General features: G+C 36.2%; 2 non-coding genes across 2 annotated transcripts; both read right to left on the bottom strand.

Moving 5' to 3' along the window:
- Positions 1-10,638: 10,638 nt before the first annotated feature.
- Positions 10,639-10,754, bottom strand: LOC131057449 (U5 spliceosomal RNA). The gene has a single exon (XR_009108980.1). It is a non-coding gene; the product is annotated as a U5 spliceosomal RNA (small nuclear RNA).
- A 2,254-nt stretch (positions 10,755-13,008) lies between these two features.
- LOC131057448 (U5 spliceosomal RNA) lies at positions 13,009-13,124 on the bottom strand. Its single transcript, XR_009108979.1, has one exon. It is a non-coding gene; the product is annotated as a U5 spliceosomal RNA (small nuclear RNA).
- Positions 13,125-144,179: the final 131,055 nt, after the last annotated feature.

The following is a 144,179-nucleotide window of genomic DNA, read 5'->3' as shown; positions in this document are numbered from 1 at the left end:
AAATTATTGACCTAAGCTATAAGGTTATCTAGTTTTATTCTGAATAATTATAAACTCAAGGACAATTTTTTTACAGAAATGTCGAAAAATTAAAAAAAAAATTGACATGTGTTGGCATGTGAAACAAAGTAAATATTTTTTCTACTGCAACATTCTAACAGTAGAATGTTGTGCAACAACAGTCTGGCAGTGTCTCTGCGGGGTCTTTCCTGCCTGATTGTTCTTTGAATATTCCTAATGACAGTGGCTTTACTGATGGTTTATAAGCAGGATCCTTTCTGTTGGTCATTCCCTTGATGGCCCCGAGAGTAGTATCGCTTGGACTGTTGTTTGTCGCAAGCGGAAGGAGAAGTCCTCCCCCCATGGATTGGATGTCCACACCCCTCCCTGAGTTGGGTTTGAGTTGTTGAAGGTTGGACAAGTTCCCTTTGTTCGACCTTGTTGGTCTCGCACTTCCTCCGATATGCTATTTTTCTTGCCTGTGGGCTTTTCTTTTTTTGATAGTCTCTATCTATGTTAAGGGTCAGCTCCCTAGTTAATGCTTCTTTTTTAATCAAAAATAAAGTAAATAGTTTTTCTACCCTATCATTATTTAAATGTAAAACTTTCATATATCTACTACTCAATGTTCATCTTGAACATTGAAGTCATTATGCAATAGATTGGAGGCATGCAAAATGAATTGTTCATAAAAATCAAATTTGGAAATCCATAATTCTTCTACCCAAAAGGAGAATATTTTAGTGTAAGTGATTGTTCAAACAAAAGCATAAGTTAGATTGATCAGTATACCACTACAAAGCACAATGATTCAATTGATGGTGAAAATAAATAAAAAAATAAATTACAAGTTTGGATTATCATTGCATGTTCTTACCTGTAATCAAGGTAACATCCATCAAATTTTTTATGGTAATTTTAGTAGCCTTATATCTTTTTATACAATAGCTAGGTCAAAAAAACATCTTCAAATGGATTGTAAATCGAAGAAGTATAAATGGAACAACCAAAAGACAACATACAAGAAGAAAATGAGTACTTGGCACAAAAGCTTCAAAAGACAATTTCTCTTTCAAGCATAAGAGAAGAATAAATAAAAGAAAAAGAATAAATATGATTGAATTATTGCAAGACAATGGTATTACTCAAACAAAACAAACAATGTTGAAGTGTGACAATGAAATTTGTATTGTCATGACAAAGCATTCAAGGTATAATGGTAAAATCAAGCACACATGAATACAATGTCATTTTATTTGTGAACGAAATTAGAAAAATATTGTATAGATGGGAGTATTGTGCAACTAAAATGATGTTGGCAAATGCACTGACAAATGCACTATCAAGAAACAAGTTTGAGTTTTGTTAAGAAGGATTCAATGTAGATCAAATAGTTTTGTTTTGAAACTACAAATTTTCTCTTTGAATAAATTTTCTCTTTGAATAGGTGATGCAAGAATCAAGATGTGTGATATTAGATTCGGTCCTAATTTTGATATTTGGCAACAAATTAAGTGTGGAATAAATGATGAAGATTTAAAATGGAATAGAACATTTGGTGATAAATTCAAGGCTAAAAATAGTCATAAATTGATCAAAGGGAATGGAAAAAAAATCAAGTGCCAAGAAGAGTGTGAAATTGGGCTCGTAGTTAAGGAGTACAATTTATGATACTATAGTGTTTTTAGAAAGTTACTCATAGAAAATATCAAAATAGAAAACTAAATCAAACTTGCTCTCACACCATGTATAAACTAGCAATATCTTTGGACGATTTGTAGCATTGTCTAAGCCACCTAAGACAAGCAAAGGCATGCTTTAACCTTTGGAAAAGATTAAAAAAAACAAATAGGATATACAAAGCAATGAAATAGTAGTGAACATGTGAAGAAAAGCTCAATGAATGGATAAATTAACTTATAATATGAAGTTGATATATAGACCAATAGTCGTCTAATTTAGTGGAGCCAAAATAGGCATGTACACTTAAAGACTCACCAAAAATACTATTACCATATTGACATTTGTTATATGTGTCTAATATGGTATTATATTTGATAGTATTACAAGCTTGATGTGCTTTACATGATATCATTTTTCACTTATCGCTAATTCCTTGTCCTTTAAATGCAAAGTTAACTATAGGGAACATCATCACTAGCATGTGTTCATGAGTTTGACTACAATAATGTAGTTATGACCTATATTATAATTTATGAGTTCCAAATAGAACTTCATTACTATATCTAGATGGAATATGTTTCTTCATAGTTGTAGACCTTATCATGTTATTCGTAAAGTCATATCCTATTCCATTTGGTCAAAGTCAATGGCACCTTACCTACTTAGTCATAGTCCTTTACATTTGTTTGCTTAGTTATTGCCCTTATCTACTTGACCATAGCCCTTTATGTTTGTTTGCATAGTTAGAGTTGTATCATTTTCTATAATGGATAAAAACTCTCATCCTACTTTTTCACTTTTATGTAAATAGTTTTGGTAAATTGTGATTATACATATTTTAAAAATATTTGACAAAAATTATGCATTAAATTTTTACAACTACATGTGTGTGTACACACACACACATACACACATATGTATATGTGTATATGTACATATACATATACATATACATATACATATATATATATATATACATATACATATATATATATACATATACATATATATATATACACACATATATATATACACACATATATATATATACATACATATATATATATCTATATATATATATATACATGTAGATATATATATATATATATGTATATGTGTATATATATATATACACACACATATATATATATATACACACATATATATACACATATACACATACATATATATACACATACATATACATATACATATATATACACACACACACACACATGTGTGTGTGTGTGTGTGTGTGTGTGTGTGTGTGTGTGTGTGTCACCGGTGAGGAGGGACCTCAAAGAGATCAATCTAGACCATTCAGCAAGAGTAAACACAACAGAAACATAAAGATATGATGGAGACAATGCAAAATAGATTGTTTTATTTCATGAAAATTGATTACAACCAACTGGTAACAACCGGGTTACAGCATAACCGGTTCACAGGCTTTCTAGAACATGCTTAAAGTATAGAATAGGTCACAACCGGGACCTTGAATCTTAAGATCTATCTTCTACACTCAGTTTCGCTAATTGATTCTTCGATTTATTACATTATAATGTGCAATTACGATTATATATACGATCCAAAGAATCCGGTCGACCCAAAAAGGGATCAAAACTTGAAGAACAAGACCTAACGTGTAAAACCAACAAGGTCGGCCTCCGCCAAGAAATTCCTCTAGAAAATCCAAAGGATTAAGTGTAGATCACAGGAAAAGGTCTGCCACATGCTAAGGAACATTAGAATCAATGCCCAAAGCTCTGCAAGCTTTGGAAAGGGTTCTGGTAGATCACCAAAATAGGTCCAGGCAACTTGTAACAAGAAATTGTCAACTGGTAACATGAAACTTTCAAGGAAACCGATAGTGATAACTTATCAGAAAATTATCCAAATGTGATGTGGTTTGGAAATAAGAAAGATGACCAAGTCTTCAAGTAGAATCAACTACACAGGATCCGGTGAGCCAAAACCAGGACACACAAAAAGAAATGCTGAAACTACAAACAAAAAGAAAATGTTTTTGGTTGATGCAAGATTTCTATGAATCGGGGATGCTCCTGCATCAGACATCTAGGGTTATTGAAAAAGTGAGACTCTCACTTTGCTAGGGTTAGAGGAAAACTAAGGCAGTCTACCTCTTCCAGTGAAATCTAATATGAATCTTCAACTGGTATGTCCTTCCACTTCACAAGATACTCCTTATACTGACTACTCCGAGTACTACACCCAATCTTACTGTCCAAAATTTCTTCAATCTGATCCGGTTCCTTTCGGGGCAACTATTTCTCCAAGTCTGCAATACTATCCTCACTGAATTCGGGTTCATGATACTCATGAAGATCTGCAATGTTAAACATAGGTTAAATACCTAGACTATCCGGTAACTCCACTTCATATGCATTTCCAGAACTGAACTTCCTCAAAATCTTGCAAGGTCCAAACTTCTTCATCTGCAATTTATTATAAATTTCAACCGAGAATCTTTATTTTCTTAGATATACCATCACTTCATGACCAACTTCAAATTCCTTATGTCTCCTCTTCTCATCTGCCTTCTCCTTATACTTGATGTTCATGTCCTCCAAACTTTTCTTAACCAAAATATGCAAGGCCACCATGTGATCTACAATGGCTTCTGCTTCTAAACTTCTCCAGTCTTCACTGCTAATGTCTCTTGATTCTGATATACCTCTAGGATGCACTCTGGTAACTATCTAAAAAGGTGTTCTTCTGGTACTCTTGTTTATTGAATTGTTGTAGGCAAACTCTACTTGTGCAAGGATCAAATCCCAACTTCCAGTCTTATCTCCAACTAAACATCTCAAAATATTTCCCAAGCTCCGATTAACTACTTTTGTAAGTCCATCAGTCTGTGGATGAAAAGTAGAACTGAACTTCAAATCTATCTTCATCTTCTTCCAAAGTGTTCTCCAAAAATAGCCAACAAAATTAGTGTCTCTATTTGAAACTATGCTCTTAGGTAATCCATGCAATCTCACCACTTCCTTGAAAAATAGGTCTGCTACATGTAATGCGTCTAATTTCTTCTTACAAGGTATGAAATGAGTCATCTTCGATAATCTATCCACTACCACAAATATAGAATCATTCCCTCTTGGTGTTTTAGGCAATCCAAGTACAAAATCCATGCTTATATCCTCCCAAGGTCTTACTGGTACTGTCAAAGGTTTGTACAATCCCACATTCTAATTACTTCATTCAGGATGGGATGTTATTCAAAGGAGTTCAGTTGTGCATACCTAAGAGTTCTATGAGGGAGAACCTGATAAAGGAGAAACATAGTGGAGGATTAGCTGAACATTTTGTTATTGATAAAATAGTAGCATTGGTAGGTGACCAGTACTTTTGACCCCATATTCATAAGGATGTTAAGAATATGTGAAAATTTGTACTACTACCCTTTGAAACTTGAGAAACTCTACAACTTTTCACATATTCTTAACATCCTTATGAATCTGGGGCCAAAAGTATTGCTCACTCACCAATGCTACTGTTTTGTCAATACCAAAATGTCCAGCTAATCCTCCACTGTGTTTCTCCTTTATCAAATTCTCCCTCATATAAATCTTAGGTATGAACAACTGAACTCCTTTGAATAACATCCCATCCTGAATGAAGTAATCCAGCCACTTGCTTCTATCTACCATAACCGGTTCTCTACATGCTTTCCAAGGTTCTACAAAATCTGGGTCATCATCATACAAAGTCTTCAATTCTTCAAATCCTAACATTGTCACTCTCATCTCTGTCAGCAAATTCCTTCTCCTACTCAATGCATCAACACTTTTGTTAGATTTCCCACTTCTATGCTTCAACATAAAGGTGTAGCTTTGCAAGAATTCTACCCATCTCATATGTCTTTGATTCAACTTACTCTGATTGTTCAAATATTGCAAAGCTTAATGATCTGTATACAACACAAACTCCTTAGGTAACAAGTAATATCTCCACTTCTTCAAGGCTTGAACTAGGGCATAAAACTCTTGATCATACACTGAATATCTCCTTCGGGTATCATTCAACTTCTCACTAAAATAAGCTTCTGCTCTCCCTTCCTGACTCAAGACTGCTCCTATTGTTGTTCCACTTACATCACAATCTACTTGAAATACTTTATTGAAATCTAGTAACGCTAACACAGACTGCTCAGTCACTTTCTACTTCAATAGTTGAAAACTTTTATTTGCTTTGGTGGTCCACTTGAATTCCTTTCGATCTCCCCTCATGGTCTCAGTCATAGGGTTACAAACTAAACTGAAATTTCTGAAGAACTTCTGATAAAAACTAGCTAATCTATGAAATGATCTTACCTCTCCAATTCTTTTCTGTGTAGGCCACTCAACAATTGCTTTTACTTTCCAAAGGTCCATCTTCAAAATATCCTCTGATATCACAAATCCCAAATAGACTAACTCATCCTTCATGAAAGTACACTTCTTAATATTTATGATCAAATTTTCTTCTCTCAACCTCTTCAAAACTTGTCTCAATTGCAACAAATGCTCCTCTTTTGTCTTACTAAAAATCAGAATGTCCTCCAAATATACAATAACAAACTTACCCAATAATTTCTTCAATACCTTATTCATCAGCCTCATGAAAGTACTCGATGCATTAGTCAACCCAAAAGGCATCACCAACCATTCATACAGTCCTTCATTTTTCTTAAATGTTGTCTTCTACTAATCTCCTTCTTTGATATTGATTTGATGATATCCACTCTTCAAATCTATCTTTATAAAGTATTTGGCTCCACTCAAATAGTCCATTATGTCATCCATACTAGGCAAAGGAAACCGGTATTTCACTATGATCTTGTTTATTGCTCTCAAATCAATACACATTCTCCACTCTCCATTCTTCTTAGGTGCTAATATTGTTGGTATTTCACAAGGGATCATACTTTCCCTAATCAAACCTTTCTTCAACAGCTCCTGCACTTGTCTATTCAGTTCTTCATTCTCTCCCGATGTCATCCGGTGTGCAGCTTTGTTAGGCAAACTAGCTCCGTGAACCAAGTCCTTGCAATGACTAATACTTCTCAAAGGTGGAAATCCATTAGGTACATTATCTAAAATGATGTCTTCATATTTTGTCAGCAAATCTTTTATCTCTTCTGGTTGTTCCTCTCATGCTTTGGATTCATAATCTTCTTAGGAATTAAGGCAAAACACACATTCTCATGTCTTAATCCATCCAGGAATTTCCTTCCATCTACCAAACAGATTCTAGCATTCGTATAGACTTCATTCTTCAAAGGTTCCTCCAAAGGCAACAAGGTTTGCTTCATCCCATTGGACATAATAGTGTATGTATTCTTCATCCCATCATGTACTGCCTGTCTATCAAACTATGAAGGTCTACCCAACAAAAGATGACAAATATCCATAGGCATAATATCACACAAGACTTCATCATGATAATTCCCAATTTTCAATTTCACCAAACATTTCTCACTTACTAACAACTTATGTTCATCCTAAATCCATGCTATCTGAAAAGGTTTAGGGTGTTTCAATCTCTCCAAATTCAGCTTATTCACCATCTCTTCTAAAACAAGATTATCTGAACTACCACTATCAATAACAACTTTACAACACTTTCCGAATACCTTACATCTAGTCTTGAACAAATTCTTCCTCTGTAAGGGCTCTTCATCTCCTCTGGTATGACACAAAGCTCTCCTCATCATCAACAACTCTCCATCTTCCGGTTTATTGTCTGATCTAGTGGGGTTTTCTTCCACCACTGCTGCTCTTCTGGTATTCTCTATCTTCTTACACTCGAAAGCACAATGTCCTTCTCCTCCACACTTATAGCAAGTTCCTCTAAATGTTCTCTTGTCTTGTCTTCCAAAATTCTCATTCTAGTAGCCATCTAGTTCTCTCCTCTGGTAGAAATTTCTATCATCCTTCCCGTATGAATTTCCTTCCTTGTTCACTTCCTTGTCCTTGTTTTGATCTGTACAGGCTCCTCTACTTCCAGTATATCCTCTTCCTCCTTGAAATTCCTCCAGTAAACCTTCCACCTCTGCCTCTTTGTCTTTGCTCATGTCTTTTGTTTTACTTTTCTACCTTTAGGGCATACTAGTAAGCCTCTTCAACACTCTCCAATTTGATCAAACTGAGTTCATCTTGTATAGACATCCACAATCCATTCAAAAATCTTGCAACTTGTTCAACTTCATCATCAACATGTTTGAATCTGATATTCAATTTGTAAAATGCTTCGGTGTATTCCTTCACACTAGATTCCTTCTGTCTCAAATTCTGCAACTTCCAGAACAGATTCACTTGATAATCAGCTGGCATAAATTTTGACTTCAACTTAGCGATCATCTTATCCCATGTCTTAATCTTCTCTTTACCTCTTCTTTGTCTACCAGCTTGCAAATTTTCCCACCAAAGAGATGCATGACCTTTCAATCGGGTACAGGTATATTTCACCTTCCTTTCTTTAGTATTTTCAAAATCAAAATATTTCTTCATCTCTAAGATCTAATCCATCAATTCATTCAAATCCAACTTCCCATTATATTCCGGTGGGGTAAAATAAGGTTTAGTATTCACCCTACTCAAAACCCTCAAAAACCTTTCCTCATCTGCATCAACCGCTAGTGGTTTTACCTGTTCTGTCGGGGCTTCTTCTCCTTCATCTTCACTTACATCTTCAATATATCAGCCTCTTCTTTGGGTTGTCTCCATGGCTTCCAACCAGGATTATATAACTCGCAACATTTCCATCACAGCAAGGTCTGCATTCCCATGTGCTCCACCATTCATAGCTCCTCTTTGTGCCATCTTTCATGTCAGTCCTCTACAGCTGCAAGTCGGATCCACAATCTACCACCCTACAACAAAAATTTTAGGACACGCAACCTCCGAACAGAAACTCGCTCTAATACCACTTGAAGCAGTCACCGGTGAGGAGGGACCTCAAAGAGATCAATCTGGACCGGTCAGTAAGAGTAAACACAACAACAACACAAAGATATGATGGAGGCAATACATAAAAGATTGTTTTATTTCATGAAAATTGATTACAACCAACCAGTAACAACCGGGTTACAATATAACAGGCTCACAAGCCTACTAGAACATGCTTATAGTACATAATAGGTCACAACCGAGACCTTGAATCTTAAGATCTATCTTCTACGCTAAGTCTAGCTACTTGATTCTTCAATTTATTACATTCTAATATGCAATTACAATTATGTATACAATCCAAAGGATCCGGTCGACCCAAAAAGGGATCAAAACCTGAAGGACAAGACCTAACGTGTAAAACCAACAAGGTCGACCTCCGCCAAGAGATTCATCCGGGAAATCCAAAGGATGAAGTGTAGATCATGGGAAAAGATCGACCACACACCAAGGAACATCAGAATCAATGCCCAAGGCTCCGTAAACTTCAGAAGGGGTTCCGGTAGATCACCAAAATAGGTCCTGGCAACCAGTAACAAGAAACTATCAATCGGTAACAGGAAACTGTCAAGGAAACCGATAGTGATAACTTGTCGGAAAATGATCCGAATGTGATGTGGCTTGGAAATAAGAAAGATGATCAAGTCTTCAAGTAGAATCCAACTCCACAAAATCTGGTGAGCCAAAACTGGGATACACAGAAAGAAATGTTGAAATTGCAAACAGAAAGCAAAACAGAAAGAAAATATTTTTGGTTGATGCAAGATTGCTATGAACCGGGGATGCTCTTGCATCAGTGTGTGTGTGTGTGTGTGTGTGTGTGTGTGTGTGTGTGTGTATGTATATATGTATATATGTATATGTATGTATGTATGTATGTATGTATGTATGTATGTGCATGTATGTATGTATGTATGTGTATGTATCTATGTATGTGTATACATATATGTATGTACATATGTATACATATATATGTATATATATACATACATATATGTACATATACATATATATATGTGTCTGTGTGAGTGTGTGTACACATATATACAAATATACATATGTATGTATGTGTGTGTGTATGTGTGTGTATATGTATATGTATATGTATGTGTATATGTATGTGTATGTGTATGTGTATGTGTATGTGTATATGTATATGTATATGTAGATATATGTATGTATGCATTTATGTATGTGTGTGTGTATGTTGTGTTATACATAATAATACCCAAAATAGTTCAAATAAATGTTATCCATTGCCACTTCTTCTTGTATGCTTATAAGTATTGATAAAACACTCATGACAACAAGAGTAGACACAACCAATATCTATGATTTACATACTTTAGACATATCCTTTATCATTTGAGTGAATATATTTAATTTTATTTTGGATTATTAATTTTACTTCACATGCAAGTCAAAGAAAAGACAAAATATAATGAGAAATTATCACATATTTTCTTTTCTTCTTATATTTGGACCCCATTACAACTAGATTTTCTACAAACATTTACTAGTGTATAAGATGGATTTGTGTTTTCAATAATCATTGTGAGCCAATCAAAATATTTCAAATTGTGCATTGCAATAAACCTCCCATTTCTAATAATCATTGTGAGCCAATTAAAACATTTCAAATTGTGCATTGCAATAATATATTTAAACCCGCATTTTCAACTATTTAAACCCCACATTTCCAATAATCATTGTGAGTCAATCAAATCAAAATATTTTAAAATTGTGCATTGCAATTAACCCCCCATTTCCAACAATCATTGTGAGCCAATCATAACATTTTAAATTATGCATTGTAATGATATATTTAAGAACTAGCTGTAAAATCTCAAATGAAAAACACTTAATCAAAAAACTTTGAAGGAAAATCAAATCAGATTATCGTTTAGTAGTACAACAACCCTTTGCTCATCATCAAATTCCAACAATGTTGAAGTTCATTTTATAGAATCACTTGAATTATTTTGGTTTTCGTGTTTCGAGCCTCCTCTTAGTAGAGGAAGCCTCTAAAAATTGGTGTATGTTGCTTTGAGTGGCCAAGACACGGTATTCTTTAGTAAAAGGTGAAAGAATAGTTTGCTATGTCTTAACCATGTGGCTCTATGAGATTTTCATTCAATATGTTGGATATTATATATGATTTCTATTCATCTTTCTATACTCAAAGAAATGAATGTGGGACTAAAAGTTAGAAACTACAAATGACATTTCTTAGGGACATTGATTACTACGATTTTTGATGATCGTATTCTTGAATATAGCACAGTAAGTTTGTTCAAGAATTTGTTCAACACCTTTCTTTGAAAAAGAAAAAAAAAGTTTTGGGGGGACAAGTCAATGCATGAACAAACCTACATATCCTTGAAGTAAATAACAAAATTTTCTATGTTTTCCAATTTGTGATAGTTGTATATAAGATGTCTCACCAACCATCAACAAATCTACTCAATGCAATCAATATTCTAAGTTAATCACCTTTATACATTGTAAAAAACATTTTGTATTGCAAAAACATTTTTCATAGCTTTTCAATTTAAATTATGAGTTTCATATGTTCATATTTAGCTTTCTTCCACATTTCGAGATCAACTCAATTGTATTCTAAATGATCACTCCTATCAAAGGCAATGATCGTTTCTTCCAACTTTTCCATGCCCTCTAATATATTACCCAAAGGATATCTTGCTATTGACATAACTATTACATAGTACACCAACCCTTTTCTCATCATCAAATTCCAGCATTGATGAAAAAATATTGTTATTTTACAGTGATGCTTGGACATGTTTATTTGTACAATAAGTAAGAGACTAAAAAATCTCAGATCTAACCTAGAAATCGAAGTATGGTAGAATTTGGGTAACTATGAAATGGAACAAACTAAGATTGTTAACCTATGAATCAGAATAAGGACAACAAGGAGACTATAGACATTTAATATGTATGGTTTAACCTAAGGTTGTAGACATTTAAAGTAAGGTCGTTAACCTATGATTGCTTAAATATGTCAATATATGTATATACATCTATACAGGGCATGATTGTAAGCCTATGGCTGTAATGAAGGCCATATTAAAGCAAATGAATGAAAAATATTAAAAGTTTAACAGACCAAGATTGTTAACCTATGGCAGAACAAACTAAGATGGTTAATCTATGACAGAACAAACTAAGACTATCAGCTTATGACAGAAAATGAGAACATGAGGAAGGTTGTAGACGTATATACAAAGTTGTCTATGTATGTATAAATATATACGAAATGAAGAACAAAATAAAGAAAAAAGATGTAAAACAAAAAGTTAGGGTTTGACAAACTCTCTAGGTGTTGTAACAAAATTTAGAAACTCTAGCATGCATTTTAAATAAAAAAGAATTGCAAATATGCAATCGCATACACAGTGTACACATATACACCAATCTATGACTATAACAAATGAAAATCAAAGTAAAAAGATAAAATATAGAATGACAATTTACCAAATTTGAAACCCTAGCATGCATTCTAGTAGAAAAACAATTGCAAATTTGCAATCACATAGAGATTGTACATATATAGATGCACATCATACTGGGAACAATATTTAGGTCATGCAAACAATAAAAAGAAGTTTGCAATCGCATGCACAATGTACACATATACATGCACAACATACCAGGAACAAAATATACGTCATTCAAACAATAAGAAAAAACTGCACAAATAGCATTTGCATACACATTATAGATATAACCACAACAAAGTAAACTAGAATCTGCATCATCTGAACGAAATAAGGAGGAAAGAGAAAAAGAGAAAACCGAAAAAATATTCTTCCTTGTCTCCTTGGGCTGCTATCTCTTCTACCTTGTCTCGTAGGTTGTTGTGTCTTCTACCTTGTCTTCTTAGGCCATTGTGTCTTTTGCTTGGGTCAATGAATCCAAAACAAGTGCATAATGAAAGTATCTCATGTCTATTTGAACAAGAAAAATGTATGATTTAATGGGTGCTTGTTTTAGATGGCCTCATAATTTTTTATCATGTAATTGTTTGAATCAAATTTAAAAGTTCATTCAATTTCCTCAATCGATTTGTTATTTCATTTATTCCTAAATTAATTGGTTTGTTATTTCATTAATTCCTAAGTTGATTGGTTTGGTGAATGCTTTCCTTTCCTTTCAACTGATTTTAAAAGGTTTGGTGAATACTTTCCTTTCCTTTCAACTGATTTTAAAAGAGAATGGTGGCCTTACAACTGATTTGCTGTAGATGCAGGTGATTTGACCAAAACCTTTTGCTAATCGTCAAATTAGAACACTATTGAAATTTGTTTTAAAAAATCATTTGAATTATTTTGGTTTAGGTGTTATGGGCCTCCTCTATGTAGAGAAAGCCTCTAAAAATTGGCGTATGCCGCTTTGAGTGGCCAAGACACGGTATTCTTTAGTAAAAGGCGAAAGAATAGTTCGCTCTGTCTTCACCACGCGGCTCCGTAAGTCTTCTATTCAACACGCTAGATCTTATATATGATCTCCATTCATCTTGCGATTCTCAAACCAACGAATGTGGGAGTAAAAGTCTGAAAGTGCAAATGGTATTTCTCAAAGCTGCGAGATTGACAACAAGAAATCGAATACAACGGAGCGTGTTCAACATTTGGATTCTATCTGCTTACAGAAGAATGCCTCCCTCCAGTTTTTCTATGTATTGAAAAATACTTCTCTCTAATTAGCTCCTGCGGGGATAATCCGAAATCTATTCTAACACTTTTCAAGGCTTTTTCCATAAGCCCCTTTTTGGCTACCGTTTTTGTTTGTTATCAAACTGAAATAAAATACTGAAATGCTGGGAGAGAAGGAAGTTTAGTGGATGGGAACATTACTAGTACTTAGCATCATCATCAGTTGGATTACTTTGAAGATCTGATATAAAATTAGACGCTTTCTTTAGCAGAACCTACTCCCTAGCGTTCACAAGATGGGCACTCATCTTGTCAAAAACAATGAGCTATATATTTACTCAATAATATAGAATAACCGATTCTACCAATTTTATCCCACATCATTTGTACTTTAATACAAGGCAACAAACAATATACAGAATTGCTAACAATGCTGCTAAGAGCGGGCAGTGAGGAAAGTTACGCAATAGGAGAATTTGAGTTCACTCCATCGATCAGACTTAAGGAAAGCTGATACTGTATATCTGAGTCCTATCTAATCTTTTTACAGTTAAAAAATATGATTAAAATACATATGATCTTAAGTCATTGCTGAATTTGGATCATCAATTGATTTGCCCTTTTTCCATCTCTGAGTCCTTTCTAATCTTTTTACAGTTAAAAATTGTGATTAAAATACATATGATCTTAAGTCATTGTTGAATTTGGATCAATTGATTTTTCCCTTTTTCCATTAAGTGTTATTGATTTTAAAAATTAATATGTTAGAAAGTACAATTCCAAAAAATATTTGTAAGTTAATATGTTAGAAAATATAATTTGACTTTTGCATAGGATACATTATTTTGAAATGTATTTAAGAACAATTATGGACGGTGTTAGAGTTGACAGTAGTGGTAGAGATAAACCAAAGATTGCAATCTAATCGTGAATTAGATTTATTTTTTATTTTGATAAAGATGTACAACTTTTAAAACTACGTAGAAGTATAAGATGTAATGTCAGTAGAGAATGAAAAAATTCTTATATTCTTTATGGAAAGATTCAAATAGAGAAATCCTAAAAATCCCTAAGAATCTTTGAATATGGGACATGCAAAATATATAATTTTAATAATATAAAAAACTGAAAAAACATTTTCACCTTAGATTTGTATGTCCCATCAACTATTGGTGAAAATAATCATCACAATAAAAAATTATGAAAGCATAATAAACAAGTATGTGTTTTTTTCTGTGCATAAAATTGTTCAGATGAAATTAGATTCAAATGAATTCAAAGGCAATTGTTATTTATAGTATCATTGCAACATCCACAATCTCAGGGTGAGAAAGTAGAAGTGCTTCTAGTTCAGCAGAGTAACCTATATCAAAAATAAAATTATAATCTTTTAATCAAAACTAAAAAATAATAATTTGTTGAATCCATAGAAAATTTGGAAGATAAGATGGAAGCTAAGAAGTCAAATCTTTCAAAAAAATCAAGCCATACCTAGTATCCTTTATATTTAATCATCTCTTTCAACCTGCCATCATCAATGTAGTAAAGCTATTAAATACCACTCCATAAAGTAACTTACACTCTCAATTCAAAACCATGAGTGATTAAAATATGAACTTGTGGTAAAGAACTACACTTTAGTAGGACAAATACAATAAAAAATATCGGGTAAAGTTGGAAATAATAAATGAGAACCACATCCCCAAATAGAGTGCATGCCCTCCATATTTTGAGTTGCATGTCTTCTAGGTAGCAACTGAAGTTATCTCACGATAGAAAATAATTTCTTTAGATCTAATTTTTGTTTGTTATGAATACATGGAAGCAAAAACCGTAGGGAGTGTAGACACCTAAATTTGACTAATTAATTTAATCAAATTTAAACCCCTTTCCTCTAATTAATTTCCCTATTCTGTTCTTCCAATTAATTCATTCTTAATTAATTAATCCTCGAGCCTATCCTTCTAATCAGGGAAAAGTTTAAGAAACCTCCCCCCTCGGACAAGGTGTAAAAACCTAGCGAAAGGTGTATAATTTCCAAGGAAAATATTAATTTTACTAGCGAACTTTTGCGGTTTACGGAAAATAAATAATAATCTCCATTGACAAATCATTCATGATCGCTCCAAGTTTGTGAAAAATCTTGGCGAATTGTAAAATATTTGCATGGGCGAATTGTAATGTTTTTAAAATCAGAAAAAATATTTGCATTGGCGATTTCAACCTATTTTCAAACCATAAAAAAAATATATATTGGCGATTTCAACCTATTTTCAAACCATAAAAAAAAATATTGGCGATTTCAATCTATTTTCAAACCATAAAAAAAAATATTGGCGGTTTCAACCTATTTTCAAACCATTAAAAAAATATTGGCCATTTCAACCTATTTTCAAACCATAAAAAAATATATTGGCGATTTCAACCTATTTTCAAACCATAAAAAAAATATATTGGCGATTTCAACCTTTTTCCAAAACGTAAAAAAAATATATTGGCACCTCAGTTCAACCTATTTTCAAACCATTTGGCAATTTCAACCTTTTTCCAAAACGTAAAAAAAATATATTGGCACCTCAGTAGTCCCCATCAAGTCATTAAAACACGTGGCACACAGTCGTTAGCCCTCTGCCTAAAAGACTGCCCATTAGAAAATCTTGCGACCTAGCGACAAGCCCTTATGACTCTATCTCCAACTCGCAAGCTGAAAATGCTAAGCCTTCATAACCTCGAGAGCTAGCAACTGAGGGCAACTGAACCACCACTCGCCAATTCTCAACCTCAAAATGTTAAGCCCTCATCACCGCAACGACCTGAAGATAGTGGTAACTTTAACCCTTTTTGTGTACTCGCCAACATAAAATTGTTTATCTCTTAACCACTAGCACGTCACTCACAAGGTCGTGGCTTGATCACGTCTTCAGACATTTAACCTCGCGAGTTGGTGATAACCATAAACTTAACCATAAACTATCTAGTCGCTAGCTCATTATCTAGAATTGCTAACATTAAAGAAACATGAGAGCTAGCGACAATTGTATGAAATGAGTTACTCACTAAGTCTCACGGCTATAATGCATGACATTAGACCAACTCAAGACCTCACAACCAAAGCAATTTCATTAACAATCTCCTGCTCACTAACATAAAACACTAACACCCAAAAAGATAGAGACCTCATGATGTAAACCAAAACCAACTTGTCGCCATCTCGCGGCTTGATCACCTCTTCAGACATTTAACCTCATGAGCTGGCGATAACCATAAAGCTTAATCACAAATTGTCTAGTCGCTAGCTCGTGACCTAAAAAAGCTAACATTAAACAAACATAAGAGCTAGCGACAATTGTATGAAATGAGTTACTTGCTAACTCTCATGGCAATAATGCATGACATCAGACCAACTCGAGACCTCATGACCAAAGCAATTTCATTAACAATATCTAGCTCACTAGCATAGAACACTGACACCCAAAAAGCTAGAGAGCTCAAGATTTAAACCCAAACCAACTTGTCGCCAACTCATGGCTTGATCACATCTTCAAACATTTAACCTCGCGAGATGGCGATAACCATAAAACTTAACCACAAACTGTCTAGTCGCTAGCTCAAGACCTAAAAATGCTAACATTAAACAAACATGAGAGCTAGCGACAACTGTGGTGGCAAACTAATATGTACGAGGAATTTTTAAGGCTTGGATGTCGACTCATTCCTGAGGGACTAGTTTGAAGATTTCTCCTAAGTCAAGGTTGATTAGACAAGCAAGGATGATGGTTTCAGGGCATAAAAGGATTGGATAGCTTCTGAGTTAGAGATGGGAGATCACGGATTTCTCTGAGAAATCAGAAGTTGCTTGTTGTCAGGGATTTTGAAGCAGAATTTATACAATCAAGGAGGAATAAAATTAGAGCAAAACCGTTCACATAAGATGAGCCTTAGCAAGATGTAGTGGATTTTATAGGCATGACTTCTAGAGTCCATAGTTGGTAGGGTGAGTTGAAAAGCACCAAAATGATGATTTTTCACGTGAATGAGCATCACCAGATGAAGTGTTAAAAATTTATAAATGCAATAGGGTGGTGACTTAATCAGTAGAAGAGAAAAGAAACCTTTTTCATTTTCTAAGAGTGATTTTTTTCTTAGAAAGGAAGATGATGTTTGAGTAGGATCGTGCATGAAGTTGTTGTGTACTTTGTGATACCGGATGGTATTTTTTTTTTCTCCTGTGTGTGAGTTTGTTTATTGTCAGAGGGGTTGTGAAAGTGAGAAGGATTACTAGAGGGGGCATGAAATCTTTTTCTTATCAAGAAAGGCCAGGCATGGCACATCCTCTGCTTCTACTCTGCCACTGGATGGCGGGGGGTTCGAAGAAGGAGCCTGTAGAAGAATGAAAGAAGGATTTGTTTGAGTGGGTAGTGGCAGCCAGTCATCTTTGTGATGACATGGAAGCTACGAAGCCTCCCCAACATATTATGTTTACCCTAAAGCTCCTCTTTCCACTTTCTTTGATCCTAGGCATGAAGGCTCGAGCTCCTCTTTCCACTTTCTTTGATCCTAGGCATGAAGGCTGAAGCTCCTCCTCTATTTTAGGGGGCTACTTTACTTCTTGCCAAGACCCAGTATCCCTTCCGAGAAGGGAAACACTCTATTAGACAGAACGTAGCATCTCACACTCCATTCGAAGGCATCAGGGTGATAATGGCATGGCTCAAGCAGTTTTGCTTCTACCAATTTTTCAGTTGAAATTTTTGATTCACAGCTGCCAGCTCATGGATAAAGAATATTTGTGTAACATAATTCCATATGGCCTTTTAGGCCTAATTGCTGAGAGTATATGTTTTGTTGACATGTGTTTATTGGCTTGAAGCTTGTTGTTCCCTTTTCTTTTATAAAAAGGGAAATCAATGCCATTAGAAGGGTTCCTTTTGGGGGGCTCTCTTGAGGGTTTTGGAATTTTGGTGCCTTTGGGGTTCCTTTTCTAGTTCCAGTAGTGAGTCTAGGTGAAGGAAGCAAGTTTTAAATTCATTTACAGAGCAAATGAAAAGTATTTAGTGTCAAGCTTTGTGCAAGTTCTTGAAGGATTTATATGTAAATTTATTTTGTGATAGAAGTGGTAATTTTATTCAATAGAAATAAAATTTTGATCTATTTCTCTCCAGTGTATAATTATATCATCTTTCAAATGAATAGAATCAAGATTTTTTTCATTTGTTGCATTGTTATGGTGTATGTAATTTTTCATTTCATGCTTCGATCTAAGGGATCGATTAAATACTTGAGTGGAATTACAAAGTGGTAGGGCTTATGTAGGAATTTAGATAAGTAGTTCAGGTTGGGATTGCAAATGAGATATATTGTAAGGCAATATTGTCTTAGATCTTATACTATTAGATAAAATTATGTCACATTTTCACTTTACATCTTGTAACTTCAGGTATCCAATGGCGTAAGGCACTGATCACGACTTATAAATGTCTTTAAATATCAGTTTTGTTTTCAATTTCACTGACAAATTGCTATAATTTGTTGAATATCAGAATACATTTATTTTCATGTCTGTTATTGTCTATTCTACACGTCTCATGCTTCGATTAGGTTGAGGATCACTGGAGGACTTGCCATCCTTGAGCATTCTCCCTATCGTTGAGCCCATATATGAGGTCATCTGCCTTATTTTAGTGAATATTTGAGTGTGGTGCAGAGATCATAAAATTTGTTAAAGGGATCACCCTCACAGGTTGTGTAGAGCCCAAAGTGTAGAAGGATTTGCAGAATCCTTGTCAGTTGGTCCAAGTTCTTGAGGATTTTAATAGTTCGAGTTGGCTTCTCCATAGATATTTGAAGAATCAACTTGGTTTCTACCTCTTGTAGTGTAAACCCATTTGGGAACCAACAATTGGAAGGTCACTTCTTTTGTGACATCTTCGTATTGATGCAAGTATCATGGTATAATAGACTATATATGTGATCTCTTATCGAGAGAATGATCATATAAAAAATCAAACATTCTCATCCACAATGAAGCAACTATTTATCTATCGGGTAAATTGTGATATCTCGGCTATATTCTCGGCCATATTGCCTAGGATAGGAATTGGAAAAACTCATGTGATTTTGTTGTGCCATCTTTTATTTAGATAGGAATTTTTTAAGGCTTTTCGAAATAACAATAGGTAGTGTGGATGATACCCTAATGATTCCATACATGAAAGATTATGGTGATAAGGGAGAAAATGTGTGAAAGAGGCCCATTCTAGAGGTTAAAGATGAAATTAAATTTGCAGAAAGGCTTCCTATTATGCCTAGGAATGCGGAATTTCTATTAGTCTAGAATCATATTAAGGATGCACCTCATTGTAATTGGTGGGCAGATTACTTAAGGGAAGAGGGTTTTGAGGTCCCAGAAAACTTGCCGAACATACCAATGGATAAGATACAGGAAATCGTAAATGTTCACAGAGGAATATATATATATATATATATATATATATATATAATGTTAAGTGTTAAGGATACAAAGGCTTAGATACATGTTGATTATAGGTATGAGGAAATGCCAACTTTATATAGGAGGGAAAACATGTACATGATAGAACACCTCCATATATATTACATAAACATCCATAGCATATAAAATCATAAGAGTATTAAGAATGAAAGGACAAAACACCACAATAGATAGAAATACAACATAATTAGTAAAACATGCATGCAACTCAAATAAAGGGAATATCTTTTGAGGATCTAATTCCATGATAGATGTTTTAGACAAAGAAGTAAGAACACAGTCTAAGGTTGGGTAGGTGATGTTGGAACCTATAAAATCTCAAGGGTTTAGGGTTTTTTCTTTTTCGTGAAAACATTTAGAAAAATTAAACCTTTGTTGTGCATTATTGTAATTCATATTGAATTTGAACCCTTGAACCTTTTTGGTTCAAGGTTCAAGGTTCAATCGTTCCTCTTGCATGAGTTGTAGCTTTGTAATGTGAGGGCATCAAAAGATTAAAACCTGTAGGCAAATTCTTCTAGAAAATGTATCGCCAAATCCCTTGCGTCGCACATGGGAAGCAAAGAAACTTCAATGCAGATGCAATCGGCTTGTGTAAGGCGTTTCTACTTGGGTGCCAAACTGGGTTTATAAAAGAAATGAACTTTCAAGGCGTAGACCATTTATCCCACATTGGCCGTAGGGAGGAGCATTTTTATATTTTAATCCAAAGCCCCACACATATCAGGTGTCAAAGCTTAAAGGATTTTAACAAAGTGGCAGCTTAGCGTTGGTGGGCCCCCCGCATGCGCGCATATCTCAGAGCGGCCTAATTTTGCAGCAAAAGGGGAGATTAACCAGCTTGCAAGTCCAAGAAGATCTGACGATGGTGAGAAAGATCTGATGGCCATTGCTATACCACAACATGAGGGTGCTCAACTGTTAAAGGCCACGACTTGGCGACAAACCACTAGCGATGAACTATGGCCAGCAGTTAGTGCAACCAGTTAAGGCAAACAGTTATGAAGAGGTTCATTCCAGCGGTTAGTGGAGGTCGTGCTAAGGTGTCAGGATAAGGACCCCAGAGCCAATCAAGGAATGCCACATGGCAGACAAGTGGCATGTCATCAGACGTGAATGTCGAGCAGACCTTGGTTGCGATGAACATCTAAATGGTTTCACCAAAAGTTTATTTCCATCGACAAAGGCACATCGAAGAAATATCAATTGGTCTTGCCGATAAAATAAGGGCATCGATGAAACTACGGTTTCGATGAGATATATGAATGGCTTTCCGAAGAGGAAGTTTGGCCGAAAGAATGATGCCAAACAAACCAAACCAAGTGGTGGGTCCGGTGGCAGTGACGTGGCGGATGAGGCCGCACTCAGATGGACTAGGTGGTGAACAAAAGGTTGACGCGTGGCAGACCTGATAGACAGGTGGTGCCCAGGTAGATCTCAGAATGAAGATGGAGGTGCCAAGTGGTGACACATGGCAAAGAGGGGAGAAGATTAGCTAAGGTAAAGTCCTAGCAAGTTAAGACGATCTGATGACCAAGCGAGAAATCCAATGGTTGTCGCCATGTCGCAATGGGAAGATGATCGCCAAATATCCTCTGCCACTTGGCAACAAAGCATGTGCGGAAAAGGAAAGGTGTCAAGCATTAAGGATTGAGCAGGTTGAGGGAAGATCTACAGCCATCGCTATACCACCATGTGAAAGTGCCCATTGGTTATCACCTGTGACTAGCGAGGTGGCAGTTGAGGTGGCCGTCTAGATGGATCCAAAGGCAAATCAGAATGTGCCATGTGTTGGGCCTATCAAAAGAGAAAGTGATAGAGAGAGTCGCTCACGAGAGGATAATGATCGAGAAGATCACTGAAATCCAATGGCAGATCCGAGGCAAATCAACAGTGGGGTGAAATTTCGAGGCTAACCATCACTGTCACTATACCGCGGTTGTGAAGTGCCCAAAATGAATACCCTCGTGAAAGGTGGCATCGAGGTGGACTCTGAGCTAATCATGAGGTGCCACATGGTGAAACACGGCTGATGAGGTGGAAGGTCCAATGGTATCATGAGGAAGACAGGTGGCATGTCATCAAAATGAACATCGATGAGACCTTGGCTTCGATGGATCACTATAGGGACTCACTGAAAGCATCAGTTTCATCGACATAAAAGGTGTTGATGAAACTAAGGTTTCAATAAGAGAAGAAAGCGGCTTGTCAAAGGGGAGGTTTGGCCGAAAGACTGAGGCCTCACAAATCAGATGATGTGGCAGTTGTGCTGGTGGTCTAGGTGGGCTCAGAGAAAACCAGGAAGTGACACATGGCGAGCCCGCCAAAAGAGAGAGTAGCCCAGGTGAATTAATCGGTGGGCATGTCAAGAGGGATTTGATGGTTCAACGAAATGATCCAATGGTTGTCACCATGTTACAATGGAAATATGCTCAATGGCTAAGAGGTGCGACTTGGTGACTAAGTAGTGGAACTTGTAGGAAGAACACTTCAGAGGAAGTAAAGAATAATCAAGTTCAAGGAAGATCTATGGTTGTCGCCATACCGCAAGATGGAGGTGCTTGAATGTTAATGGCCACGACTTGGTGACTGGTGAGGTGGCAAGATAGGTGGAGTCCAGAGGGACTCACGAGCAAACCAGGAGGTGGCATGTGGCCAAATCCTACGTGGGAAAGTCAAGTTAAAATACAGTTTCAGACTGTGGTGAAAAGGCAAAAGCTTGAGTGACCAACCTGCAGAGGGATTGATGGCTGGGGGTTGAATTTTTGCCCAAATATATATTTGTCATGTATTGTTGAAAAGCTCTCAATCTGAGGAATCTGATTCTGCAGTCAAGTGTAGCCCATGACAAGTTTTTGGGGCAGTGACCTCAGGATCTCAGAAGTTATTTCTCATACAGAAGGTGATGATTTTCTGTAGGCCAATTACGACAACAGTTAATGCCAGTAGTGAAGGTAAGTGGTTACGGTGGCAAACTAATGGTAGCAGTTAAGTTTTTAATAGCTAGAGACCAAGTGGTGGGGCCTGTTTCTAAGGGGATTACTCAGGAAAGTTAAAGGGCATGCTAGTTTCCCATGATCGGATGGTTGTCGCTATACTGCAACGGAAATACATCCAAACTTTAAAGGCCGCGACATGGCGATTAAAGGAAAGGTGCTTAGAAAGATGACTCCCTAGTCCATTGGCGCCAAAATTTTAAAATATTCAAAAGAATCAATGGCAGAGATGTGCAAATCCCATTAGATTTTGTTCGAAGTGAAAGGCTGGTGAGAGGTATTCAAGGTGATGTGCAGAGAACATAATGGTGCACGACTGTGTGTTTTCTTAGATAAGAACTCATCAATTCTCTGGCACAAGATGATCCACCGGCATTATGAAGTTGACGGTGGTTGTATCCGATTTTGGGTAATAGGAATTTACCCTTTTGGCCATTTTCCAAATGAATGCCCAATGAATTAATGAAGCATGCATCCCAAAAGGAATGTTAAATTTCTCCCTCAACTGAAATGGCACAGAAATATAACTTTTGCAATAAATGACTGTTAGGTTAAGATTTGTCTTCTAGGTGGTCTGAAGCATGTTGCGTCCTGATTTCTATAAAAGGATACCAAGGCTACCTAGAAGAGGGGACACAAATTTTTGTAGATAAAATCTGTCAAAATTAATACAAGCCTTTGTCTTAGCAATTTTTGAGTGAATATGAAGTACTTGTAACCTTCTGACAAAGGAATAAAATATACAGTCTAGAGAATTTAAATCCAGATTTGCATTGTCTCTATGTCACTATACTAGTATTTATTTCATTTAAGTAATCAAGGATTGCTTATTTAAATGATTTGTTAGGCATCTAATGAAGTTGTTTTGAGTCTTTTTCTTAAGGAGAAAAATATAAAATACTTTGAACAAAGTCATTGATATTAGTACTCTTGGTGTGGATTGGATGATGAAGTCTGATGCAGATTAGGACTTTGTGTATGTCGGGCATATTCAGAGTTGATAGATCAGGAACTTGTGATTTGTGTACTGGTTTATCTTGTCAGGTTACAGTCTGTTGTAGATGACTCCATTTCCTAGATAAGGCACTGGTTTATTTGTTGGTTGTTTTTGCATTTTGTGATCCTTTTAAAAAAAATTCAAATCATTTTTCCATTTAGGTTAGTTATACTGGTTAGTAAGGAAAGTTTGGAGGAATTTACACTGGTTTTCTGCAAACCATTTACTATTTTTGTGAGAAAATAGTCTTTAAAAGGGTTCACCTGCCCAAGATTTTATAAGCTTAAAGTGTAGGAGGTTTCCTAATTCTGGAACCTCATATTGTTGTCTATATTTCAAACTTTTGTTGTTCTCTTCCATTGCAGCACAGAGGTAGATGTTTTTACTTTTAAACAGAAGAAACAAAAGTTTTCAAAATGGAGAACAATAGGTGAGATCAAATATATACAACACAATGAAAGCCCAAACCCTAAACAAGATGTAATAATGAAACACAAATGAGGGCATATACAAACTCTAATCAAATATAATATAAAAAGATTGCAATGATAAAATCAAATCTCAAAAAAATTACACTTTCATAATCAAAGGCAAACAAGAAAACATATTCACCCACAATGAATCAGCTATTATAATTGGAAGGTCACTTATTTTGTGACATATCCATATTGATGCAAGTATCATGGTATAATAGACTATATATGTGATCTCTTTTTGAGACAATGATCATATAAACAAGCAAACATTCTCATCCACAATGAATCAACTATTATATCAATTGAAGGATCACTTCTATTGTGACATATCCCTATTTTTATTACTTATGGAGGTTGTACTTATTCACAACTCACTGATTTGACACAAAGGAGATAAATAAGTTGGAAATCATATTTGTGTTGATATTATATAATCACTTCCATCATACAATATTCAGAGATTCAAAATTTGCAACTCAAAGACTCAAAGAACACTATTCAAACTTCTATATTTATCTTTAAAATTATAAATAGTTACAAAATTCTGATGTTACCATTTATCTTTCATATCAATGACTGAGACCTATGACTCAATAAACTTGGACTTTACAAAATTTCTCAGCCCCTTCCTAAGTGATCATGGTATTCCTTTTATAACCAAGGAATGCAAACAAGCTACCGATCACTTAAGAAACTGGAAACTGGAGCAGCAACTAAAACTCTGACTTGGCACCTTTGTCTATTTGTATTCAGGATAATGTATTTAACTCAATGAAGGTTATATGCAACTGTCACAGAAAAATCAAGATGCCTTTTCAAACACTTATCCTCTATGTTAGCATCGCTCGGGTGCTAGGTCATTATACTCCTCAAAACAGACAAAAACAAAATAATCATTCAAATTTCCGTTTGGGCCCTTTTGCCCCCATCTAGCTACTTACTTATTTGTAGGCCAAGAAAACTTCTTAACCTCCTTTAACTGTCCAACAGCCTCATTCGACCAAGCATCAGTTACAGCCCGTGCATCAGCAACAAACTTTAAAAAATCCACCTCAGCCTTGTATAGTGCATCCAACACTTCATTAAAACCAAGAATATCAATGTCATTTCCTAGATGGAGTAAAGTCTTTGTATTTTCTACTATCATCTCCAATTCATATTTCCAAACATCCAATTTTCTTAGATTTCCCTCTTTGTCATATATGGTAGGAACGAAAAACACTATAGCCATCAACGATTTTCTGTAGTTTTCCCTTTATTAGCTGGTCCTTTCCCTTGAAAAATGAAAACAAGGAGTTCACAGTGCCTACAATCTCCTTGGTGTTAGTTATTTTCTCTAGTAGGTCATCCCTGTAAACTATAGCAACTTCCAATTTATCCATTAATTTGTTCCTTCCTAACCACACATTGAATAATGGTTCCAAAAATGAGATGGTAGAAAAACACACATCACCAACTTCCTTCAGAGAAATGTGAAAGTTATGAACATCTTTAATTTGACCTTTTAACATATCAATTATATGTTGGAGAACCTCCAATAGAGAAAAAACCCCTTTCTCATTTCTAGTTTCCTCCAACATCTCTATCCTCCCAGCATACTCCTCAAGATGAATCTTGATCTAGTCAAGAAATGCAACCTCAATAGAAATAGGAACAAACTCCCCAGGTACATTGGTTGCAGCATCCACCATCTCTACAGTATGGCCATGGGATTTACTCTGCATATTGACCAATTTTTTAGTCAACTCTTTGATTTAATCCTCCATCACTGCACTCTTCATTATCTCTTCTTCATACTTCTTTGCAATTACAACTAGCTCCTTATATGTTTCAACATTTCTTTTTTGCAAGTCCATTTTTTTAGCTTTATTCATATAGGAGACATGTGTTATTAAATCTGCAATTTCATTATCCCTAGTGTCTTGCAGATTGTAAATTAATCTGTCTCCCCTTCTCTCCCCTTGAATATTCATGAGATGGGGATTCTGTGTGGCAAGGGCAAGTGACTAGATTGCAAGTCTCTTGGATTTGGGATCAAATCCTGATCCTCTTACAAAATCTCCTACATTAACCTTTGATCTGAAAAGAGGATCTGATTTCCTTCTGATTTGATCAATAATGAAGGTGGAGTGAATATCCCACCTAGGTAACAACAATATTCAACTATTTTCTACAAGGAATCTTGCTTGTTCCACTGTTAAATCCTCACTGTTAGGATCATACAGCTAGAGGGCTTGAACAATTTGTTCATTTTTCTCTTTACCTCCCTCTCCCAGATCCAATTCTTTTCTGAATTCATCCTGCTTATGTTTGATTACGAAACTTTTGAACTCATATATTTTTATGAAAGAACCATCTTCCATAAAATACTTTAATAGTATAATCCTTTCATCCATGTGAGTAGCTAGAGGTAAATCCACTTCTCCCACTTCTTCTTCAGCCGGCTTCTCCCTAAGCCTATTTCTGATAGATTGAAAGTATTTACCTTTCTCAACAACCACTACCTTAGCAGGGTCCTTCCTTACCAATGCTCCTCATTTCTCAACCTTCTGTCTTTTCACAGGTGGTTCCCTCATAGATTCTACCTCATCACCACTCTCAACAATGTCAACATCCATTACCAGTTGATCAATAGGTGTATTGCCTTGAGAGGATAATTCATCCTCTGGTTCTTGTGGCTCCTTTTGTCCTGGCATTTGAGCCATTAAGTCCTCATAAGAATTGAGCATCTTCTCCATTCTTTCCAAATAACCCTCTTGATGATAAAAACCAACGAAAGTGGGGTCACTCTCTTTGAATTCTTGTTCTAACCTCATCAAATTACCCCATTTCCTTCTTCTCTCTTACACAATAGTCATTTCCATCAAATTCCTGACTACATCCTCTTCATCAAGAGGCTCATGATATTTCACTTGTGCCCAAGGTGTCATTCTCTTTAGTGCAAGTTTCATAAACTGCTCAGGGTCACAAAACCTAAAATAAGTAGTTACCATTTTGTATTGTTTTAACCAATTATTAATTTCATCTAAGGCTCTTTTGCCAATGGTAAAGTCAAGAACTACCCACAACCTAGGTAGAAAAGTGCCCTTTCTGTGAGTTAATAAATATTCTTTATCAACTAAATTGAGCTGCCAAATGAATTCAATTATGGCTAATCTCATTGGAACAAATTTTGGTAAAATGTGTGAGGGTTAAGGACACCCATATACCCTCATGACAGTAAAATTGTCAAAGAAATAAAAATCCCCCTAGTTATGAGTAATGGGCCAATTACGGACAAACTGTTGTGGCCTCAAAAGCCTCCTCACACCTAGGATAAGTCTTTCTTTCTTTGTTCCTAACATATTTATGATAGGTAAAACAATCCAATTTTGAAAATAAAGAAAAGAGGAATCATAAGTGCTAATATTCCACACCTGTGTCCACTTTTGTACTGGCATAGGCATGTCGAACTGCACTCTTTCCAGTACCAATTCTTTGTCCATCTTGTCCACATTGTAGTACAAAATCAAGTGCATCAATATGGAATAATGTTTGAAATTAATGACAGAAGCATTCTTCTAAATGTCCACCAAGGCATCATGGATGTGTTGCACAAAATACCCATATTGACTTCTAGGTGCTGGATGCTCATTGCCATCATTAGAAGCTTAGTTGGCACCATACTGCTCCCATCCATCCCCAACACCTTACATAATCCATAAGTTGTGCACTTCATATAGAAATGGAAAGTACTCAAATCAAATGACTCCTCCATATTGTCAGGAATTGGAATTAGAGACCGATTGCCAGACCTAGGCATGTATCGAGGAATTGTGTGCTTCTTCAGAACATTCTTATGATTCTCGTAATCCTACTTTGCTCTATCTAGTTCTATATTTGTGCAAGTTGCACCAGATATCTGGAAAGCTTCAACAAAACTAGCCCCATTGATGGTAACTAGGGTAGATTTTTCTTCTTTCGAGTTACCCTAGTTGTAGGGCAATATGCCTTCGCTAACTCTCTAACCAGGTCCACATCTATTTATACATCAAGCACAACCAGTTTAGCCATGTTCAAGTCCCAAGGATTAGACATGGGCACTCCCTTTACCCTATTGTTCTAGAAGTACAAAAATAGATAAGTGCCAAAAATATCAGGGGTCTCTGGGTTTCTACACTGGCTGCATGTGTCTTTCCAAGCATACTCATTCATGGACAACCCATTAGATGTCCCTGGCAGCAATTCAATAAATTATTCTGAGTACTTCATCTCTCTGGTTGATTTCCTCCTCGACGCCTGAGAACTGCTTCTACTCGTCTCTTTACTCATCTTCTTAAAGACAACAACTTCAAACTCTACACAATTACAACTATACTAGAGAACTTGACACCTTCACAACCCTAGGGCCTATAGCTTGCAGTTGCAAAGAGAAAGCTACCACTCACACTATCAAAACTTGGACCAAGGCTCATAAATCATTGCGAGCATGCCAAATCCTTAACACAATCCTCCCTTTATAATTTTTTGGCCTTGAAAGAACTAGTCATCATCTCGGCCATTAATGCTCATGCATTCGACCATTAAAAAATTTAAAACTGCAAACTAGGCTACTACCCATAAAAATAATAATGTCATAATGAGTTGTATGCAAAATTTAGAAACTATCTTAGAAAGAAATTTCACTTTAGTATTTACTTAGAAAAAGGCGCCAAAACAATCCACATGTCAATTCATCATTTGTCCCGACCCTTTCTTTCCATACACCTTAGAAGTCCCCGTCAAGTCATTAAAACATGTGGCACACAGTCGTCAGCCCTCTACATGAAAGACTGTCCATTAGAAAATCTCGCGACCTAGCGACAAGCCCTTACAACTCTATCTCCATCTCGCAAGCTGATAATGTTAAGACTTCATAACCTCGAGAGATAGCAACTGAGGGCAACTAAACTGCCACTTGCCAATTCTTGACCTCAAAATGTTAAGTCCTTGTCACCGCACCGACCTAGAGATTGTTGGCATTTGACACTCATTGGATTCATATGTTGCCATTGATGGCAACAAGATTTTGACATTGGAGTAATCAGGGTCATCACTGGCACCGACATCCAACACTTCAGTGAAACCGACATCAGTCTGGGGTCTGAAAGGTTTTATTTGTAAAATCGTTTTGTAATTATTATATAGGGCCGACATTGAATATCTTTTGTATTGTAAGATGACATATGGCATATTGTTTGTAAAGGGTATATAAGTCAGTCTGTTAGTTCATTTTGACATATGACAAGGAAGTAGAATTGTGTAATGCAAAGGATATGTATGTAGGTCATTTGTATACAAATGTTATATCATGCTATGATCAGTAGATGGTTTGTAAAGCATTCTTGGAGGAAAGGAGATGTTGGTAGAAGGGTTTAGGGTTTATGAACTGGTACATAACAGAGATATAATCGAAAGTTTTTTTGGCATTACAGATGCATTTTGTGAGTTCACCATTACTGTTTTATCTCAGCAAAAGCTTGTAGTCAGTGAGACTCTTTTGTGTTGAGCAGTGTGCTCTAGGCAGTATGCCTTCCTGCATGTGCAGGCCCCCATGCTATGAAATATATTTCATATGGCTAGTGAATTTATATTGTGGGTCACAAATCCCACTGTGGTTTTTCCTCTTTGAGGTTTTCCACATATAAATTCAGTGTGTTATGGTGTTCATTCATGTGGCTAGTTTATTTACTTCATTTTTTATGTTTCTTCATTTACCGGTTTATATGTGTATGTTATAAAAATTTAAAATCTTGTATTACCGAAAGAACACCGATTCAGCCCCCCCCTCTCAGTGTTCTTGGATTCCAACAATTGGTATCAAAGCCTAGTACCTCGGAGGAAGTTTAATAGCTTGAGGAAGATCTTGAAACTAGAATCAATGATCATGGCTATGGAGAAGCAACTTGAGATGGAACTTGAGGATTATGATGTTGAAAGGATGAAGAACTTAAAACTACAAGATGGATTGAATTCTACTAATGAATTCATTATTGTTCTACAAGAAAGGTTATCATCTTCTCAAGCTAAGAGAAAGGAACTTTTGAAAAACTAGGATGATGAATGGAAAAATGCACTTAAGGAACAATGTTATAAACTAAGTCAAGCAAACATGCTCATAAAGAATGAAATGCAAGACCTGACTATGAGGATGTTAAAATATATTGAGGACAGAAAGAAAAAGGAAGAAAATCTTGCTATATCTCTGAAGAAATTTTTTGAAGAATGTGGTAGATTGACTCATGAGAATAATCTATTGAGAACTGATTTAGTATATGCAATCCTAGAATAATGAACAAGAGCTAGAGAGACAAATAATGACTTTGAGAGATGATCTAACTACTACAAGTGATTATAAAGAAAAATTTAGGATTAGTGTTGCACAGTTGGATGATTTATTGAAAAGACAAAGGCAAAGTGAAGATTCTAGAGTACTTGGATTTGTACAAGGCGAAAGCTCCGCTACTCCAAATGAAGATCAGACAACCAGTATGTAGAACTCATCAAACCAGAGGAAACCGGTAAGGCAATCTAATGCTTGCAAATTCAATGATAGATGTTTTGTTTGTAAGCATATGGCTAGACAATGTAGAAATAGAGCAAATCAAAACTACAATTTAGTTCCAGGTCAATGCACAAATTGCAAGAAATATGGTCATAAGTTAGAAGAGTGCAGAAAATGTTAAATGCCATGCAAGTGGAAAGTTTGAACATTTGGCTAATCAATGTAGGTCAAGGAATGACACTGGATATGTCAAAGCAATTCAGAAGAACAATATTACATGTTATGCATGTAACAAAATAGGTCATATTGCTAAGTACTGTAGAAGAAAGACTACACCGGTTAGCAATGATAAAGCAAATGAGAAAGAAAAGAAGAATGTAGATTAAATAAAACAAGATCACACCAAGAGATGGGTTAGAAATTCTGAAGAACCAAGTGGAGATGCAAATACACCAGTAACTGTACCTGTAACTCCACTGGTAGACCAGAGCATTCCTGCACCAATAGGAAATTCAACTAGTAACTGAGGCATACACCTTAGGGGTTGGAAAATTCATTGCAAATCTTGCATATTCCTCGGAGGAGATCTGGAAAGAGATCTGGAGAGTGGTATTGATCATTGATGAAGGTTTATTTGGCATAAAACTGTGAAACTGACATCTGGTAGGACACATCACTAAATCATTTATGTCAGTGATGAATTAGGGTTTACTCACTGATAAAAAGGGAAAATGGACTTATTTTCACTCATCCAGCACTCGAGAAAACTAGAGTGAAGAAAAGGTGAATCGCAGGTGATCAAGAGCGAGCAAAGGCATTCCAAAGGATTTCCAGCAGTTATCTCAGAAATAATCAAAATCTTTCAACCGACAATCATTATCCAAGTATTTCTTTGAAATGGCATCCAGATCATCATCTGCTCCTACTTTCATTGTGAATCCCACTGTTGTTGAGGTTAAGGATAGGCTTAGACCTGTTTTCAAGGAAGTTCCACAAATTTCTATGAAGGAAGACTCTACTGGTGCATTTTCGAGGGTTCTTCATGGCATGGTTTATGTGGAAGATGTCAGGGCCTATATTCACTGCACCTTGGAGGATTTAGGCACTGAGGAAATCAAGGGAATGTATCAACTTGAGATACTAGGTAGCTCTGGAACAATCAAGTCAGAATATAAAATCATTGAAGACATAGGGTTAACCAAAATCTCGTATATATCAAAATTCAAGGATGAAGTGATCAGATATGTTCTGAGTAGGGTCCATAATGAATTCATTTGGCTAGACTAGCCTCACATGATCACCAAAGAAGAAATTCAAGTGGTCACCAGCTTACCCAAAGTTGGACAGGAACCAGGAAAGAAGATCTCCAACAGTACGGTTGAGAAGCTCACAGGCACAACCCATGATGGAAGATCAATGAGGATCAGCACCATCAAAGATACAGATGTGAAATTTTCCAACATGAGCATCTGCTACAAGGTAACTCAATCAAGTCGATTGAACTCTGTTGCCAGTTCCTGTATCCATGTTGCATATCAAATGATAAAGAATAATAAAAATTATGACTTGTGTGAATGGTTTAGGAGTGAATTAATGTTAAATCTTGGCAAGATCAAAGGTTTTAAGAAAGGAACATTCCAATTTGGAAATCTTATTGTTTGCTTAATGTTGTACTTCATGAATGAGCTACTGGGTTTGGGAAAGAAACGTTGGGCTCATGACATACCGGTAGGTATGTAAATCAAAGATGCAATCATCGGTCTTGGTAGTAATAGGGATGAGAAGCTTTGGGGTTACTTTTAAAAAATTTAGGAGAACATGAGACTAAGGGAAAGAATCTCCAAACACATTATGGAGAAATACTCTATTGATATTTGCTTCATGGTAAAAATAGATGAGACACTCATGGAAGCAATGGAACCTAGAACAATATGGGTCACTGAATTGGGGTATGAAGTAGATGACAACATCTTGGAGCTATATTCTAAAATGTTGATTGCTGCTCCTTTGGATGATAAGGCTAAACATTTTGGCACTACAAAGGAGAAGGCTCTTGAGGTTAAAATTGGTTTCAACAAGAAAAGGAGGGAAAAGAAAATAGACAAAATGTGCCTTTGTTCAAAATGTAATTCACAGGATAGATACAAAACTAGGTTTTGGATCTAAACCGGTAGATCAACTAGCAGTGGCTAGTGCTCCAGAGGTAAAGATGCCAACAACTTTCATATCTCCTATCACTTCTGACTCTGATGCAGAGAATAATCAACCTCTTGCATTCATAAGGGTACAGAGGAAGAAAGCTGATAAGCCTCCGATAGAAGAGAAGAAGGTGTAACCAAGGAGGAAGCTAGTAAGAAAAGTAACAACAACATCCACACCTCTGGCAAAAATGAGGCATCCTGCTCCATCTGCTCCTACAACCCCCAACAAGAAGAACAAGAGTGTGATAGATGAAGCAATTGAATCTGGTAATGTTACCATCATCCCCCCAATGACTTGTGAAGAATTGATAGATGAGCTAACTAAAGATGGAATTTTGAAGAATGTGTCAAATTTATATGAAGATTTAGATGATAATGAGCAAAATGAAATGGAAGAAGCAATTTTGTTACATTTAGACATATGTAAGAAGGCTTTGGTAGAGATTTTGAAGGAAATTCCTTTATCATTATATAATAAGTTAGATGCAAGGATATTAGATGCAATCAGAAGGGATAGAAAGATTAAGGAAGTTGAACTTTTGAGTATATGTGGTTCTCTAAATAATGAGGAAATGAAAATATGTATAGAAGTTTCAAATAGAACAATCTTTAGTAGCAAACCCTGACAAATAAGCTTAATGATGGGTAGAGTCAATGAGATAATAAATGAGACCAGAGATGGCTGGGCTAAATTCTTCCAAAAGAATCCTGATTTTCTCACATCTCAAGAAGAATTTGCTAAGGAAACAACTCCCACCATTCTAGACAAATCTAAAGGGAAAGGAATTTTGGGAAGTTCGGATCAAATTTTGAGTGAACCGGTAGTTAAACCTAAAATTGATGAGAGTGTATAGACTAAACCGACAGAGACAACATTTGTACAGTCTGAGGAAGGAAAAATACATAATGTACAAGATACTGATAACATTGTGGATAATAATCCACCAACAGTAACATACTACACCAAGTGGTGAAGCCACCGGTGCAAAAGAAGATGAGAAAAGGGATACACCGGGAGAGGATAAGGAAAATTAGACTGATAAGGCACCCAGTACCATACCAACAGTTGATTCCCCAACAAAAATTTTGGCAATTGACACTTCTGAAGTTCAAAATAAATTGTTGGCATTCTACACTCTAATGAGAATAGTTGATGTTGTCATTGATGGCAACTGACTGGCAACCAACTGGTATTAGGTCTGGTGCAGGAGCACCTAGTTGAGCAAAACTCTCCTTTTTGAGTATTTAATGATTTCATGTTTGTAATGTCTTGTGTCAAGTTTATAATGTTGTTTTAGGTTGTTGTGTGTCTTTTCTAGTGGTTTTGATCTCATTTTGGGCTCAAGAGGTCAAGTTTTGTCTTTTAGGCTTTGAGGTGATAATTTTTGGCAAAAATGTGGAAAATTGCCAAAAAGGTCTTCTAATGCTTTCCAAAGCATTGAAACATGTTTGATAAGTGTTTTTAAGAATGTCTAAGTTGTTTAGACAAGTTGATAAAGTTAGAGTGTCAAAAATGTCTTTTGGAGCAAGAAATGTTGTCATTTGGGCTTGCCAAAGTTGTAAAAGTTATCATTTTTGGGTTTTTCTAGCAAAATGCAGTTGTGGATGTTAGGCCCAATATGGAAAGCTAATGTACTAAGAAGGGAGGGGTGAATCAGTACTCCAAAACTTTTCTTCAATAATAACCTTACTGTTATGCATAAATAGAATAGTGCAGTAACATAAAATAAAGTTAAAACAAACAGATAACAATCATACATGATTCACTCCATAACACATATTTTGGTCACGCAGAAACTCTTGGTTAGAGAGAAAAACTGTAGTGGGGATGACACCCACAACTTCACTACTGCAATAATAAAGATTGCTGGGTTAGAGCTACATTTAGCTATTTCTGATAGCTTACCCTGTTAGGAGTAACAAGATCTGTTAGATCTACCTTACTAAAGGATTTCACAACACTATATAAATGTTGCACCTGGTTAAAGGATTTACAATTTATAGACTTGGTTAGAGTCTTTTTCCTTGTTAAAGGTATCTCTTATAACTTCACAATTTTACAATAAAATCATTACAAATATTTGCAACTTTACATCTAAAATGTTGTAGCAGATTCTATGTGCTCAGAATAAGATTACCTAGCTTGTAGCATACCTCGGTAACCCATATTGTAACTCGGTAAACCCTTTTGTTTACTCTGTTCTTCGACTGTTCACTAATAACCTTCTCAGTGACCTCTCTGTGTCTCTGTAACAGTCTTCCTTCATACATACACACACATTCATTTCTTTCTTCCCATGCTGTATAAATAGATCTCTTACAGCGGTGATCTAATTCATTGCTTCGATCTTACAAAAAATATTGCTTGAATGAATAACTAAACAAAATATTTCATTGGTTAGATTGACCTTGCAATCATACACAATCTTCTAGTGCAATTTCCAATGTAATAACGGATAGATGTGCCTCGATCTTGTAACATGTTTTCATGTGCATGTCCAAGTTCAATGTATTTGGTAAAATGTTTCACTCGGTGAATATCAACTCGGTGAGTTAACTTTACTTCTTGGTAGCCATGAAACAATACTTGGTAAACAGCTCGGTGAATACTGCATTCTGTGACTACTTTCTTCTGTAACTGACTAGACTGTTCATACTGACTTCTCTGTGTGTATCGATTGCATGATTCAGTAATACTAACCGACTAGAATATAATATGATTTTGAATATAAAACTAATGGCAATTTGATAAGTAGTAACAATCTCCCCTTTTGACATTAGTTGAGATGTTTGACAAAAACTACTTTCAAAGTCATAACTCAAAAACTATATACTTGCAAAATGACTACACTTGATAGTATATACAATAGTAAATGAAATAGTATATGCAGATATACTCCCCTTATCATTATTCTGTACATAACTCTGAATTTTGCATGTTTGGTTCTACTATGTGCTTATGTGCTCTGAATGCTCTGTATATTCTACTCGGTATACTCCCCTTGTATACAATACTCAAAAATGTGCTACCAAAACTATATTACTCTCCAAATATAGTATTACTCCCCCTTTGTCAGGTATTACTTGCCTCTATGTAGTATCATAATATTACTCCCCCTTTTTGACAAACATCAAACACTTAATTTCTATCCAGAGGCAGTAACTAATCAAAAATAGACTTATACTTGGTCCAGGCATCGGTGAGGGTGACTGAGTGTGAATCCTTTACACTTTCCATTAATGAATTTTGTGCTTGAATATCAGCTAAGAGTGATATTAAGCCATCAAGAGTACTTCCCTCTTGTGTAGTTGATAGGTGTGTAGCTCTGTTGATCTGTTCCTATACTGATGAGAGATGAGGAAGGAATAATGTCTAAAGGGTCATTATGTCCATCTTGATTTTATGCTCTTCATTCCTAAGTTCTAACTATTGAGCCATGAGTTGTTGAAGCTTTGTATAAAAATTCTGAACTGAATTAGGCTCGGTGGTCAACTTAGTTGAGAGATCGGTGATCTCTTTCTTAATTGCATCAGTTTTCTTCTTGATATCTTTAATGAATAAGGAAAATGTACATAGTTTCTGGAATAAATAAAGAATATGCTTGAGTTGAGGGGACAACTCAGCAATGAATTTGACAAGCTTTACTTTTCCTATAGCGAGAGCTTTTTGTACCTCTTCAATCATTTTTGTTGTAAGCTCTTTATCCTTGAGCTTGCTTAAGTAGTCAGATGCATCAACTCCAGATGTTTCAATCTGATTTAGGAGTTCATCCAATTGAATATGGATGGTTGCATCAGTTGACACTATTGCTAAAGGTAGCATATCTATTAGTAGTGTCTTAACCTTTTGAAGTACTTTATTTTTCTTTTGTATGGCCAGTTGCTTCTCCTGTTCGGCCTTTGCTTTGCATAGTTCACCGAATTCAGTGAGTGCTTGCCCTTTCAATTTGGAGATGTCTACATTGGGCAACACTATCGGTTTAGACAAGTCAAATTTGAAACTTTGCTTTCTCACCTTCCTTTCTTTTCCTTTGGTCGGTGGCACTAAGACAAGTGCTTGTGAGGCTTGCTAACCCTTGGTAGGTTGCTCGGTAGATGCAACACTTTGGTCAGTTCCTGTAGCCGTTGTAGTGTCCTTCGGTGTCTCGGTGCTAGGGGTCTCAACTGTAACATTTGCAGTGCTCGACGGTTCTTGAGACGTCTGATCTTTGGTTGTATCTTCTATTGCTTCAAATTTGGTACCTTCGATGCCTTGCTCTGTGTCCTTGGGAGCTTCGGTTGAGATAGGTGGCTTCACTGATAGATACGGCTGAACTTGTTCTAAAATAGATTCACTAGATACAAGTTTTGCATAGGTAGTGCCTTCAATCATTTCCTACTCTGGTGCTTCTCCATCCATTACATCTTCATCAATTTGAATAGTGTCAACTGGGTCTGGACCTTGCTCGGTGACATCTGGATCTTGCTCGGTGACATCAACAATTTCAATTTGAGATTGTTCACTGACATCCTTTTGTTTGAAGATCTCCTGCCACTTGGCTTTTGTCTCATTTTCCACATCTATGTATAGCCCATTCATCAATTTTAGGGCTCTCTGTTTGACAAGAAATTTAGAATTGTATGTGGTCAAATGCTCCTTGATTTCTACTACGGACATATCAAGGAATAGATGGACTAGATTTCTTTCTCTTATTTGTCTCTCTAAGTCCATTGCATATTTCCATATGTTATCAATATGTAAGTATAATTCACTCAGAAGTGATTTTACTAGTTCTAATGGAGCTAGTCGAAACTTTATAAGTGTACAGATGATAGCTTCTTCAATTTGTCGCTTCTCATCATTATTCCTAGTCTCATACTTAACATATCTAAACCCTACGAATCCATTGTATTCTTTAAGATTGGCACAAAAATTTTCAACACTATGAATATTTAACTTTTTGCTTTTCACAATCTAAAATTTATTTGCATCATCAGATTCTGTATCACTCGACTATTTTGCCAGAATGAGTCTCCGAGTAGATTTCTTATAGGTCTTGGTTACCTTGGATGCAGTAACACTCTTTTGTTTCTTACTCAGTGATGCAGTTGATGCTCTAGTGTAGGGTCTCTTTGTTGGTGGAGTCAGTAGGGCCTTTGTAATGTCCTGTTTCTTTCTTTTCAGAACTTTACCCTTAGGCAACTCTGTACTTAATGTTATTGCTGCCTCTTGAGCTTCTGATTCCTCTTCGGTAATGGTAGGGTTGCCTTTGATAGGTGTAGAGGAGGATTCTTCTCTGAATTTCTCAGATAAAACCTTTATCATTTTTGTAGATTTTCTTGTAGCCTTAGGTACTACAATGCTCATTTTTACTTTTTCCTTCACCTCTTCATAGGTTCCATATCTTAGTTCGGTTGCATGCCTTGGAAATGAGAAATACGCATCAATTTGCTGTTGTGTTGTATCATAATCAATGTCATAACCCATTGGTTGCAACAACTAAGTCCTCAATTCAATAGCATTCACATAACAATAATCAGTGTCTACCTCAAAACATATATTATCCTTATATTTTTCTATCAGCTGTGGTGGAATCTTGTACCTGTTGTGCATTTGCTCTTGGAACTTGCTGAAGTAATCATCCATGATATCATTAAAGTTATCACCTAACCTCTTGATGAATTCATTGATCTAATGGGTGATAGGTCGGTGTAGCTCCCATACTACTTTACCATCTGAGGGAAAGAACTTCTCAAAGTAGAAAAACATGCATACAAGAAGTGAACCAAATTTTAGTGTATTTGTCGAGTTGTTCTTCTTTGGCTTCCTTATTGTATTCAGGTTCTCAAACAAGTTCTTCAGTAGTACTTCACACAAGTCTACTTTCATTCCTTTCTTCACTATTTTGTAGGCCAAGTCAACTACAGCACATGGTACACTGTTTTCCCTTGTAGACTGGAAGAAATAGTAACCAATTACTCTAATTGCAAACATGAGTTCTGCATCAGTGACATTATTCAATTTCAGTCCTCGGTAATCAGATTCTACTCTATTTGGACTGATTAGCTCTTTTTGTCATATCATTTTCTGTGCTCGTGCATGATCATAGATAGGATACCCGGTGGTCAGGTGAATGATTTTCTTAGTGATCTTAAATGGTTTCTCCTATAGCCACATGAAATCATCATGTACTCTACTCAATACAAACTTAACCCACTGGGGTTTGAACACATGGGGATAGACTAGGGCTTTAGTTAATCCCTTGATTTCGATATGCTCAAATTTGCTATCCAATTTGCCATTAGTGCAAAGTTCATCATATGTGTCACTAATCTCCACATGACCAAGTTCCTCAACATGGCATTTGGTGAAGAGTCTAACATCTTCTACTAACAAGACTCGATCCAGGATAAGTGAAAATGCAGTTTTGTCATCCGATTCAGAGGCAACTTTGGGAGTTAAAGAATATTTCAGCGAGGGCTTCTCCACATTTTTGACAACTACGGGGTCTTGGATCTTGGGCGCCATAGTAAGTTTCAGGTAAGATTTGACAAATTATCCTTAGGGTTTACAAATGACTGACGCTTCACACTCGGTAGACAATAGCAATTTGACTAGATCGGAAACCAGCTTAATAGTGTGAATAGATTTGATGTAAATACCTCAAAATTCGCTCTGAATGAAGTTTGATCGCCTTGATTCACTCTGCTCTGCTTCTCAAAAACTTGGTGAATGAAAATGACTGCAAAAACACTTTTAAGTACTCAAAAATACCTTATCGGGCTCCGTGCAAGTTAGGTCAAGACATTAAATGCACTCGGTTCACCTTTTACCAATTGACTCCTTTTTTTTTGTTTTAACTGAGTAACCAACTTTCCTTCATTAACCGACTTGACAGGTTTCCTGTAAAGTATTATAAACTGACTAATTGCATCTTAACTATGTAGATTTTGAATTTTGTACATAATAGAATAGGAATTGTTATGATTTAACCTTTAGAGAATGCAGTCCCTTCTTACCTTTTCCTGACTAATTTGAAATAGGTGCACCTAACTCGGTAGGTAAGGTGCTTTCTTCATCTGACATAATTTCCTTCTTTTTCCAAATCATCTTGATTTTTTCTTTGATCTCTTCAGTGTCTCTTCTAGGTTGATCTCTGCAATCTCCAGTTAAATGTCCAACTTTGTGACAATGAAAACATGCCATACTAGGATTTCTCCATGATCTTCAGTTGTTCATTCCAAACCTTATAAAATAGTTGGCACTAATATGTCCATATCTTCCACAACATTCGCACCATATCCTTGTATTGTAATCCCATGGTACTACTGCATATTGTTGGCAAGGATCTGTGTGAGTTCAGTAACCTCTAGTGTTTGCTCGGTGTGGATACTGCATATAGTTCTTTTGCTTAGACCAGCACTTCTCAGTACTATGTCCATATCTAGTGCAATTTCTACAAAACCCTTTGAATTTTTCCTTCTGATAATTGTTAACAGACTTTGTCCTACATTGATTTGATGTGTGACCATATTTATTGCAATTGTAACAATAACCATTGGACTTAGTGATATTCGGTTGCTTACCTTTTCTGATCTGGTATATGTTGGCAATAGACCTTGATTTCCATAGTAGTAGCAAATAGGCTTCTTCCTTTTGATGTTATTCCTATTCCCAGCTTGCTTTGATGATTCTCCTCTCTCGATAGTGTGAATTCCTTTCTCGGTAGATTCTTTTCCTTTGTAACCGCGTCCTCCTTCTTTGTAGGGTCTTTTTGTATTCATTTGCTCATCCAACATCTTTGATGCTTCATAACTTTTCTCCAATGTTTCTTTTGATTTATTCTCTGTTTCAAGTTCACTAGTCAACCTGGATACTTCAAGTTTCAATGATTGATTTTCATCATTCTTTAGAATTGCTTCATGATGTGTATAACCTAGTTGATCTGTCATATTTTGTTGAATCCTAGTTAGCCCTATGATTTCATCATCCTTATCAGATACTAGAGCTTCAATTTTTTGTTTCTCTCTTTGCAGATCTCTTGCTTTATCCTCAGCTATCCTTAATGCATCTAGATTTCCAGTCATCTATGTACTGAAATGTTCATGTTCCCTTTTCATTGCTTCTAGTTGATCAGCCAATGCTTTGTTCTTTTCTTTCAACATTCCAATCATTTCTTCAGTCTCTTCAGATATACTGTTCTCAGATGATGTCTCGATTTGTTCCACTAGCTCTTGTAAATCCTGCAAGTTATCAGATAATCTTCTCCTTACTTTCAGAGATTTTTGCATTTGTCTTTGCATGTCTACAATCACTTGATTTGCATTATCTAGCTCTTCTTGTAGATACACAATCCTCCGAGATTGTTTGTAGCCTTCCATTGATAAGATCTTTCTCTTTAGGTAGTTAAACCCTTTTCCAAGATTCAAGCTCTGATACCAATTGTTAGGCCCAATATGGAAAGCTAATGTACTAAGAGGGGAGGGGTGAATCAGTACTCCAAAACTTTTCTTCAATAATAACCTTACTGTTATGCATAAATAGAATAGTCCAGTAACATAAAATAAAGTTAAAACAAACAGATAACAATCATACATGATTCACTCCATAACACATATATTTTGGTCATGCAGAAACTCTTGGTTAGAGAGAAAAACTGCAGTGGGGATGACACCCACAACTTCACTACTGCAATAATAAAGATTGCTGGGTTAGAGCTACATTTAGCTATTTCTGATAGCTTACCCTGTTAGGAGTAACAAGATCTGTTAGATCTACCTTACTAAAGGATTTCACAACACTATATAAATGTTGCACCTAGTTAGAGGATTTACAATTTATAGACTTGGTTAGAGTCTTTTACCCTGTTAAAGGTATCTCTTTCAACTTCACAATTTTACAATAAAATCATTACAAATATCTACAACTTTACATCTGAAATGTTATAGCAGATTCTATGTGCTCAGAATAAGATTACCTAGCTTGTAGCATACCTTGGTAACCCATATTGTAACTTAGTAAACCCTTCTATTTACTTTGTTCTTCGACTGTTCACTGATAACCTTCTCGGTGACCTCTCTGTGTCTCTATAATAGTCTTCCTTCATACATACACACACATTCATTTCTTTCTTCCCATGCTGTATAAATAGATATCTTACAGTGCCGATCTAATTCATTGCTTCGATCTTACAAAAAAGATTCCTCTAATGAATAACTAAACAAAATATTTCATTGGTTAGATTGACCTTGCAATCATACACAATCTTCTAGTGCAATTTCCAATGTAATAACGGTTAGATGTGCCTTGATCTTGTAACACATTTTCATGTGCATGTCCATGTTCAGTGTATCTAGTAAAACATTTCACTTGGTGAATATGAACTCGGTGAGTTAACTTTACTGCTCGGTAGCCATGAAACAATACTCGATAAACAACTTGGTGAATACTGCGTTCTGTGACTGCTTTCTTCTGTAACCAACTAGATTGTTCATATCGACTTCTCTGTGTGTACCGACTGCATGATTTGGTAATACTAACCGACTAGAATATAATATGACTTTGAATATAAAACTAATGGCAATTTGATAAGTAGTAATAGTGGAAGCCTCATGTCTATACAAGGCTTGGTAACTAATTATAAATTCTATAAATAGGCATCCCTTTTCCTGCAGAAAGGTTGGTGATTGTATGAGCAAGAGGTTCCTAATAAAAATCATGAAATTTTGGCTTTTATAACTATTTTTTGCTTCTTTGGAGTAACAGTCTGTACTATAGCTCTTTTTCTTGTACTGTACCTTTTGGAAAGTGTGCATATTGGTTTCCTAATTCTGTTCAATCTATTGTTCCACTAGTTTTCTTTTTGCAAGTTGGAGAAATAAAATATCTTTCATTTTGTGTGCTCATTGCGCTGTCAAGGGTTTGAGGTTAAAAAATGCCACCACTTGACTAATCTAGGTCTAGCATCCCACAAATGGATTTAGTCAAGTTTTTACTCATGTATATAGTGTACATATGCTTCTTGTTGTTCCAAAATTGTGTTTGGAAGAAGGATTTGAGTGAATACTAGGCAAGTACTGATTACTCGGCTAGTAGCATGATCAAAAACTCAAGATTTGCACCCAAAAGAAATTTGGAGTGAAAAAATGTATGAGGCAGAGGTCTGGACATATGGCCAAGGGTTTTGAGCATCATCTTTGTTTGTTAGAATAGCTTGTTCCTATTAAACATTCTCAATTTGTAAGCAAAATAGTGAGTTCATTGTTTTTGTGAATTGTGTTTACCAAAATGCTCAAGGAATGCTTCAAAAGCATAATCCAAACCTTGTAGCTATGAAGGCTATGAATAGGAAACTTCTTTATTATCTTTCAAACCTCTTTGAGGTATAATTCCTCTTCAAACTTCTTGTTATGCAGGTCCAAAGGTGTAGCAGTTGATGACTGGTAAAAGGGCAGTATTTTGACAGTGACAGTGGCAATTTTCACCACTTTTCTCAGTGTTTGCCAAGTGTTTGGAATAATTATTGTCTAACAAAGGTAGGGGAAGCTTTAATTGGTTGTGGTAGAGGTATCCTAGTAGTGTGGGAGTTTGAAACAATTTTGGTAGAGGGAATCCATGGTGGAAGCATCCAAACCCTCACTAAACCCTACTTTTAAGACCAAATTTGTGGACAGTCACTAAACCAGGTTGATGGAACTTAAAACCATAAAAATATATTTTCTATGACCTATCCCACACTATCCAAAACAACTCCCATGGTCAAGAAGCCCATCATTGGGCAGAGTGAGCAAAATTTGGCCAATTAGGCCTCCACGGGCTAGTAGCCCTTTTGACTGCATAACACACACTTTACAAGAACCCGATTGCAAGGAGGACTTTGGGTATCATGGAACTTTGTGAGATCATCCTAGAATAGCAAAAAAAATGACATATAGGACCTTGGACAATGTGCAATCCCTTTTTGAGGTTTTGACCCTTGGTTGGTGAGTTGAGTAAGCCAAAGGCTATGGGCCTAAAACTAAGTTTGATTGTCAAACCTTGAGTAAATCTTGTTGCTCTATATGTCCTTGTTGGAGTCTCCTAATGCACTTTGAAATAGTGAGTTGAATGCCAAAAGAATAGGGATTGACAATGTGTAGATGGGTGGAGTGAGCAATTGAAGAAAGTTTGAGTAAGGGTGTGAGCTTTCACCAAGAAGGGAGGTTGATGGTGAAGACTTGTAGAGAGACCTATCAAGTGTAACTAAAGTTGTTATTGCAAACATCAAGAGAAGACACAAGCAATACCTCTTGTTTCTTTTTATGGACTTTTGACTCAAATTGGCCTTTTGAACACTTACCTAGCAACCTCCCTATCATAGTGAGATTAGAGCCAACAAAAGATTCAGGAGGAAAGGAACATTAGGAAAACATGGTGACTAATGCTGAATTAGCCAAGAAGGTTGAAGACCAAGAAGAGGAAAATAGGGCACTTAGAGAAATATTAGATCAACTAGCAATGAAACTAGCTGGAGTAGAAGTTAAAACTGAAGAAGTCCATGATAAGGTTGGAGATCAGGGTAAAATGGTGGCCATAGAAGATGAGGTTCCCATACTTGACCCTGTTATTGAGCAAGAACTATTCTTGAAAGCTTTGAGAGCTATGAGTGGTAAAATATTAGGGGGAGTGGCTCTTTTTAGTGGGAAGATGTATCAAGATGCTCTTATAGAGTGGATTGAAGGTCTAGAAAACCATTTTGAATGTGATGGAGTAACTGAAGCACAAAAGGTTAAGATAGAAAAATCAAGGTTGAGAGGGGCAGCCTTAACTTGGTGGAAGTTCACCCAAGAGGAAAGGATGAAAGAAGGTAAGCAACCAATAGCCACCTGGAAAGAAATGGTAGCCAAAATAAAAGAAACCTACCTTCCTGAAGACTATAAAATACAACTTCACAGGAAAAGATAAAATTTGACACAAAAAGACCTAGATGTCAGTAGCTACATTGAGGAGTTTCAAAAACTGTGCATGAGATCTAGAGTAGTAGAGGATGAGAGTATAAAAGTGGCAAGGTACTTGAATGGGTTAAGATGGAACATCCAGGAAGAGATGAGCTTGTTATGCCCACAAACAGTACACAAGTGTTATCAACTAGCACTTAAAGTGGAAGAGAAAAGTAGGAGAAAGCAAGAACAAAACAACAGAGGAAGAGGTAGGGGAAGAGATGGTAGAGGCCATAGAGGCATTTTTGGGGGAAGGAGCATAGATCAACGCTCCTAGGGAGAGTCTAAACTTATAAAGCAAAGTGGGGATTCTTAGAGCAAACCCAACTATAGGGGTAGGGGATCAAGCAACCTGAGTAGGGGTAGATCTAATGGACTAGGGGGAGGGTCCTAATTATCAGCCATGAAGTGCTATAACTATCAAAAGTTGGGCCACCCTGCCTATAGATGCCCAGAGAAGCCTAGTTCATCCTATGGTGGTGAAAAGAGGGAAAATTATATTCAAGAAGATGGAGGCAATACCAGAACTTTAGCATTGAACCTAGCTTTAGAAGATGGTGAGAGTTTAATGATCAAGAGAGTGTTAATGAAGAAGCCACATAGTACAGAGGTCTCATAGAGAAGAGCATTGTTCAGGATTAAGTGAAAAATCATGGGAAAGGTGTATAAGGTGATCATAGATCCAGGATCCACAAATAACATCATATTAGAGGAAGCAGTAAGTAAATTGAAACTACCTAGGATACAACACAAGGAGCCATACAAGGTCACATGGTTAAATAAGGGACAACATGTGTTAGTAAATGAGCAAGCCTGGGTAGATTTCCACATAGGTAGATATACGGATAGGATCCTATGTGACATCCTTCCTATGGATGCTTGCCACATACTATTGGGTAGACCATGGCAGTTTGATCAAAAAGCGCAACATGATGGGGAAAGAAACTCCTACTCATTTCAGAAAGATGGAGTAACCTATCAGATTCAATCCCTCAATGAAGAAGGAGAGAGCAGCAATAAAGTGCCTAACATCGTGTTAGTGAATGAGAAAGAATTCATAAAAACACTAGAAGAAGGTGAAGGAGTGAGATTTGCATTCATAGTGAAACCCAAGGAAGAAAAGGTAGAAAAGAAAGTTGAGATACCATATGAGGTGCACTAAATCCTTGATAACTTTGAAGAAATAATCAGTGATGGTACACCTACAGCCTTACCACCTCCTAGAGCCATTAGCCATTAGATTGATTTCATACCTGGAGCCTCTTTACCAAATAAGGCAGCCTATAAGATGACCCCTGAAAAAAATGAAGAGGTAGCAAGATAAATACAAGAACTCTTAGACCAAGGGTTGATGAGGAAGAGCATTAGTCCTTGTGCAGTACCTACAATGTTGGCACCGAAGAAGGGTGGAACATGGAGACTTTGCATAGATTCTAGAGCCATAAACAAAATCACCATCAGATACAGATTTCCCATACCTAGGATAGAGGATTTGATGGATTGTTTGGGGGGTGCACAGTATTTCAGTAAGATTGACTTGAAGAGTGGTTACCATCAAATAAGAATCAAAGAGGGGGATGAATGGAAGACAACTTTCAAAATGAATGAGGGTCTTTATGAGTGGCTTGTCATGCCATTTGGACTCTCTAATGCTCCCAACACATTCATGAGACTCATGAATGAATTTTTACATGATTTCATTGGCAAGTTTGTTGTTGTGTATTTAGATGATATTCTTATTTTCGGTAAAACTAAGGAAGAGCATCTGAAGCATTTAGCTATTGTTTTGAGATAGTTATCTAATGAACAACTAATCATTAATCTAGAAAAATGTGATTTCTTGAAGCAAGAATTGGTCTATCTTGGCTTTGTTGTATCAGGAGGCAATCTGAAAATGAATCAATCTAAAGTTGCAGCAATAACTAGTTGGCCAACTCCTAAGACAACCAGTGATGTCAGAAGTTTCCATGGTTTGACACAATTTTACAGAAAATTCATCAGAGGATTCAGTGAGATTTGTGCTCTAATGTTAGACACCATCAAAGGGGGTGTAAAGGTAAAATTTCAATGGATAGATGCAGCCAATAAGGGGTTTTAATTATTGAAAACCAAAGTAGCTACTGAACTAGTGCTCATTTTACCTAGTTTTGATAAGCTTTTTACTATTGAATGTGATGCTAGTAATATTGATGTAGGAGTTGTTTTAAGTCAGGAAAATAGACCAATTGTATTCTTTAGTGAGAAGTTGAATGATGCCAAGAAAAAGTACTCTTCCTATCATTTAGAACTCTATGCATTAGTACAGGCACTTAGCAAATGGAGACACTATCTTCTTCCTAAAGAGTTTGTTGTATACACAGATAATTAGGCACTAAGTTTCTTGAACTCATAGGATAGACTGAATCATAGGCATGTTAAATGGGTAGAGTACTTGCAATCTTACACTTTTACTCTTAAGCATAAGAAGGGTCAGTTGAATAAAGTAGTAGATGCTTTGAGTAGAAGGTTGTTAACTGTTCATGAGATTCAAGTACAGAGTATTGGTATTGATAGTTTTAAAGACATGTATCCTACTGATGATGATTTTGCTGAAGCTTATAAAATTTATCAAGATTTTGAGAATAATTTCAATGGTGCATATGCTGATTTCACTTTGCAGGATGGTTTGTTATTTAGGGGAGGATAGTTATGTGTTCCAAAAGGTTCTATGAGGGAGAACCTCATTCAGGAGAAGCACAATGGGTGCTTAAGTGGACATTTGGGTCTCAACAAGACCTTAGAGTTGGTTCAAAGGTTCTATTTTTGGCCTAAGATGTAGAAAGACATCCGGAGGTATGTGGAGCAGTTTTTGGTATGTCAGAAGGCAAAAGGTAATTCCTCCAATGCTGGTTTATATCAACCTCTTCCCATTCCACATAGGCCTTGGGATTGCATTAGTATGGATTTTGTGGTAGGATTACCTAGAACTCAAGCAAGATTTGATAACATCTTTGTAGTAGTTGACAGATTTAGCAAAATGGCTCATTTTATTCCTTGCAAGACAACACATGATGCAAGTCATATTGCTTACTTATTTTTCAAAGAAGTTGTTAGAATACATGGTTTGCCTACTAGCATTGTTTCGGATAGGGATGTTAAGTTTCTTGGTCATTTCTGGAAAACATTGTGGAAGAGATTGGGTACTATCTCTCTTTTGGTTTAGCTTATCATTCACAAACTGATGGCCAAACCTAAGTTGTGAACAAGTCTCTTGGAAATATGCTTAGGTGCTTGACAAAGGAATATGGGCAAAGTTGGGATCAACTCATTCATCAAGTAGAATATGCCTACAATGATAGTGTCAACCGGTCTACAGGTAAAAGACCTTTTGAAGTTGTTTATGGTATGCATCCAATGGGTATAATGGAGTTGAGGGATATCACTAACTTGTAGCCTAAGAATGGAACAATAGATGACATGGCCCAATCCATAAAGAAGGTTCATGAGCAAGTGAGAAAAGCTCTCCAAGATACCTCCCAAAAGGTCAAGGCAAGAGTGGATGCTACAAAGAGAGATGTTTAGTTTTCCATAGGGGATTATGTGATGGTTCATTTGAACAAGGAAAGGATACAAAAGGGAGTTCGAAGAAAACTTCAGATGCAAAGAATAGGCCCTTGCAAAATCTTGGCTAAGTATGGATCTAATGCTTACAAAGTTGATTTGCCTTCTGATATTTCTTTGTATCCCATTTTTAATGTTGCAGATTTGATTTCTTTCAAAGGGAAGCCACCTAAGGAGATTCAAAGAGTTTCAGATGTTGCACAATCCCTTTCTGATCTATCTCTCCCTTCTCTTTCTATTCCCAAAGCAGAACAGGTTCTAGACTCCAGGATTCTCAAAAAGACAAGGAATCACACCTACATGGAGAATCTATTAAAATGGAAGGATAAGCCTATCTCAGAGGCCACATGGATACCTGAAATTGACTTTCAAAAGTTTGGTATCCTTTCTTCTTTTCTGCCTTAAGGATTCACATGACTTCTTTGTTTTTGGGGGAGTATGGTGCAGGAGCACCTAGTTGAGGAAAACTTTCCTTTTTGAGTATTTAATGCTTTCATGTTTGTAATGTCTTGTGTCAAATTTATAATTTTTTTTTAGGTTGTTGTGTGTCTTTTCTAGTGGTTTTGATCTCATTTTGGGCTCAAGAGGTCAAGTTTTGCCTTTCAGGCTTTGAGTTGACAATTTTTGGCAAAAATGTGCAAAATTGTCAAAAAGGTCTTCTAATGCTTTCCAAAGAATTGAAACATGTTTGATAAGTTTTTTTTAAGAATTTCTAAGTTTTTTAGACATGTTGATAAAGTTAGAGTGTCAAAAATGTCTTTTGGAGCAAGAAATGTTGTCATTTGGGCTTGCCAAAGTTGTAAAAGTTGTCATTTTTGGGTTTTTCTAGCAAAATGCAGTTGTGGAAGCCTCATGTCCATATAGGGCTTGGTAACTAATTATAAATGCTATAAAAAGGCCTCCCTTTTCTTGGAGAAATTTTGGTGATTCTATGAGCAAGAGGTTCCTAATAAAAATCATGCAATTTTGGCTTTTATCACTATTTTTTGCTTCTTTGGAGTAACACTCCATACTGTAGCACTTTTTTCCATAATGTACCTTTTGGAAAGTGTGCATATTGGTTTCCTAATGTTTTTCAATCGATTGTTCCATGTAGTTTTCTTTTTGCAAGTTGGAGAAATAGAAATATCTTTCATTTTGTGTGCTCACTGCCCTGTCAAGGGTTTGAGGCTCAAAAATGCCACCACTTGACTAATCTAGGTCTGGGATCCCACAAAATGGATTTATTAAAGTTGGTACTCATTTATATAGTGTACATATGCTTCTTGTTGTGCCAAAATTGCATTTGGAAGAAGGATTTGAGTGAATACTAGGCAAGTATTGATTACTCGGCTAGTAGCATGATCAAAAACTCAAGATTTGCACCCAAAAGAAATTTGGAGTGAACAAATGTATGAGGCAGAGGTTTGGACATATGGCCAAGGGTGTTGAGAATCATCTTGGTTTGTTATAGTAGCTTTTTCCTATTAAACATTCTCAATCTGTAAGCAAAATAGTGAGTTCGCTATTTTTGTGAATTATGTTTACCAAAATGCTCAAGGAATGCTTCAAAAGCATAATCCAAGCCTTGTAACTATGAAGGCTATGTAATAGTAAACTTATTTAGTATCTTTCAGACCTCTTTGAGGTATATTTCCTCTTCATACTTCTTTTTATGCAGGTCCAAAGGTGTAGCAGCTAATGACTGGTAAAAGGGCAGTATTTTGACAGTGACAGTGGCAATTTTCACCACTTTTCTCAGTGTTTGCCAAGTGCTTGGCATAATGCTTTTCTAACAAATGAAAAGGAAGATTTAATTGGTTGTGGCAGAGGTCTCCTAGTAGTGTGGGAGTTTGAAACAAGTTTGGTAGAGCGAATCCATGGTGGAAGCATCCAAACCCTCACTAAACCCTACTTTTAAGCCCAAATTTTTGGACAGCCACTAAACCATGTTGATGGAACTTAAAACCATAAAAATATATTTTATATGACCTATCCCACACTATCCAAAACAACTCCCATGGTCAAGAAGCCCATCATTGGGCAGGGTGAGAAAAATTTGGCCAATTAGGCCTCCACGGGCTAGTAGCCCTTTTGACTGCATAACACACACTTTACAAGAACCCGATTGCAAGGAGGACTTTGGGTCTATGGAACTTTGTGAGACGATCCTAGAATAGTGAAACAAATGACATATATGACCTTGGATAGTGTACAATCCCTTTTTGAGTTTTTGACCCTTGGTTGGTGAGTTGAGTAAGCCAAAGGCTATGGGCCTAAAACTAAGTTTGATTGTCAAACCTTGAGTAAATCTTGTTGCTCTATATTTCCTTGTTGCAGTCTCCTAATGCACTCAGAAACAATGAGTTGAATGCCAAAAGAATAGGGATTGAGAATGTGTAGATGGGTGGAGAGAGCAATTGAAGAAAGTTTGAGTAAGGGTGTGAGCTTTCACCAAGAAGGGAGGTTGATGGTGAAGACTTGTAGAGAGACCTATCAAGTGTAACTAAACTTGTTATTGCAAACATCAGGAGTAGACACAAACAATACCTCTTGTTTCCTTTTATGCCCTTTTGACTCAAATTGGCCTTTTGAGCACTTACCTAGCAACCTCCCTATGAAGGTCTCTACACATACACTGGCAATAGGGTCCACACCAATACCATCTACCAACATCGACATGCATATTCACCAACAATGAAGTATATCGACACTCAAGCCGACATGAGACAAGTTTTGTTTATGTGAATTGTTTTGTAAATGTAATTAATTATTCGTAAGCTAACTTGGTATATTGTAAAGACTCATATATGTATGAGATCTCATAGGTCATTTTGTATATAAGAGATTATTGTATGAGGTGATATAGTAGATAGCAAAGGTTTTTGGTTAAGGTATCTGACTGAGCTTAAACCGGTATTGAACCAGGCATTAGAGATGCTATTTTGAGTAGTACATTGTATTGGATTTAATTATCCATTTTGTAGTCAATGAGACTCTTCTATTGAGCAGTGAGCTCTAGGCTGTTGGCCTTCCTGCATGTGCAGGCCCCTATTGTAAGTAGTATTTATTCATATTGGTCTGTGAGTAAATACTATGGGTCATAAATCCCACCGAGGCTTTTCCCACACCAGGTTTCCTTGTTAAAATATCTTGTGTTATGGTGTGCATTTATGTTGTCTCTATTATTTCTATTTATTCCATTATTTCTTGTTTACCGGTACATTGATTTGGGTTGCAAAGTTATAAATAAGTTCAAATATAACACTAACCAGTTAGACACTGATTCACCCCCCCTCTCAGTGTCTTTGGGACTATCATTGAATCTAACAATTGGTATCAGAGCTTGGTCCTCTATTGCCAAAAGTCTAACAGCTTGAGGAAGATTCTGAAACCGGTACTAATGGAGAATTTAAGAAAATAGTTGGAAGGAGCTCTTGAAGATTTTGATGCAAAAAAATTGAAGAATATCAAACTTGAAGATGATCTAAGGACTACTAAGGAATTCATTAAAGGACTTTAGGAGAACCTGGTTATAGCACAAAATAAGAGGAAAGAACTTCATGAGCAAATGCAGAAACATGGAGATGAAAAGGAAACTCTTAGTGATATTGCAGACAAGTTGAGCCAAGAGAACACTAACATGAGGAATGAAATGCAAGACTTAACCATGAGGGTATGTAAGGATCTTGAAGATAGAAAAAAGAATGAAGAAGACTTGACTAGAAGACTTAATGATGAAGGTAATGAAAATCTGAGACTTTGTCATGAAATTGATATGCTAAAGACAAATTTGATTCACATGCATCATGATAAAGAAAAGCTTGTGAGACAAGTTGGAATTCTTGAAAATGAGTTGATCACTACAAATGAACACAAAGACAAATTCAAGAAAAGTTCAAAAAGACTTGATGACATGCTGAAAAGACAAAAACCTGATGGAGATACAATTGGACTTGGATTTGAACATGGAGAAAGTTCTGGGACTGCAAACAATCAAGATCATAGTAAACTGGTAAGACAACCTAATGCTTATAAATTTAATGGGAAATGTATTAATTGCAACAAGTTTGGTCATAGAGAAAATTAGTGCAGATTTAGAAATAGTTAGAATACAAAATTACCCACCGGTCAATGTTCCAAATGCAATAAAGTTGGTCACATTTCAAAAAATTACTGAATGAATGTGAAATGCTATGTTTGTGGTAGATTTGGGCATTTATCTAATCAATACAGAACACAAACTGGTCAAGGATATGGAAAATCTATTCAAAGGAATAATGTAACTTGTTATGCATGTAACAAGATTGGACATATTGCAAAATTTTGTAGAAGCAAGACTATACTGGCGAACAATAAAGGATCTAGTGTGAAGGGAAAAGAAAAGGTAAATGAAATAAAGCAAGAATTTTCAAAACAATGGATTAAGAAGGGAGATTAGAAAGTTGATGAATCTATCTCTGCACTAGTAGAACAGATTAACCCTCCATCGGTAGGAGATTCTTCATCTACCTAAGGAATAATCCTTAGGGGGTATTGTAGCAAATTGAAAATCATGCATTCTACCCTCGATTGATGGTAAGAAGACACATTTCTTCTTTATCGGTAGATATGTTAATATTTTACTTAACTGATGAGTATTTAATGTGGTTTTTGAAGAACTTTTTGGTTATATAACACTGAAAAACCCTCATTTTGACTCAACAAGCATTCAAGCATTTAGAGAGTGCAAAATTCAGCAAGGGCAATCTAAAGGTGAAGCAGTGAAGTGATTTTTCAGGCATTCAAGGATTTCAATCTAAGAGGTATTTATCTTACGAAATGGCATCTTCATCTTCTACACCTGAGTTTATTGCAAACCCTACTGTGGTAGAAAATGTTAAGCGCCCTAGGCCTGTGTTTAAAATCATCCCTGAAATTGCCAAGCAAGATGGTTCTATCAGAGCATTTTTTAAAATTCCAAAGGGAGTCGCTTTTGCCGAAGACCCTAGAATCTACATTCACTGCAACATAGAAAATCTAGGAACCGATGATTTGGAGAACATGTACAGTGGTATCATTACTGATGAACAAGGTTTAATTAAACCAAAGCATAAGATAGTTGAAGACTTAGGATTCATTGAGATACTAAACATACCTGAATATCCTAAGGAGGTAGTCCATCTAGTTCTTAGTAGAGTTCATGGAAAGTTCATGTGGCTTGACTATGTTTTTAAAATCTCTAAGGAAGCAATCAAGGCAGTTACTGGTTTACCCTCAACCGATAGTAGGCCTGACAAAACTAAGAAGATACCTAACAAGGGAGTTATGGAGTTAACTGGAGCTACATCTGACAACAGATCTCTTAGGGTTAATGACATTACTAATGCTAATGTGAGATATGTGAGTATGGTACTTGGATACAGAGTAACTCATGCAAAAAGATTGAATTCAGTTTCTAGCTCATGTATTCATAAGGCATATGAGATGGTAAAGAACAATGCTAATATTGTTATTTATGAATGGCTTAAAGATGAATTAATAGACAACCTGAAAAAGATTAAGGGTGACAAGAAAGGGACATTTTGTTTTGGCAACTTACTTGTGTGTCTGATGCTTTACTTCACCAAAGAGATACCTGACATTGGTCATAAGGACTTTGGATATGACATCCCGACAGACAAACAAATCAAGGAAGCTATCACCAGTATGAACTCTAACAGTGACAACATTATAATAGATTACTTCAAAAACTTTCAGACTAAGATGAGAGATAGAGAAAGGTTACCCCAGAGCATAGTAGACAAGTATGACAAGCAAATCTGCTTTGTAATCAAACGTGATGAGACATGGATGGAAGCAGTTAGCCATAGAACTATTTGGGTTACTGAAATGGGTTATGAAGTTGATATAAACATTCTTGAAACATATGCTAAAACACTACTTGATGCACCTAGAGAACCATCTGAAGAAACTTTTGGTAATGCCAAGACCATTAAGAGTGTTGTTTCGATGCAAAAATAGAGAAAAAGAAAAGAGAAGTTTATCAGAGATGCATCCAAGATGGTGAAGGAGGTTAAAGAAAATGTATGAACATAAGTGATATATCTGCCAGTTAACTGGAAGGATTGAAACTGAAAGCTCATGTTTCACTAGTTGTTACTTCTTCCGATACAGACAGTGGGAAAGCAGTCAAGTTCAAAAGAGTTCAAAGAAAGAAGAGGAAACCCTCACCGGTACCCTCTCCTTCTCCCAAAAGGACTATAACTTTGAGGAAGAAGCAGTAGGCTGTAAGGGAACCTAAAAGGAAACTAACACCAAAGAAGAAACAGACTAAGACACTAGATACCCTGACACTAGAGGAGTTGGTAAATGAGATAACACGGGATGGAAATCTTTTCAATGTGAATAAATACTATCATTCTTACAAAGATTCAAACAAGGACACTATAGAGGCCAGTATAATTTTGCATTTAGATATATGTAAGAAGGTTTTGATTGAAGTTGTAGAGGATCTACCAAATGACTTAAATTTAAGGCTAGAAGCTAAAAGAATGTCAGTGATGGAACTAGATAAAAATCTAAAAGTTGAAGCATTATTGGAAGTGAACCCTGAAAACTTTAGAGAGGAAATTGATGAGCTAATCTCTGAAGCAAACCGATCAGATTTTATCAGTGGACACCGACAGGTTAGCCTAATGGCTGGGAGAGTTAAGGAGATTGTTGATGAGACTGCTGACAAATGGGATATCTTTTTTGTTGAAAAGGAAAAGAAAGAGGAAAAGGAAAGACAGAAAATAGATAAATATTTTGCTAAGGTGTACCAAAAGGACAAAGGAAAATGCAAGATTGGTGGTGTACCTGCTATAAAAGTAATAGATAACATCCCTCCACTAGCTCAGGACACCCCTCCATTAACTTCAGCATCACCGGTACATACAGAAAATCAACCGGATAAGGGAAGTGATGAAGTAACTCATGATGATACTAACCCGGAGTCTGAAATAATTTTCACCATGAATGTGGATACATGGGATATTAACATTGATGTGGATAAAGAGACTGTAGAGGTTAAGGTAGATGATGTTAAGGATAATAAGATCTTTGAGATACCGACACACACTGTTGACTCTCAGAAGACTAAGATACCGGCACAAGCATAGCAAATGAAGACTGAAAAACCAACAGAGGATAAGGTAACTAACACAGAGCAACCAGAATCAAAGAAACCGACAATTGAAGAGGTACTTGTACAAACTGAAAAATCAAAAGCAAAGGTACAAACATAGATAGAGGAACTAAAAGAAAATGTAAGTAAAGTGGAAGCAACTAATGGAAATAAGGAGGAAATAGTGAAGGTAATTGGGCAAGCATCTATTGAGAGGAAACCCATAGCAGAACCAAGCACATCCACTGGAGAATTCAGACCCACTAACATAACATATGTTCTATTGGATTCTATCAAGAGGATAACAGATTGCAATGCCTTAGCATTTAAGGCTATTGATGACACATTACCTATCTTGAAGATGATTGCACCTACCTATAAGATAGATCACATTAGTGATTCTTTAGGTAAATTGGACACATTGTCCAAATTCATTGCTAAAAATGTCATAATTATAGATAAGGTGAATGAGGATACTATAAAGGAAAGAGTAGATAAAGAGAAAGGAGAATTCTTTGAGAAAACCATCAACACTGTAATGAGCATATGGATTCATTATTACTGGTACTCAACTCAACAAATTTGGAATATAAGGATATGTATAGAGAAGCTTGCAAGCCTCATCATCTGACTAGGGTTATAGATGAGGAAATAAAGAAGACATAGAAACAAACCGATGATATTGCAGATAATTTGATAGGTTCCTTGGGACTTATCTCAGTTTTTGAGTAGGAAATGGAAGTTTTTGAGGAGAAGTTAGAGAAACTTGAGAAAGAGAAAACAAGGATAAGGTTAAAAGCCTGGGAACTCAAAAGTAAACTTGGTCCAAAATTGGACAGTCTCATTACTCAGCGGGTTGAGCTATCAAAGGCAATAGTTCAAGGAGAACGGTCACTAGAGAAACAAATGCACTATCTAACTGGCATGATCCAGCAGATTGAGACCATTCTCTCTGACAGCAACAAATTCATGTAGAGCCTAAATCTAATTTTGGCGGACATTTTTCAAATTGTAACCAATTGATTACAGGCAATGAGGTAGCATTTTTGTATTCTTTGATTCTTTTTGACATCCTTTTCCATTGATGTCAAAGGGAGAGTAGTATGGAGAAAATAAATACACAGAGGAGATCACTTGCTCAGGGCGAGCACACTTTTTTTTGGATAACAGTTTTGGATTTTTCTAATGAGTGTTGCCATCAATACCAAAGGGGGAGATTGTTGGCATTCCACACTCTAATGAGAATAGTTGATGTTGTCATTGACGGAAACCAACTGGAAGCCAACAGGTATTAGGTCTCTACACATACATAGGCAACAAGGTCCACATCGATACCATCTACTGACACTAGCAGGCATATTCACCAACATCCAGATTACACCGGCAATGAAGTATACCGGCACTCAAGCCGATATGAGATAAGTTTTGTTTATGTGAATTGTTTTGTAAATGTAATTAATTATTTGTAAGGTAACTTGGTATATTGTAAAGACTCATATATGTATGAGATCTCATAGGTCATTTTGTATACAGGAGATTATTGTATGAGGTGATATAGTGGACAGCGAAGTTTTTTGGTTAAGGTATCTGACTGAGCTTAAACCGGTACTGAACCAGGCATTAGAGATGCTATTTTGAGCAGTACATTGTATTGGATTTAATTATCCATCTTGTAGTCAGTGAGACTCTTCTATTTAGCAATGAGCTCTAGGCTGCTGGCCTTTCTACATGTGCAGGCCCCTATTGTAAGTAGTATTTATTCATATTGGCTAGTGAGTAAATAGTGTGGGTCACAAATCCCACCGAGGTTTTTCCCACACCGGGTTTTCTTGTTAAAATATCTTGTGTTATGGTATGCATTTATGTTGTCTCTATTATTTATGTTTACTATATTATTTCTTATTTACTGGTACATTGATTTGGGTTGTAAAGTTATAAATAAGTTCAAATATAACACTAACTTGTTAGACACTGATTCACCCCCCCCCCCCCCCTCTCAATGTGTTTGGGACTGTCATTGAATCTAAAAAATATCAATCACAGAGATGAGTCCCACTAAGCTAATGATGATGGCTACTCAAAAGCTAATGAAGGAAGGAACTGCAAACAAAGGAATAATAGATCGGTCAATAACATCTTTGCATAGATTGATTCCTGATTGTATGATTGAAAATGAAGCAAGCCCTTCCAAAAAGCTTAAGGAAATGACATAGCACATATCTAAAAACTTTCAATCATTGCAGTAGATTTCCAACAAGAAAGCACTTGAAAGATTTACTTTGGCCAAGAAAGCTGCTTTTGACCAGATTATTGAGACAGAGAAGAGGAAGGTTGAAGAAAAACTTATACTTATTGAAAATTCTTTGAAATAGTGTACTAACATCTACAGGGTCTATTGTAATATAGAAATTCTTACAGCAAATGTAGATAAGAGGATAAAGGAGTTAGATGAATAGATTGCTAATATTGCTAATTCTTTTGATGGACTAACTTCACTTACAACAACCATTGATGGACAAATTTTGACTTTGGGGAACCAATTTTTTGCTTTTGAAAAGGAAAGAGAAAAAATTATTTGGAGAGCAAGGAGTCTTAGAGGTTTGGTGAGTCCAAGATTGGATTCACTTGGTGTACATAAGAGGGAATGTATGGATATGCTTGTGAAGCCCACACTAGAAGAAGTCACTAAGAAAGAAACACTAGCACATTTAATGAGTGGACTTGTATCCATATCTAAAACATTCAAAACTAGTTGGGATACCTATATATAGTTGCTAGAGAAAGCTTACCCAAAAATCTTGAAATTGGTCAAGCTCTGGTAAAGTAATCTGTAATTATTCTTTCAATTCTTTCACTGGTCTTTGGCATTGATACCAAAGGGGGAGTGTTTATTATGCAAAAAATATGTATATATATATATATATAATCCTAGGGGGTGGATATCAGATAGAGTATATTGTAGACAGAGTCAATCAACTTAGGGGGGCATGTATCAATTGAATCGGCAAGGAATCCATTTTTTACATGAGTGTTGCCATCAATGCCAAAGGGGGAGATTGTTGGCAATTGACACTCATTCCAGATTCATATGTTGTCATTGATGGCACAAAGATTCTATAGAAGGCACATACCGGTAGATACCGATATTTGGAGGCATACACTAGTAGATACTGGCATTGGAATAATCAGGGTCATCACCAACACCGACATCGACATCCAACACTTCAGTGAAGCCAACATCAATCTGGGATCTGAAAGGTTTTATTTATAAAATCATTTTGTAATTATTGTATAGGGCCGACATTCTTTTGTATTGTAAGCCAACATAAGGCATATTGTTTGTAAAGGGTATATAAGGCAGTCACTTAGGTCATTTTGACATATGACAAGGAAGTAGAACTGTGTAATTTGAAGGATATGTATGTAGGTCATTTGTATGCAAATGTTATATCATGCTACGATTAGTAGATGGTTTGTAAAGAATTCTTGGAGGAAAGGAGATACCGGTAGAAGGGTTCAGGGTTTATTAACCAGTACAGAACAAAGCTATAACCAGAACTCTTTTTGGTATTGCAGATGCATTTTGTGAGTTCACCATTAGTGTTTTATCTCAGTAGAAGCTTGTATTCAATGAGACTCTTTTGTGTTGATAAGTATTCTATAGGTAGTGTGCCTTCCTACATGTACAGGCCCCCATGCTATGTAATATCTCTCATATGGCTAGTGAATTGATATTGTGGGTCACAAATCCCATTGTGGTTTTTCCTCTTTGATGTTTTCCATGTATAAATTTAGTGTGTTATGGTGTTCATTCATGTGGCTAGTTTATTTACTTCATGTTATATGTTTCTTCATTTATCGGTTTATATGTGTATGTTATAAAAAGTTAAAATCTTGTATTACCAACAAAACGTTGATTCACCCCCCTCTCAATGTTCTTGGATTCCAACAAAGATAGTGTTAACTTTAACCCTTATCATGTACTCACCACCATAAAATTGTTTATCTCTTAACTGCTAGCACTTCACTCATAAGCTCGTGGCTTGATCACATCTTTAGACATTTAACCTCGTGAGCTGGCGATAACCATAAAACTTAGCCAAAAACTATCTAGTCACTAGCTCACGACCTAAAAATGCTAACATTAAACAAACATGGTAGATAGTGACAACTATATGAAATGAGTTACTCGCTAACTCTCATGGCTATAATGCATGACATCAAGCCAACTTGAGACATCACAACCAAATCAATTTCATTAACAATCTCCATCTCACTAACATAAAATGCTAACACCCAAAAAGATAGATACCTCGTGATGTAAAGCCAAACCAACTTGTCACTAGCTCATGGCTTGATCACCTCTTCAAACATTTAACCTCACGAGCTAGCGATAACCATAAAACTTAACCACAAATTGTCTAGTCACTAGCTCGTGACCTAAAAATACTAACATTAAACAAACATGAGAGCTAGCAACAATTGTATTAAATGACTTACTCACTACCTCTCATGTCTATAATTCATGACATTAAACCAACTCGAGACCTTGTGACCAAAGAAATTTCATTAACAATATCTAGCTCGCCAACATAAAACACTAACACCCAAAAAGCCAGAGACATCGCGATTCAAACCCAAACCAACACTCGCTAACTCGCCACTTAAAATGTTAAACATGAAATTGATCAGCGAGTTAGAGATGAAACATAAAACATGTTTGATTGACCGTTTGACCACCCTTGACGTTGACATGGACAAATAAAGAGAGGACAACTCAGATTTTCAACACACGACAGCTAGCCAATGAACGCAAAAAAAAACACAAAAACCTAATCGCCATGAACATGACCAGAACTTGAGAAAAGACACTTCCATAAAACCAGAGGATAAACCCATGACATGAATCAAAGCTCAACATGACTTAGCCAAAAAAAAATCAGTCTTAACAGGTGTGACCCTTGAAGTCAGACAGACTTTGTCTGGTCTTCCCAATATGAACGATATTGGGGATTTTTGAATTTGGACAATTTGAAGAAGGGAATATATAATATTTTAAGACGAAGATTATGATCACAGAGGACATTTTGAGCCTTGGAGTTGGCATTTTGGAAAATGGAATAAATATTGTTCTAACATCATTTTAAGCATTTAATGTAGAAAGGTTCTAATAGCTATGCAATATAAAAAAATTTATAGATATTGTGACACAAATTGTTGCATTTCATGTTAAGCATAATGTGGAACCAATTTACCAAAGACAATATATATTCAAGAATCAAACTTCATGTAGAACTAAATAGATTCTCTTAGCTCTAAGAGTCAAGACTCTAAATTTCTTAAACTAGAAGTTAAATATATAGTAACAATCAACATGCAGTTGCGAACAACTATTAGAAAGTAAATTATAATTGTTTACTAATAATTCAAATTCACAATTAAAAATATGAAATAAGTATCTGTTCTAATTGACAATTTCAAGGAATACAATATAAAAAATCACCAACAACAACTATAGTTTGGTTACTTGTAACTTGTAATAACTAATATGACTCAAGAAGTGCAGTATAAATACCTAAAAACTGACTGCTATTTCAATTCAGTGACTCAGTCTGGAATGAGGGACTCTGAGGCTTCTACATCCCAAATGGACTCAAGATCCTGAACCTGACTAGTACTAATAGGTCCATCTTCATTCTGAGTCGGGTATTCAAAAATTTCTTCGTCTTCAATTTTATGTTGACTCTAAGATCCATCATTTGTCTCAGTACTAGTAGTAGCACCACCAGCCTTTGAAGTGTTGTACAACACTCATCTTTTGCGCATGGAATTCCAGATTGTCAATGCCCTATCATATGGAAAATATCTGACATTATACTAAGTTACAAACAACCTCAAGTAATTTTCCAATTTTTTGTCTAGTTTGTTTATGATCTTTGATTTCAAAAGCCCTAATGCACTAAAAAATCTCATCTTCCACCGACCCTAATATCATTGTTTCACGTAAATCGGCAAGTTTGAAATATATTGGTATTGAAGTATTCAATACTTGACTCTGATCTATCCTTTTCCAAAGGCTTGTTATTGATCCAGGTTCAAATGGATTCTAAAAGTTTTCCAACTGTTGTTTCATACACAATGCAAAGTGTTTACATTGTTTTTTAAGACGATCTGAATTTAAAATTCTTTCTATTGGCTATCCATTGCAATATGTGTCTTTTGAAAATGTCAATATCAATTCCTCTAGTTTTTTATGAAACACCTTTGCGTCATTTGGATTATCTCCAAATGAATACCGAAATTGAGGATACACACAACCCATGGCTTCAAGTATTTCTTCTTGAGGGAATATTTCATGAATCTCAGTTGAAAGTTTGTATACAATAGACTTCAAATTATCACTAACAGATTTAACAATCCTATCCAAATCTTCCTTTTTAACTAGTAGTGCTCTTCCTCACTTGTCTGTCTTAGATTGGTGCATTGGTATCCGAAATACTTTTACAAAGACACAACTCATTTTTTGCATTGAAATGTAAAAAAAATTCAGCATGATTCAAATCTGTAATTATCTGCCACCTAAAAAAATTTGGGCTTCACCTTGTTAGATCTGAATATAGACCATCTAGGGCCAAGCATGTCATTTTATGTAGAGTGCTATACTCATTGATATACATAGTTTTGTCTTGGTCTTTCTTAACAAGTTTGTTCATTGAATCCAGCATGGGGAGAAAACTAAGTAAAGTTAACAGAGTCTCTATATCACTTAACTTATGTAAGAGATCAGGAGCTTTGTCTACTGTGAGGCGTTGCTCATACATTAGTTTGATCAAGGATTGATATATTGTTAGAACTTATTCTGCTGGTCCATGCAAGGAGATCCATCTGGTGCCAACATCCCTGAAAAGCTTGTTTCCTATTATTACTCCCTCAGCAAAAATCTAAAATTCTGCAAAACATTTAGGACTTTGGCAGAAGTATGAGTGGATCTCGTGGACTAGATCTTCAACTTTTGACATTTTAGGGAAATTGCTTACAATTCTATATGCTAAATTCATTTGATGGGCCATGCAGTGAATGCCAAGTATGTATGGTGCAATACTAGTTTGTAATCTTGTGCAAAGACTGGTCCATTGACCTTGCATTACTACATCTCCATCATCTCCAACACACACCAACTTCTTGGCAATTGTCAAGTTATCCATACCAAAAATTTTATTCAAAGCTTTCTTAACTTCCAAATATAATTTTTTTGTTGTTGAATTGCCCCTCATTTTATGAACACAGAGTAGATGAGCTTGGCGAACATGTTATTTTACGATATACATATGCATACAAACCCAAGCAGTGTTATCTACCATAATAACTTCATCTATGGATAGTGAAATGAATTTTGACTCTTTTACACTCTCCTACAAATTTCTTTTTTCCACCTCAGCGAGACAATTTGCCATTTATCATCTAGTGTTTATTGACCAATGTGACATAAGATAGTGGGGAAGATTCAAAATAGATATTAAATTACTATATTCTAGGAAATCTTTCATAAGATTCCCTCTTGACAGAATATGAAAAATAACACTCATCTAAATAGTCTTTGCCAAGTTTGCATCTTTTGCTGCATGTTCAAGCCCAACCTTGATTGTATTTCCACTATTACCAATCAGTGTCATTTTGTGGTTTTTCTCTTCATATTCCATGACATATTTAACATGAAGACATTCTTCTTTTGATTTCCATCTTACTACTAGTGCTTCCTTTCTATCTATGATCTTTTTTTCATAAACCTTACCAATATGCTTTTCTATGGTGTCAAGCTTTAGCTGCAACTTCTTCTCTACTTTAGTTTTCCAGCTACAAATATTACACCTACATTCTATTGGTTGTTCATCATTGTTTGGGACTGGTTCAATGAATGGGTACTTTGCTACCCAATCAAGCTTAAAGCTCCTTGTTATTTCCCACTCGCCCCATTTTTACTTTTCTTTTTCTTTTCTTCCTACCAACATCATCTTCAATGCTATCATTTTCATCCAAGTGAATTGTCTCATTGTGGGTATCCCTTATAACATCTTCTCCTATGTCGGTATTGTCATCCTCATTTGACACATTTAACTCAATGAAAATCCCACCTTGTGGTCATGGCGAGCTACTGTGAATGGCTTCTGCAACTACAGAAGTTGATGGACCAGAAACTTTGCCAATTCCAAAGTAAGACATTATGGTAGTATCTCTAAGTTTTGGGCATTTTGATGGCCTCCCAAACCCTTCACCACCCTGAGGAGTCTTACCCTTTTCTAGCCTCCCAATCCCTTCATCGCCCTGAGGATTCTTACCCTTGTCTTGCCTCCTAATCCCTTCACCTCCGTGAGGAGTCTTAACCTTGTCTGACATCTCAATCCTTTCACCACCTTGAGGAGTCTCACTATTGTCTGACATCTTGACCCCTCACTACAAATTAAAACTAATACTATGAAGTATGAAGAAATAATTACTCACCTTTACGCTTTCTCAATTCTCTGAATTAGGAATTAGGGATGTTTGGGCCTGTGTTGCAGGATTGCAACTCTGGCCCTCCGCCCTACAATCAACCTCAAGGTTCCAACTCAAATTGTGCAATGTGAATCGAGAGCTCCCAAATTTACTAATCAAACACAAACAAATTGTAAGGAAGACTGTTTCAAACTTTCAATTGTATTTATATCAATCCATGATTCCATTTTTGGCGAATTCCACTGGCATTTCAAAATGCATCTTATTGGCCCTCCGATTTGTATGTAGGTATCATACTCTATATGCATTGGAAATTTGGAAATTGGCAAAATGGGTCCTCGGATGCTTATAATGTTTTATTGGCCCTCTGCTTTGTATGTAGGTGTCATACTCTATTTGCATTGGAATTTGGTGAAATGGGTCCTCTAATGTTTATAATGTTTTAATTTTTATTGGTGAATTGGGTCTCATTGGGTCGACGCATGCAATGAAGATTTAATAAACTATTGGCGAAATAGGTCTTGGGTACAGTGTCGTGTTACTATTTCTAGCGAATAAGGGAGGTGATCTAATACCCATGTCCGAGTGATTCCAAGCGAATATAACAAGCATCCATGTGAAATGGTATGTGGTTAATGGTGAATCTGAAATACATTGGATCATTAACACCAAAATTTTGGGTTATTTGGCCACTGTGTTGTCCAATACTATTCACTAATTTTGGGAAAATGGAATCATAGAATTCGTCACTTAAAAACACTCAGCTTATAATTAATTAATTAAACCCCTTTCATCCATTTAATTAACTCCTAATTAATTAACCCCCAATCCTATTCCTCTAATTAATTAATGTCCTTTTCCATCCTATTTGATTAATTACCTTTAATTAATTAAATGCCCCTTTCTTTCCCAATCCCATGAATTAATTAAATCAATTAATTTAATTAATTCTCTATCCCATTTGAGCACATGGCCCCTAACCTTAACCCCCTACCTAATCTAACCCTTGTCCTAACCCTGGGATTCTAACCAACCCTATCTATCCTAGGCATCCTCCAAACCTCCCAACCAACCCTATCCTATCCCTCCTAACATCCTTATGTACACATCCTAACCAACTTCCCTAATTTGGGGGAAAATATCCTATTTTGGGTGGCTTTGCCCAAAATGGACATGTGTCCCTAAGGACATATGTCACCTCTTTCCCTCTAGTTCACCCACTTGTCCCCTTTAAGGATGAGTGTCTCCTCTTCACACCCCCTCTTCTTCCTCTCATCTTCTATATAAACTCTCCATTTCCTTTGCAAATGATCCACTATTCATTTAATGCATAGTTACTCTGCCAAAATCACTACTCACACTCACACATCCTTTATCATTTGCCTTATCATCTTCATCAAATCATGGAGCACAATCGATCATCTGAATCAACATCATGAGCACACATCCAATTACGATATAATTGAATCAAAGCAAGGATTTGGGGTTTGCATAGCTTTTCTTTGTGTTTTTGCTTTAATTTTACCATTTGTTCTTGAAGTGTTGAGTTTAATGGCTTGTTTTGGTTAATTATTTTATCTTTTACCCCTTTTTATTCGCACGCACATTTTCCCTCATACATTTTTTGGCACACCTAGTGGGACCCACTTCATGGGTCATCTAACATTTTTTGTTGTTTTAATGTGTTTTATTGCAAATTTTGAGCACTTGCAGGCAAAAAAGTAGATCTACAATCAGATTTTTGTCTAGGCAAAAGTCTATTTTCCCAATCCTGTGATTTCATGAAAGAGCAGGTTCACACCCTGAAACCACGGGTTTGTGTCCTAAAACCGTGGGCTCACTAATATCATTTACATAAAACCATGGGATTGCCATTATTAGTTTCGTACAGAAGGTAAAATTTTCATTAAGTTTCGGGTTTTTATAAATGATAATTGGCTTTTGTTTGTGAAACAGCGGGTTCAATATCTTGCACCCGTGAGTTTGTTATGTTGCACCAACAAGTTCGCTATCTTGCACTAGCAGATTCGCTATCTTACACCAGTGAGTTCATTTAAACCAGCGGGTTCCCTATCTTGCACCAACGGGTTCGCTTAAACCAGCGGGTTTGCGCCACACAGTAGCGGGATCGCTAATTATCATTTATATGATTTTCTCAAATGTTATTTTGGTACTAATCAGCTAACTTGTGTGTTAGCATTTTAGACAAACAGTGGGAATGCATTTTAGACAACCAACGGGTTCACTTAAACTAGCGGGTTTCTACCCTAAAACAATGGGTTCACTTAAAACATCAAGTTTGTGTCACACAATAGCAGGATCGCTAATTATCATTTACATAATTTTTAAGAATGTTATTTTAGTACTAATCAGCTAATTTGTGTGTTGTTGGATGGTTTTACTAATGTTTGTGCAACATTTCAAGCTATAAGAAGACCCCTAAGCATTTAAACACTAACATTTTTGCATGTAGAACTGCTAAAGAAAGTGGGGTTTCGTTGGAAAAAAATTGCTCATTTTATTTGTTTCATTTCCTTCTTTATTTTGTGTCTTATTTCATAATTAGGCACACCTTAATTCAAATAAGGGAATGGACAGGCACACTTCAATTCAAGTAAAGGAATGAACCCCATGTCTTTTGTGTCTTGCACACTTGTGCATCTATAGAGTGGTCCTATTACTAACACACACTATCCTCTCCCTCTATCTCTCGTGGTCGTAGGTGCAAGAGAAAAGTGTTAGTGACGCTCGATTTTACTTTCTAAGTAGGAGGGTCTGTCCCTCTAAGTATCCTATAAGGTCGAGTGAGGGGAGAATGACCCAAGCAGTACTTTCTTTCGGTCCTTTAGATAAATATTTGTGATTTTAGCTAAATCTATAAATCAACAGGTAATGTTGTGTTACACCGATGGTTTCTCTCAGTATCATTATGAAAATACCTTTGTGGTCTTGACGCAAGTCAAAATCCCCTAGTGCTTGTGTGGTAGATGCGTAAAATCCATGTTCTACGGGTTGGGATATCTCTTAAATAAGCTAGCCACCACATGTATGACTAAATGATTCACCTTGAAAGTTCCCCCACTACGAGCCAACTGTTCTTTAGTATCCAAAAATTCTTCTATGTGTTAACTCGGGTGTTGTGATACGTGCATACCGAAGGAACTCCTCATGTACCCCCAATTCGAGATAGAAAATTCATTGGGAAGTGATAACCTAGGAATTTGAAGCTTGACATGCCTATGAAGTGTGTGTCAAGGGTGGAGCCAGTGCTGTCAGACTTCTATCTATCCTGTTGGATGTGGTATTCTAGGCAAGGAGATTTAACACATATTGTCATTTGAGTATCCATAGGGTTGTACTTAACTGATTTTATCTATTTTATGGTCATATCTTCATGCATGATGTGTTTGGTGTCAAGTCTTTGTCAAAATATCAGTCTAGCAAATTTGAAGTCAATTCTAGCTAGTGTATGGTCTATTACAGTGGGTTTGCAGTCTTGTATTAGCAAGAATGTTGTCAACTTTGAGCCAGTATTGACATACTTAGCGCATTCATTGTCATTTTCTCAACTAGCGGGTTTCCTCTTTGTTCTAGCAGGTTTTCCCTTTGTTCTAGTGGGCTTGCTTAGGTTGTTTTTAAGTGTTGTTCTAGTGGGTTCGCTCTTTATACTGTCTATTTTTCTATTCTAGCGGGTTTGCATTTTTGGTGTCGTTACATTGTCCAAGCATTTTTCAGTCTTGCCTATCTTGTTCTAGTGGATTTGCATCTTGTTCTAGCATGTTTGTGTCTTGTTTTGGCAAGTTTGTGGCCTATTATAGCTAGTTGGGTTTTATCTTGTCACGATTTGTCAGTTAGTCTCATTATGCTGTCAATTTTTCGCTTCATTGCTTTACAATCTTATGTTTCCATAATAGTTAGAGTCTAGATCTTATATGATCTTGTCCTAAGACGTCATTGCATTGCCATTATGTTGTCCATGTTATTTTGTGAGTTTCATGATCTATTGGCAGTTTACACCTATATTTTATGATCTTGTTCTTGGACATCATTTCATTGTTGTTAGGATGTCCATTTAGCGTTAGAGTTTCCTTGACCCTTCAGCTATTGGTTATCTTTGTGATCTTGGTTTTTAGACATTGTCACACTACCAGAATTCTATTCATTTAGCATTAGAGTTTCCTTGACTCTTCAAATGTTAGTTATCTTTGTGATCTTAGTTTTAGACATTGTCATGCTATTGAAATTCTGTTGGTTTAGCATTAGAGTTTCCTTGACTCTTCAACTGTTAGTTATCTTTGTGATCTTGGTTTTAGACATTGTCATGCTACCAAAATTCTGTTTGTTTAGTGTTAGAGTTTCCTTGACTCTTCAACTATTAGTTATCTTTGTGATCTTGGTTTTAGATGTTGTCACACTGCCAAAATTCTGTTTGTTTAGTGTTAGAGTTTCCTTGACTCTTCAGCTATTAGTTATCTCTTTCTTATTGGTCTTAAATGTTGTCACACTGCCACAATTCTATCTATTTATCATTAGAGTTTCCTCAATTCTTCAGTTGTCAGAGATCTCTATGAGTGATCTTGGTCTTAGAAGTTGTCATGCTACCGAAGTGTTGTCTGCATTACCTTAGAAATCTCTTGATTTTTTAGTAGTTGGTATCTATCCTTGCGTATTCTAAGTCTTAGATGTTTTTGCGCTAGCAGAGTGTTTTCCTTGGCTCATTAGTTTTCTTTTGATCAACATAATTGACTCTTTTCTTTTGCATTCTAGTTTGGGTTGTAGTATCCTGATTTGCATCCAAATGCTGTCGATTTTTTGTTAGATCACCTTTTGTCTCATATCTCTCAGCATCTAGGTTTTTGTCCTCGTCATCACTAGTTTCATAGCTCTTTGGTCATCTCTTTGTGATTTCGATTTGTCCAGTTATCAGATTATTTATGTTTTATCGTGATCGATCTTTCATCATCTTGCATATGTGTGTCATGAAGTTGTCGGTTCATCATGTTTGATTTGATCTCTCAGCATATCGCTCTTCAGTCCTTTCCATCCTCCATCCATCTATTTAAGTCTTCATCAGTCTAGATTTTGATCAGGTCCATTTGTATCTTTTTCGATGATAATTATCACCTCTCCTTGGACTATATCATGTCCCATGGTTTTTCATCACGTATCACATTGCGATCTTATCACCTTGAGCTAGAGGTTCTATCTCCAGTGTGTTACCTTACTGGGTTTTGTGTTTGGTGTATCCTCCAAAGCTATCCCAGTGTCACATTGTTCCTTATCAAATAGTAATCGATCCTTGTCTAGGTCTTCATTCTCTCATCCACCCAATCAGATCATCCTAGGTAGCATAGTCTCTTGTTGCCTTAGTTCGTAACATCTCTCAATCCTTTTCATGTAGTTCATGCCCATAACTACTCGGTCTAAATCTAGGCAATCGATGGAACATTCCTCCTAGTTAGGATTAGGGTTTTCAGACCCACAACAAAACCCTGAGTTTGTTGTCAAACCCACTATGGTGGGAAATATTCCTCACATATGAAATATTCAATTCAACCATTTCAAATGATGCCATGGTAAATCAACCTGATGACACAAATACTCAAATCAATACCGTCAATCAATTCTTAGCTAACACTGATAACGCCCAAATGGTCGACGAGATCATTGAAGCTCATAAAGACCTCATCTTCGCTAACATGGTCATAAGTGGCATGACTATCGCATCACCTAATGTCCCTCTAAATGCTAGTTAGCAAGAATCACCTCAGCAAGTTGTGTTACCTTCACTAGCATTGTCACAGAGCGACATATCCATACCACATATGCAAGTGCCTATGGATTCCCTTGCACGACACTACCAACCATTTATGCTAAGTGGCAAGGGCCTACCTTTGCATGTTTATAATGTACTGGTTAGTGTGTTATCCATATAACTCATGACCTCTCTACCATTAATGGCACACATACCCATGACATCAAGTGTGATGCAAGTCACGTCTTTTACCAATCCGGTCTCTTGACCCATGAATGTGCTACACAAATGTCATGCTAGACCACTGGAATGCCAGGATATCCCCCCGCGATTACCACACAAGTCTTGACTGGGGGTATGAATTACATGATGCCATCATCATCATCTATACCCCCACATGTTCAATCAATGTCACAAGTCATGGGTAACACTATAGGGATGACAGGCTACCCTATCACATACACTTCGCAAATATTGGCTGGGGGCATGCCTTCTACAATATCATCATCATACATACCCCCACCTATAAAATCAATACCATAGATGATTGGCATGACCCAATATCAACCCCAAGTAACTGTCCAACCACTTTCTTCTCAATGATGATTTAGTTACTTGCAAGCATCGCCTACCTCCTATGTAGTCATGAACGTTCATCATGTGCAAAGCGGTGCAAATCAAAATCCCCCAATAGGAAATGCTCAATCTAACATATATCCCAATTATACAGAGGGTAGCTATCAATGAGGCAGTGTGCCATAGATTCAACAGCTCCATAATTTGGAATATCAACAACCACTTGGCGTCCTGCATCAGAATATGACGACCTATTTGCAAATACCTCAACACCAACAACAACCTTTTGGTCAACAACAAATTCCAGGTTATCAAAACCCACCATACCAACAAGGTTATCATCAGTCTCAACAAATGTCATATCAGATGCCTTGATACCAATTGGCTACTCCATCTCCTGATGCTTTCCCAATCAATACTGAATGGGAGGAAATGAAAGCTTCTCTTAAAACATTATAGGAGAATAGCTCTAAATGAGTATTCAAATTCAAAGAACTTTGTTTGTATATGTTTGACAAATCTATCACAGCTATGCCTTTTCCTAAACACTTTGAAATGACCAAATTTGATAAATACAAAGGAAAGGGAGATCCAAGATATCATTTCAAGGAGCTCTTCATGGATTGTCAAGAAGTATCATGGTGTGACAACTATCTTTTGTGGTTGTTCCCTAAGAGCCTTAGTGGTAATTCATTATAGTGTTTCTCCAAATTACCATTTGGTGTCATCACCACCTTTGCAGACTTGTCTAAACATTTCATGGCACAATATTACTATAACATAGAAAATGACACCTCCATGCTCGACTTATGTCAAGCTAAGAAAATAGGTGGTGAAAGTCTTCTTGATTATACCCAAAGATGGATAGCCCTAACTGGTCACCTCCCATGCACACTATCGGATACCCAATTGGTTCTTGTTTTCATCAATATTCTCAATCCAAAAATGGGATATCATATTTGATTGAATTGTGTTAACACATTCAAAGATATCAATTATAAAGGACCATTAGTAGAACAAGCGCTCATCGACGAAGGAGTCATAAAACCTTATAAAGAGTATTCGGATAAGACTAAAAATGATAGGTCTCATTATTGGAATAGAAACAAGAATGTTGTTGGTGATGGAGTCACTAAATATAAGACTCTACAAATGATTGTGGCTACAAAGCCACCATCTAGACAAACATATGTTATGACTCCATCACCAATGCATATCGTTCCTCCACAAGCGCAAACAGCAAATGCACAGGCTAATAGGACAAACACAATCATGGTATCTTAGGCTCCCCCGCATCAAGCAAGTAACTACTGCCCTTGATGCCAGTTCACACCTATGGCTGAACCGCTAGATGTTATCTTCAAATGTATGAAACAACACAACATGGTTATATATCCTCAAACACAACATTTTGATGAATCTAAGCCTAAACCTGATTGGTATAAGGAAAATGAATATTGCACCTACCATTGCATCAAAGGGTCACAAAATGAACAAGTGCATGAATCTAAAACATGTGGTTTGAGACCTTATTGACCAGGGCAAAAAATTTGTCGACCCTATCATAGGAAAATCACCCGATGCCAATTTGGGAATGTATAAAAATGCTCTTCCCAAGAATCAAGGGGAAGCAAGCACATCTATTGCTAATCAAGGTCATGCTACCAATAATATTAATTACAACAATGTTCCATTTGACTATGGACCTACTATAGGGTGCATTTCCCAAGCTGATGATCATGTTAACATGATTCATGTTAAAGAGGGTGATACCCACTGTGTGGTCACCACTAGAAGAGCTTGCATGTCAATCTTAAGGTCCCATACATCTAGTGTTCTTCCTACGTCATTGATGTCTACGCAATACAATATCCTCGAGCACTTAGGAAAAACTCATGCACAAATTTCCATTCTTGACCTCCTAAAAGCCTCATCTACTCACCAGGAGATCCTTACATGAACCTTACAAGAGGCTCACATTCCTAGTAACATTAACACTAACCAATTTCAAGCTATGGTAGTCCATTTGTCTTCCACTTATCACCTCAATTTCACACCATCTGATGTTATAGCCTTAGATCCTGACCATATTCACCCTTTGAATATTGAAGCCATCATGAAATGTCATAGAGTAAAAGGAGTTTTGATTGATAATGGTTCTGCCCTGAATCTGTGCACATTGAGATTTGTCACTCTAGTGAGATATACTATCATAGATATGCACAACCAGTGTATCACCATTAAGGCATAGGATAATGTTGAAAGAAGTTCAATGGGGATGATAAATCTCCCACTTCAAGTGGGCCCGGTAACACAAAACATATTGTGCCACATCATTGATCTTGATCTCCCATTCAACATACTTCTCGCTCACCCATGGATTCATGTCATGTAGGCCGTTCCTTCCACCTATCACCAATTCCTCAAATTTCCATTTCAAGGATGTGAAATCACCATTTGTGGCGATGCTCCTTTGAGTACTATCGTACACTCAATGCCTCATCCCCATATTCTCATCATTGCCTTGGCATCAATAGTGGCAATGCACCTAATGCCACATCATCCTCATATGTTGATCTTAATACCATCTTAGCCACTACTAAGGATAAGATATATGTCCCTTCAACCTTTTCCCAACTCAAGATCAATGACGTTGGTTGTGGCGAATACTCCCTATAATGTACTTTCACAGTGGGTCCTCTACCCTTAGATCCACATGCCCATGGGAAACCCACTAAGGAATAAAAGAAGAAAGGACCAGTGATCAAACAATATGGCTCCACCATATTCCAAGCTCAAGGAGAGCTTAACCATGAGGTCATAGAAGGAGACATAAATCAGTGGCTATACAAAGATGTCCCTATAGACAATGAGACTTGTCTCCAAGGATTCAAGCACAAATATCATAAATAACACAAGTGGGCTACTCAAAAATAGAACTATCAAGGTGGTGGACTAGGTCTAGCAGAACAAGGCATAAGAACTCCTGTTGATCCCACTGATAATAAGAATAACAAAGGGCTTGGTTTTGGACGTCTCTCCCGTGAAACCTCAAGTTTGGCTAGCACTTCTAGAAACAATGTGGATGTTTCGATCGATCCCAAAAACACCACAGAGGTTGTCAAACATGCGTATGGAAATATAGATAGTTCCTCCTCCTTTGGTGCATCATAGATATTTGAAAACTTCATTCTCCTTATTGACCTTCCCCTTCACCACCTTGAACTCATTGATTGGGACCAAACAGTTGCACACCTGGATACATTCCAAAATGACACAATGCTCATGCAATTTCTAGGGGCAACTGAGTGTGCACCGTATTACAATCCAAATCAAAATATAGTTTACAAGCTTGATCCTAAAGGTTACTTTAGGGAAGAGGGAATCCTTAATCACAAAAGTGAAAAAGAAATAAAAGATCAAGGGTCATCTAGCGAAAACCTCTCAGAGGCACTTCCTAGCTCCAAAATAGTAAAAATAAAGGGTGTATCTTCTGGTGAAAACCTCTCTGAGGCGCCAAAGGATGAGGATTCTCTTCTTCCCCTTTGTAATGATTATGTTCCTGAGTGCTCACTTGTTCTAATAGATATGATGAAAGAAATAAATTTGGGTACTTCAAAAAATTCACATATTACTCATTTGGTAGCATCTTTATCTTAGGATGAGGCTCAAGTGTTCTTGAATATCCTTCAGAGATGGCCCATTAACTTTGCATGGTCCTATGTGGACATTCCTAGCCTTGATATTGATTTGGTTGTTCATCATCTTGTAGTTGATCCCAATGCTAAACCAGTCAAATAGAAACTATGAAAGATGCATCAAGCTGGTCAAAGTAGAACTAGAAAAACTGCTAGAAGTCAAGTTCATCCAGCCAGTTGATTACTCTGAATGGATCATGTAATGCCCTGCCAGGAACCCTAAAGGAAAAACAACACAACTAGGCAACTAAAGGGTGAAATAAATTTACTTTTTTAAAAGACTAAGTGCACTAACTAAAACCATTGCAAGTTTAATAACACAGCGGAAGTCTACCATATGTTTTCCTAAGGGTAACCAACGAAGATTAATTTCGTAAATTATATTAACACCACAGTTAATCCATTTAATTAGATAAATTGAAAACTTAAGTTTAAAACTACACATACAGCCAAATTTCATAATAAAGAAATAAAAGTATTCCAATGTATCCAATTTCCATAAACCATTTAAACATAAGACCAAAACAATAACATTCATTTCACTGACATAATAATATTACAATATCCATAAATACATGGCTTCCAATAATACCACTGGTTACAAAGATACAATATCAAGGTTACATAAAAGTTGATACAATGACCACAAGGTCTCAATTGAACAATGATCTTGAACAAGAGCTGGTACACAAACCAGGAACCAAGAAGCACCAGCGAAGTCTTTCCTCACCTGAAGATACAATCTAGAACATCCGATGGGAAGTGGCACTACCACCCGACCATGTGATCCCGAAATGGAACCACCCCACAGTGCTAGGAGATAGTAGAAAACCCTCAAGCAAGCAAAGTAAGACAAGTACAAAAGGACTACAAGACTCTGCAACCATCCATGAAACACAACTCACAAAACACTAGTGACTCTAAGGAGAGAGTGTCATCGCATAGCTTGATGGTTACCATGGTATAACCTCCATAGGTCCCGGCCCCCGTACTTGGGTTTCTCCTGGTAACCTCTCTCGAGCCTCCGGTTCCAACTAAGTCTCATGCAGACCCTACAAATACTTTCGTGAAGACAAGGTGGTAAGTTTGCCATTCCAAGCCTTCTCGTAACATTATGAGCCCTGTACAAGCACTCACCTATGCATGAGGTACACTTATCTTAATTAATGTTTATCTCACTCCCACCCAATATATTATTATGTTATCACTTTTTAACTAACTTTCAACGGGTTATCTTGTCATCCACTTCGGGCATAGCCCCTACTCGAAAGACACTCTCTCTCATAGAACACTAACAGGAAATGTCTCTCTCTACGAGAACTCTATGGTGAAATAGACAACCATAAACAATCTTGACAAAGCACAGGTGAAGGATACATAATCACTAACCCAAGATTGACCATTTGGACAAACACACACAATGGCTCACATCAATAAGGTTATACAACAACACCTGACCAAGGAAATATAACAACATAGGAAAAAATGACAACTCAATCAGAAATGCAACGAAATTAAGCTTGACTGCAAACACCATTTACACAAGATCCTAATACATGCAATCTTTTCTTAAAATAGCCAAAAGCACAAATAACTTGCAATTAAAGATTTTCCAGACAATAAGAAAATACAACTATATTAATACAAAGAAATCAATTTTGTCATTTATCCAATAAGGTTAAATCAATCACATAAAAATTAACCCCCTAATTATATGTTCATGATTAATTTACAAAGAAACCTGATTATATTATATCAATAATCTAAATTAAATTCCAAATTCCAAATTATATATAATAATATAATATAATTACATAAATATATATATATTCTACGAATATAATATTATATAATTATATCACATTAAAATATGTAATAAAAAGAAGATTTAATTTTGAAATATCTTTCATTTCCAAAATAACATAATTAAAACCACAGAAAATACTATATACATATATATAATATTAATATTATTATTATTATTATTATTATTATTTTTTTTAATTTTATTTTTAATTAATTTAATTTAATTTAATTTTTCTTATAATTAATTTAATTTTTTTTTAATTTATTATTTTATTTATTTTTTTAAACATACAATAACCTAAAAACCAGTAAATTCTATTTTCAACCAAAATTTATTTTCAATCAAATTTATTAAAAGGAAAATTAATTAATACATAATTTCTCCAAAATAATATAATAAAACAAATTCCCTTAACTTTTAATAACACAATAAATTTAATTAATGATTAAATTTATTTCTAAAATAACTAAATAATTTCACATAGATACACAAATATAAAAAATGACTCCCGTAGCCAAGTATCGAAACAAAAATCAAACAAGAGGGAATATTTTCTCTAAGAATCCCATTCATCCCAAATCTTGCAATTCTCCATGCATCATAAAATCTTGATGAATTTTCTATAATGATTTTCCTAGTTTTCCCAAAATTACTTTCTTCCTATAAACTAGAAATATACGCCAGGCATGGATTTCAAAACAAAACTTGAATTCATCAGAAGAGGGTTTGTATTCGACAATAATTTAACACACACACATCAATTAGAGAAAAATATAAATATTTACTAAAAACCCATAACTAAGAATTCATCCAACCTGGTATAGCTTTCTTGGAAGAAATCTGTAGAAGCGCCCTAACGTTTTCAATAAGCTTCCAATAAAATCCTTCACCTAAATTCCTGACTTGTTCCTGTGTAACTAAAATAAAGACATATTCCCCTATTTAAACTAAAATTCTAGGTTCAATAGCTTTTTCTCAAAAACCTAAATTTAGAATAAAAGTAATTTTATTTTATTTTCTAATTTTATAACAAAAGATAAACTAACATGCAATAATTAAAAATCATTATTCTTTCTTTTCTTTTCTCATGCAAGTTAATTAATTTTCTAAATAAAGAATTAAAACAATATTTTAATTCTAATTAATTCTTTTTCTAAATAAAGAATTAAAACAATACTTTAATTCCAATTAATTCTTTTTCTAAATAAAGAATTAAAACAATACTTTAATTCCAATTAATTCTTTTTCTAAATAAAGAATTAAAATAATATTTTAATTCTAATCAATTATTTTATTCATTTATTTATTTATTCTTTTGTTCTTTTATTTATTTATTTATTTATTCTTTTATTTATTTATTTATTTATTCTTTTATTTATTTATTTAAAATTCTAGGAAACAATAAATATAATTAATATAATTTTTTTCCCACTAAAATTTAAATAAAATATATTTCTAATATCATGCAACTTGCAACTTAATTTAATAAAAAAATTTAAATAATTAAATTTATAATCTCAATGCATACATAATTCAAAAATGAGATAATTTCATAAACTTAATTAATTAATTAATTAAATCCACTAAAAACACTCAAATTAAACAACTCTCAAGCAATTACCCATAAAAGATAAAAGGACAAAATACGAAGACCGAACTAACTGACAACACTCATACGAGTGTAACTGAATAAAATAGGGTCAACTACTATCTCCTCCACTTCCATCGGAAAATATAAGGCACGCTCAGACCTATGAAGCCAGGTGGAGACGATACCCCGTACCTACCCAGTACTTGTACTTGCAATATCCTGCATCACCGAACCACACATGCATATATATACAATATAGAAAACACGACATACACACCGATGAAGGAGAATCGCGACGTTCTCTGTCTCACCGAAATGAGTGAAGGAAAGTCATCCCCTTGCATCCAATACACTTGCAAACACACAACATATAATTACATATTGCATAGATAAAGTAAAATGTCAGTACATAACAATAATCCATAAAATGCCATAAATCACAAATACTGAAATACTGCAAATAAATTATACATCTCATCTCCAAATAAAGCATAATGTCATAAAAATCTAAATAATAAATCATGGTAATGTATCCACTGAAAACAACCAATAATAAAATATGAGTCTAATAAGTTCAAACAAGTAGGGGTACTACATTCTGCCCCCCAAAACTAGGCTTACTCCTGGAAGCCTAAAATAAATAAGAATACAACTCTCTCATCTTCGCTTCATCCTCCCCTAGCTTTCCTAGCCATAAGCTAGCACTGTATAGAGAAAATGGTTCAGACCTACGACAAGGATAAAACAAGGGAAACACAAACATTAAGACCTAAACAAGATGGTCAATTGAAAGGCACACTACAAAGCTAGAGTACCCAATGTTGAAACTTGGGCTCTGCTACCAAATGTAATGCCCCGCCAGGAACCCTAAAGGAAAAACAACACAACTAAGCAACTAAAGGGTGAAATAATTTATTTTTTTAAAAGACTAAGTGCACTAACTAAAACCATTGCATGTTTAATAACACAGTGGAAGTCTACCATATGTTTTCCTAAGGGTAACCAACGAAGATTAATTTCGTAAATTATATTAACACCACAGTTAATCCATTTAATTAGATAAATTGAAAACTTAAGTTTAAAACTACACATACAGCCAAATTTCATAATAAAGAAATAAAAGTATTCCAATGTATCCAATTTCCATAAACCATTTAAACATAAGACCAAAACAATAACATTCATTTCACTGACATAATAATATTACAATATCCATAAATACATGGCTTCCAATAATACCACTGGTTACAAAGATACAATATCAAGGTTACATAAAAGTTGATACAATGACCACAAGGTCTCAATTGAACAATGATCTTGAACAAGAGCTGGTACACAAACCAGGAACCAAGAAGCACCAGCGAAGTCTTTCCTCACCTGAAGACACAATCCAGAACATCCGATGGGAAGTGGCACTACCACCCGACCATGTGATCCCGAAATGGAACCACCCCACCGTGCTAGGAGATAGTAGAAAACCCTCAAGCAAGCAAAGTAAGACAAGTACAAAAGGACTACAAGACTCTGCAACCATCCATGAAACACAACTCACAAAACACTAGTGACTCTAAGGAGAGAGTGTCATCGCATAGCTTGATAGTTACCATGGTACAGCCTCCATAGGTCCCGGCCCCCGTACTTGGGTTTCTCCTGGTAACCTCTCCCGAGCCTCAGGTTCCAACTAAGTCTCATGCGGACCCTACCAATCCTTTCGTGAAGACAAGGTGGTCAGTTTTCCATTCCAGGCCTTCTCATAACATTATGAGCCCTATACAAGCACTCACCTATGCACGAGGTACACTTATCTTAATTAATGTTTATCTCACTCCCACCCAATATATTATTATGTTATCACTTTTTAACTAACTTTCGATAGGTTATCTTGTCATCCACTTCAGGCATGGCCCCCACTCGAAAGCCACTCTCTCTCATAGAACACTAACAGGAAATGTCTCTCTCTACAAGAACTCTATGGCAAAATAGACAACCATAAACAATCCTGACAAAGCACAGGTGAAGGATACATAATCACTAACCCAAGATTGACCATTTGGACAAACACACACAATGGCTCACATCAATAAGGTTATACAACAACACCTGACCAAGGAAATATAACAACATAGGACAAAATGACAACTCAATTAGAAATGCAACGAAATTAAACCTGACTACAAATACCATTTACACAAGATCCTAATACATGCAATCTTTTCTTAAAATAGCCAAAAGCACAAATAACTTGCAATTAAAGATTTTCCAGACAATAAGAAAATAAAACTATATTAATACAAAGAAATCAATTTTGTCATTTATCCAATAAGGTTAAATCAATCACATAAAAATTAACCCCCTAATTATATGTTCATGATTAATTTACAAATAAACCCAATTATAGTATATCAATAATCTAAATTAAATTCCAAATTCCAAATTATATATAATAATATAATATAATTACATAAACATATATATATTCTATGAATATAATATTATATAATTATATCACATTAAAATATGTAATAAAAAGAAGATTTAATTTTGAAATATCTTTCATTTCCAAAATAACATAATTAAAACCACAGAAAATACTATATACATATATATAATATTAATATTATTATTATTTATTTTTATTTTTATTTTATTTTTAATTAATTTAATTTAATTTAATTTTTTTATTAATTTCATTTTTTTAATAATTAATTTAATTTTTTTTAATTTATTATTTTATTTGTTTTTTTAAACATACAATAACCTAAAAACCAGTAGATTCTATTTTCAACCAAAATTTATTTCCAATCAAATTTATTGAAAGGAAAATTAATTAATACATAATTTCTCCAAAATAATATAATAAAACAAATTCCCTTAACTTTTAATAACACAATAAATTTAATTAATGATTAAATTTATTTCTAAAATAACTAAATAATTTCACATAGATACACAAATATTAAAAAGGACTCCCATAGCCAAGTATCGAAACAAAAATCAAACAAGAGGGAATATTTTCTCTAAGAAACCCATTCCTCCCAAATCTTGCAATTCTCCATGCATCATAAAATCTTGATGAATTTTCTATAATGATTTTCCTAGTTTTCCCAAAATTACTTTCTTCCTATAAACTAGAAATACATGCCAGGCATGGATTTCAAAACAAAACTTGAATTCATCAGAAGAGGGTTTGTATTCGACAATAATTTAACACACACACATCAATTAGAGAAAAATAGAAATATTTACTAAAAACCCATAACTAAGAATTCATCCAGCCTGGTATAGCTTTCTTGGAAGAAATCTGTAGAAGCGCCCTAACGTTTTCAATAAGCTTCCAATAAATTCCTTCACCTAAATTCCTGACCTGTTCCTGTGTAACTAAAATAAAGACCTATTCCCCTATTTAAACTAAAATTCTAGGTTCAATAGCTTTTTCTCAAAAACCTAAATTTAGAATAAAAGTAATTTTATTTTATTTTCTAATTTTATAACAAAAGATAAACTAACATGCAATAATTAAAAATCATTATTCTTTCTTTTCTTTTCTCATGCAAGTTAATTAATTTTCTAAATAAAGAATTAAAACAATATTTTAATTCCAATTAATTCTTTTTCTAAATAAAGAATTAAAACAATACTTTAATTCCAATTAATTCTTTTTCTAAATAAAGAATTAAAACAATATATTAATTCCAATTGATTCTTTTTCTAAATAAAGAATTAAAATAATATTTTAATTCTAATTAATCATTTTATTCATTTATTTATTTATTCTTTTATTCTTTTATTTATTTATTTATTTATTTATTTATTTTTTCTTTTATTTATTTATTCTTTTATTTATTTATTTATTTATTTAAAATTCTAGGAAACAATAAATATAATTAATCTAATTTATTTTTTCACTAAAATTTAAATAAAATATATTTCTAATATCATGCAGCTTGCAACTTAATTTAATAAAAAAAATTTAATTAATTAAATTTATAATCTCAATGCATACATAATTCAAAAATGAGATAATTTCATAAACTTAATTAATTAATTAATTAAATCCACTAAAAACACTCAAATTAAACAACTCTCAAGCAATTAACCATAAAAGATAAAATGATAAAATACGAAGACCGAACTAACTGACAAGACGACCAACTGACAACACTCATATGAGTGTAATTGAATAAAATAGGGTCAACTACTATCTCCTCCACTTCCATCAGAAAATATAAGGCACGCTCAAACCTATGAAGCTAGGTGGAGATGATACCCCGTACCTACCCGGTACTTGTACCTGCAATATCATGCATCACCAAACCACACATGCATATATATACAATATAGAAAACACGGCATACACACCGATGAAGGAAAATCACGACATCCTTGTCTCATTGAAATGAGTGAAGGAAAGTCGTCCCCTTGCATCCAATACACTTGTAAACACACATAATATAATTACATATTGCATAGATAAAGTAAAATGTCAGTACATAACAATAATCCATAAAATGCCATAAATCACAAATACTGAAATACTGCAAATAAATTATACATCTCATCTCCAAATAAAGCATAATGTCATAAAAATATGAATAATAAATCATGGTAATGTATCCACTAAAAACAACCAATAATAAAATATGAGTCTAATAAGTTCAAACAAGTTGGGGTACTACAGATCTCAAATATGGTTTTTGTTTTAAAGGCTAAGGGTGATATCAGAGTATGTACTAACTTTAGAGACCTGAATAAAGCATGTCCTAAAGATGATTTTCCACTTCCTAACATTGACATATTTGTTGATCTTACAGCGGGACATGAAATGCTATCCCTAATGGATGGCTTCTCAAGATACAATCAGATCACATTAGCAGAATATGATTAGCATAAAAAAACTTTTACAACACCATTGGGTACATTTTTCTATCAGGTAATGCCCTTCGGATTGAATAATGCAAGTGCCACATATCAACGTGCTATGACAGTGATATTTCATGATCTTATGCACAAAGTAATGGAAGATTGTGTGGATGACATATTGTGAAAATCCAAAAGAAGAGCAGAATATCCAGAAATCCTTGAGTAGATATTTGAGCATTTGGCTAAATACAAGTTGCAACTCAACCCTAAAAAGTGTGTTTGGGGTTACATCAGGGAAACTTCTAGGATTCATCATTTCTTGGCATGATATTGAGGTTGATCCCAAGAAATTTAAATCAATAATGGAAATGCCTCCTCCCAGAACATTAAGGAATCCACACAGTCTACAAGGAAAATTGCAATCTATCAGGCAATTCATTGCCCAACTTGCAGATAAATGCCACCCTTTCACTCATCTACTCAGGAAAGGTATGGAATTTAAGTGGGATATCCAGTGTCAACAAGATTTTGATAAGATTAAATAATATCTATCTCATCCACCAATTCTAATGTCTCCTATTACAGGTCAATCTTTGATTTTATACATTTCAACAACTACAACTACAGTGGGGGCATTACTTGCACAACTTAAAGATGAAGGAAAGGAAAGACCAATTTATTACATCAGTCGCACATTAGTGGGATATGAGCTTAATTATTCTCCAATGGAAAAAGCATGCCTAAGTGTTAGCTTTTGTTCTCAGAAATTGCGACACTACATGCTTAGTCACACAATGAAGCTCATTTGTAAAATTGATCCTCTTATATATCTACTTTCCAAGACTACTCTAACAGGACGTACAACCAAGTGGGTCTTGTTACTCAACTAATTTAATATTCAGTATGTGGATTGAAAGGCTATCAAAAGGCAATTCATCATTGATCAATTAGTAGAAACACCATTAGCTGATAAATATCCACTCATCATAGAATTTCCTGATGAATATGTATGCACATGCAGTGCACAACCCCCTTGGAAACTATTCTTTGATGGGTCGCATACTCAAAAGGGAGATAGGGCAGCATTCTTATTTGTAACACCCCAAGGAGATCTAATTCCAAAATCTTTCAAGCTGGCATTCCCATGCACTAATAATACTATTTAGTATGAATCCCTAATCACTAGATTGAAGACAACTATCCAATCAAATATATCAGATCTTTTGGTCTATGGACATTCACAACTTGTCATTCGACAGACTAATGATGAACACCAGACTAAGGATGATAAGCTTATGCCTTATGAAAGGATGGTTGATGACCTTAAGAGTAATTTTTAAATAGTATCTTTGATCAAGTTCCACGAGCTCATAATAGGGCAATTGATGCAATGGCCACCATTGGATCCCTCCTGTATATGAGATCAAAAAGTCTGTGATATGAATTCTTGGTTGAACAACTTCTACAACCCGCATTTGAGACATCACATACAAACATGGTGTGTAACATTGTTGGACCTCAATCACCCTAGTACCATGACATCCATGCTTACCTTGTACCCTCCTTGAAAACATATCTCGTAATGACAACCAAAATCTTATCCATCGTTGTTCCTAATTCACCCTTATAGGAGACAATCTATATTGTCGTGGCTATCATGACATACTTTCTCAGTGTCTCAATTCAAACAAAGCTAAACTTGTGATGCAAGAAGTGCATGCCAGTACTTGTGGTACTCACGAGCAGATATGTTCTCGCCAAACAACTCTTAAGAGTGGGATATTACTGGCCCACCATGGAGCATGACTTTTGTGAATATGTCAAGAAATATGTGCCCTATCAGAAACACAGGGATTTGATTCATGTTCTAGTGTAGGATTTGTGACCTATTGCAACACCATGGCCTTTTTCCACATGGGGCCTCAACCTCATTGGTAAGATCCATCCTCCTTCCTTAGATGGACACAATTTTATCATTTCAGCAATTGAATATTTCACCAAATGGGTGGAAGCCATTCCGCTTACCCTCACTATTGGTATTCAAGTGTCCAAGTTCATCCTATACCACATCATTTGCCACTATGAGATTCCCTCCACTATTATCACTGATAATGGAACCCCATTCAAAAAACAACATATGCATGACCTTTGCTCAGCATTCCATATCCAACATCATTGGTCTACACCATACTACCCCCAAGAGTATGTCCAAGCCGAGGCAAATAACAAAACATTGCTTTGTATCCTAAAGAAAGCTATCAATGAAACTGGTCATGCATGGCACCTCAATCTCAATCCCACCTTATGGGCTTATCGAACCAGTATTCAAACTCTTATGAGAGCCACTCCCTATTCCCTTGTATATGGTGTAGAAGCAATCTTACCAATTGAGGAAGAACTACCATCACTACGCATCTAACTGAAGGATTTTGTTTCTGATGAAGATTGTAGAGTGGCAAGGCTAGCACAACTAGATCTTCTTGATGAACAGCATCAAAAGGCCTATGATCATATGCAAATATATCAGATCCACCTCAAGAGGCAATATCAGAAGAAAGTCCACCACCATGAGTTCGAAGTGGGTGATCTAGTCCTAAGAGAAAACCCATGAAATTAGGAAGACCGCTAAAAGAAAGGAAAGTTTGAAGAAAACTGGCTCGATCTGTATGTGGTTACAACAAATTATGGTTTAGGTGCATTCCAGTTATCCACTCCAGAAGGGGAACTTCTTAGCTATCCCCTCAACATCTTGCATTCGAAGAGATTCTATGCCTAGTCTGTGACAGTATACCTCATGTTTCAAAAATTAAAAAATATCAAAAAATCAAAAAATATAGAAAAAAAAAAAGAATAATAATGCATCCTCTAGTGAAAAACACTTCTTTTGATGCCTTGGGCATGTATATATGGTGAAAACCTGGAAATGGGCATCATATATACCAATGGGCAGTTCCATTATCTTTTAGCCCTTCTTTAATCCTTCTTTGTGTGGTATCTATCACTACCCACCACCGCCATCATCTCTCTTTCTTTGTACGGTATTTTATGTTACCCCGTCCCACTCCATCCCATCTCCTTCACATCCATCTCCTCTTGGCGTGGTATCCCATGATACCCACATCTCCATTCACCTCCATCCTTGTTGATTGTACTTAATCCTTATAAATATCTTGTTTGTGCTTGGTCCTCTGTGCATAGCCAGTCTTTTGTTGTACATAGGCTGCCTTGTATGTATGGTTTTTGTTGTACATATCTTGTTAGTTTCTCATCTTGCTCAACAAGATCTTCTCCTCCTGGCTATTTCTTTAGCAGGATTGTTTAGTATCTAGATCTTTGCGTGTTTCTCAGGTCCTTTTATTGGTCCTTGGTTCATCTGTCATCCACCTTGATGTTGTTCCAAGATGTATCCTTCTCACCAACACCTATCATTAGTCTGCGTAGGATGTATCCTTCCTCTAGTCAAACAACATTGTCAATCCTCATCTGTTTGTCATTCATCGACTAAAGACATCTGTGACACCTTGTTTTGATTTTGGATTCTTTTCGATCTTTGTTTATCTTACAAAGCTCCTTGAATCTAGTTTCCTCTTGGTTGCCACAATCCTTTATATCATGGTGTGCTAGGAATAACAAGGCTTAAGAGGGGATCTTGTTGCTCTTTGATTTTTTCTTGGCGTGTATTTTTTGGTATGTCCCTTTGTTGTTCCCTCATGAGGTCTATGTTATCTCATGTTACACTGGAGTATATCTTCTGCTTGTGGTCATTCTAGCATTGTTTCCTATAGGGTCTTTATAACTTTGTGTGATGCTAGATTAGCCTGCATGTTTGTGCATACATGTCAGTCCATGCATTGTTGTCAAATTCTTCTCTCATTCTCTATACCTTGGTCGACTCATAGACAATGCTAAATCAAAATAAGTGCTCACTACATGGTATCTCATTTTACAATTATGTTCATGATCCATGATTTTCCTCATCTTCATTGCATCTCCATTTGCATTTGATTACTCCTTTCCTCTTTGGGATGTGCATGCGTTCCCTTGTCTATTTCCTCTATTGCCTGTCTGGTCTAGTTCTCCTGGAGCAGTTTCCATTGCATCTTGCATTACATATGGGTTAGCATATAATCCATATCTATCATGTCATATCACATGCATCGTATTCTCTGAATCATATTGTATCACATATGGGTTAGAACATAATCCATATATCCAATCACATCATATGCATCCATAGCTCATGTCATACATACATACATAATATCATCACAACATGCATCACCAATGATCATAATATCTATCATACATCCATGCATCTCATAATCATGTAAGCATAAGTCATACATAGCATATATCATGGCATCATATGCATCCATACATGCATCATAAAATAAACATCATATAGCAGAACCAAAAATGGAATGTATATCATAAATATCATCATGGTCTCAACATGTATGCCAATACAAAATGTACACATATATCAATGTGTACATCATCTAGTGTATCTGATCAAAAGATGAATCAAGTACATACAATATCATAATGACTATGATCACCTATCATGCTCATAGCACACACATGAGGTGAAAAAAAGTGAATACAAAGCATATATATATATATATATATATATATATATACATCTTTATGTCCATTGTAAGGTGTACCAAAAATACCAAAAACTACATCATATGCATAGTCATTTGTTCTTTGGTAACTGGGTTGGTCCCTGTCCCTATCTCGGTGATCCCTATGTGGATCCTGATCCTAACACTGTAGTGTCCTCTATCCAAGCCCTCCATCTAGTTGATCCACCTTTATTGCGAGTGGATCTCCCTATACCCCTGTTGTATCCTCCACTACATGAGGCGCTATCTCCCCTAGCCCTGGGAGGTGGCACATACTCCTCCCTCTACCCTGTTGGTGCTACTATCTCATACTTGGCCCTGTACCATCCTTCCTGATGTGATAGACCCTCTATCTCGGCCATCTATCTCTCTAGCATACCTGCTAGTATATCCTCCCTCCTTCACCTCTAATGGGTACAACCTATCTCCTGGCTTCATCCCTCTACCTCTGATAGTGGGCCATTGCCTCCTCTATCCTCAGTTGACAGTGCTCCATCACCTCTCTCACAGCTATCATTGTATCCTTCTTAGAGGAAGTTGTCCCTCTTTGCCTATAGTTGTTCCATGACACTCTCTATTGCATCCCTCTCTTGGAGGAGCCTGTCTCTCTCTGTCTGCAGCTATCTCCTGACCCCCTCTATAGCATCTCTCTCCCCATGCAGGTCGTATCTCTCTATAGTGACATCCTGTAGTCTCTACGCTAACCTCCACAATGCCTCCTCAAGGGTGCAAATCCATGTCACCTGATCTGGTGATTCTCCAAATCCCTCTCCCTTCTAATCCCTCCTGTCTATCTTGGTGGGTATCGGCCTCACTGATCTCCTACCTCTCGGCAAGATCTCCTCCTCTGAGCTCCTGCCTCTAGCTTGACCCTCCTCCTTTGATCCCCCCATCTCTGCCTATGGTGATGAGTCCACATCCATGAGTGTTGTCTCCTCTCCCCCCTCTCTCCTCTCCTCTCTCCTCTCCTATGTTTCCCTTTGAGCCCCTACTACTGATCTAAACCTCATCCAAATCATACACTCTACCACGATCTCGACTGGTTGCCTATCTGGCTGATAGTGTCCTATCCTGCTCCCCCTAGCTTATGCATATGCCCTCCTCTCTATGAGTGGTGCCAATCCTTCTCTCCCAACTATACTCAGTCTAGCCTCTACTCACCACTCTCTGTAAGCTATTGTCACCCCTGCATCTGTGGGTCCCCCTCATGGATCCCATGTGACTGGAGCCACCCAAGTCCACTTATCGATGATACCTTCTCTATACTATATTGAGGGCCCAAAATATACTACCCTCTCTCGGGTGGTATGTTGTAATTTGTATGGTGCTTCAACTACATCCTGTACCTGTCCAAACAATCGCTGCACCCATGGCATTTTGTATAATGTTTTAGATGATTGTAAGCTAGTTGGTTACACAGATAGTGATTGTGTAGGAAGAGAACATCCAGGTATGTGTTTCATTTGGGTGCAAGTGTAATCTCATGGGCTTCTAAGAAGCAACCCATTATTTACCTATCAATAGTTGAGGATGAGTATATAGCAACAAATGTAGTAGCATGTCAAGCTATTTGGTTGAGAAGAATCTTAGCAAATTTGAAGGAAGAACAAGAGGATGGGAAAATGATCTTTTGTGACAATGTTTGATTAATTGCATTGAGAAAAAATCTTGTATTTCATGGAAGAAGAAAGCATATTGAAATCAGGTATCACTTCATTAAAATTTTAGTTGAGAATGGTGAAATAAAATTGGAGTTTTGTAGGTATGTGTAGCAGCTAGCAGACATATTCATCAAGCCATTGGGCAGAGAAACTTTCAAGAAACTAAGGAGAATATTGGGTGTTGTATATTTGAATTTTGATTGAGTTTGTTGGCTCAGTATAAAGGGGGAGTGTTGGAATTTATCATTCCTGAGCCCAAACAGCCCCCAATGGATATTTCTCCCCACATACCTGTTAGAAGAGAGCTGAAGCAAAATAACCTAGAGGAGATTTGGGGGAATTTTGAATGGACAACAAAGTGACAAAGGAGAGAACATTCTCCAATCAGTAAGAAGTGAGAAGCATAGAGAAGAGTGCTAATCAATAGATCAGAGAGAAGTACAACTCCAGAGTGAGTGCAGAGAATAGGAACAGTAGAAGCCTATGTGTTTATGTGTCATTTGTAAGTTGAGCAAGATAGCTCCTAACTGTATGTTGTGTCAGTTGAGCAGTGATCGCTCCTAGCTATGTGCAGCTCCAAGTGAGTAGTGTAGTGAGCTCGGAGAAGCTTCATTTTGTGTAGAACATAGCAGCTCCTGATTGTTGTCTATAAGATTGTAATCAATAGATTTAATGTTTTAGTTTGTATTTTGTAAATCATTTCTAGATTAAATATAAAGAAAGGAATCTTGCATGTCTCCTTGTGTATTTTTGAATGTAATCATGTGAGTGTGTTCCCAGTTGTTTGGGAATTGAGACAATAGTCTCTATGTGCATTTTTTGGGTCTGCCTAGCTTGAGAGATTTATTATCTCTCCACACTCCCAAGCTTGAGAAATCACTAATCAATCCAAGGAACACAACTCTTAAAAATCCTTTTGGAGATTTGTGGGGCATCATTATAAATGTCATCCCATGATCGCTTACTGGTACTGAAGAGGGGACAATGCTAAACACAAAAGTTGTGCTAAAAGAGAAAGTAGAATTTAGAGACCCACTATCTTTCATATGCAGAGGTTGTCGATAAAAATCACAACCAATAATGAATTGGGATTGATGAGTAAGAGAGATGCAGGCTTTGGACTGCAGTGAAGCATCTCCATACAATTCAAGGGTCAATGCATCGAAATGGCTGAAGTGGAAACAAAAATGGCTTTGTACAATAAGCAAGGGAGGGAAGATGAAAAGTATAAGGACCACTCTCACTCCTACCATTTTTTAGCTCCACCTCCACCTCAACTTTGATTTATCAATTGCAACTCCAAACATACAACCAAAATCAATAAATAAAAAAGGTTGAAATAATCCTCCCAGCTTCAGAAATGCAAATCGAAGTAGTAATACACTGAAGAAAATGATTCAACCCAGCTTACAAAATGGTACAAATTTGTCGTTTCGTGTCTTATAAAGTTTAGATGGATTTAGCTTGTTTTTCCTTCACATGCCTCCAATACGGTAATAAAAAAATATCAAAAATTCTCTAGTTAGATATTTGAATACCTACGCAAGGCTATACAATTGACCAAGCATCAAAAAATTTATCTTGTGGGACACAAAACAATAAAACAATTTTTAATATAGGTCAGAGTAGAATAGAAAGAAAACAAAGAAAAAATGATCCAAATTTGAAGCCATGCATCGTACTTAGTGGGTCTTTCGAACAAAATCTGGTCAGTGCCAAACTAACTGGGGCATTTTTTATAGAAGGGACTCATGTAACGGGGTAATGAAAGGTCTTGTTTCATTTTAATAAGATAAGATAATGAAGTAGTATAAACCAAAATGAAATAAAAATAAATATTTAATATATATTATCTGAAAATAATTTTATTAATTAACATTTTGTGAGTCTTGTTTTTTATTATGGTAAAAACAAGTTTTGAAGGGATCCAGAACACTTTACAACTGGTCAGAACCAAGATAAAACATGAAGACTAACAGAGAAAAAGAAAATGTTGTCCAAGGAGAAAAATAGAGAACAAGGTAGCCCAATGCTAACAAAAAAATTGCAAAAAACTAGACAGGGGTTGAACAAGATTAAGCCAAGGTCTTTAAAGTCTCAATGACCTCTACCTCCAATTGATTCATATTTTGAGCAACTTTCTTGAAATCCTAGATCTCTTGTAGGGGTCTTTCTTCCTTCCTCTTTAGATTAGCTCGAGTTCTCTTACTAGGACCCAATAATACTTCCTTGTCTTTTTCCTTTTCAAGATCTAGCTCCACCACCAAGCTGCCTTCATAACCTTTTTCCATATTCATGACCATGGTGTTCATGCTCTTGGTTGTGGTCTTGATAACACTATGACTATGAGACATGATCAAATGGAGAGAATCTTTTATTCTTTTAATATTCTTCTCAAAGGCCACAATCTTATTCTCATAGTCTATTTTCAGAGTATGCAGAGCTTCAACAATTTTGGTGAGACACTAGATAACTGAAATTTTTTCTTCCTCAGTCTAGAGACCGTTGCCTTTAGAGCCTTGTCTACCCTGAGAGTCATCCCCATCGGTATCCAACATATCTAGTTTGTTTCTTTAAATAGCTCTTTAATTATGTTGAGGTTCTTTACCTCATGAAAAGTCCACTTCATGATGCTAAAAGTGTCCACTACCCCATTTCTAGCAATAGCTAAACTTTCATTGGGGTGCTGCTCATCGAGGTTCAAAAGAGGGGAATCTAGGTTCAGGTGAAGGGGAAAACAAGGCATATTCTCCCTATCCATGGAAGGGTAAGAATTGAACAAGTGTAGGGGAGATTGGGAAATTTGATTAGCATTATCGAGCGAGGGAGCCTCAAAGTCGAGAGCTTTACCCTTAGATAGAGGGTGACCTTTAAACATCTTTTTGACTTCTTTAGTTCCAGGACTAGAAGGAAAAACAATCTTTGGGTCTTTAACCTTCCCCTTCCCAACCTGAGAGGGGTTAACAAGATTTTCTCTGGTTTTCTTTTTCTCCAGAGGGACAAAGCCATCATCCTCCATGTTTGTGTTCCAATCAAGTATTAGAAAATTCAGATAACAAAAAGGACAACTGAGAGGTGGGGGGTGAATCAATTGTCACCAGATTAGAGAAATTTAAGCATTCAAATCCTTATTACCATAACACATGAAATATTAATACCGGAATGCATAAACTAAATACCGGAATGATTAATAAAGCATTTAAACATAAACATAAATCACATAACTATTACCATCCATCCATACCACATGACACCAAGATTTGTACGTGGAAAACTTGGTAAAGGGAAAAACCACGGTGGGAAGCCTAGGCATAGTTAGATAATAATTTTGTAGCAAGTATGTTATTACAATATGAGGGGCCTACACATATTAGATAATAGCCTAGAGCGCATTGCTCATCACAAAAAGGAGCCTCACTGACTACATAAACATTGGACTACAATCCGAAAAGAAGAGTGAACTGCAAGTATAGCATCTCCTATTCCTGAGTATAATTCTGGTTAAGCTCAATACAGGAGGCCTTAAACCTCTGTTACAAACCCGATTCGATCACCTATTATCAACCAACCCTTCTGCATATGATTACAACATTATTCGCACACAGATCATCTCATAACCTTTTCCTATCAACCCATGATCTACAAAGAGATCTTACATCATATTTATACCAACTCGGGACCTAAACAATTAGGTCAGCCATCTAAAAGATAATAAAATAAACTCTAACATAAACCCATAATCCAATGATCAACCAATTCATCTTAGGCCAAAAACAATGTAAACCAATCATTAAATCTCGTTGATAATGCATCAGGAACATTCTCCAACACGTTACGAAAATCGGTCCATAACCTAGATAATACTGGACCCAAAACAGGTTGCCATAAACCAAATCCAACACCACTGATAAACTAGAACATGAACAAGATAACCAACAGCATCTTGAAATCCATCTAGAACCTACACCAACACCACTTATCATGTGCATCAAAAGAAATTCAACAAAGCTCTATCGGTAAAACCCTTACCAATGACCAAAAGGCTTACTAGAACAAATGATAGCTCCTAAGTCATCAAATCCTAGATCAACTGATCATGATACACATCTAGATAGAATGAATGACAGATCCAAACCAACTCTATAAACCAAAGCATATCAGGTCCTACCGGATCAATAACATAATCAACCACTCTACTGGAACCAATCGGAAACTGATAAACAACCAAAACAACCAGTGTTGCCATCAATGACAAAAAATGAAAGCAACACAATCAACTCCTCTAAATTGCAAACAATCTCCCCCTTTGGCATTGATGGCAACACTAGATGTGAAAAAACATCCAAGTGCCAAGAAATGCCAAACAAGTCTCCCCCAATGGAAGATAGCCAACAACCTCCCACAAAATGATATAGCAATGGAGTTTTGAACCAAACTCATTTATGACTGATATTTTGTTGAGCTTTGTTTTTCACATATATTTCTCCCCCTTTGACATCAATGCAAAAGATCTAGCATAAAACATCAAAGAAAAATCATAAATCCTCTGAAACATACAGTTGACTACTCCCCCTGAGTAGTAGCACCACCACATCAATCTAGAATAAGTAATAACTCAGATAATGCATACCAGACTGATGCCAATCAACATCACTTAGGTCTCTACTAGGGGGGACGAAATCCCCAATCTATCTCTGATGTACTCAAATGATTCTTTAGTCAAAGGCTTAGTGAAAATGTCTGCAATATTCTCTTTAGTGCTCACATAAACCAGTCTGACTTCATTTGCTTCCACCTTGTCCTTCAAAAAGTTATATTTGATACATATGTGCTTTGTCTTAGAATAAAATACCGTATTATTTTATATATCAATAGCAGCAGAGTTATCACAGTGAATAACTACCAATTCATTACAATCCACCTTTTTATCCTTCAACATTTTCTTCATCCATAGAACTTGTGTACAGTTAGTAGTAGCAACAACATACTCAGCTTCAACAGTAGATAAAGAAGTGCATGACTGCTTCTTGTTGATCCATGAAACAAATTACTTTCCAAGAAAGAAATCTCCACCGGATGTGCTCTCTCGGTCATCAACATTTCCAGCCCAATCTGCATCTATATATGTGCATAATGTAAAGTCATCATTTTTAGGATACCACAAACCATATTTAGTTGTTCCTTGCAAATACCTAAAATTCCTTTTCACTACACTCTCATGATTTTCTCTAGGATCACTCAAATAGCTTGATACAATAGAAACTACATTCATTATATTCAATCTAGTCTGAGTAAGATATAATGAACCACCAATCATAGATTTGTACCTAGTAGGATTTACCGATGTAGATCCATATTTCTTTGTCAATTTCTCACTTGTAGCCATAGGAGTACTAACCGGTTTACAATTTTCCATGCCGAATTTCTTCAACATCTCTCTAGCATACTTAGTTTGATAGATGAAAATACCTTTATCAATTTGAGTAATATGCAAACCTAAGAAAAATATCATCTCCCCAATCATAGACATCTCAAATTCATTCTTCATATTGCTAGATAATTCCATACACAACTTATCTTCAACTCCAAAAATGATATCATCAACAAAGACCTCAATAATCAAAATGTCATCATCAGTGATCTTATAATATAAATTATTGTCAGCATTACCTTTAGTGAAATCAAGCTTCAAAAGATATTTATCCAGTCTTGCATACCAAGCTCTAGGGGCTTATTTCAATCCATATAAAGCTTTCCTTAGCTTGCAGATCATGTTTTTGTCATCTAAAAGTGAAAATCCATCAGGTTGCTCAATATAAACATCCTCTTCAAGATCTCCATTCAGAAATGCACACTTAACATCTATCTGATAAACCTTGTAATTCTTATGAGCAGCATAAGCAAGAAATAATCTCACGGCTTCAATCCTAGCTACCAGTGCAAAGGTTTCACCATAATCAATTCCTTCCTTCTGAGAATATCCTTTACAAACCAATCTAGCTTTATTCCTTACAACTTGTCCATCCTCATTTAATTTATTCCAGAAAACCTATTTAGTTCCAATAACATTCTTATTTATAGGTCAGGAAACTAAAGTCCATGTGTTATTCTTTTCTATCTGATTTTATTCTTCTTCCATAGCTTTCATCCAATATTCATCTTTACAAGCTTCAATTACTAATGTTGGTTCAACTTGAGAAATAAAACATACCTCATAAGTTGCCAACCTTCTTCTTGTCATCACTCCTTTTCTTTTGTCTCCAATGATCTGATCTTCAGAATGATTCAACCTTACATACCTAGGAGTCTTTTGATTTCTTCTTCCTTTGTCCTGATCTTCAATTACTGTTAAATTTTCTAATACTGTCAGAGTAACTGGCTCAACATTTTGTTCTGATATAGGTAATACCAGTTCAGTTATGATCATTTCTACTATCGGTTCTCTCTCATAAGTTTTGATTTGACTTTTGTTCTACTCATCCACTTTGACATTTGTGCTCTCCACAATTCTCTGCAATCTTTTTATAACATCTATATGCTTTTCTTTCATTAGAATAACCGATAAATATTCCTTCATCACATCTAGGATCAAACTTTCCAATGGAATCATATCTTTTCATATAGAATTTACTACAAAAGATTCTGAAATACTTAACTGTATGTGTATGACCAAACCATAACTCATAAGGTGTCTTACCGGTATCTCCTTTGATATGAACTCTGTTGAATGTGTATAGTGTCATTCTTATAGCTTCTCTCTAGTAGATATGAGGCATATTATCTTCCATCATCATGGTTCTAGTTGTATCCAAGATAGTTTTGTTCTTCCTTTCCACAACTACATTCTACTGAGGTGTTTGAGGTGCAGATAACTATCTCCTTATCCCATTCTTCTCACAATAACTATTAAATTCATTGGATGTGACTTCTCCACCCTGATCTGACCTTAAAGATTTTAAACTTTGCAAATGCTTCAAAATTCTCCTTTAAAAAAGTTACCCACATCACTCTAGAATAACCATCAATGATTAGCACGAAATATATATTACCCTGAAAACTTTTCATTATAGTAGGACCACACAAATCAGTATGAATAAGATCAAGAACATCATTAGATTTGTCTTGTATACTCTTAAAAGAAATCTTGACTTGCTTTCCCATTTGGCATTCCTTACATATCAGATTATAGGGCTTTACAATATTAGGTATATCTCTAACTGCCTTAGTACAACTGATCTTCACAATTCAATCAAAATTCACATGACACAACCTCTTATGCCATAGCCAACTCTCATCAATTTTTGCAATCAAACACGTCTTCTCACCGAAGTTCAAATGAAAGATATTACCTTTAGTCTATGTATCGGTTGCAATGTCCAAACTAGATCTATTGATAATGTTGCATTTTCCATCCTTCAACTGTAACTAAAATCCCTTATCCACTAATTGTCCTACACTCAAAATATTATGCCTTAAACCTTCAACATAATAAACATTATCAGTGTTATACTTACCGTCCAATGATATCGTTCATTTTCCCTTGATCATACATGTTTTTTCATCTCTAAATCTAACCAGACCACCATCAAATTCTTGCATAGATAAGAACTTCCTTTTATCTCTAGTCATATGATGTGAACATCCACTGTCAATTACCCATTCATCCTTGTCTTCAATTTTAGCAGCAAGGGCCTTCTCTTCAATTATCGGATCATCTTTCTTGATAGCAAAAAATAATCATTCCTTTCCATTACCAAATCCACTAGTTGAATCTTGTGTCAGTTCATCATCAGAATCAATCACACCTTCCTCATCCACATAGTAGCATGATTTGTCTTTGTTTTTCCTGTACTTATGCTTGTTCTAATAATCATGGTTATTCCTAAAAGATCTTCTAGCTCTTTCTTCAAATATTGAATCCTTTCAGGACATCTAGATGCAAAATGACCTATCTTATTACATGCAAATCATTTAAAAGGTTATTTTCCTTCATACTTACTTCCTATCGGTCCTTTAGGTACTCTTCTAGAAAATAAGGCTTCAAGTTGTTCAAACTCTTCATCTTCTTTCTTCACATCCTCTAGCTCCTTTGCATATAAATCTTTCCAATCACTCTTGCTGGAAGATGATGTAGATGCATGAAAACTAGGTTCAGATTTAACAGTTCCAGAAGGTCCAAATTCCTCAAGCTTGAAAGCAGATAATTTCCCAACCAAGGTATCCCTATTAACCGAGGTGTTTGTCATAGTTCTCAGGTCATTAATTATAGTAGCCTTCATCTTATAAGCTGGTGGAAAAGCTCTCAGTACTTTAGAAACTATTTCATCTTCGCTTAGAGATCCACCACAACATTGAATTCCCAAAACAATCTCATTAACTCTTTCCATAAAAGTATTAATCCTTTCATCTTCTTCCATCTTCATATTTTCATACCTTACCTAGTAACCATCAAGTTTAGCAATTTTAAAAGTAGGGTCACCTTCATTCAATGTCTCCAATTTGTCCCATATAGCCTTTGTAGATGATTTGTCAGTTAGTCCCATAATTTGTTGATCAAAAAATGCACACAAAAGGACTTTTCTATCTCTACAATCATTCTCAATCTCTTTATCTAGACCAGCCGGAGGACAATTTCCAAATGCTGGATTAAATGATATAACACCATTATCAATGATCTCCTAAATATCCTTTCCAAGATATCTTAGATGAGTCTCCATCTACATCTTCCATACCCTGTAATTTGTTCCACGGGCCTAGGAATTTCTCTCCGGAAAACAACAGCAAATGAGCTAGATGAAATTGAACTGCTAGATGCCATAGGATCTTCCTCAAGTGGTTAAGCTTCTGCAAAGAGGACCAAGATCTCATACCAATTGTTAGACAGATTAGATAACCAAAGGACAATTGAGAGGGGGGTGAATCAGTTGTCACTGGATTGGAGAACTTTAAGCATTCAAATCCTTATTACTAGAACATATAAAATTAATACAGGAATGCATAAACCAAATACTAGAATGACTGATAAAGCATTTAAACATAAACATAAATCATAGAATAGTTACCATCCATCCATAACACATGACACCAAGATTTGTACGTGGAAAATACGGTAAAGGGAAAAACCACAGTGGGAAGCCTACCCAGAGTTAGATAATACTTCTGCATCAAGTATGTGATACAACATGAGGGGCCTATACATGTAGGAAGGCCAACAGCCTAGAGTACACTGTTCATCAAAAAAATGAGCCTCATTGACTACATAAACATCGGACTACAATTCGGAAAGAAGAGTGAACTGCAAGTATAGCATCTCCTATGCTTGAGTACAATTTTGGTCAAGCCCAATATGGGAGGCCTTAAACCTCTCTTATAAACCCAATTCGATCACCTATGATTGACCAAACCTTCTGCATGTGATTACAACATTATTCGCACACAGATCATCCCATAACATTTTCCTATCAACCCATTATCTACAAAGAGATCTAACATGATATTTATACCAACCCGAGACCTAAACAATTAGGTCGATTACCTAAAAGATAATACAATAAATTCATAGCATAAACCCATAATCCAATGATCAACCAAGTTGGATTAGGCTGAAAACAATGTAAACCAATCATTAAATCCTGTCGATAATGCATCAAGAACATCCTCCAACACGTTACAAAAACCAGTCCATAACCTAGATAACACCGGACCCAAAATAGGTCGCCATAAACCAAATCCAACACTACCGAAGAACTTAAACACAAACAAGATAACCAACAACATTCTGAAAGCCATCTAAAAGCTACATCAACACCACATATCATGTGCATCAAAAGATCTTCAACAAAGCTCTGCTGGTAAAACCCTTACTGGTGACCAAAAGGCTTACTAGAACAAATGATAGCTCCTGAGTTATCAAATCCCGAACCAACTGATTGTGATACACATCTGAATAACATGAATGATAGATCCAAACCAATTTATACCGGATCCTACCAGATCAATAACATAATCAACCACTCTATCGGAACCAATCGGAAACCGATAAATAACCAAAACAACCAGTGTTGCTATCAATGCAACACATAATCAATTCCTCCAAATTGCCAACATCAACATCATTGGATTTGTGGGTATCCAACTCCACCTCCTCTGAGATGGAAATGAGGGAGGAGTTTGGCTTGGCAGATTTAGCTTTAAAATGCTCATGGATTAAAACTAGCAAACCCTCATGAAGAATGGGATTAATTGAGGGATTATCTTTATGCTCATAAATTCTTGCATTAACAGAAGATAAGAGATAGAAGGGGAAGGAAACCCTAGCTTTGTACCTAAAATGATTTAGTAGAACAAAATGGTGTCCAAAAATCTTCAAGAATCTATTGTCCATCGTGGCATATCCCATAATCACCTTGAGTACCTCCCTCCATATTGGCTTGATCATATCTACATCATAACAACTTTTTTTTTTCTTTACCAAGATTTTCCTCTCTTTATTGGTTTTGGGGAATTTCTTTGCCGCCGAATTAAAGTATTTCTTGTCTCTATAAAACTTGAGACCTTGAATCGAGAGTCCAGTGATTTCCACAATTAGATTTTCATCCACCACCATAGTCATCCCAAACATATTAATTTTACCATCATTCCATCCTCTGGCAAATATTTTAGTCACTTTTGGATCCCAACTGTGCAATTTCTTGATGTAGGACATAAAATTCCCCTTCTCCAAAATTGTCCAAATGGTCTTGTTATCCCTTAGCCCTTCACAATCCATGGGCTTAACTCAATGCCTTTTCCTCCCATCCAAACATAAGCAAAGTCCTCAAGAATAGAGTGAGGAAGTAGAGCTAAAATCCAAACGGAGTCCCCAAGACCCGAGTGGTTTTGCAGTAAAAACAAGCACATTAAAAGCCAAACAAGCTTACAAATGACCTAGAAAGCATGAGAGCAATAATGAAACAAACAACCTCTTAGCTCACCACCACAACCACCATGAATATTAATTATGGCTCTACCCATTATGGAAATTAGCAATGATACAAGATAACTCCACATGTTTCATGTGATCTATCATATCCAAGAAGGACTCTAACATCATTCTCCAAGCTGTCTTCTGTAGTCCATGTCATCCTTCCCTTAGTGGTCACCCCGTTATTAGCAAAGAAGTCCGCCACCATGTTGGATTCCCTATAAGCATGGGTAATAAAACACTCATCAAAGGATAGAATTATATTTTTAGATAAATTAATCAATATTGAATGGTCCATGAGGCCTTATTGTTCCCCTTAAGACATTGAGTGATATTATTTGAATCTCCTTCAATCCAAACTTTTTTACCATCAATTTGACGGGCCAACAATAAGGTTTGATAGGCCCCGATGGCTTCAACAAGGTGGCTGGTTTGGTTACCCACGGGGAATTCCACTACTGATATGAACCTATCATTCTCATCTCTAATCACTCCCCCACACCCAACCAACCTAGGATTTACTTTGTAAGTCTTCTTATAGTAAAAAGTGTTATAAATTGTTGTTTAAAAAGAATTTATATGAAAAAAAAACATAAATTTTTAAATATAAAATCTTTTCAATGTGTATATATTATTTGTTATATTAGCTAGGGGAGAGGATGAATAGTTGTACAAAGTCCAATTGTTGTTATAGCACTTCTATTTATGATATTCATTCTTGTCAGATATTTACACTATATATTGTAAATAACTAGTTAACATGTAAATAAAAAATAAGAAAATTTCATAACCAGTGAATGTTATATTAAAAATGAATAAATATATTTATTAATAACTGAAATAAATAATGTTTTATTTAAAATTAAGTATTATGAATATCCACTATCAATATCATAGACCATTAGTTTGTGTCTTCTATGGGTGGTGTCTTTTGGTGTTGTTTATGTTTGGTCTCAGTTTGTTTTGGGTTTGGCATTAGTTTCTATTCTTCGAAAAGTTATGGTTTTTTGTTGGGTTGTTGGTCCTATGTTTGGTGATCTCACTCCTTGTGAAATCCCTTTTCTTTTGCCTCTTGGCTATTATGTAAGGGTTATGTCCCTCTCCCACTTTATCTAATTAGAACTATCCACTACCAATAAATTATTTGTAAAGTATGACGCTCATTTAAACAAGTATTGTTGTCATACATGAAAAAATATTATTCTTATTTATCCTTACAAATGGAATTCTAAGACATCATAACATACAAATCACCATACAAAATGGCATTGTATCATCCACTTGCTGAAGGAATGACAATATAGTGGAATTAATAGATGATAATTGTTAAATTCACTGCACAGAAATAATTTTTTAAAATTTATCTCCTACCTAAACAATTTAAAAAATAAATAAATGTTAGATAGTTCAAATAACCCGAAGACAACTGAGAGGGGGGAGAGGGGTGTGAATCAGTTGTCACAGATTACCAGAACCATTAGCAATTTAAACTTTAATACCGAAACCCAAAACATTAATATTAGAATATGGTGCAGGGGCACCTCTTCAACAAGTTATTCATGTATCAAAGGATGAGGAGTAGGTGATTAGGATCATTTTGAGTGTCTTTTGTTTGGGCATTTTCATGTTTTCAATAAGGAACCCACCATATAAACCAATGTCCCAAATTAGCCATCTTGATAAGCCAATTTCGACAATTTAGTAAATAGGGGTAGAATGATGTTTGTTTTGATGTTTTATAGGATTTTAGGGTGTGTAGATGGTGTTTGGTTGATCCAAGTTGTGTGGATCCCAAACTTGTCTTGATTCACAACTTTTGTCAAAAATGCAAATTTTGCAAGCAAAAGTGCAACTTTTCAAATTTTAGTGATGTAAGCCTCTCAACAGCTCCAACCTCTTCAAAATATGGTTGAAAACCATTTGGAGTAGGCCTATAACATTTTTGGACATGATTCCCAAGGTTGTAATTGTTGATTTTAGTTTGAAGGCGTAATAAGACTGAAAACTGAGTTTTTCCCCTAGAATTCTGAACTTGTTGTTGTTGTACATCATTGTAAGGATTGAATCTGACAAATCTATTCATGGAGTAGTTAGAGTATTTAGTTAGATTATTTTTGGTGGTGGTTTAGGCTCTTGAGTAGTGATAACCCTTTGTTTTACTGACTGTAACTCGGAAAGGAAGGGTTTGGCTAGGGTTTCGCCTAAAAATGACCATATCTTGCATCCCACTCATCTAGAAGGTCTTTCCTTTGGTGGAATGCAATATTAGTTAGTGCATTCAAATATTCTCATGGGTTTTTGCAGAGAAGGCCTGGTTATGAAGAGTATGAGGCAAATCTAGGTAGGCATCTCCATGTGACTACCTTGCACAAAGTTAGGACAGTCATCCTAAAATCTTATAGCGGTGGATTCTAGAAATGCAACCCTAGAATTAGAGGTTATTCATGGTCGCCCACATTCTCATGAAGTTTTTTTTTTAATTTAAAGCCTTGAAATTGGTGTTGCTTCGTAAATTAGGCCTAATCGCCCTAATTAGGTCTCTAGGCTTCTAAAGGGTTCAGACCCTGAGGTTGTAGATCTTGGCAATCCCTTTTGGGGATGAGTGTAACTCCATAAAGGGTATCTAGAATGGTAAATAGTTTTCTAGGTTGTGTTAAATATTTTGGAGTTAAGGGAAAAATACCTGTTGAATAGGGCTACTAGCCTAGGGGGTAGGTTTCCAAAGGAAGTATAGGGCATTGATGCCTAAGTCCAAAATAAATGTTTGGAATAGGTCCTTGGTGTCATGAATGGACCAAATCCAAGGCCCCCAAGAGAAAGAGTCATGGTGAGGCATATAGGAGGTGTTGAAGCCATTTACTCATCTTGAGTAACTGCTAGGCTTGAGTAGTGGAGAGTAGTTCAAATCCTTAAGGTGTGGAGTCCTTCTTGTAGGATCCTTTTCATCACTTGAAGGGGTCAAACTAAACCTTTTGGACCTATCCTTAAGTGTGTGAAGGTCTCTGCATCAAGTGGTATCAGAGCTTAGGAGTGTACTTTGGACTAGAGAAGAAGACAAGATGTTAGAGGAAGAGGGATCCCAAGATCTCCCATCAAGGATGACCAATGATGAGTTGGTTGTCTTGGTGAAGAAGAAGATGGCAAAGAGAAGAGTAGCTAGGGCTAAGAATCTGGCCTTGAGGAATGAAATGGACCAATTGAAGGGAAAAGTAGAGAGTGGAGAGAGAGACTCTAGAGGAATTGAAGAAGGGAATGAAGAGGAGATCCCTAGGTAGGAAGAACTAGAGGTTCCTACAGACTAGAGACCCCTAATGAGTGTCCTCAAGTCCATGGAAAGAAGAATAATGGATGTGAAGTTGGATCTATCAGTGTTTGCAGGCAAGATGAAACCTGATACATTGATGGAGTGGATAGACTCCTTAGATAATTTCTTTGAGAGTGACGACATACCAGAGCACCAAAGGGTGAAAATGGCCCAATCCAAAATGAAAGGGGCTGCACTCATTTGGTGGAGTTTCATCCAAGATGATAGGGTGAAAGAGGGGAAGAGAAGAGTTGCTACTTTGAAGAATATGATGGGTTTGGTGAAGGAAGCCTATGTTCCAGTGGACTATAATGTCCAATTGCACAAGAGGAGACAAAACTTGAAGCAGAAGGAGATGGATATGAGTTTCTACATAGAGGAATTAATGAATTTGTGTGTGAAGACCAAGATAAAAGAGAGTGAGGATGAAAAAGTGATGAGATGTCTCAATGGAATGAGATTTGCTAGCCAAGAATATTTGAATCTCCACACCCCGGAGACAGTCCAAAAATGTTTTTAGTTGAAAATTAAGGTGGAGGAGAAGATAAAGAGGAGGCAAGAACAAAATAGCAGAGGCAAAGGGAGATAGTAAAGAGGGGGAAGAAGCCCTTTCAGAGGCAAAGGAAAAGGTTTTGGATACCAAGGTGAGTCTAGTCAAGAAGGAACCAGAGGAGAGAGCAGTTACAACCAAGGAGGAGGCTACAATCAAAGAGGGAACTTTAGGGGCAAAAGAACATTCTCTAGAGTAATATCCCAAGGCTACAAGCTCCACGAGAGAAAGGAGGAGCAACTTGGTGTAAGGACCTCCTAGATGTTACAACTACAACCAAGAGGGGCACATGGCCAATAGGTGTCTAGAGAAGGCTACAAGCTCCATGAGAGAAAGGAGGAGCAACTTGGTGCACGAATCTGATTACCAAAGTGTGGCAAGCGCAAACACTTATCAAAGTGTCAATGCTCCTAATAGCTATGGCTACCCTGAAAGAGGAGAGGCTCTGATGATGAGGAGAGCAGTGAACACCATGAAGTTACTTGATAAGGATCCCCCATAAAGAAATTCTCTTTTCAAAACTACCTACAAGGAAGAGCAAGGCAGGAAGAAAGGTATGCAAGGTCTTGATAGACTCCAGGTCTATTGAAAATTTTGTGTCACTTGAAATAGTAGAGAAGCTTAAGTTGAGAAGTTTGCCACATCCTTACCCCTACAAGGTCTCATGGCTCACCCAAGGTCAAAAAGAAATGGTGGAAGAGCAGGCTTGGGTAGAGTTTCAGATTGGATCCTACAAGGATAGATTTTTATTTGATATAGCCAAGATGGATGCATGTCATCTCATGTTTGGCAGACCATGACAGTTCAATTTGAAGGCTTATCATTATGGGGTTAGAAACACCTATTAAATCACCAAAGATGGTAAGGTGATATAACTTTTACCTCTGATGGAGAATGAGATGGAACCAAAGGGGAAAGATGCCAAAGTGTTGTTGGTAGAAGGAAAGCAGTTCATGAAGGAGATTGTAGAGAAGGATGCAATTTGCTATGCCCTCATTCCCAAGTCCACGGTGACAAAGAAGGAGAAGTTTGCAGAGAGGAAAGAAGAAGGACAAAGGCACATAGACCCTGTAGTCAAATAGTTACTTGACAGGTACAAAGGCATCATCTCAGATGGAATGCCAAGATCCCTGCCACCAGTGAGAGACATAATTCATTGCATAGATTTGATCCCTTGATCTACCCTACCAAATAAAGCACCATACTAGCTTACTCCAGACCAGAATGCAGAGATGGCAAGACAAATTGAGGAGTTGCTAGATTCAGGGCTAATTGGCAAAATTCTAAGCCCATGTGCAGTACCTGTTGTCCTTGCACCCAAGAAAGAAGGCACTTGGAGGCTATGCATAGACTCAAGGGCCATCAACAAGATAACCATAAGGTATAGGTTCCCAATCCCTAGGATAGAGGATTTACTTGATTTCTTGGAGAGTGCAAAATATTTCACCAAAATGGATCTAAAAAGTGGATACCATTAGATTAGAATAAAGCTAGGGGATGAATGGAAAATAGCTTTTAAAACCAATGAGGGGTTGTATGAGTGAAAAGTCATGCCATTTGGGTTGTCCAATGCCCCTAGTACCTTTATGAGGTTGATGAATGAGGTCTTGGTGGAGTTTATATTCAAGTTTGTAATAATATACCTCGATGAAATCTTGATCTTTAGTCACACAAGGGAAGAGAACCTCAAACATGTATATATGGTCCTCAAAAGGTTACGTAAAGAGAAGCTAATGATAAACTTGGATAAGTGTTTGTTCATGCAAGAGGAGATCATTTACTTGGGCTTTGTAATCTCACAAGGTGAGATGAAAATGGACCAGGAGAAGGTAAGTTCTATTCTATCTTGGCCTGCACCTAAAACCATGAATGATGTCCAAAGTTTCCATGGCTTAGCAACATTTTATAGGAAGTTTATAAGGGAATTTAGTCATGTTTGTGCACCAATGCTTGATACCATAAAAGGAGGATAAAAGTGCAGGTTTAGTTGGACCAAGGAGGCAGATGACTCATTTGAGACCTTGAAGAAGAAAGTTGCAGAATAACCAGTCCTTGCCCTACCAGACTTCAACAAGATATTTTAGGTAGAATGTGATGCAAGCCACATGGCTATTGGGGCAATACTCAATCAGGAGGGAAGGCCAATTGCCTTTTTTAGTGAAAAACTAAACGATGCCAAGAGGAGATACTCATCTTATGATTTGGAGATGTATGCTTTAGTCCAGTCATTGAAGAAGTGCAGGTACTATTTATTGCCAAAAGAGTTCATAGTTTTCACTGATAACCAAGTTCTAAGTTTCATAAATAGTCAAGAGAAGTTAAATCACCAGCACATGAAGTGGGTAGAGACCCTACAAGCCTTCAACTTCAACCTCAAGCACAAAATGGGGGTTAAGAACAAAGTTGCAAATGCCTTGAGCAGGAGGGTCTTAACCATCAACCAAATCAAGATGGAAAGTGTTGGCATTAATTCCTTGAAGAACACATATGATGTTGATGAAGATTTTGGAGAGATCTACAAGGTATGTGAGTCTTTTGGTGAGAAGTATCATGTTGAATTTTCTGAGTTTTTGATCCAAGAGGGGTTGCTATTCAAGGGTGGAAAGTTATGTATACCTAAGTGTTCAATGAGACTAAATATCATTAGGGAGAAGCATTGTGGAGCAATGGCAGGTCATTTTGGCCTTGAAAAGACAATTGACCTTGTAAAAAGACATTACTACTAGCCTAAGTTATAGGCAGATGTTAAGAGGTTTGTAGAGACATGTGTGATCTATCAAAAAGCCAAAGGGAAATCTACCAATGCATGTTTGTACCAACCTTTACCCATTCCTTCTAGGCCATGGGAAAGCATAAGCATGGATTTTGTGTTGGTTTTGCCTAAGACAAGGAAGGGATATGATAGTGTCTTTTTAGTGGTGGACAGATTTAGCAAAATGGCTCATTTCTTGCCATGTAAAACCTCTTGTGATGCCTCATATGTTGCAGACTTGTTTTTCAAAGAGATAGTCAAGATACATGGGTTGCCTCTAAACATAGTTTCAGACAGGGATGTGAAGTTCATAGGACATTTTTGGAGGACCCTTTGGAAGAAGTTGGGAACCAACCTAGCTTTCTCATCAGCCTACCATCCCCAAATGGATGGGCAAAATGAAGTTGTCAATAGGTCCTTGGGGAACCTATTAAGATACTTGACAAGACAACATGGAGAAAAATGGGACAACATACTCTCACAGGCAAAATTCTCATACAATGACACCATAAATAGAAGCATTGGGAAATCTCCTTTTCAAATTGTGTATGGCATCCACCCAAGAGGTGTGTTAGAGTTGAGGGATTTACCTCAAGAAGAATCCATTACTGCAGATGGTGAAGATTTTGCATCAGCCATCAACGAGGTACATGATCAAGTGAAGTATCATCTCCAACAATCTACAGAGAAGTACAAGGCTCATGCTGACAAGAAAAAGAGGGATGTACAGTTTGGTGTTGGGTACTTAGTATGGGTGCATTTGAAGAAGGAGAGACTCCCAAAAGGCAAACACACAAAGCTAATATAGAGGAAGATTGGACCATGTCAGATTGTGAAGAAGTGTGGGTAAAATGCTTATGAAATCCAACTTCCTCCTGATCTTCGATTGTCACCCATTTTCAATTTATGTGACCTAGCACCTTAAAAGGGCAATGGTAATGAAGAGGAGGAACCAATGCAGGTTGCAGTAGAGGATGATATTTCAAATCATGATCCACCAAAATTGAGAAAGGTTTTGGATGCTAGAGTCACAAAGAGGACAAGGACCAAGTTGTACATAGAATATTTGGTGGCTTGGCAGGTCAAACCAAACTTTGAAGTAGTTTGGATAATAGAAAACCAAATCTCTAGCCATGGTGCAGACCTCCAATCTCTGATCTCAAGTGGGCTTGAGATCTCTTCTCCCATGCAGTATGGTGCAAGGGAACCTCTTCAACAATCCATTCATGGATTAGAGGATGAGGAGTAGGTGATTAGGATCATTTTGAGTGTCTTTTATTTGGGCATTTTCATGTTTTCAATAAGGACCCGACAATGTAAACCATTGTCCCAAATTAGGCATCTTGATAAGCCAATTTGGACAATTTGGTAAATAGGGGTAGAATGATGTTTGTTTTGATGTTTTATAGGATTTTAGGGTGTGTAGGTGGTGTTTGGTTGATCCAAGTTGTGTGGATCCCAAACTTGTCTTGATTGACAACTTTTGTCAAAAATACAACTTTTGCAAGCAAAAGTGCAAATTTTCAAATTTCAATGATGTAAGCCTCTCAACAGATCCAACCTCTTCAAAATTTGGTTGGAAATTTTTTTTAGTAGGCCTATAACCTTTTTTTACATGATTCCCAAGGTTGGTGTGATTGTTGATTTTAGTTTGAAGGCATAATAAGACTGAAAACTGAGTTTTTCCCCTAAAATTCTAAACTTACTGCTGTTGTACATCATTGTACAGATTGAATCTGACAAATATATTCATTTATTAGTTAGAGGATTGAGTCACCTTTTTTTTGGAGGTGGTTTGAGGTCTTTATCCTTTGTGATCAGTGAGAACCCTTTGTTTTACTGACTATAACCCGGAAAGCAAGGGTTTGGCTAGGGTTTCACCTAAAAATGACCATATCTTGCATCCCACTCATCTAGAAGGTATTTCCTTTGGTGGAATGCAATATTGGTTAGTGTATTCTAATATTTTCATTTTTTCTTGCAAAGAAGGCTTGGTTGTAAAGAGTATGAGGCAAATCTAGGTAGGCATCTCCATGTGACTACCTTGCACAAAGTTACGACAGTCATCCTAAAATCTTATAGCGGTGGATTCTAGGTGTAAAACCCTATAATTAGAGGTTATTCATGGTCCCCCACATTCTCATGAAGTTTTTTTTGTAATTTAAATCCTTGAAATTGGTGTTGCTTTGTAAATTAGGCCTAATCATCCTAATTAGGTCTCTAGGCTTCTAAAGGGTTCAGACCCTTAAGTTACAGATCTTGCCAATCCCTTTTGGGGATGAGTGTAACTTCATAAATGGTATCTATAATGGTAAATATTTTTCTAGTTTGTGTTCAATATTTTTGAGTTAAGGGCAAAATACCCATTGAATAGGGCTACTAGCCTAGGGGGTAGGTTTCCAAAAGAAGTATAGGGCATTGATGCCTAAGTCCAAAATCAATGTTTGGAATAGGTCCTTGGTGTCATGAATGGACCAAATTAAAGGCCCCAAAGAGAAAGAGTCATGGTGAGGCATATATGGGGTGTTGAAGCCATTTACTCATCTTTAGTAAGTGCTAGGATTGAGTAGTGGAGAGTAGTTCAAATCCTTAAGGTGTGAAGTCCTTGTAGGATCATTATTGTCACTTGAAGGGGTCAAACTAAACCTTTTGGACCTATCCTTAGGTGTTTTAAGGGATCTGCATCAGAATAATAGTTAAACCAATTAAGCATAAACAATAATCACAAAATAAAAGCCATCCACATAACACCAAGATTTGTACGTGGAAAACCTGATAAAGGGAAAAGCCATGGTGGGAAGCCTAACCACAATCAGATAATACTTTTTTAAGTAAGTATGTGAATTAAAATTGAGGGGCCTGCACTTCTAGGAAGGCCAAAAACCTAGAGCACATTGCTCATTACAAAGGGAGCCTGATTGACTACACATAAATCCAGACTACAATTTGAAGAAGTGTTGAACTTCAAAAGATAGCATCTCATATGCCTGAGTACAGTTCTGGTTAAGCTCAATACCAGAGGACTAAATCCTCTTACATGCACCCAATTCGATCTCCAATGATCAACCAACTCCTCTACCTGAATGATATTACATTATTCGCACATTACATTCCTTGACCATGACCTCTAACATTAACCATGATGATCTACAATGAGATCTTACATCTATATCTACAAACCCTCAACCATAAACAATCAGGTCAGCCACCAGACAATAAACCAATTACATAATTACAAACCATGTCATCCTTAGACCAAACAAATAATATCCAACACATAAGACATCCCGAAAATACATTGATAGGTCCAATCCACACGATACATTAAAGTCGGTCCATAACGTCTTAGATTAACCGGGACCCAGTATAGGTCCATATGCTACAACAATGATCTCCATCTGCCAAGTCTCAAACATGATCACCAATAGCATTCAGAAACTCCACCAGAAGCTACATCAACACCACTTATGCAATTCATCAAAGATCTCCACCAAAAGCTCTACCGGTGAAAACCTTGTCGGAACCAAAAACTAAGATTCTAAGCAAGAAGGATAGCATCTGATCACCAGACCAAAACCAACATATGAGCATGAGTATCATGAACAAGCCAATTCCATCACAAAACTATACCAGAACCTACCGAATAATGTTGGATCTAGATCAACCAAAAACCACTCAATCTACCGAGACCAGAAGCATGTCGATAAAGCATCCAAACAGCTAGTGTTGGCATCAATGAAAAAACATCAATGCAACACATAATCAATTTCACCAAATGGACAACAATCTCCCTCTTTGGCATTGATGGCAACACTAGATGTGAAAAACATCTAAGTACCAAGAAATGCCAAACAAGTCTCCCCCAAATGGAAGATAGCAAACAATCTCCCATATACAGCTTTGAATGTCAATATCTCACCCTTTACTTTTTTTAATTCATATTTCTCCCCCTTTGACTTTTTCTTTTTCTTTCTTTGTCTTTTTCACATCAATGCCATAAATCTGACAAAAATATCAAAGAAAAAACATAAACTACTGAATCACAAAGTTGACTACTCCCCCTAAGCAGCAGCATCCCACATCAGTGCCAGAATGAATAGAATCTTTGATAGTGCATGTCGAACTGATGCCAAACCGCATCAATCAAGTCTCTACCTGTAGAGTCCTAAAATTGCGACACTTGCAATTTCGACTGCATTTGGGTCTTCACGATGGCGACGCAATGTTGAATTTGAATGGAGACCCCGAAACCAGCTTGTGACATCAAAAACTGCATTTTTCTACACCTTGGCATGATCCCTCCTTGCACCCTGCTGTCCCGGGAGGTGGGACCATGGCGCCTAGCGCCCTGGTCCTTTAGGACTAGGGCACCCAATGCCCTAGTCCCCCAGGACCATGGCGCCCAGCGCCCTAGTCCCTAGCCCTATTTTGGGCCCGGTCTCCTTTTGGGCATCGAGTCTTGAAGTTTGCAAGTTGGAAAATATTGTTTCTAGGTCAGCCTAAGGTTGGGAAAATCAGTCTCTCAACCCTAATTGACAAGTATATAAACTACTTTTCCTCTCCTAGAAAGGGAGGAAGGAAAGAAGCAAGAGCAAGACGCGGAAGCCATATTCAAACATTCAAACATTCAAGCATTCAAGCATTCCTTCAAGCAATTGAGCATTCTAAGTCTCCATTCAAGGCTAGGTGTTGCATTCAAGACAAGGATTCAACCATTGAAGAGGAGATCACTTACAACATACAACATACAACATACATTACACCTTCGCATGTAAGAATACAAACATTCTTACAACAAGGTATCAGTTCTTGTTTACATTACAAACATTTACATTTACAGCATTCTCATTTCTTGGTTAATTCCAAAACCGGGGTTTGACCTACAAGAAAACCCCTAATCCCTAACCCCCCAATCATCCTCTCTTTTCTATGTGTAGGTTGTAGGTACGTGGCTGTAATTGAAGATCTGGAATCCTTGTGCAGAGACGAACAGGTCCCCCTTCGTTTCGCGGATTTTTCGGAGGACCGTGTGCACGCCGGGCGCCATCGTCTTGTCAACCTTCGCTCAAATTTGTAGAACAGCATCATCTCGACATTTTACTACTAATTCCAAGTCCGCAGCTTCATCCCATATCCCTATCTCTGTTTATAAGTGAATCTTTCTTGCTTCTACATACATTCCTAGTTCAATCATTCTATCTATATTCTTTACAAAAGAGGGTATCCTTGATGTCTTAACCCTTGAAACTCATTTAGAATCCAATCTTGCATTGTGTGGGATTGGATCTTGAGGGTTTCAACCCCTCTTTTGAATGTAAAGTCTCTCCTAAGTGAAAACCATCAACCCTAGTGACCTCCCTTCTCCCTCCTTGGAGTTGGGGAGGGAGAACAACTCGGGTTCAATTTTTCCGCTTTACATTTTGGTGAATCTGACATGAACATCCTAATTTTGATTATTCATGGTTAGATCTGAAAATTTTGTTTCCTTAATTACATTTCCATGTTTGATCTTTTGCAAATTTTAGAGGTTAATTGCATAAAAACCCTAAAATTGTGGAATGTTTAATTGTTAATGCTTGTTTTAGATCTACCCTTCTATTGCAAATTGTCAATTCATATTTGTGCTTTAATTCTGAAAATTAAGTGGTTAAGCGTCAAAACACTAATTTTTAAGACCTTCTTGATTCAACCTCTGACTGATAATTTCACTAATCAAAACACTTCCAAATCGGCTGTAACTTTGGATTCCGCAATAAAATCACAATATCTCTCATCCCTGAAAATTTGGAAAAAATTTGCAAGGACCGTGTGCACCCCGAGCGCCATCGTCCCCGACATTTTTTTCGAAATTTCGGGAGCTAGATCTTACTGTATTTTTCTGCTAAAATCCAGAATTTTGGCTGATTTTATCAATTTTAACACTTTCAAAATTAAAGTCAAAGTTGGTCTAGTGATTGCTCGGATAAAGGCTTATAATCATTCAAAAATTGTTGAAATTGAAATTTGTGTTAAAATTGTGTTTCTTATAGTCCTAAATCTGAAAAGTGTGTTGGCATTCATTCGAAATTTCAGTGCTTTATTCAAATCTTTACAGTTTGTGACTTTTGAAATTAAGTGTTTAATTGCAACAACCTTGATTTCCGTTTTCAAAATTGAATTTTGCGTGAAATTGAGTCAATTCTTAAAATTTCAAAACTTGCATTGCTTTTAGTATTCCCTCTAAAATCATAAAATTCAAAATTTCAGTTTCCCCCTCTTTTTCAAAATTCAAATTTTACATTTTTCAACAATCTTGGTAGGGTTCAATTTTGAGATTGCAACTTTAATTTGGCCTATCTACAGATCGTAAAATCACTCAATTTTTTCAGATTAGCTTTAAAATCATCATAACTTTCATCCCTGAAAATTTCAAAAAAAGTTGCAAGGACCGTGTGCACTCCGTTCGCCACGGTCCTGGACATTTTTTCTGAAATTTCAGGAGATTGTCCTGATTGCATTTAACAGCTTAAATCTAGGAGATTGGCTGATTTTATTGAAATTTGCTACCTCTAAAATTCAAAATATTCTCTCTCTCTTTAGTGCATGAGTTTTACAACAATAAGCCCTACTTACACTATTCCCGTTAGACGAAGCCTTAGAATTAAGTCCTTCCAAGGTTTAATTACTGAGGAGATGGAACCTAATTTGAATGGCTTATTTAACGAGGACATGGGTAATTCCTCTAATCCTCTTAATGATGAAGAAGCTCTCCATGAGGTTTCTGTAGAACAACTTTCAAAATTGGATAACCAATTTGATGATTTTCGACAATGGATGTCTCAAGAATACCCCGATAGCGAAGCTCTTTCATTAATTGAGGGTCTAAAACGTATGGTTCAAAATGATAAGAATGGAATTGATATTTTGCATGGTATTGCAAACATTGTGGATTCGAATGTGATGCCTATGAAGAGTTGTGCTGAAACTTTAGGTTATACACAACCTCCTACTCAAGTTAATCATTCTATTCCGTTGACAACTCCTATTGCTAGTATACCTACTTTTACATCAAACATAATGACTACTTCAATACAAGACATTCCGCCCATGATCAGTAGTCATGGGGGCAATCCTTCTTCTTCAATCAACCCTCTTCCTTCATTCAATCCAACTTCTTCATTCATTCCTTCAATGAGTGTCCCTATTTCATCTCCACAAATAAACATGACGCAAGGGGGCAATTCATTTAACCATTCCATTCCTCCTTGTAGTGTTCCTCCTTTCCAATCATCTCCTATGACTAACTATCATAGTGTCCCACCACCTTACTCTCAATCAATACCTTCTTTCAATAACATAATGCCTCCATCACAATCTAACACATCTAATATGAACTCTTCGACTGAAGCGACCATTAACAATCTTGCACAAACTGTCTCTTCTTTACAGCAACAAATTGCCTCTATGAATCAATCTAAGTTTAGTGTGCCCACATTTGATGTCGCGAGCCCACTTTCTCTTGACCTTGTTCGAGCTATTCCCCCTAAACATGTTGAAATTCCACATTTGGCGCTTTATAATGGTAAGGGTGACCCTCTAACACATGTTAAGACCTTTCAAATAATATGTACTGATTTTGCTTATGACCAAAGGTTGCTTGCAAAATTGTTTACTAGAACATTAAGAGATAAAGCCCTACAATGGTATTTCTCATTGCCTCCCTATTCTATTACTTCTTTCGAACAACTTGCAAATGCTTTTATTCAACAATTTCAAAAAAATATAAGTCCTAAAGTTACTTTGATTGATTTAATGCATTGTAAACAAGGTGTTAAAGAAAAAGTGACTGATTTCATTGGTAGATATAAGCATTTGTATGCTCAAATTTCTTTTCCAGTACCTGACAATGACATTCAAAGAATCTTTATTTCTAATTTACAAAAAGATATTAGAGAAAAACTTATGTTTTCTAAGTTTACTTCTTTCCAACAGTTGTGCACAACTCTTCACAATTATCAACTGACTGTGAGTCAAATGGAACAAGCAAATCCTATGGCTCCGAGTGATAAGGGTGATAGTAGTCAACAACCATTTGGGAAGTTTAAACCGAACAGAGAGTCCATTAAATTCAATGAAAACATCATCAACAACAATGTGAATGCAGCATCAAGTGTGCCTCCTATTTCTAAGTTTTTCAAGAAAGAAAGAAAGTTTACTCCTTTGAATGAATCATTGCATAGTATTATGAATAAGTTATTGGAACAAAATGTGCTTACTCTTCCTCCTATAAAGCAAATAGATCCTGCAAAGATTAATTACCCTATTTTGATAACAAATCTTTTTGTCAATTTCATCGTCATCCTGGGCATGATACTGAAAAATGTTTTGCTTTAAAGGGTAAAATTCAAGATTTGATTGATAATAATACTATCTCTGTTTCTGGTGTGAATGATAAAGGCAACACATCTGTAGCTCCTCCTAACCAAAATCTTAAGATTTTTACTGATCCATTGCCTTCTCATACCTCTAATGCGATTGATACTAATGATTCCTCTGTCTCACCTGATGATCTTGTGTCTATGACTCCGAATGTGATTACTTTGTAGAGCAGCAGAAAATCCCTAAAGAACCTTCCATCACCTTTGATTCCAGTGAAACTATCAGGGCACCTGATGGTCCTTTATATGTAGTTGCAAAAGTCAAGAATACACCTTGTCGTGGAGTGCTTATTGATCCTTCTTGTATGGTTAATATCATTACTGAAGAATTTATTTTTACTTTGCAATTGAATCAAGTGATCTATGACGAAACAAATGTGGTTGTGAAATTATTTGATGCATTTTCTTCTCCTGCAATTGGTTCTATTACATTACCTATTGAGGTCCATAACAAATCCCTTGATGTGAGCTTTGCTATTATTCCATCATCCGAACAATTTCATGTGAAGCTAGGCTATCCTTGGCTATCTTCCATGAAAGCTATTTCTTCTCCTATTCACAAGTGTTTGAAATTTCCCCATAATGGTGAAGTTGTTACTGTCAATCATAGCCTCTTTAAACCAGCTGAAAGAACTTCTAGCATTCCTATTGATTACTTTTGGCCTAAACAATTCCAATCTCTTCCTCCGCGAAGTGATCATCTTTTCAAATCTTATCAAAGGTGGAAAAAAGATATGATCCTATCTCTAAGTGAACCTAGAACACCCAAACTTGATATTCCTATCATTCTTGAGAAGGAAGTTCTTCCTTTGAAAGATAAAACTAATGTCTTTCCTCAAGAAGATTCCCAACCCATCCCTATGAATGTGACTATGCCTATGACTAATAAACTTCCTAAAAGTAGACCTATACCTTCTCGTCATGATGGACTTGGTCTCCTTCCTAAACCAAATATTCCTCCCTTATATGGAGCAGTTCCTCCTCCTTCCTCTTATGAAGAGAAGAGACCTTCCTCTTCTCCTATTATTCAACCTAAGAGACCACAACCTAAACACCCAAGTGAAAAGGATGAGAACATTCCTCCTCCTCAATCTTCTCAACTTCCTACTAAGACTAGACGAAATCATTTTGCACGTGAACACCGACGAAAGTGTCGTCTTAGAGCTCAGGCAGCTGCTTCTCAAACTTTGTAATCCCCCAAAACACCTTCAGCTAGTATTATTCCATTTTCTCCTCAGCCGAAGATTGAGCCGAAATCTCCTAAACATAAGATGCATGATGGTCTTGATCCTATGTGAGTTAAAGATCCTATTTTTATAAATCTTGATGATGATATAGATGAAAATGTTATTCATGATGAAAATGTTACTCCTCTTCATTCTGATAGTGAATATGAATATGTTGATGTTGATAACCATTTATCTAATGAATTTTCTAAAGCACTTATCCTAGCTCCTAGACAAGAACAACGTGGCTCGGAACATGAACATAGCCCTTGTTTGGATCTTGTGATAGCTCCATCTGCTGTGTTGGATGTTCCTCCTCTAGCATGTTTCCTACCTTCCCAAAATATTGATCAGCAAGATCGGGGGTAGATGACGTGCTAGACTAGTTTCATTAGCACAGCAGACTCTCTCCTCCTCTCTTGATCTCTTTTGTTACTTCTTCTATGTGTTATTCTCATTCTTCTATTTGTTGTCCTTAGTGTTGTCTACTTGAGGACGATGCAAAGCATTGAGATCTCTTTTGGTCTCTCTCATGTTGACTCAAAAGACACATGTGTTCCCTTCTTCTAGGTGACCTTCCTTGATTGGGGAATAAAGAACAATTATGCATACATACATATGATATACATGAATTATCATATAGCATACTGACCTCGAGGAAAGCGAAGTCACCTTGTGCTTTATGTTTTGTGTCTATTATCCTTGGGCTTATCTTACACTTGGGGGCTAAATCCTTGTGATAACGTGCTCCTTTCTCATTTCTTATATGTATCACTACCTTAAAGCAATCACCCTTGATGAGGCATGTGCGATCGCTTTAACGTAGGGGGGCATACATCCCGTTCATATCTTTTCAAGATACTTGAAATTTTTTTGAGAAATTTAGCTTTGCCTTGAAAATTTTTGATATCTTTCTTGCATGACTCATAGTGAGGGAACCTTACTACTGATAGTCATGGTTCTCCCTTGTGATCTTCCCTTTTACTTTGTCAATCGAAGTCGTAAGATCCTTAGTCCACTGGGGGCTTGGTGTATCTTGCCTCCTTGACGTGGTGAAAGTCTCTCAATGTTGTTTCCTTGTACTTTACCAGAAGTATGAGCGTATGCTTATACTCCCGCTAAAGTGGGGGCTAAATGTAGAGTCCTAAAATTGTGAAACTTGCAATTTCAACTGCATTTGGGTCTTCATGATGGCGGCGCAACGTTGAACTTGAATGGACACCCCGAAACCTGCTTGTGACATCAAAAACTGTATTTTTCTGCACCTTGGCATGATCCCTCCTTGCACCCTACTGTCCCAGGAGGTGGGACCATGGCACCCAGTGCCCTGGTCCTTTAGGACTAGGGTGCCCAGTGCCCTGGTCCCCTAGGACCATGGCGCCCAGCGCCCTGGTCCCTGGCCCTATTTTGGGCCCGGTCTCCTTTTGGGCATCAGGTCTTGAAGTTTGCAAATTCAAAAATATTGTTTCTAGGTCAGCCTAAGGTCGGGAAAATCAGTCTCTCAACCCTAATTGACAAGTATATAAACTACTTTTCCTCTCCTAGAAAGTGAGGAAGGAAAGAAGCAAGAGCAAGACACGGAAGCCATATTCAAACATTCAAACATTCCAGCATTCAAGCATTCCTTCAAGCAATTGAGCATTCTAAGTCTCCATTCAAGGCTAGGTGTTGTATTCAAGACAAGGATTCAACCATTGAAGAGGAGATCACTTACAACATACAAAATACAACATACATTACACCTTCACATGTAAGAATACAAACATTCTTACAACAAGGTATCAGTTCTTGTTTACATTACAAACATTTACATTTACAGCATTCTCATTTCTTGGTTAATTCCAAAACCAGGGTTTGATCTAAAGGCAAACCCCTAATCCCTAACCCCCCAATCATCCTCTCTTTTCTATGTGTAGGTTGCAGGTACGCAGCTGTAATTGAAGATCTGGAATCCTTGTGCAGAGACGAACAGGTCCCCCTTTGTTTCGCGGATTTTTCGGAGGACCGTGTGCACGCCGGGCGCCATCGTCCCGTCAACTTTCATTCAAATTTGCAGAACAACATTATCTTGACATTTTACTGCTAATTACAAGTCTATAGCTTCATCCCATATCCCTATCTCTATTTATAAGCAAATCTTTCTTGCTTCTACATACATTCCTAGTTCAATCATTCTATCTATATTCTTTACAAAAGAGGGTATCCTTGATGTCTTAACCCTTGAAACTCATTTAGAATCCAATCCTGCATTGTGTGGGATTGGATCTTGTGGGTTTCAACCCCTCTTTTGAATGTAAAGTCTCTCCTAAGTGAAAACCATCAACCCTAGTGACCTCCCTTCTCCCTCCTTGGAGTTGGGGAGGGAGAACAACTAGGGTTCGATTTTTCCGCTTTACACTACCGGAGGGGCAGAAACTCCCAATCTATTTTTCAAGTACTCAAATGATTCCTTGGGAAAAGGTTTAGTGAAAATATCTATAATCTTCTCTTTAGTTTTCACATAAACTCATCTAACTTCATTTGCTTCCACCTTTTCCTTCATAAAGTTATACTTTATAGATATGTTCTTTGTTTTAGAATGAAATACAGGATTCTTTGATATATCAATAGTAGTAGAGTTATCATAGTGAATAACTATCGGTGCATCACAATCCAGCTTTATATCCGTCAACATTTTCTTCATCCATAAAACTTGTGTACAGTTAGTAGCAGTAGCAACATACTTAGCTTCAGTAGTAGATAATGAAGTACATGACTATTTCTTACTGATCCATGAAACCAACTTCTTTCCAAGAAAGAAAGCTACATTGGAAGTGTTTTTTCGGTCACCAATATATCCAGCCCAATCAGTAAAGTTATCATCCTTAGGGTACCACAAACCATATTCTGATGTACCTTGCAAGTATCTAAAAATCCTTTTCACCGCCATCTCATGATTTTCTCTAGGATCACTCTGAAATCTTGAAACAATACAAACAACATTCATAATGTCAGGCCTAGTCTGAGTCAAATAAAGTAGACCTTCAATCATATATTTGTATCTTGTAGGATTTATCAGTGCAGAAATATCCTTTCTTGTCAATTTCTCACTTGTAACCATAGAAGTACTTACTGGTTTAGAATCTCCCATACCAAATTTCTTCAACAATTTCTTAGCATATTTAGTTTGACATATGAAAATACCTTTGTCAGTCTGAGTAATCTACAAACCTAAGAAAACTTTCATCTCACCAATCATATAAATCTCAAATTATTTCTCCATATTCTTATAAAATTCTATGCATATCTTATCTTAGCCTCCAAAAATAATGTCATCAACAAATACTTCAATAATTAGTATATCATCATCAATGATCTTATAATATAAATTACTGTCAGCACTACCCTTAGTAAAACCAAGCTTCAAAAGATATTTATCCAATCTTGCATACCAAGCTCTAGGTGCTTGTTTCAATCCATATAAAGTTTTCCTTAACCTCCAAACCATATTTGTATCATTTGATAGTGAAAAACCATCAAGTTGCTCAATATAAACTTCCTCATCAAGATCCCCATTCAAAAATGCACATTTAACATCCATCTGATAAACCTTGTAGTTTTTATAAGCAACATAGGCAAGAAATAATCTTACAGCTTCAATCCTAGCTATAGGTGCAAAAGTCTCTCCATAATCAATTCCTTCCTTCTGAGAATATCCTTTACAAACCAATCTAGCCTTATTCCTTATAACTTGACCATCCTCATTCAATTTATTCCTAAAAACCTATTTAGTTCTAGATAGCATTTTTAATTTTAGGCCAGGGAACCAAGGTCCATGTGTTATTTTTTTCAATCTGATCTAATTCTTCTTTCATAGCTATCAACCAATATTCATCTTTACATGCCTCAATTACTGATACCGGTTCAAGTTTTGAAATTAAACATACCTTATTAGTTACCAGTCTTCTTCTTGTCATCACTCCATTGCTTTTATCCCCAATGATCTGATCTTCTGAATGATTCAATCTCACATACCTAGGAGTCTTCTGACTTTCTGTTCCTCTTTCCTATTCTTTAGTTACTATAGAATTCTCTTTTATTGCCAGAGTAACTGGTTCAACTCTTTATTCCAATAAAGGTGCTACCAGTTCAGATATAATCATTTCCACTGTCGGTTCCTTCTCATAAACTTTGATTTGACCTTTGTTCAGCTCATGTACTTTGACATTAGCACTCTCCATATTTCTTGGTTATTCTAATGAAAGCAAAACATATAGATATTATAACAAGAGATATATTACCTTTTGTCTATGTACCGGTTGCAATCTCCAAACTAGATCTGGTAATAATTTTGCATTTTCCATCCTTGAACTGTAATTGAAATCCCTTATCTACCAGTTGTCCTACACTCAAAATATTATGCCTCATACCTTCTATATAATAAACATTGTCAGTATTGTTCTTACCATCCAATGATATAGTTCCTTTTCCTTTGATCATACATGATTTGTCATCTCCAAATCTAACTAGACTGCCATCAAATTCTTGCAAAGACTGAAAATTCCCTTTATCTCCAGTCATATTATGTGAACAATTGCTATCAATTACCCATTCATCTTTGTCTTCAGTTTTAGCAACAAGTGCCTTCTCTTCAGGTACATTCTCTTCCAGTGTCAGATCATCTTCCTTGATAGCCAGGAACACCCATTCCTTCCCATTGCCGGAACCACTAGTAGAGTCTTCTGTTGGTTCATCACCGGAATCAGTAATGCCTTCCTCATCCACTATGTAGCATAATTTGTCTTTTTTTTTCCTGTACTTATACTTGCTCTGATATCCAGGGTTAGGCTTAATGATCTTCTAACTCTTTCTTCAAATCTTGAATTCCTTTCAGGACATCTAGATGCAAAATGACAAATCTTATTACATACAAAACATTTAAAAGGTGTTTTTCCTTCATACTTCTTCCTACAAGTCCTTAAGGTACTTTTATAAAAAAATAGTGCTTCAAGTTGCTTAAACTCATCATCTTCTCTCTTCATATCTTTTAATTGCTTTGCATACAAAGCTTTCCAGTCTTGCTTACTGATTGTAGATGTAGATGCATGAAAAGAAGGTTAAGTCTTCACAGCTCCAAAAGGTCCAAATTCTTCAAGCTCAAAAGCAGATAGTTTCCCAACCAAAGTATCTCTATTGATAGATGTATTAGCCATAGAAGTAGCCTTCATTTTGTAAGCCGTTGGTAGGGCTCTCATAACTTTAGAAACAATTTCATCTTCACTCAGAGTTCCACCACAACATTGAATTCCCATAACAATCTCATATGCCCTTTCCATGAATGCAGTAATCCTTTCATCTTCTTCCATCTTCAGGTTTTCATATCTCACCCAGTAACCATCAAGTTTAGCAATCTTCACTGTAGGGTCACCTTCCTTAAGAGTCTCCAATTTATCCCATATACCCTTTCCAAATGATTTGTTGGTTAATCCCATTATTTTCTGATCAGAAAGTGCACACAAGAGGGTTTCTCTTGCTCTACAATCATTCTCAAGCTCCTTGTCCAGGTTTTCCAGAGGAAGATTGCCAAATCCCTGATTATAAGGTGTGACACCATTCTGTATGATCTCCCAAATCTCATTACCAAGAAATCTCAGATGAGTCTCCATCTGAATCTTCCATACTGTGTAATTTGTTTCATCAAGCCTTGGAATATCCCTTCAAAAGATAGCTCTAGAAGAACTAGATGAAATTTAACTTTTATTCACCATAGGATCTACCTCAAGTGGTTAAGCTTTCTGTAGAGAGGACCAAAGCTCTGATACCAATTGTTAGACAATTCAAATAATCGGAAGAAAACTAAGAGGGGGGGTGAATCAGTTGTCACAGATTATCAAAACCATTAGAAATTTAAACTTTAATACTGGAACCCAAAACATTAATACCAGAATAGCAGTTAAAACAATTAAGAATAAACAATAATCATAGAATAAAAGTCATCCACATAACACCAATATTTGTAAATGGAAAATTTGGTAAAGGGAAAAATCGTGATGGGAATCCTACCCACAATTAGATAATACTTTTGTAGTAAGTATGCGATATTACAATTCAGGGGCCTACAGTTGTAGGAACTCCAACAACCTAGAGCACATTGCTCATCACAAAAGAAGCCTCACTGACTACATATAAATCCAGACTACAATCTGGAGAAGTGTTGAACTACAAAAGATAGCATCTTCTATGTCTGAGTACAGTTCTGGTTAGGCTCAATACTGGAGGAATAAATCCTCTTACATACACCCAATTCGATCTGCAATGATTGACCAACTCCTCTGCTTGAATGATATTACATTATTCACACATTATATTCCTTGACCATGGCCTCTAACATTAACCATGATGATCTACAATGAAATCTTACATCTATATATACAAACCCTCAACCATAAACAATCAAGTCGGCCACTAGACAATAAACCAATTACATAATTACAAACCATGTTGGCCTTAAACCAAACAAATAATATCCAACACATAAGACATCCTAGAAATACATTGATAGGTCCAATCCACACGATACGTTAAAGTCAGTCCATAACCTAGATCAATCGGGACCCAGTATAGGTCCATACGCTACAAAAATGATCTCCATCCACCAAGTCTCAAACATGATCACCTATAACATCCTAAAACTCCACCAGAAGCTACACCAACACCACTTATACAATTTATCAAAGATCTCCACCAAAAGATCTGCTGGTGAAACCCTCACCGAAACTAGAAATTAAGCTTCTAAGCAAGTAGGATAGCATCCGATCACCAGACCAAAACTAGCTGACCAAATATGAGCATAAGTATCATGAACAAGCCAATTCCATCACCAAAATATACCAGATCATGATGGATCTAGATCAACCAGAAATCGCTCAACCTACTGGGACCAAAAGGGTGTCGGTAAAGCATCCAAACAGCTAGTATTGGCATCAATGACAAAACATCAATGCAATGCATAATCAATTCCACCAAATGGCCAATATTAGAATTCCTTGAAAATGGAAAGTTAGTTTATGGAGATATTCAATCACTTGAGTAGATGTCATGATAGTAGGTATGTGGTTGAAATGTGTTATTTGTTTATTTTCATTTTTTATGTATTCGAATTTAGGAAGGGACTTTTCACCTAATGAAAAAATGTGTTGTTTTTAGCTTTTGTTTATGGGTGCCAAGACTGTTGTATGTATTATTTCATCTACTACTGCTCCATTCCCATATTATAGTAGGTTGAATTCCTTCTCTGTTGTGTTTGCATACAGATTTATCCCTTTTGAAACAATAAAAAAACCCTCTCCACCCTATTGATAGAGAGAAATATACAACAAATAGTTTGATAAATTGTTAATTTAATTAGCAACTTACCTCTTAATTTTACAGGTACAACTCCATCTTATGATATAATTGGAATTTTTACAAGGTACACTTCTAACCAAAAAGCAAGAAAGGCAAACATGAAAGTAGAAATAAATGATAAATTAAAGGCACATCAAAACGATAACTAATCGATTCTCACTAATGCATCAAAGTGCAAGGTGGGTCAGTCCTACCCTCTTTCATCTACCTATTGCTATATATAAATAAAAGAAAATAGCCTCCTAAAGATAACTATTTCTTGGAAAGAACTATTTTTACTAAAGAAAAACTAAAAGCTACCTGAAAGAATACGTGGCATTACATGGGTTCACAATTCATAGGCAAAATTGGAAACCTATTTTGACTATTCTAATCGATACTCAAATGATAGGTGGAGGAGGATTCCTTCGAATGCCAAGCTCCTTCTCATACGTTTCGGCTTTCCCATCTTTCTCTTCAAGCATGAAAATCGCTCACATGTATTCAGTATAGTTATGCTTGCATTGCCAAGACAAATTTGTCAACCCAACAAGTATGTCTTCTTATGGATTTTAAGTGAACTCTGTATCTAGCTACATCATTGGTGCAAGATTATCTCCTTGAAGTACCATTTTTAGCACTTGAATATTGGACTAATTGCCTAGATTTTAGGCTGCAACAATTTCTTCTTGTAATTGGCGATTGTGATTATCAACTTGCCTTTCTATCTTTCCTAGTAGCATCATTGTTTCCCTATACCCTACAAAACAAGTTTGGTGTTTCAATGCAAGAGAATATAATCCAAGGATAATGTCTTCTTGTTCATTTTTTGGCAAATTAAAATCAAGGTTAACCACAGGAAACTGATCATTATGGGGTAGAATAATACTGAGAAGAATAATTCATGTTGATACATTATATCAGTCAACTTTGAAGATCATAGTGAACAAGTGAAAACATATTAAATGCCTTGTATGAGAAAAGACCTCATTAAATGCTATAACTCGTGCCACCACCTTTTCATGTATTTCACCATTTAATTAGCCATTAAAAAGATGTACATGCAAATCTTCATTGGATTAGGTCTTGAAAAAAGTGTAATGCATAGTGATTGACACGTTAAATATTTTAAAGAACGATTGCATAAGCTCCCTAATCTTCAGATATCCCAATGTGAAAATGTTTTCTTGTACCACTTAGTATGATTCATTTATTTTAGAGAAGAACCAGCTTCTTAGAAAGGTTGAGGACCTAAGCATCAGTGGAAGTGATGTTGAAGTTACTGGTTTGACTAATCAGCTCATTAAGTATCGGTAATCATCATAAGGATCATGATGTCCATTGTTTTTAGAACTTAGGAACCTTAAGATAGTTTCAAATAAAAAATACTAGCCGACCATCATGTAATGCCCCGCCAGGAAACCCCGAAGGGATTAAGCCATAACACAAGAATAGAGTGCAAATTTTTTTTTTTTAAAGTTACAACACATAAGATGCAACAAGCTATCAAAGATTCAGATTACATAGCGGAAGACATCAACTAACACCTAAAGAGTTTCCCAACGAGATTACTTAAATTTCACAATTCACTTACTCACACAATTAATCCAAAAGCTGAATATCTTAATAACGAGATAATTCAAAATCAGGATAATTTCTTTCAAAAGAGGGAAAGGTAAATCACAAGCGAAGATTCATCATTAAGATCCATGCATAATCCTCATTCAAGCTTTTCATTAAAATTCAATCCATACATCTAACATTTTAATACACTAGAATTTCATCATAACATATGAGATCTTTCCAAGCATACTAAATTTCCTTAGCAACAACTGAATATAATTCATTACTCTAAGATACATTATTCCATATTCCAACTTATTGCATTTCAAAAGATGATTGCACACATGCATTTACGATAAATCTCATCTAAACCACTTACACATTCGATCATCATGGCATTCAAGAAAGAACTGAATATAAGCATTTATAGTTAATTCCCATTTATCCACTTAACCATTTTAACATAAGCTAAACATACATGATAAAGCTGAATAAAGGAAACATAAGAGAATACATCACATAACACCATAATGATCTCGGAGTTCACCCCTAAAGGGCTACATCTCCGGGCCTGCGCAACTGCAAGACCCCTCTGATAAATAATAAAGGTTAAGAATACAAGAGGTTAAACCATTTCAATCCAGCCATCAAGGCGATACATAAACAATATACAAGCGACCACATCGGTCAATAAATAAATAAATGATCCCTGAAAAGAACAGGATCCAGCTGAACATAATCAAGCTAATACAAGAGGTCCATGAGAGCATCCATAAAACTGAGCCATCACCACCCAAGGTCTAACATGAAACCGATGCTCACAAGGGCAGAGACAAAAGGATGACTCACAAGGGTAATCTTAACAGGACAAAACAACAACACGCTAGCGAACGTAGCGACAAGTGTCATCACACAACCTGGTATGGTTACCATGGCAAGTCTTCATAGGTTCCAGCCGCATACACTGGGTCACCCTAGCAACCTAATCCGAGCTTCCGGCCCATCCAAGCCTCATGTGGACCCACACATCCTCTCGTGAAGCCAAGGAAGATGGTTTGCCATTTCAGGCCTTCTCACAGCATGTCGAATCTATGATAGCACTCGTCTCATGTGTGAGGCACATTATCTTATTAGAGATTACATTCTAATCTACTTAAAGGTTATCACTTATTAGACTCACTTTTGATGGGTTACCCAGCAGCCACTTTGGGCGCGGCCCCCAATCGAAAGCCACTTTCCCATACGACACTAGACTATACTCAAATGAACTCAAACCAAGGAATAGACATGGTCAGACGAACGGAGTTCAAGAAGGGAGAGACAATCATCTGGTCAAACACGACTCAAGGGTAATCACTTACTGACGGTACTCTAACTAGAGACCTGACAACTAAGGTTAACCACGAATCATCATTCGACGCACACACAAGAGGATATGACCAACTATGACAACACCACAATACAACAGTCAACTCGGAATCGAGGACTGAAACAGGTACCCCAAGCCAATCCATACAATAGGGTCCTATCAAACAAAGCACTCTTGCCATTTCATAATTAAAGGCGAATACAGAAATTAAACTCGCAATGCAATAATCAGAAAAGACAATATTTCCTCAAATTGATTTAAACATTAAAATCGATCAAGTTTTTCTACATGACCTAAAACAGATTACAGTTATCTACCTTGTCAAGGGATAAGTTGGTCTTGGTTTTCTAACTCGTTAAGGTTCAGAGCATCGAACAGGCAAATTAAGCCATAATGAGTTTTAACCAATTCATATTAACAAAATCTCAGACAACCATGAATCAAATAAATAAAATATTTAATCTCCAACAAAACATCATTAAGTAGAATTTACATCGTATTCCAACGATTTCCAATAACATATTATTCTCTATTATTTTTAAACAATACTACATCAAACAGCCATCTTCCCTAATCAGCTAGAAGGTAAGATATAAACTTATTAATCCAAGATTGATCCAAAGAACAACCAATTAATATACGATGACAAAATTATCAATCTTAGAACTTAACTAGAAAAGTACATAAGCCACAAAATGAATTTGAATAAGAACTAACTTATAAATTCCATTATAGAATAAATTAATATCCAAATTTACATTTATCAAGATATTGCCTTTTCAATTAAGAGCAATTTAAACTTAGCATTAAAAATAACTTTCATTAACAAGATATTAAAATCATATGCATTTTTTTTTTGAGTGATAAAAAAAATACATTAAAAAAAACTATTTTAAAAACTACGTTTAAAACAACAAAAAACGCATTAAAATTAAGTGGGGAGGCGAGCTGGGTGGGCCGTGCCCTAACCCTAGCCGCATTCCACACCGAAACGTAGGGGAGCCCATGCGGGTGGCGCCACTGCGGTGCCCGTAGGTGCCGCAGCGCCCTGTGGCCACCGCGGCCCCTGCGACCATCGCCGTGGGCCGCAGCCGCAGCGTATGGCGAGTGGAGGTAAGGAAAACACGAAGGGAGGGGAGGAATAAGGGGAGCGTGTGGGGGACGCGCGTGGGAAGGGGGGAGGAGCGGGTGGAGCTCCACTTCCCGCCCTCCAACCCCAAACCCACAGTCCACTAAACAAAACAAAAAAAAACACACAGTCCACCCCAAAATATATATATTGTTTTCTATTCTTTTTTTTTAAAACACTCCCACACAGTCCGAAAATAACACAGACGCCCAGCTCGGCATAAAAAATACATATTTTCTTTTAACACAGTTCGGATTAAAAACAACAATAGACCCACTCAAAAATTTGAAATAACAATTTCGGTTTGATATGAAAATGATGTTTTCTTGATGGTTTGCTCATCCTATACAGACATCCAAGGTTTTCAACACCCAAAAACAAGGAGGAATTAACAATACCTCAAAAACACTTCCAGCCAAGCTGGTTAATTCACTAAATCAATCAAAAACATGGCATTCGATGGAGAATCCAAAGCCAAGATTAAACCCCCATTTCCATTTCAAACAAAAACTAAAATTGAGAGAGTTGGATCCTACCTTAACACGCAATCCTGGCATAGCTGAAGGATAGCCCACCTTCTAGATCTAGCAAAACTGCCTCCTCCCAAAAACCCCCAAATTTCCTTCCAAAATTCTCTCCAACCAAAGATTTTCCAAATTTGTCCATCCTCCCCAATTTTCCCCAAATTTGGGTTATATGGAAGAGTTGACCCAAAAAAATTCTATTTTTGGAATAAACGTTTTTATTTACAAATAATTCTTCAAAAATTAATTCTTTCTAACTATCAACAAATTAACTTGCTTTATCAATTCAAAATTCGATTTCTCATCTAATCAAATTTAACCTTTCAATTTAATAATCCAACATAATGCAATTAAATCTATTGCGATAAAATATAAAACTTCTTTTCATCAGCATATATAAAATGCATTTAATATTCAAAATTAGACATTTAATTGGATTTACTTCCAATTTAACATAGGCAATTCATTAACAACGAAAATCGCATAACGAAATTCCGATTAATCTAGCCCATTAATCTCTAATGCACAATTACATATATTTAATAAAGAAAATTACTAAGGACTAATTAATCATTTAACCAAACACACCAAGCACGCAAAATGAGAAGGTCAACCAAACAGACGACTCGCAAACCCATACCAAAAGGGGATTACCGACGACGACTGGCGATGCTCACTTGAGCACGACTAAGGTCGACTAGGGTCTTACGACCACCTAATCCAACTCTAAGGATTAACAAGGGTATACTCAAACCTGCAATTCCAGGTGAAGACGAACCTCGCACTCATGCGACTTCGTACCTGAAATCTCCTGCAACCAAAGATCATACATGCATACATATATAATAACTTAATGAAAGCATTAGCCTGATAATAATACCACGAGATAGGTACACTAACAACTTGCATACAACTAGAGAGAAAACCACATCAATAGCTATGCGTTAATTCAAACATTTGACTATAACATTATATTAAGATAAACTAATCAAGATTAAACCAAGGTTAGAAGTAGATTAGGGCAGGGGTACTACATTCTCCCCCCCTAGGTTCCGACTTACTCCTAGAAGTCGTAAGGCTAGATGAAGAACATGTCGTACGCATTAGCCCTGAAACTCATTCAACAAAGATCAAATTGCACATAGAAATCTTTCCATAAATAAATAAAATATTCTTGCAAAATCCTTTACAGACGCCATTATCCATTGGCAAGATACATCTACAACCATACATTCCTTAAATGTTCTAGGAATTATTCACAATCATAGCAGAGATACTAGAATTTTCTTTCTTTCATTACAGCAAATTAAAGCATTACAAAGAGGTAAACAACAATTACCATAATCATCGACCAAAAATGACAAGAAAACATGCCATAATGATCAATTTCCTTTACCACTCCATCTTTATCATAAGATTTAATAACATAGAACTAGCTCAAAATATCAATTTCTACAGCCAAATTAACTTTCATGAAATAAGAGCAACAAAAATAACTCAATTGATTACACTTGCCAGGTATAAGAAAACCTTTCCAATGACTATGTCCCATAACATAATGACAAGATAACACAATTTACTCCATGATACAAATAATAACCATCCACATAACTGGAATGCATAACAGAAAAGGCCACATATGAGCATGTCTAATGCTCGGTCAAAGATAACATGCATGATCAGCATCTCTATGCCTGATCCCAGAAGAACAATATGATCATAAAAATCCAATATCTCACTCAAAGGCTCGATGGTACTAGGCACACCATAGCGGTGCTACCTTCCATACAAGACCTTTGTGAATATCTCTTGTTGTACAAGGTGGTTAGCCTCCAAGAGATAGTCACCACACAAAGGTAGGTAGTGGATGCTAGCTGCAACACAGCCTCACATAACTCCATCCTCAAGGTTCCTTGCGTCTACTTCCTCGTATACACTCATCCAAGCCCGTCTCCTACGTTCTTAGAGAGGAATTCACATTGCAACACAAGACCAGCATACGAAAACAACAAGGATAAACCAGTTTAGCCACCAAAGTACAAAAGAATAAAGATAATAAATCCTCAATTCCAACAGTAAGGCAAGAAAATAATCCGGAATCTCAACACCAAATCAAAAGTGTAAAAGATCACAAGATCGTGGCTAAACCTTCGCAGTCAAAGTAGAATAAATCACTGGCCCACAAAGAAATAAATAAATAATTAAAAGAACTCATAATTGCACATTACATCACTACGTGACTAATAGCTAGCCACCAACGAGGAAGGAAGGAACAATCGTATAGCTATCCTAGTAGCTCATCATGTGGTGTGGCCAAGTCACACATCCACATGGCATGGCAGTGTGCACCTCGACATCACCCCGCATCACGTCGTCACATGGCATGGCTCTACCCAATACCTAGCGGTAGGCCGCATGGAAATGTCTACTACATCCCGCATCGTGTCTCAGCACGGCATGGCAATACTCCAAGCGGACAAGGCACGCAATGGACGTATCCCGCATGGCCGTGTACCCCGCGGATAAGGCACGCGCTGGTCACACTCCGCATAGCGATGTTCCTCTCAAGATACTCGCCGTAAGCCAGAGGTATACATGGCTAAAGTCTACCCACAAGTCTACCAACACTGGTTAGTCGGAAACTTATGTAAGAACAATAACACGCCTCTCATGAAGACAAGGCAATAGATGCTCCAATAGAATCCAACAATATGCTCAAAAACTGCCATCTATATGCTCAAAAGAAAGGATAGGAATAAGGCTGGCACACATAAACCTATAAATAGGTTCATCAAAGGGAAAGTATTGAGTACACCTTGATATAGTTTAGTAGTACAACTATATCATTCCTCGTAGTAGAGAAGCTAAAGTCGCTTCGAGCCGACATTACTCGTACGCCAATCCATACTATTCAAGGAACGGTCGCTTCGAATACTACCCCTTAACATACTGAGTTACCCACAACCCGAGGTTTGGTACTCAGCAGGGAAACAAATAAGCAACATCACATAAACAGTATGGTTTCCCATACTCATAAACAACATATCCTCCATGGTTGATTACTTCACCAATCCATGGGCACACATAATAAGCACTGGTTTCTCACAACACACACAAATACACCAGTACTGGTTTAGTCACATTTACGGGGAGTACTTTTCAGTACGCTAACATCTATACAAGGGAGATTCCAATTACATAAGGAAATAACATCATTTCTATATCTTTCTCGAATCTCACTAAGCATTCATAATTAAATTACTAGCTAAGCAAATTCATTTCTAAAGCTTAAGACTTTCATCTATCACTATGAAGCCAAAAAAACAAACATACAATTTCACATGTTTTATAAGCATTCTATTTAAATCAATGCACTCTTTAATAGCATTTCTAAAATTCTTATGATTAGGCAAGGAGAAGGGAAAGAGAGTTTGATAACCAAACTATTTCCTACAAAACACGCAAGATCAAACAAGATCACGCTACATTATACATTTTCTCACTATAAGCCTATCATTTAATTGCATGGTTTTCATTTCGCTACCGTTTAGAAGGATGGCAATCAGCCTAACAAAACATTTCCAATAATTATGATTGCAACAGGAGGTTCTAGTTTTCCAATCAAAACAGAGATCAAGAGAGGCAATATTTCCGATTATGCAAGACCTCTTAAGAAAACTCACACAAATAATACAATATAGACACATGTCATAATTTGCAACCTATTAGAGAAGATCACATTACGATCAAAGATAAGCAAGAGCTATTACCCAATAAAACATATTAATGCACGCACATCAAACAAGCTTTTCATTCGCACTTTCTAACCATATTAAGGCAATTACATATACCCAAAAGCGATTTCAATGGAGCATTTGCTAAAATAATCTTCAATCAAACTAGTCTCATGAAACCCAGAAAACAATCTTTCAGAAAACACATTAATATTCTCTCGAAGCTACAATAACATGCTCCTTTAACACTTCGTCTACCAATCAAGCAGTTTCACATAATTCCACTATTCGCATAGCAATGCACCTTTCTAAGGTAGAGTTTAATCATGCTACTCCAACAAAATACATATGGAGATTTCTTTAAACGTAAACATACAGTTTTCTCCCATTCACCCAAAATAAATTTTAAACCCATAGCCCTTTTAATAATTTAAAAACATAAGCAGCATAAGGCTCACACAAGGGTTCAAGAAGTCACACCCTTCTCTCTCTTGCAAGCAAGAAACTCGAATCAAAGATAATCACACATCTCCTAATAATTTTAATTTCCAGAAAGAAGAGAGGAATGGTGATGATCATTTAATTTTCTACAAAATAAGCATACAATAATTTCCATACAAGTCCTTCAAGCGGACAACACTAAGCTAGATCATAAACTTAAATGAACATAATTCGCACTTTCAGATTCAAGACAAGCACGAATCAATCCAAATGGGTTAGTCTAAAGAGTACAACACTCAAACACCAACATCAAGAAGGCGAAAACAAGGTGTGAACACACACATTACACACCCGACAAGGTCTGCTCAATCACTCACATGCAAAAGGAGGACAAGCATACACATAAGGTCGATACACCTCACACAAATAGAGGGCACACGCGACACCACAGATCCCAAAGTTTACAACATGGGCTCTGATACCAAATGTAATGCCCCGCCAGGAAACCCCAAAGGGATTAAGCCATAACACAAGAATAGAGTGCAAATTTTTATTTTTTTAAAGTTACAACACATAAGATGCAACAAGATATCAAAGATTCAGATTACATAGCGGAAGACATCAACTAACACCTAAAGAGTTTCCCAACGAGATTACTTAAATTTCACAATTCACTTACTCACACAATTAATCCAAAAGCTGAATATCTTAATAACGAGATAATTCAAAATCAGGATAATTTCTTTCAAAAGAGGGAAAGGTAAATCACAAGCGAAGATTCATCATTAAGATCCATTCATAATCCTCATTCAAGCTTTTCATTAAAATTCAATCCATACATCTAACATTTTAATAAACTAGAATTTCATCATAACATATGAGATCCTTCCAAGCATACTAAATTTCCTTAGCAACAACTGAATATAATTCATTACTCTAAGATACATTATTCCATATTCCAACTTATTGCATTTCAAAAGATGATTGCACACATGCATTTATGATAAATCTCATCTAAACCACTTAGACATTCGATCATCATGGCATTCAAGAAAGAACTGAATATAAGCATTTATAGTTAATTCCCATTTATCCACTTAACCATTTTAACATAAGCTAAACATACATGATAAAGCTGAATAAAGGAAACATAAGAGAATACATCACATAACACCATAATGATCTCGGAGTTCACCCCTAAAGGGCTACATCTCCGGGCCTGCGCAACTGCAAGACCCCTCTGATAAATAATAAAGGTTAAGAATACAAGACGTTACACCATTTCAATCCAGCCATCAAGGCGATACATAAACAATATACAAGCGACTGCATCGGTCAATAAATACATAAACGATCCCTGAAAAGACCAGGATCCAGCTGAACATAATCAAGCTAATACAAGAGGTCCATGAGAGCATCCATAAAACTAAGCCATCACCACCCAAGGTCTAACATGAAACCGACGCTCACAAGGGCAGAGACAAAAGGATGACTCACAAGGGTACTCTTAATAGGACAAAACAACAACACGCTAGCAAATGTAGGGACAAGTGTCATCACACAACCTGGTATGGTTACGATGGCAAGTCTTCATAGGTTCCGGCCCCATACACTGGGTCACCCTGGCAACCTAATCCGAGCTTCCGGCCCATCCAAGCCTCATGTGGACCCAGACATCCTCTCGTGAAGCCAAGGAAGATGGTTTGCCATTTCAGGCCTTCTCACAGCATGTCGAATCTATGATAGCACTCGTCTCATGTGTGAGGCACATTATCTTATTAGAGATTACATTCTAATCTACTTAAAGGTTATCACTTATTAGACTCACTTTCGACGGGTTACCCAGCAGCCACTTTGGGCGCGGCCCCCAATCGAAAGCCACTTTCCCATATGACACTAGACTATACTCAAACGAACTCAAACCAAGGAATAGACATGGTCAGACGAACGGAGTTCAAGAAGGGAGAGACAATTATCTGGTCAAACACGACTCAAGGGTAATCACTTACTGAGGGTACTCTAACTAGAGACCTGACAACTAAGGTTAACCACGAATCATCATTCGACGCACACACAAGAGGATATGACCAACTATGACAACACCACAATACAACAGTCAACTTGGAATCGAGGACTGAAACAGGTACCCCAAGCCAATCCATACAACAGGGTCCTATCAAACAAAGCACTCTTGCCATTTCATAATTAAAGGTGAATACAGAAATTAAACTCGCAATGCAATAATCAGAAAAGACAATATTTCCTCAAATTGATTTAAACATTAAAATCGATCAAGTTTTTCTACATGACCTAAAACAGATTACAGTTATCTACCTTGTCAAGGGATAAGTTGTTCTTGGTTTTCTAACTCGTTAAGGTTCAGAGCATCGAACAGGCAAATTAAGCCATAATGAGTTTTAACCAATTCATATTAACAAAATCTCAGACAACCATGAATAAAATAAATAAAATATTTAATCTCCAACAAAACATCATTAAGTAGAATTTACATCGTATTCCAACGATTTCCAATAACATATTATTCTCTATTATTTTTAAACAATACTACATCAAACAACCATCTTCCCTAATCAGCTAGAAGGTAAGATATAAACTTATTAATCCAAGATTGATCCAAAGAATAGCCAATTAATATACGATGACGAAATTATCAATCTTAGAACTTAACTAGAAAACTACATAAGCCACAAAATGAATTTGAATAATAACTAACTTATAAATTCCATTATAGAATAAATTAATATCCAAATTTACATTTATCAAGATATTTCCTTTTCAATTAAGAGCAATTTAAACTTAGCATTAAAACTAACTTTTATTAACAAGATATTAAAATCATATGCTTTTTTTTTTTGAGTGATAAAAAAAATACATTTAAAAAAACTATTTTAAAAACTACGTTTAAAACAACAAAAAACGCATTAAAATTAAGTGGGGAGGCGAGCTGGGCGGGCCGTGCCCTAACCCTAGCCGCATTCCACACCGAAACGCAGGGGAGCCCATGCGGGTGGCGCCACTGCGGTGCCCGCAGGTGCCGCGGCACCCTGCGGCCACCGCGGCCCCTACGGCCATCGCCGTGGGCCGCAGCCACAGCGTATGGCGAGTGGAGGTAAGGAAAATGCGAAGGGAGGTGAGGAATAAGGGGAGCATGCGGGGGACGCGCATGGGAAGGGGGGAGGAGCGGGTGGAGCTCCGCTCCCCGCCCTCCAACCCCAAACCCACAGTCCGCTAAACAAAACAAAAAAAAACGCACAGTCCACCCCAAAATATATATATTGTTTTCTATCCTTTTTTTTTAAAACACTCCCACACAGTCCGAAAATAACACAGACGCCTAGCTCGGCATAAAAAATACATATTTTCTTTTAACACAATTCAGATTAAAAACAACAATAGACCCACTCAAAAATTTGAAATAACAATTTCGGTTTGATATGAAAATGATGTTTTCTTGATGGTTTGCTCATCCTATACAGACATCCAAGGTTTTCAACACCCAAAAACAAGGAGGAATTAACAATACCTCAAAAACACTTCCAGCCAAGCTGGTTAATTCACTAAATCAATCAAAAACATGGCATTCGATGGAGAATCCAAAGCCAAGATTAAACCCCCATTTCCATTTCAAACAAAAACTAAAATTGAGAGAGTTGGATCCTACCTTAACATGCAATCCTGGCATAGCTGAAGGAGAGCCCACCTTCCAGATCCGGCAAAACTGCCTCCTCCCAAAAACCCCCAAATTTCCTTCCAAAATTCTCTCCAACCAAAGATTTTCCAAATTTGTCCATCCTCCCCAATTTTCCCCAAATTTGGGTTATATGGAAGAGTTGACCCAAAAAAATTCTATTTTTGGAATAAAAGTTTTTATTTACAAATAATTCTTCAAAAATTAATTCTTTCTAACTATCAACAAATTAACTTGCTTTATCAATTCAAAATTTGATTTCTCATCTAATCAAATTTAACCTTTCGATTTAATAATCCAACATAATGCAATTAAATCTATTGCGATAAAATATAAAACTTCTTTTCATCAGCATATATAAAATGCATTTAATATTCAAAATCAGACATTTAATCGGATTTACTTCCAATTTAACATAGGCAATTCATTAACAACAAAAATCGCATAACAAAATTCCGATTAATCTAGCCCATTAATCTCTAATGCACAATTACATATATTTAATAAAGAAAATTACTAAGGACTAATTAATCATTTAACCAAACACACCAAGCACGCAAAACGAGAAGGTCAACCAAACAGACGACTCGCAAACCCATACCAAAAGGGGCATCACTTGAGTTGGTACAAGGATGAGAGGAATCAAGGGAGAAGTCTTCTAAGGAACTCTAGAAGTGACAAAGCTTGGTTTCGAAGGGGATTTAAAGGCAGATAATGCAACATAAGAGCTCATGAGGAAAGTTTCAAGATTGGAGGCGACAGATGAAAAATATTGGGGAGAAGAGGAAACATAGGCTCTAAATGGGGACAAGGACCACATGGACACTGAGAAACCCTAGAATCTTTGACCAGTACTATTGCTTTGTCCATTGGGCTATTGAGTCAAAGAAAGAGACTGACCAAATAAAATAAAATAAACAAAACAAATAACAAAGGAGCAAAAATAAGAACATCAAAAACCTAAGTATATATATGGCCACAAGGCCTTACTCGAAAAGTATTGGTAAGTGTTCAAATGAATCCATTAATGGGTAGGGGAAAATATGAACCTTTGTAAAATAATCGACTGTGGTTGCCTAACCTAATTTGGAAATGGTACCTAGATAAAAGCACAAACCTATGTCACAATTTTATAAAGAAACCGGCCAACACAACTAAAATTGTTTAACTTAAACCACATAAAAGTGGCATTTCTAAATTGAATTTTGAAATGATGTAAATTGATCAAATGTAAAAATATTAATGAAATTTATATTTGTTATTTTTTAAAAAAAATTAGAAAAAAATTAATATTTTTTTATAAATTCAAATAGATTTTTCATTGCTGAAAAATGTTGGCATTGCACACTCCAATGAGAAAATGTAGGTGATTGAAGGTATTGTCATTGATGGAAACCTTGCAATCCTATGGCACCAACACTAGCACACTCTACACCGACAGATAGTTTATCGGCAGTAGCAAAGATGATTACCGGCACCCCAGCCGACAGGATTTTGAATATTGCATTTTGTATTTAATTGTAATATCTTTTTGTAAGCTGACAAGGCGAATTGTAATAGGACTCTTATATAAGTATGAGATCTTGTAGATCATTTATGATGCGAACATGGTTAGATTATTGCAGAAGTAATATGTGAATATGAAGGCAGATTTTGGAGTAAGGTTTATGGTTATTATGTGAGCTTAAACTGGTATTGAACCTGGCATAGCAGATGCTGAACCAAAATAGTACCTTATATTGGATTTGCATAATCCATTTTGTAAGTTAATGAGACTTCCCTTTTGTATTTAGGTAGTGAGCTTTAGGCAGTTGGCCTTCCTACATGTGCAGGCCCCTATTGTAAGTAATATTGGCCAGTGAGTGAATATTGTGGGTCAGAAATCCCACCGAGGTTTTTCCCACACCGGATTTCCTTATTAAAAATCTTCTGTTATGGTGTGCTTTCTATGTTGTTCTTATTGGTCTTATTTACTGCATTAATTCTTGTTTATCAACACACTATTTTGGAATGCAATTTATTTAATAAGGTCAGAAAATCTATTAACCGGCAAGATACTGATTCACCCCCCCCCCCCTCTCAGTATCTTTGGGAATCCTAGCGATTGGTATCAGAGCCAGGTTCTCTATTTTCAAAATCCTAACAACTTGAGGGAGATTCTGACACCGGTACAGATGGATAACTTGAGAAAGCAATTGGAAACAGCTCTTACAGATTATGATGTATAAAAGTTGAAGAATAGCAAACTTGAAGATGATCTGAAGGCTGCATAGGAAATCATTCAAGGACTTCAAGGAAATCTTACTATTGCTAGAAGCAAAAGAACAAAACTTCATGAGAAGATACATAATGATGATGATGGAAAAGAAACACTTAATGATCTTGTAAGAAAGATGAAGCAAGAGAACATGACCTTGAGGAATGAGATCCAAGATATGACTATGAGATTTTGTAAAGACATTGAAGATAGAAAGAAGAATGAAGATGACTTCGCTAGGAGAATCAATGATGCTAGAAATGAAAATCTAAGACTCGGTCATAAAAATGATATGTTAAAGACAAATCTGATTCACTTGGAACATCATAAAACTAAACTCATGAGATAGAAAGATTTTTTGGAAAATGAGTTGGCTACTACAAATCAACATAAGGAGAAATTCAAGAAAATTTCAGAAGAACTTAATGATATTCTGAAAAATTAGAAACCTAATGGAGACACTAATGGACTTGGCTTTGAAAGTGGTGAAAGATCTAGTACTACAAATAATCATGATCATAGTAAACTAGTAAGACAACCTAATGCATACAAATTTAATGGGAAATGCTTTAACTGTAACAAGTATGGTCATAGAGAAAACCAGTGTAGATCTAGAAACTATTAGAACACTAATACACCCACCGGTCAATGTTATAAATGCAATAAAATTGGTCATAATTCAGAAAATTGCAGAATGAATGTAAGATGTTATGTTTGTGGAAGATTTGGACACTTATCTAATCAATGAAGAACACATACTAGCATAGGATAAGGAAAAGCTATTCAAAAAAATAATGTGACTTGTTATGCTTGTAACAAGATTGGACATATTGCAAAATTTTGTAGAAGGCATCACCAGTAAATAAAAAAGGACCTAGCTTGAAAGGTAAAGAGAAGGTTGAAGATGTAAAGCAAGAATTTTCAAAATAATGGATTAGAAAGAGATATCAGAATGTTGATGAGACTATTCCTTCACCGGTAGAACAGAGTATCACTCCACCGGTAGGAGATTCTTCATCTAATTGAAAAGAAATACCTTGGGGGTATGGTAACAAATTGAAAACATGCTAGTTTACCCTTGGTTGATGGTAAGAAGATGAAATGCTTCTTTATTGGTAGATCAGTTAAGTTTTCACTTAACCGGTAGGCATTTATTATGGTAGTTGAAGGAAATGACATTATAAAGCAAGTGTTTTTCACTCTTTTTCACTCACTAAGCACTCAAATTTCCTAAGAGCGTGAAAAAACCGAGCGAAGGCATCCACAACGAGAAGTGAAGCAAAATCTATCAAGCATTCAAACCTAAAGGCAGATTAAGGTATTTATCAAATGGCTCCCTCCTCTGCACCTGAATTCATTACAAACCCTACTGTAATTGAAGTGATTAAATGCCTAGGCCCATATTTAATATCATACCCAAAATAGCGGAGCAGGATGATACCCTAGGAGCACTTTCTAAAATATCCAAAGGAGTTGCTTATGTTGAAGACCCTAGGATATACATACATTGTCATATCGAGGAACTTGGTGCTGATGAGATAATGAACATGTATAGGACTGTAATTTGTGATGAAAATGGTAATGTGAAATCGGAACACAAGATAATTAAAACCCTAGGTTTTGTGGAAATACTTAGCATTCCTAATTTTCCCAAGGAAGTTGTAAGAATTGTGCTTAGCAGAGTTCATGGGGAATTATTTTGTCTTGACTCCATCCATAAGATTACAAGAGAAGTAGTTAGGGCAATGACTGGCTTACCTTCCACCGGTAGCAGGCCTGATAAAACTAAAACGGTTCCCAACAACACCGTGATGACCCTAACCGATGCAACCCATGATAGCAGATCCTTGAGAGTAAATGATGTAAAGGATGATAATGTAAGATTCATTAGCATGATACTAGGATACAAGACTACACATGCTAACAGATTAAACTCTATTTGAAAATAATTTGGTTTTGACATATCGATAGGAAAACAACTCTTGGATATTTTTACCAAAATGGGAGATGACAGGGAAAAAAGAACATAATTGAATACTTTCAGGCATTTAAGGCTAGAATGAAGATTAGGGAAAGACTATCTCAAAGAATAATTGACAAATATCAGAAGGAGATATGCTTTGTTATAAAGAAGGATGAAATCTGGATGGAAGCAGTGGTTCCAAGAACAATTTGGGTAACCGAAATGGGCTATGAGGCAGATGAAAACATAATAGAAACATATGCTAAAGCCCTCCTCAAAGCCCCTAGAGAACTAGAAGAAGAAGTATTTGGAAATGCTGAAACCATTGAAAGCAAAGTACAAACCCTGAAAAGAAGGAAGAAAAGAGAACAAACAATCAGAAAAGTAACTAAACAGGCAAAATAAATCAAGGAAGACTTGTTGAAAAAGACTAGTATCAAGGAAAGTGACTTGGAAGGGTTACAACCAAAAGCACATCTTTCATCGGTTGGTACCTCCTCTGACAGTGAAATACCGATAGAGTTTCAGAGAGTAGAAAGAAAAAGCAAACCTTCACAAGTACCCGCTCCTACACCAAAGAGAACAAGAAGGAAACAATAGACAGTAAGGCCCCTAGCAAAGAAAATATCACCAAGGAAGAAGAAGGAAAAACAAGTTATCCCTCCACTTGATAATCTTCTAAATGAAATTACTGAAGAAGGAAACTTGTCCAATGTTAGCAAGTTGTATAATACTTTAACCAATGAAGAAAAGGAAAGCATAGAAAATAGTGTCATTTTACACTTAGACATTTACAAGAAATTTTTGATAGAAGTTGTAGATGATTTACCAAGTGATTTGTATAGTAGACTAGATGCAAAGAGATTAGCAATTGTGGAATTAGATAAGAAGATAAAGGTAGAAAAACTACTTGCAGTTCACCCAGTGAAATCACCAGAAGAAATTGATGAACTAATAAGTGAAGCAAACAGGATAGTATTTTCTACTGGTCACTGACATGTAGCTTTAATGGTTGGCAGAATGAATGAAATATCCAAAGAGACAGCGGATAAATGGGATATCTTCTTTGTGGAGAAAGAAAAGCAAGAAGAACTTAAACAACCCAAAGCTTTTAGAGTCTATCAAAAGGATAAGGATAAAGGTAAAGGCAAGGTAGGTGGACCTCCAAGCATAAAAGTGATACACAACTTGCCCCCACCTTCTTCTGATACTCCACTGGCATAGACTGTTGATACACCACTAGCTTCTGATAATGTTGAGTTGGAATCAACACATGAGGACACAAATCCTAATTTAGAGGTGTTATATACTATGAATATTGACACACAAGAGGTTAACATTGTGGTTGATAAGGAAACCACTAAGAAGAAAGATGTGGAAACTGAGCCACCGGCTGAGAATATTGTTGTAGAAACACATGTTAAGGATATAGTTGAAAATATTGAAATTGGGGTTGAGACACAAATTGAACAATTAGTTGATCCCCTGGCTTCTAGAATGGTGACTGATACCACTGGTCCACACACTGAGAAACCTATTGAGTTAGAGAAACAGGCTACTAATAACACAGTAAAATCTATTGAGATACTGACAATGGATAGTTCAGAGGTACACACAGAGAAATTGGTAGAAAACATTGAGACTTCATCAAAGAAACCGGCAGAAGAAAGTAAAGAGAAACATACTAAGGTACATTTTGAGAAACATGTAGAGAAAAAGGTTGAGACAAAGACAGTGCCACCGACAACAGGGGAGAAACCCAAACCTTTGCTAGTTAAGATGCAGACACAAACTGACCTATCAGAGTTCAATATAAGCAAAGAGGTTACTAACATCAGTGAAATCCAGATTGTTAAGGTAGTTGGACAAACATCTGATTCTTCCATGATATAATTCAAACCAACTAGTGTAACAGAGGTATTATTGGATTCAATTAAGAAACTCATAGAGTGTAATGCATTAGCTTATAAGGCTATTGATGATACCATACCTATTCTGAATTTGATTGCACCCAAGTGCATTGTGCAAAATAAAGATTCTTTAAGTCAATTAGACACATTGTCTAAATATATCATCGGTAACACATTGACAGTTGAACAGATAAATGAGGAGACATTTAGAGAGAAAATGAATAAGGAAAAAGAGAAATTCTTTTATGAGATAATAAAGAAGTGCACAAAACACATTGACACCTTCCTACTGGCACTAAACAAAATATTAATGGAATTTAAGGAGTTGTACAAAGACACATGTAAGACCAATATTTTGATAGTGGATATAGACAAGGAGATCAACATGGTACAGACATAAATAAATGATATAGCTGACAATCTCATTTGTTTATCAAAATCCATATCAGTTATAGAACTAGAGATAGCAGGTTTTGAAGAAAAACTTGAAAAATTAGAAAATAAAAAGGAAAGAATACAATACAAGGCAAAAGAGCTTAAATGTAGACTTGGTCCTAAACTTGACAACCTCATCTCTTTGAGGAAAGAGATATCAGAGGCACTTGTTCAAGGACTGAAGACACTGGAAGAGAAAATGCACATCCTCACCAGTACAATACAAAGGACAGGAGCAACATTAAAAGACAATTAAAGGTTCACTAACAGCTTAAATTTTGTACTAGCAAATCTATTTCAGATTGTAACCAACCGATTACAGGGATCCAGCTAAGAACTACACTCGGTTGACACTTTTGACAACCTTTATCATTGATGTCAAAGGGGGAGTAGTAGGGATGAGAAAAATGATGATAGAAGAGATCATCTGCTTAGGGGGAGCACACAACTTTGACAAAAAATTTGGACTTCAATTTTGGATACATTTTTGGATTTTTCTCATGGGTGTTGCCATCAATGCCAAAGGGGGAGATTGTTGGCATTGCACACTCCAATGAGAAATTGTAGGTGATTGAAGGTATTATCATTGATGGCAACCTTGCAATCCTATGGCACCAGCACCGGTAGATAGTTTACTGATAGCGGCAAAGATGATTACCGGCACCCCAGCCGACAGGATTTTGTATTTAATTATAATATCTTTTTGTAAGCCAACAAGGCGAATTGTAATAGGACTCATATATAAGTATGAGATCTTGTAGATCATTTATGATGCGGACATGGTTAGATTATTGTAGAAGTAATATGTGAATATTAAGGCAGATTTTGGAGTAAGGTTGATGGTTATTATGTGAGCTTAAACCAGTAATGAACCTGGCATAGCAAATGTTGAGCCAAAGCAGTACATTATATTGGATTTGCATAGTCCATTTTGTAAGTTGGTGAGACTTCCCTTTTGTATTTAAGCAATGAGCTTTAGGTAGCTGGCCTTCCTACATGTGCAGGCCCCTATTGTAAGTAATATTCATTTATTGGCCAGTGAGTGAATATTGTGGGTTACAAATCCCACCGAGGTTTTTCCCACACCGGGTTTCCTCATTAAAAATCTTGTGCTATGGTGTTCTTTCTATGTTGTGCTTATTGTTCTTATTTACTGCATTAATTCTAGTCAGGGTTCTAGTCGACGTCACCAAAAAAATGAAAATGGGCTCTTTTTTATTATTATTTTTTTACAAATAGAGAGCATAATATGCGGTGTTAATTTTTTTTTAAAACTTTTGATGTATATTTTTCTTGTTATAATATTTTGAAGTCTAACATAGCTAAATTTGGTAGTTTTCATTCAATGTCACCTTTTGACTACTAAATTTATCATTAACCAAAAAAAAAATACCCTTTCTTAGAAGATTCTCTCATCTAGTGAGCAATTTTTTTTTTAATTTTTTTTAATATCATTTAATATTTTTTAAAAATTTCTAATCAACCTCTTTTTTAGCTCAAAAAATATACTCGCAATATTTAATTAATAAAAAATATTTAAAATAATCAAAATACTAAAAGAATTATATGATCAGATTTGTGACTTCGAACTCTACAAAATGGTATTTTTTTATTTTTGAAAAAAATAGTCTGTCTGACATAAAAACAGGCAGAAGTTCAAATTTGTCCACATGCAGAATTTTGTGGCATTTTGGTGCCACATCATGTGACACATCGGTGAGTTTGCCCGGACTCGGTCCGCCGGACTGCTTCGTGCCATAGTTGGTCCCCCACCTAGCCAAGGGACAAAAAGACAT

Source organism: Cryptomeria japonica, chromosome 7 (assembly GCF_030272615.1).
Source record: "Cryptomeria japonica chromosome 7, Sugi_1.0, whole genome shotgun sequence".
Taxonomy (NCBI): domain Eukaryota; kingdom Viridiplantae; phylum Streptophyta; class Pinopsida; order Cupressales; family Cupressaceae; genus Cryptomeria; species Cryptomeria japonica.
This window is presented reverse-complemented; position numbering and strand designations above follow the sequence as displayed.